The sequence below is a fragment of the Schistocerca americana genome, chromosome 7 (assembly GCF_021461395.2).
Source record: "Schistocerca americana isolate TAMUIC-IGC-003095 chromosome 7, iqSchAmer2.1, whole genome shotgun sequence".
Lineage (NCBI taxonomy): Eukaryota > Metazoa > Arthropoda > Insecta > Orthoptera > Acrididae > Schistocerca > Schistocerca americana.
The window spans coordinates 64,125,525-64,247,420 of NC_060125.1; the positions used below are offsets into that span (position 1 = coordinate 64,125,525).

Here is a 121,896-nt window from a genome sequence, read left to right on the forward strand (position 1 = left end):
GCTTCTTCAATGGAACTGATGAAATCCGTTAAAGGCAGTGAGGCAGGTGTAGGAGCGAAGTTTAAACCTTTCGCAAGTACTGACATCGTCGCATCGTCAAAAGATTTCTCCGTGAGGTTCACCACGGATCGTCCAGAGATAGCTTCTTGCGGTTTTCGTGTTGCGAGTTGGCTAAACTTCGCACTTTGTCTGTTCGTACTGTCCCTGTGAGCCCAGTCTGCCTTGGCCCAGGATACGCCGTCAATCCAGTCCCAACTAAGGGAAGAACATCTTGCTGAAATCTTCAGATGTAAATAATATAAATTCCTGGCGACAGCGTCTAACTCACGACGCGTAAAACGGATTCGTTCTCTTACTAAAGCCAGACTCGCCTTGCGTTTTGTATTGTTGGCGGCCACACTATTAATAAAATGAACAACTCTGGCGAAAGTTGGAATCAAGTTATTGTCTCTACATTTCAGTAAAAAATTTAGTGAACACAGCAACCTGGCTCTTTTCTCACTTAATTTATCCAATACGTGGATATCCTGAACCATCTCCTCCCCGTAAAGGTATTTGATGTGACTTCTGAAATTTTCCCGGCGTATTTCTTCTTCTAATAATTTCCGGGTATGCAGCCGGATCCAGTCGACATTCTGCCACGATATTTCGGCCCAGAGACATCCGGCCATCATCAGGTGAGTACACAACTACTGAAGAGCCCAGGTGCAGTCGCGGTATTTATGCCGAATCTCGCGCATGTGAAATGTACTGGCATCCTACAGCGCATGCGTCAGGTGTTGACATGCGCAGCATAGCCGAGTTGTACGTGCTGCCCTCGGTGGTGGAAATAAAGGTTCATCTAGTCATTGAGTATCGAATGACACTGTCGATTCTGCTGTGATTGTATAATTTTAATAACAGGATTCCAATTTTTATCCAGCTGAAAGCCGTTGTCTCGATTTATAAGATTATTGGCAAGACGTATTTCCACTGATTCCTTGATTACGGAATCCCAAAAACCGGAAACTGGGGATAAAATCCACTGAAACTGATCCACTTGTTGGACAGACCTCGAATACCATATCTTTCTAGCTTTGATAGCAGAATTTTATGGTCCACCATGTCAAAAGCTTTTGACAAGTCAATAAAGGCTCCTATTGTTTCCTGTTTTTTGTCCATCAGGTGTAGGATGGAATTGATGCACTCATAGACAGCTTAGATCATTTATGTACAGTAGAAACAGTAGAAACAGTCCCAATACTGATCCTTGGGGTACACCACATTTAATTTGTTTATAGTCAGATAAGTGGTTAGATACAGTTTTTAGTTCAATATTTGTGTACTTGATACACACTGCCTGCATACGATTAGTCAGGAAGGAACTGATCCACTTGTTGGACAGACCTCGAATACCATATCTTTCTAGCTTTGATAGCAGAATTTTATGGTCCACCATGTCAAAAGCTTTTGACAAGTCAATAAAGGCTCCTATTGTTTCCTGTTTTTTGTCCATCAGGTGTAGGATGGAATTGATGCACTCATAGACAGCAGTTTCTGAATCCATGTTGTTCATTACATAGGATGCTGTTTTTAATTATAAATTTCGTAAGTTTCTCATACATAATTTTTTCCAGTACTTTAGAGATGCAGGAGGAAATTGTGATGGGTCTGTAGTTATTTACATTGCCTTTATCCCCTTTTTTATATACAGGAATAACTTTTGATGTTTTCAACACATCGGGGAAAGTGCTCGCCTGAAGTGAGCAGTCGCATAAGTGTGTGAGTACTTCAATTAGGTTTGATGCACTCTTCTTTAACATTGTTGCAGGTATACCATCAATACCTGCCGATTTGGAATTTTTTTAGTCCTTTCATTGCTTTAGCTACTTCATATTGTGAAACAGAACTGATATACATTGATCCTCTACATGCACTTATTTTATACTCATTTGCCTGGGTGCTCTTAAAGTTTGGTTGTAACATATTATCCGCAACACCTGTGAAAAAGTTGTTAAATGTGTTGGCTACTTCTAAGGGGTTTGTTACTTTTTTTATTTTTATGTGATAGTGTTATATTTTTGCAAGGTTGTCTTTATTCTCCACATTCTTTTTTTATAACACTCCACATAGCCTTTGATTTATTAGCTGAATTATAAATGATTTTATCATTATGCATTATTTTTGCTGCTTTTATTACTGTTCTTAAAATTTTGGTGTATTTTTTATAGTATGCACATACTGCAGGTGAGGAATTTTTCGAGTTACATATTTCATGAAGTAGTCTTTTCTTCTGGCATGAAACCCTTATTCCCTTTGTGATCCAGCTGTTTGTTCTGGAGTTCCCCCGTATGGTTAATGTTTTCAGTGGGAATGCAAGTTCAAAGAAATGGGTTAATGTATCAATGAAACTGTTGAATTTTTCATTTATGTCGTTCATTTTGTACACGCCTAGCCATTTTTCTTTCTGTAATAAGTTGTTGAAGTAGTTTACGTTATGCTGATTATAACTTCGATATGCTGTTCTGAAAGACATGTTGTTAATAATACTGCCTTGTAATTTTATGCTTAATATTTGAGCAAGATGATCACTAAAACCTGCATTGAAAATTTTTTGTGAGGTGTTGTGTAAACTCTTCTTGACTAGAAACTGGTCAAGAGCTGTTTGGCAAGTTTCTGATACTCGGGTAGCAGCTTTTACTTCAGCTTTTAAGTTGTAGGACATTGCAAGGTTCAAAATGGTCTCCCTATTTCCACTATTCGTGAGGAAGTCAATATTGAAGTCACCACAGATTATCAATTCACAATCCATTTTATTTACTTTATTTAGCAATGACTCCATTTTGTTTAAGAAAAGTTCAAAATTCCCGGATGGTGATTGGTAAACTGTAGCAATAACCAGGTTGAACTGAGTAATTTTTATAGCTGCAGTTTCATAATCCTTTTCGACATTTGCCCTAGTTAAGTCAGGTAGTGTAATAAAATCTACATTATCCATTGTGTAGATTGCTACCCCACCCTGCTTGCTGTTTTTCCTGCAGTAGTAAACAGCCAAGACAAATTTGTTTATTTTCGTATTCTGGATTAATTCTGGGTTAAGCCAGTGCTCAGAAATGCATAACACTGAAATATCACTAAGTTCATGTGTTAATAGTACACTAATTTCATCGATCTTATTACGCAGGGATTGCACATTATGGTGATAAATTTTTAGTTCGAGCATATTCACGATTTGGTAATTGGGAATCATATTTACAGCATCACATACCTCTAGTTTAAATTAGGAACGTCAGCAGTGTTGTATTTTCATTCTTCTTTCTTGTTTATTTTGTTTTCCTCACTGTTGTTGGAAGGATGTTCAGGTAGCTGATAGATTGTTCTATCCCTTACAAGTCTGTCTTTAATTATTTCACTAACACGATCACAAACAAACCTTTTCCCTTCATAGTTCAAATGCATTCCATGCTTTGTGTGCAGATTTCGATGCAGCTTGCTTATGTCCAGTACATCGCACTTAGCGTATTGAGAACACCTTTTCCTTATTTTAATGTTTGTTTTCCGAATTTCTTTGTTTACACATGAACTATAAATCAGATCATGCCTATGAGGAGGTGTGGCAACTACTGTGTTTCTGCATTTATTAGCTTGTAAAAAATTCTGCAGCGTTTTCATGCAAACCTCTGCTTCATTTTGTGCCACATCGTTTGAACCCGTTATACAGATGATAAAGTCATTATCTTGCATTAATTTCGTCTGAGAGTTTATGTCTACAACATTTTTACATCCCGCTCCCGGTTTCACTACACTAGTCACTGCTATGTCGCGATTTTTCTCACGGAGCATGCTGGAAAGATTTCTGCCATGACCGTCTGTTAGTAATAGTACATTACTCTTTTTCCGTGATGATCTGTATTTGTTGTTGACATTATTTGAAAGAACGCTATTCATTTTCAGTTCACTGACTTTTTCAAGTTCACGATCATTTGGAAAGTCATTATCACTGTCACTTGTTTGCAAAACATGATATTTGTTTTGTTCCGAAAATGTGACAGTTCTAGCAGACTTTGTTGTTCTTTTTGTAGTTGGAACACTATTTCTGTGTGACACTTTTACCCAATCGGACGATATATTACTTTTGTCTTGCATCACTTCACTTAGTGTTGGCTTCGATCGTAGATCCCGGTTTTCTTACTTGAGTGAGTCAATATCGCTTCTTAAGGAACTGACTATGAATTGTAAGCTCACAATTCGCTCTTTTAGCGTTGTAATTTCAGTGTTACAATTCTTACAAACTCCCTTTTTAACAGTATAACTATAACTATTTCTCAAGTTAGAATCACACACTTCCACACTCACGGCCATCTTTGCTTGAGTCAAGAAGGCAGCATAATGAGGAAGTCAAATGTTTCATACTCTTGAATTTTCTTCTCCCTCTTGAAAACTGAGCACTGTGGTGAATGAGGAGGGCGTGGTTCTGGACAATTGACACATTGGGGTGTTGGTCACAAGGGCTGCATTCGTGTGTTACCCATTCACATGCCCAGCAGATAGCCTCATTAGAACAGTGGGAGGATATACCTGAACCTCTGGCACTTAAAACATCTCATGAAAGGAGGAAAGCAAGGCCTGACAGCCCACGTATAAACCATGACCTTAATCTTATCAGGTAAAATGTTGCTGTCAAAGGCTAGGATAAAAGCTCCAGCTCTTCGTCAGTTTGTAGCATTAGGTCCCAATGGAAGAATTCTGTTAAGTTTGTTATGAGGAGAAATGGTGACTAGTGTATCCCCTAACTTGACACAGGTCTGAAGCACCCATGATTGGTTGGTTTGTGATGTTTTGATCAGCAAAGATCCATTTCCGGTCTCTACTGGCACAACCTCCCCAAACCTATCTTCAATATTATCAAGGAAAAGTAATGGCTTTGTTGTAGCAAAAGAGCCACTGTCAGTGCGGGAACAAACCAAAAACTCAACAAACTGTCCACTTCGATTTCTCCTTCCCTGGCTCTCGTCTTGAGGCATGGTCAATAAGAGAAATGCCGTATGATTGTAAACTTCTCCATTAAAATCACTGTTCCTGACTGATGAGATGGCTGTGCTAGCATGGCTACCATTATGTTTGGTCCATTTTACTGCAGATCATCTGCCCCAATGCCACTCACCCTGATCAGAGGCTCCCCTTGTGGATGTCACCACACCAAAGTAAAGCCACCTGGAACAGAAGCTGTTGTCCAGAGTCCCAGTACCTCAAATTGGAGAGGCACCTATTCCTTGGCTGACATGGGGAGGTTATAGCTCAGGCATCAGCTATGCAGTCTCTGCATTGTCAGGGGGCTACCAACGAGAGGGTACATAACAACCGCACCACGACGGACTGGCTACCGCACTGGGTTTTGGGTGCAGAGGTAGATCCACTTGATTGATAGGTGCACACTGGAGAGTTAATGCACGACAGTGAGGCGTCCTTCCCAAAATGGCCAGCACTTTGGTAAAATTTGAAAAGTGGAGATCAAACCCAAAAAGGGGAACAGAGTTTAAAAAGAGAAAAAAGATGAGGGAAAAAACATTAAAAAATTGAAAAGAACAAAAACCTTCAAAAATCTGAAGAACAGTCACAAGACCAAGGCAAAAAAACTGGACCCAATAATAAAGACTCCTATTAGTTGCCTCTTATGACAGGCAAGGAAGGGCCACAGATCTATTCTAGGCCCTGATCCCGCAAGGAGAATTTCTGCACATAGAATCTCAACCTGGCTGAAGCAAAATGTGCCAGCAGCCAAACGTATTTCACGATGGTGGTTTGTGTTAAGACGGTGTAAGACAGACTGACTTGAAGATGAATAAACAAAACACCCATTGTCTAGTTTTGAACAGACAAGAGATTGGTACAAACCAAAGGAGGGTGATCCGATCCACTCCCCAAAATGTACCGCTTAGGACACATAGGACAGCGTGCGGCCAGGTAAGATTCATGGTAGGACCTAGTATGTTTCCTATCGAACACAAGCCCCAGGAATTGTGTAGTTTCACTGAATGGAAGAACAACAACCCCAAGAAGTAAAGATGACAGAAGAAACCCATTGCACAGCCAGAAATTCATACCAACAGTTTTGCCAGTGGAAAAGCGAAAAGCATTGTTGACATTCCATGAGTAAAGATGGTCGAGACATCATCGAAGAAGCCAATCAAGGAGACAAGTCCATGGAGAACTGCAATAGGTTGCAAAGTCACTGAGGAAAAGAGAGCCAGAGATGTCTAGTGGGAGACAGGCCATAATAGATTTATGGCTATAGCAAAGAGGATGATGCTCAGAATGGAGCCTTGGAGCACACCATTCTGGATAAAAGCTGTCCAAACAAAGCCAAGCCCACACGTACCTTGAAAACTCTGTCTTTTAAAAATTCATGAAGGAAATGGGGCAGGTGTCCTCAGAGTCCCACATGTAGAGAGTATAGAGCTTTCTCCAAATCAAAAAAACCCTGCCAGTTTCTGGTATTTCTGCAGAAAACTGTTCATGACATGGGTTGACAAAGTTACAAGATGATCAACTGCAGAATGACTTGCCAAAAATGCACATTGTGCTGTGGACAGTAGATCGCAAGATTCGAGCCACCAAACAAGCTGGCCATGAGTCATATGTTTCATCACCTTGCAGACACAATTGGTGAGAGAAGTGAGGCACAGCTAGAAGGAAGGTGTTCATACTTACTGGGGTATGGGTATGACAGTGTCTTCACACCAGCATCTGGGAAACGTGCCATCAACTGAAATGCAATTGTTCATATGGAAGAGAAAGGCGCTGCAATATCTGAAGGTGAACATCATACAGGTCTGAGTGGGAAGATCGGGATGCAGTGAGAGCACAATCTAGCTCCCTCATAGTAAAGGCAGCGTTGTAGCATTCACAGTTCTGAGAGGAGAAGGTTATTGCCTGAGCCTCCTCCACTTGTTTAACGGGGAGGAAGGCTGGTGAAGCTCAAAATCTCTGCAAAATAGCGGCCTAAGGTGTTGGAGATAGCAATAGGGTCCACAATGGCGACATCATCTACGATCAGCCCAGAAAGTGGGGAATGGACCTCAGACCCAGAGAGCCGATGGAGATTGCCCCACAAGATGGAAAAGGGAGTGAAATTGTTGAAAGAAACTGTAAATGAAATCCAGCTAGCTCTTTTGTTATCCTGAAAATGCTTTTTTTTTTTTTTTTTTTTTTTTTTTTTTTTTTGTGGTTTTAGGGCGCACAACTACAATGGTCATTAGCGCCCAGACTAAGTTAGGAATGCACCACAAGGCACAAGGTTAAAACATCAACTAAAATGGACAATACTATAAAAGACATAGACAGGCACAGGATTTAAAAAAAAAAACAGCATAATCAAATGTCCTTAGGCAGGTTTGTCAAGTTGATAAAATGAAGAACGCGAGCAGCTGCTCCTGGGTCATCTGCTAAAACGGCATCCAGAGTACATGGCAGGCCAAGATCAAGACGCAGTGTATTAAAATCCGGACAGAACGTTAAAATGTGGCGGACCGTCAGCAATTGCCCACATGGGCAGAATGGCGCCGGCGCAGCCGTCAGCAGATGGCGATGGCTGAACCGGCAGTGTCCAATTCGTAACTGGGCCAAAACGACCTCCTCCTGCCGAGAAGGGCGTGAGGAGGACGTCCAAGCCGCGGGAAGCAGTTTCAAGGCCCAAAGCTTGTTGTCCGTACGTGCAGCCCAATCGGCATGCCACAGCGGTAAAATGCACCAACAAATGACCCTGCTACAATCTAATGAAGGGACACAACAAGAAGCTGTCCGAGGCTGGAGGACCACAGCCTTGGCCGCGGCATCTACAGCTTCGTTACCAGGGATACCGACATGGCCAGGAACCCACATAAAGCTAACCGGAGAACCGTCGTCCACCAGCTGCTGAAGAGAGCGTTGGATCCGGTGCACGAAAGGGTGAACCGGATATGGATCACTGAGGCTCTGGATGGCGCTCAGGGAATCGGAGCAGACGACATAAGCAGAATGTTGGTGGCGACTGATGTAAAGAACAGCCTGGTAGAGGGCAAAGAGCTCAGCTGTGAAGATCGAACAATGGCCATGGAGCCGGTATTTGAAACTTTGTGCCCCGACAATAAAAGAACACCCGACCCCGTCATTGGTCTTCGAGCCATCTGTATAAATGAAGGTCATATTAATGAACTTCGAACGAAGTTCGACAAAATAGGAGTGGTATACCAAACCGGGTGTAACCTCCTTTGGGAGTGAGCTGAGGTCAAGGTGAACGCGAACCTGAGCCTGGAGCCAAGGTGGCGTGTGGCTCTCACCCACTCTAAAGGTTGCAGGGACTGAAAAATCAAAGTGTTGAAGGAGGCGACGAAAGTGATCTCCAGGGGGTAGCAGGGCAGAGACATACAACCCATATTGACAGTCAAGAGAGTCGTCAAAAAAGGGACGATAAGACGGGTGGTTGGGTATTGACAGTAGCCGACAGGCAAACCGACAAAGCAGTATATCGCACCGATAGGTGAGTGGCAATTCACTGGCTTCAGCATGAAGACTCTCGATGTGACTAGTATAAAATGCTCCAATCGCAAGACATAAACCCCGATGTTGTATGGAGTTGTGGCGGCGTAAGATAGACGGCCGTGCAGAGGAGTATACGAAGCTCCCATAATCCAGCTTGGAGCGGACGATCAACCGATATAGGGGAAGTAGGATGGTTCGATCCGCTCCCCATGACGTACCACTGAGAACACAGAGGACATTTAGAGAACGGGTACAACGGGTAGCCAAATATGACACATGTGGAGACCAGCTAAGTTTCCTGTCAAATGTAAGACCTAAAAATTTTGTTGTCTCCACGAATGGCAGAGCAACGGGACCGAGTCGTAAGGACGGTGGGAGAAACTCTTTGTAGCACCAGAAGTTAATACAGACCGTCTTCTCGGCAGAAAAATGGAAGCCATTGGTGGCACTCCAGGAGTAAAGACGGTCAAGAGAACGCTGAAGACAGCGCTCCAGGAAACATGTACACTGCGCGCTGCAATAGATGGTAAATCGTCCACGAAAAGGGAGCCTGATACATCAGCTGGGAGGCAATCCATTATTGGATTGATCGCTATGGCGAAGAGAGCGATGCTCAAAACTGAGCCCTGTGGCACCCATTCTCCTGGCGAAAGGTGTCTGACAGGACAGAACCCACACGTACCCTGAACTGTCGACCCATTAAAAAGGAACGAATAAAATGAGGGAGGCGACCGCGAAGGCCCCATGTATGCATGGTGCGGAGAATGCCCGCCCTCCAACAGGTGTCGTAAGCCTTTTCCAAATCAAAGAACACAGCCACGGTCGGGCGCTTCCACAAGAAGTTATTCATAATGAAGGTCGACAAGGTAACCAGATGGTCAACAGCAGAGCGGCGCCTACGAAATCCACATTGTACATTGGTAAGTAGGCGTTGAGATTCGAGCAGCCAAACCAAAGGAGAGTTAACCATTCGCTCCATCACCTTACAGACACAGCTGGTAAGGGAGATGGGTCGATAACTGGAAGGCAAGTGCTTGTCCTTCCCCGGCTTAGGAATCGGGACAACAATAGACTCACGCCAGCATGTGGGAACATGACCCTCAATCCAGATGCGATTATAAGTACGAAGAAGAAAACCTTTACCCGCAGGAGAAAGGTTCTTCAGCATCTGAATATGAATAGAATCAGGCCCTGGAGCGGAGGACCGTGACCGGGCAAGTGCAGTTTCGAGTTCCCGCATGGTGAATGGGGCATTATAACTTTCACGATTTGTGGAGCGGAAGTTAGGTGGCCTAGCCTCCTCTGCCTGTGGTAATGAGTGGAGCTCGAAACATCTGCAAAAAAGCGGCGCAAGGCCTTGGAGACATCCTCAGGGGCCACAACGATGTCATTCGTGACTGTCAAGCCAGAAACTGGTGAGTGGACCTTAGTGCCAGATAGCCGGCACAGGCTACCCCAGACAACAGGAGGAGGATTAAAACTGTTGAAGGTGCTTGTTAAAGCAGCCCAGCTGGCTTTCTTGCTTTCTTTAATAATACAACAACACTGCGCACGTAATCGTTTATAATTGATACAATTCGCCACTGTAGGGTGGCATTTAAAGGTGCGTAAAGCACGTCGACAAGCACGTAAAGCGTCTCTACATGCTGCGGTCCACCAGGGGACTGGTACGCGACGTGGAGAAGAAGTAGTGTGAGGGACGGAATAATCAGCAGCAGTGAGAATGACTTCCGTGAGGTGTGCGACCTGACTATCACAGCTTGTGAAGGTTTGATCCTGAAAGGTCGCCCTGGAAGAGAAGAGCCTCCAGTCTGCTTTGGAGATGTTCCAACTAGTTGAGCACGGAGAGGGGGTATGATGCAGGAGATGGATAACACACAGGAAGTAGTTGCTCGAATATGTATCAGAAAGTGCATACCACTCAAACCGGCATGCAAGTTGGGTAGTACATATAGAGAGGTCTAAATGGGAATAGGTGTGAGTTGTGTCCGAAAGAAAAGTGGGGGCACCAGTATTGAGGCAGACAAGATTGAGCTGGTTGAAAAGGTCTGCTAACAGGGAGCCCCTCGGGCAGGATGCTGGAGAGCCCCAAAGGGGATGGTGGGCATTGAAGTCTCCAGTTAACAAAAATGGTGCAGGTAGCTGAGCAATAATTTGCATCATGTCTGCCCTGGTAACGGCAGACGACGATGGAGTGTAAACGGTACAAATGGTAAATGTAAAAGTGGGGAGAGTAATTTGGACAGCAACTGCCTGCAGGCCGGTGTGTAATGTGATGGGATCGTAGTAAATATCATCCCGGACCAGCAACATAACCCCTCCATGAGCCGGAATACCTGCCACAGGGGGTAGGTCAAAAAGCACGGAGGTGTAGTGTGCCAAGGAAATTTGATCACATGGGCGTAGCTTCGTTTCCTGGAGGGCTACGACGAGCGGATGGTGCAATCGGAGCAGCAACTTTAAGTCCTCTCGGTTGGAGCGAATGCTGCAAATATTCCAATGAATAAGTGCCATCATGAGAAGAAAAAGAAGATGCAGGAAGGGGTCACCTCGAAGGCCACTGAGGGTCTGGCTTCGAGCAAGCACTGCCGCCGCTATCAGTAGGCGGACACTCATCATCCATTGGTTCTATACGTTCATCAGCCATCTTGTTAAGATGGCCGGGAGGGGGAGCTTCCTCCGCCGGTGAGCGGCCAGATGTTCGGCTACCAGCGGTGCAGCTAGGTGAAACGGATGACGGCCTGGGGCGGCAACCGCTGGGTGGCGCAGGAGAAGAAATGCACCGTGGGGGAGAAGGAGAACTGTGCTTCCTATGAGCCTTCTTGGAAGGTCGTTTAGTGGAAGTACTGGTCGATGGCTGGGAGTTCGAGGTACGGAGGAAGTCTGCATGGGACGGTTCCTTCTTGAAGGCCCGTGCATCTGACTTCTGGGACTTCGTATTGGCAGAAGCTGATGAAGGTGCTCGTGTCTGAGAGGTGACGGGAGGAAGAGGAGACGTCGACCGGGCGATCTAAGCACTGGCCGGATGGACGACCGTAGTGCTGAAGGTCAGATCGCATGTCTGCGTCGCCACCTCCCTGGTAGTCTGAGGAGAGGCGCGGACAGTACTGTATTTCCCCGCTGGGAGCAGCATGGGCTTCCTACTAGCAAATAGCTTGCGAGCAGCCAAGGTGGACACTTTCTCTTTGACCCGAATTTACTGTATACAGCGTTCTTCCTTGTAGATGGGACAGTCGCGGGAGGACGCTGCATGGTCACCCTGACAGTTCACACAACGAGGAGACGGAGGTGGACAGTCACCCTCATGGGCATCCCTGCCACAAATGACACATTTAGCCGCATTGGAACAAGACTGGTGAGTGTGATTAAAATGCTGACACTGGTAGCAGCGCGTAGGTGTCGGGACATAGGGACGAACAGAAATAATCTCGTAGCCCGCTTTGATGCGCGACGGCAGCTGAACACTATCAAAGGTCAAGGAAAGTGTCCGGGTCGGTACAAGGTCATTGTTGACCTTTTTCATGACCCTATGGGCAGCCGTCACGTCCTGTTCAGCGAGGAAATACTGAATCTCCTCGTCAGTCAATCCGTCAAGTGATCTAGTATATACCACACCACGAGAAGAATTCAAAGTGCGGTGAGCCTTCACCCGGACAGGGAACATGTGCAGGAGTGTGGCCTGAAGCAGTTTTTGTGCCTGAAAGGTGCTCTCAGTTTCTAGTAACAAGGTACCGTTATGCAACCTGGTACAAGACTTGACAGAACCGTATATGGCATCTACGCCCTTCTGGATAACGAAAGGGTTGACAGAGGAAAAATCCTTTCCGTCCTCAAATCGAGAAACTACGAGGAACTGTAGGGCAGGCGGTAGTACTTTTGTCACTGGTGGCTGTCAAGTTTCTGTTTTTGGGCAGAAGTCGAGAGAGAAGAAGAAGACAAATCCATTGTGGAGGAATCCCCCATGATTGCCAGTGTCTTAGATGGCGCACTCGTTCCTTGTGGGGACCCTCTCAGAGGGTACTCCCGCCTTAGGTGAATGTTTACACCTCAGGTCACACCTCCCGAGAAACGGACGGAGGGACCAATCGGCATGGTTGGAAGGTGTCAGCTCAGGCAATCACCCCTCCCTGGGCCTGGCCTTTACCAGGGGGTATGTGCGTGCCTTACTTGTCTACTCAGGGTGGGGAATTACGCGTTACCCTGTCACCGGCTACACGTGTGAACGCGTGGGTCGGCCTTCAGGCACGCACAGGGAGGAAGGAAGAAGAGGAAAAAGAAGGGAGAGAGGGAGAGGAAGGACAGACTGTCTCAAACGCTGAGGCCGAGACCAGAGAAGGCAAGGAGAAGAAGGCAAGGAGAAGAAGGCAAGGAGAAGAAGGCAAGGAGAAGGAGGCAAGGGAAAGAGTAAGTAAGACAGTGAGATGGAGAAGAGCAAAGAAAGGAACCAACAAAAAGAAGGAAGAAATCAGAAGAAGTGAAAAACCAAAATGACCGCAAATATAGTTCGTGGAACCGTCCGTCTCCAGACGCAGGCGCTAACTACCCACTTGAGGGGGAGGGACTCCTTTTAGTTCTCTCTTATGACAGGCAGGAATACCTCGGGCCTATTCTAACTGCCGGACCCGCAGGGGGGCCCTGAAAATGTGATGGCACCATGCATGCAGCTGTTTATAACAAATACAGTTTGCCATTGTAGGATGACAGAAACACAGATCATGTCTCCGTACACGAATTGCATTGTGGCATGCCTCAGTCCGCCAGGAGACGAGGATGCAAGTAAAGATGCAGTATGAGGTACAGAAAGTTCTATGGCGGTGGGGATAACATTTGTGAGGTACTCTACCTGGTTCATCACAACTGGGGAAATGGTGTTTGTTGAAGGTCACCAGGGAGGAGTGAAGCCTCCAGTCAGCCTTAGAAAGTTGCGAATTGGATTTACGCGTAGGTGGGATAGAAGTGAGGAAATGGGTATTGCAGAGGAAATGGTCACTCAAAAATGTGTTGGGGAGAATGGACCACTTGAGATGATGGGCACGCTGGGCAGTGCAGAACAAGAGGTCCAAATGGGAACATGTGTGTGTGGAGTCTGAAAGGAACGTGGGTGCTCCTGTGTTAAGACAGATGAGGTTGAGTTGATTGAAAAGGTCAGCCAAGAGGGGAACCCCTTGGACATGTTCTGGAAGAACTCCAAAGGAGATAGTGCACATTAAAGTCACCGAACAGCAAAAAGCGTGAGAGAAGTTGATAGATAAGCTTGGGGAAGTCTGACCTGGTGACATTGAATGACAGAGGGATGTGGGCATTGCAATGAGAAAAAGTGAAGCAAGGAAGGATAATGCAGACTGCAACAGCTTTCAGCTGAGTGTTGAGTGATATAGTTTGGCTATGACTGTCATCCTGGATGATTATCCCACAAAATGGAATGCTGTCCTCAGGGGTGGGCCAAAGTGGACTGGAATGAAATGCGAGGTCAAAGCAGTCACGAGGACACAATTTTGTTTACTGGAAGAAAAAAAATAGAAAGACACTGAAATCTCAAGACTAACCATAATTCCTCCTTGTTGGATCTAATGCCATGAATGTTCCATTGGAGAAGAGTCATAACGGGGAATGGGAAGGAGAGAACAAATGAAGAGTCATCACCTTGATTGCTGCCAAGTGCCAGCCTTCAAAGACTCGCTGGTACAGGGCATAGAGGATGGAGGATCCTGTTCCATGTGATAGATAGATGCATCAGCATTCTCCCTGTGTTGGACTGCAAATTCCAGGGCAGAAAAACAGTAGGCATTGTGCACCTGCAAAATGGAGGTCAGCCAGGTGAGAGTACCATGCTGCGACACCGTAGATAAGGATCTCCAAGATGGGGAAGGAGAAGACACTTTGCCTCTGTTTGATTTCTTAGAGTGTTTGCAATAGACAGAGGAAGACTCAGATGTTTGTTGGCTGGAGGGTCACAGAACATCTTAATGAGAGTATTCCTTATGTCTTTACAGGCCTGTCAGTAAAGTAGCAGGTGCTTTCGCTGCCGGTGGCGAAGATTTGGCGGCTTGTTGCGTAGCTGTAGGTGGAGGAGATGTGGAAGCTGCCATGATATTGGGCAATTTTACAACTGCAGTGCTGAATTGGAGGTAGAAAGTCTGCCTGGCCACGTCCTTTGTGGAGCAAGACGTAGCAAGAACGGTACTGTAAGTGCCGGATGGTAAGTGCAGGACTTTTGACTAGCCAACAACTTGCAACTTGCAAGCTACAGGGTGGTGTTCTTTCTCCTTCACCTGTATTTCCTGAACAGCCCACTCATCAAGATACATGCCTGGTATGAGGCAACATGGTCACCATTAAAATTCATACAGTGGGGAGGAGGCGGGCAATCTCCCTCATGAGCATTGCTACCACAAGTAATACATTTGGCCATATTTTAACAGAACATGCAAGTGTGGTTGTAGCATGGGCACTGGTAGGAATGCATTGGGTTTGGAATGTACAGCCGGATCATGGTGACTTTATAGCCTGCTTTGATCTGTGATGGAAGCACTACTCTATCAAATGTGAGAAAAAGAGTGCATGTGGGCACTGCAGCAACCTTTTTCATTAACCAATGGACTGCAGTGATGCCTTGATCTGAGGGGTAAGTTTGGGTTTCTTCCTCAGTCAAACCATCAAGCAGCCGACTATAAATAACACCATGTGAAGAATTCAGCATTCAGTGGGCCTCGACATGAACAGGAGAGGCATGGAGGGTCAAAGCTGTAAGCAGTTGTTGAACTTCAAAATCACAGTTGGTCTCCAGAAGTGAAGTCCCAATATGTAAATGAGAGTAGGATTTCACAGGGTCAGCACCTGCACCAACACCTTTCTGAATAATAAACTCATTAACCATAGCAAATGACTGACCTCCTTCAGTATGTGATTCCATGACGAACCAAGGTGCAGCAGGGAGAGTCTTTGAATGTTTAACCTCATTCTGTTTACATTTAGCAGAGGTACACAGAGATGATGATAAGTGGCTGATGCGAAAATAATCCCCCATGATTGCCTGTATCTCTGATGGCACGCTCCTTCAGAATGTCCACAAAGACAAGAAGAACAAATTCCCAATTTTTTTCTTGATTTCCCTGTAAAAAATATACTTTTTCCCATGTGAAAATACACTTTTTTCCACGTTAAAGCACATTTTTCCATTTAAGTGACAATATACTTTCCCTTCGAGCTGTAAAATGTATCCGTCCTTTGAATTGTGAAGGTTTCTTACGACGGATAGAACTTTCCAGCACTTTAGAAAATGAAAACAACAACAATAATAATAATAATAAGCAGACACAGCAAACCCAGCAAAATATCACCCCATAACATGCCTACCAACAATATACAAAATATTAACTTCAGTCATTACACAGAAATTAATGACACATACAACACAGAACAAAATTATAAATGAAGAACAAAAAGGCTGTTGCAAAGGAGCATGAGGATGTAAAGAGCAACTGATAATAGATGCAGAGGTGACATATAAAGCTAAAACTAAACAAAGGTCGCTACACTACACATACATTGATTACCAAAAAGCTTTTGATAGTATACCCCACTCATGGTTACTACAGATATTGGAAATACAAAGTAAATCCTAAATTGATACAGTTCCTAAACATAGTAATGAAAAATTGGAAAACCACACTTAATATCCAAACAAATTCAAATATCACATCACAGCCAATACAGATTAAGTGTGGAATATACCAAGGAGACTCATTGAGTCCTTTCTGGCTCTGCCTTGTTCTGAACCCACTATCCAACATGCTAAATAATACAAATTATGGATATAATATTACTGGAACATATCAACACAAAATCACACATCTGCTATACATGGATGATCTAAAACTACTGGCAGCAACATAAACTAATAAAACAACACGTTCCCACATACAAGTATGCACCACAAAATGTACTGGAGAATGATGAATACAAATTATACTGGAACAGAACCATTATAACAGATAAAACAACACCACGTAACAAACCTGACATCATACTCGCCAATAAAAAAGAAGAAATTAACACAACTAATCAAAATATCCATACCCAATACAACAAATATACAAAAGAAAACAGGAGAAAAAATTGAAAAATACATCCAACTGGCTGAGGAAGTCAAAGACATGTGGCATCAGGATAAAGTTGACATCATACCAATTGTACTATCAACTACAGGAGTCATACCACACAATATCCACCAGTACATCCAGCTGCATCCAAACGTATATATACAACTACAGAAATCTGTAATTATTGATACATGTTCAATTACCCGAAAGTTCCTAAATGCTATGTAACATATACCGTACAGTTAAAAGGAAGTCACACTTGATCAAGGTCTGCATCACTTTCCATTTTTAACCAGACATAACGTCTGAGAAAGGAAAGAATAATAATAATAGGAGGAAGAAGAAGAAGTAGTTTTGTGATGACCTTTCAAACACGGCAACATTTACACTGCATATTTTCGTATTAAGTATAAAGAAAAATTCCACCAAATACAGCACATCAGCTTCTGAAGCATTAAAATTAAGATTGCGATGCCCTTTTCTCAGCCAATTACGGCTCATGTCAGGCCATCTTGCCAGTCAGTGACAGCAAATATTCAGAGCACAGGATATGTGATGTAGTCAGCCAATAGCAACATCATTGCTAAGTAGCATGAACACACAAATAAGAAAAATCATGGCTTACGTTAGTCCGCATACAATATAGCTACAAGAAAAAGGTAAGCTTTCACATATAATATATGTCATCATAAAGTTTTTGCTGTTTTTCTGCGGTTGTGGTTAGGCAGGATCCTAAGAGACAGCTTAAATTGCAGCATCTGAATATTTCTAATGAGCATGGTTATAAATTTCACTGCTGTGCTGTATTGAATCATATTATGTTTTCATTCTTTTCTCTTCATATACATAAGCAATAGACTGTTAAATATCTGTATGAAACAAAGTAAGAAATACTCTCTTCAATTTATTAATTCATCTATCTTCACCCTTTTGTTTCGGGAAGTGGTAGCGTACAGACGTATGCTTGGATCTGTCGTACTAGCATTGTTACAAATGTGTATTGTAACTGTTCATTAAAAGTATTATAAAAAGTTATTAGAAAAGTAATATTTGTCCAGACATTTATAAGGTCAACTCTTGTCTGTTCACCATTCAACTTACTGCCGAGATCAGTCACCAAGAGGTTTGGGGAAGACAAGAATAATTTACATGGTATCAGGAGGAGTGTTCCTGAATCAGCATTGTCACAATCAAGACTAAACACAATGGAATTAATGTGAAGGTAATGGCTCATATTTGACAGGCACCAATTGAACTTGGTTTCATTACACTAAAAATATTGTGCTTCATGTGACAGATTGACAATTCAATGGTTGCAGCGATTATTTGGTACCACACACTACTGGAAGCAGCAGTATGTAAAGCAAATTCTGCTTATTGACCTTGAATGTGATGATATTAAAGTTCACCCAAGATTGTGCAGAGATTCATCAATTACATTCAAAATTGTTTTCAACTATTCTATCCAATCAATTTTTCCAGTAATTTAAGAAATTATTAATCCATTTTCATTTCCACATCCCTATTCAGTGCACCAAACATTTTGTGGGTCACTGGCTGAATACATAATCCGTCAAGTACTTACTTTTGTGCAGAAATGCCAGTTACGTGTGATATTGCTCAAGAACTCCCTTTGCACTTTTTTTAAAGGATAATTATATTTTATGCCATCATTACTTCATAATTTGCAATCTATGAAAGAATTAAAATAAATATGAAGAACTGACCTTGAAACTTGGTCTTTTTAGCATGTGTTACCCTTTAATGTATATCAAACACAACTGTGCCAGTAAAATTTTAAGTAATGGCATAAATGGCTGGTCTTTTGGGCCCAAACTTTTTCTAAGTTGCTGGTCCTAAGTATTAAATTTTGAATGAGAGTCTAATGGTCTGTAATTCAAGAAATTCATCACACATTCTCACACGTAATATAAATCATACTGTGGAAAATGAAATTTACTTTTAAAGTAATGCTTCCCAAACCACCATGCACAACATCTCCCCAAGAGCTGTTAAAAATAAAGTTGTGATGTCACGCTCATCAAAAGCAGTTTGCTGTTACAAAGTATAGCATATTTTCATCATAAAGCCTTTGCACTGTCTTTTATTGTTGTAAATAGCACATTTTCTTTGCAACTAAAGTTTTATTTTGGTTTTATCCTCTCATTTATATTTTAATGGCACAGTATTACTCTGCAGTAGTCGGCTAAAGTATAATTCTTTGTTAGAGTATCAGTTCTTACCAGTCAAAATCACAAAAATTTAACTGGAAACCAAAACAATGAAAAATTCCAGTATTTTTCCCGGATTTCTCCAGGTCAAGAATGAAGAACAAACTCACCAAAGAGTATTGAGCCACCTCGAGGGAACCTCATCTCTCATGAGCACTCACTGTGGAGAACAACATGCTGGGTTCTTTAACTTAAAAAGTCTATGAGCCACTCACATATTTGTGAACCTATTTCTCATGCTCATACCTTCTTTGACAGACTGCAAGGGGGCACTGTGCCAAGTGCATATCAGAAATCTGGACATATGGAATCTGCCTGTTGCATTTCACCCACAGTTCACGGTATATCATGTGTGAAAAGGGCAAGTTGAATTTCACATTAGCAATGCTTTCTGAAACCATGCTGATTTTTGGACATAAGGCTCCTGTCTCAAGAAAATTTATTATATTTGAATGGAGAATAAGAGAGATTCGCGATAAATGCAAGCTAAGTAAGGGGCCAATGCCCTAGAGTACTCCTTGAAAAACCAAATTGGGATTACATTACCTCTGTTCTATGGACAAAGGACGGTATGTTTGCATCATTCTCTAGTGTGAATGATTTCTTGAATGTTAAATTTAGTTCTTCAGCTTCTGTTTTGCTATCTACAGCTGCAACATCAGATTGATCAACATATGACTGAATGGAAGCCTTAGACCCACGTAGCTATTTTACTTATGACCAAAATGTTCCTGGGTTCTCTGCCACATCTTCTGTTAAGATATGATGGTGATAGTAGTAGAATGCTTCTTGCACAGGTCTTTTCACAGACACTCAAGTCTAATATTCTTTGCTTGTCTGTCATTTGTGTGTTATTGTTTGAACCAAGAGTTCAACGGCCACTGCTTTCTCAGCATTTTCAGAATCCCATTATTAAACCACAGTGGGTCTTTTCCATCCTTAATCCACTTACTATGCACGTAATTCTCCAAAACATGTTTTACAATCTATGTCATTTCACAGTAATGACAACAATTGCATATCTGCTCTGTCTATCAGCACTCCCCTAGCCTTCTGACTGATTTATTGAGTTATGTAATCATAGTTTCTATAATGACAGCATCATCACAAGGCCCTGTTTCTATAATGATGTCGATAACGGCCTATTCATAGCTGCAAGGACTAAAATATTTCACTCCATATGGGATGCAGACCTACCTATTCAAAGACAATTTTGCACATAATGTGTCCAAAAGTACTTTGCATGACTGTCTGCCTGTACCCCCTGCAATGAATCCATAAGTATATAGACATCCAAGTCTATACCCAATAGGTTGAAGACACCTCCAACTAGTAGTGTATGATCTGGGTATTGCTACTGACCATAGACATTCTTTGAATGACTCTAGAACTGTCACGGCAGAATTAGGTGGCCAGTAAAAACATCCACCAATTCACTTTGTTTCACCTAGACCTGTTATACATGACAAGATATCCTCACTGTCATATTCAACTTCGACCTCAATAGAGAGAATATTTTTGTCGACTGCCATGAGCACTCCCACTTCCTATGGCCTCTAATCTGTCTTTCCAACATATGTTTCATGACTAACATCTCAGAGCTTTCCACTTCAGATTTGAGTTGGCTCTCAGTTCCAAGAATAATTTGAGCATGAGAACTTTTCTGGAGGGCAGTAAATTCGGGAACTTTGTTACAAATTCTTGAACAATTTCCTGATAAAATTTTGACAGTCGAAGTGTCTTTACTCTGAATGTGATCTGATTTCCCTTTCTGCGTACTGTCTGGTGAGTGTTTATCAGGTTACCTCACACTACTGTCTATCCTAAAGAAAACCTCATATACACTCCACAAGTACTCAGCTACCGGAGTAACTGCTTCCTTTGTGTAGTGTACTCCTGACCTGTCATGGGGAATTGATAGCACACTAATGGGCCATGAAAAGCTATATTAAGAATTCACCCCAATGGGGCAAAAGCTAGGTATCAGTAATAGAGTGTGAACTTAGAGACACTGTAAAATCACCACAGAGGCAAAGGCTGCCATTAGATTTTTTGCCAATTACTATTGGCATAGACCATTCACTAAAGGAGACAGGTGTGATAACAGCCAAGGATTTAAGTCAATATAGTTCCAATTTAACTTTCTCCAATAAAGCTACTGGAACTGTGTGAGCATGGAAAAAAAACATGGGGTGCCCCATCAGTTTCACGGTGATGTGAGACTTGAAAGTGGTAACACACCCTAAACCTTCTAAAACAGGGAGGAATATCCAGCTGTTGGTACAGAACTTAATCCAATATCAGATGCACTTCATCAGAAATAGAGAACCCAAACATTTTGTACACATCTAACCCAAGCAAATTTACAGTGTTATTATCATCTGCTACTAGAAAGGCCAAAGGCTGAACAGTTGCTTTTACACTGTAGATGTAGAAAACTGTCCCAATATGTGTATTTGTTGTAACTCACCAACTGATGAGATAAAGGGGACAATGCCAGTGGTCCATGATCCACACAGGTTAGAAAATTTAACAGTCACTGATGCATCCATGTCTACTTGCATTTTTAACATCTTGTCTATCACACATACTTTAATGTAAAATTTGTTTGGGGGTACCATCACTTGGTAAATACTGTTCATATCGATGTTCAGGTCTCGTGAAGGAGGTTAAGAGTTGCACACAGATAACAATATGTCCCTTTTTTTTTTTTTTTTTTTTTTTTTTTTACAAATGCCGTTTTTTTACATGGCCTGTTCATAATGAACAAAACAATAGGCGCATGACAGAAGAGGAGCACACTGCCATTGTTGTGATGCTGATTTCAGCTGCTGCTTAACACGGCACTGCTCCATGCGGTGTGAAAGCTGTGGTTGCATGGCCATGATGCTTTCTTCCAACATGAGCTAAAAGAGGGCAGCTGAGGAGGAGAGGAAGCAATGATGGCTACTTTTCATCCTGCTTCTATTTCATTTCCTGCTATCCTAAATGCTTCACAAGACTGAGCATTGTTCAGAACAGCTGTGAGAGATTTTAAAATTGTAAAGCATGTCTGGTGAGTGTTTATCAGGTTATCTCACACTACCACCTAGCTTAAAAAAAAAAACCTCATATGCACTCCACAAGTACTCACCTACCCGAGTAACTGTTTCCTTCGTGTAGCGCACCACTGACCTGTCATGGGCATTTCCCCACTGGAGGTCAGGCATATCATAGGATTACAAACCACCGAATCGGCATAAGAGTCACAGTTGGTCTCAGTAATTTTCACTGCCCAAGCTCTATAACACTTAAGCTCTATAATACAGGCACTTTTGACAAAGGTAGAACTTAATACGAGCAGCAAAACATGACTACATTTGCAATGATAATTACAGAGCAACACATTTCATCAAGAGAGACTGGCAGGTTCCCAAAGAAGAGCTATCTGACACAAAAGGTGATAAAAATGAAGAGAAATCCATGACAAAAATAAAGCCTTACACAGATTGGGGTCAACAACTCCAAAAGTTGGAAAATGTTGCTGAAGGCATTTTTTACATGTGTCCCAATCTTCTGCAGAATCATATGGAGAAAACGGTGAGTTTGTGTCAACAGTGGTGGAAGCTATCACTTCAATGAGGCTGCCAAATTGTTTACTGCCAGGGAGAGAACCTGCTGCTGTTCAGTAAGAGCTCACTGTTGTCCGACAAGAGATTAAAGAATCTCTCCCACTGATAGGTTGAATATATATTGACCATAGAATATTGAACCATAGACACGAAACACGCAGATTAGAATACCACACTCATCACCATGTATGCTGTAACATTGTACAACACAAAATCAGAAGTAACACAAACCAAGTTTTATTCCAATTCCACGAGAAGATATCCACAATAACACTGAATTAAATATAGAACTGTACAAGTCTCATAAGTATAGAATGTATCAATGAATGGTCTCATACGTGAGCATACAATAACCAAGTAAACAAAAGTGAATCAGAGGGCCTGGCGTGCCGGACTTATATTGGGCTGTTGTGCACACCACATAGCACTTGCTGCACTGTCTGTCCAGGTTGTGAGGCGACCTATGTAGGCTGGTCGTGGAGACACTTGTATCGTGTTGTTAGATAATATATGCTAAAAAATTAGGTTTACAACAGTCTTCACTGTGCAGACATGTTTTTCTCTCATTTATGACTTTGGGACTATACATACAGAACATGGCGCCGGATAGGTGAGTATCGGAAGAGAGGCGGCAAAATGAAAGTGTTAATTAATGGAAACTCATTGTACACTCTGAAATTAAGGAATACAGAAGGGCTCACCTTGGTGATGGATGTCACCGAGTGACTGCCAATTTAGTAGTTGGGTTTAACTACTAGGGGAATAGTGAGTGAGAGAGATGGCTAGCAAAGTGTACAGGACCAGCAGCAGATGGGAAGAGCCATATGCATTGTACAAAGACTAGAAGAATAAAATAATGTCTACTCTGTTTGGCAGTGGGAACTAAAGAAACAGACTTCACTGTCCTCTGCTCTCTAGAACACCAGTAGCGACCATGTGACTCCTGGATCATGTTTCCCTATTAGCTAATCCATTGTGTGGACACTTTAAGCACAGGGCTGAAAGTGTACTCCATCAGCGGCATTTACCAGAAAGAACTGCTTCTGTATTGAAGGGACAGGTCAGTTTGTCATGTAGTCAGAGCAAGAACTCGTGCAAGGTTCCAAGCTTTTAGCTCGGTTGCACCTACATACATGAAAGAATTCTCAATAAATTATTGATGAATTACTCCCAATAACTCAAACTGGCAAGGTTACCTTCACATCCTTCTCCCTTCTGCAGGAAGTGGTGACACACAATGTTTACAGAAGGATGCAACACTTACATGGAAAGCAGATTGCTCAGTAGGGGGCTTAAAACTAAGGAAGCAATCTGCAATAAAATTTTGTTTATGTAACTGAGAAGGGACACACATAAAGTTGTACTGAAAATGTGTCAGTGAAGTAGATAACAGCAAATACCAAACATACAAGTTTTGCATGAAAATACAATGTCCTCAGTAATAATTTAAATTGTCATCAAAATTGTTAAAAAGATTCCAATAAAATAAAATGCAAAATATCACATCAGTTTATAGGACTAACTGTTTTGAATGCAGCATTCAATATCAGTATAAATTAATTTAATCTTCAAGTTACAGCTGTACCAGAACTCAAGATCTTAAACTGAATGAAGCTAAAGGCGCGATAGAGAGGTTTACAAAATGAAATGAATTTCAACAGATTCTCTTAGGTTGAAAAAATTTCTATTAATTTACTGTTACAATATTAAACTCTGTGTAATAGAAAAGCGGGTACTGGCCAAACTGAATCAGCATTGACGTTTTAATTCTTTTTAAAGGTGCCCCCAGTAATGTGTAGTTGTTTGTTTTGTCACAAACATTAGCAAAATACTTCAACATGCTACAGAATATGAACACACATTAAAATGTCTCTCGGGTACAACAAACAACAATCAAACGCAAAAGTTAGGGGTAGGACCAATACAAACCAGATACACAACATGAAATCATTGCCAAGTAGAGAAACCTTACATGCTATGTGCAAAATATTAAGTTTCTGGGTAAGTGAGAGAAGTGCGGACTGACAAGACTGACTAGGCACTGGAGGGAAAGGCTCGAACCCAACGGCTAAACCACAGGAAAGGAGTGTGAACTGGGCACAGCGACAAGATAGGTTTGATGCCATAGTATTCTCGGATGGAAAGGTTAGATAAAAAAATTGGTACTGTTGGGAGCATTAAATCTAAACTACTCTGCTCCAACAGAAAAGAATAAGAGATGCACAAGGGTGGGCAAAAAATTAAGTTATGATAGACTAGAGTCCACCACACAATTACTGGAGGTCTGAAGGGAGGAGAGGAGCTAGAGCACAAAAAGGGAGAGGGAAACATGTGATGCATCCACTGCCAATGGTACATGTGCACTTGCTAACATGACTTGGAAAAAAGCATATGTCGACAGCACAGCTAATAGCAAGTACTAGGTCCATGCTACGGCGAAGAATTGACTCCTTCGAATTGTGGTGTTGGAGGAAACTTCTTAGAGTTCCACGGACTGCAAAGAGAACCAACAGATCAATATTGGAACAAATGAAACCAGATTTCTCCCTGGAAAGTCTAATGTTAAAACAAAAGCTGACCTACTTTGGACACACAATGCGAATGCATGCCTCGCTGGAAAAACATTAATGCTGGGGAAGATTGAAGGAACTAGAAGAAGAGGACGTCAGAGGATGAGATGGATCGATGGCATCACAGAAGCAATGTTTTCCAACCTGGAAGGTCTACGGGAGAAAGTGCAAGACAGGAAAAAGTGGCATGATTTGGTTCATGGGGTCACGAAGAGTCGGAACCGACTAAACGAATAGAGAGAGAGAGAGAGAGAGAGAGAGAGAGAGAGAGAGAGGGAGGGAGGGAGGGAGGGAGGGAGGGAGGGAGGGAGAGAGAGAGAGAGAGAGAGAGAGAGAGAGAGAGAGAGAGAGAGAGGTCCATGCTAAATATCTATAAAATGGAGTAAGACAATGCTATTTAACAGAAGGTCAAACCCCAATAATAATCAGTATGGAATGCCACCAATATGAATTTATGTGAACTATTCTTGTAACAGAAAATGGAACACTAGCATCAGTCTGTATAATGTACTGGGGAACTAGAATGACATAGCAAAGTAGAATTTCATCTTCACAATAAGCAAAAGAGTTGCAACTCAAACAGACAGATAAAGAATCAGGAAGCTTCAATTTGAAACAGCAGATGATGAAAATAAGCTGACACATTGCATTTCAGATTTCAGATTTTTATGTTGCTCGGTGCAGCTCTATGTTGAATTTTGGCAAACACAAGGTTCCAAAAATGTTGGCCATCTGTTTTAGGAATCCATTGTCTGCATAGAAATCTCAGTGGAAACATGCTTAGACGCAAAAATACAGCATGAGAAGAATTAGGATGTGTAAAAGAATATAGTGACTTAACTTCAGATGAAGTTACAATAGTTAAAGCAAGCAATCAGGTACAGAGTGCTATCACAGTGCAAGTAAATTTTAGAAAGAGAGACTGAAGGATAAGTCAGTATGTGGAAATAAGAATTAAAAACATTCAATTATTTTTAACCCTCATGAGTGATGCCTTGAAAGAAGACCACAGAAATAAATGTTTCCAAAGAGAGACAAACTTAGTTCATTTGCAGAACAGTGCAACATTACTTACAAAAATTAAATGAAATTTCTAAGTATAATAATGGTACCTTGAAAAATAAAAAGTGAACAGAATAGACAAGTAGAATTTTAAAATGTAGTTCTGTAGAAGAACGTTAGCAATGCAAGATTAATAATACATTCATTCTGTTCCAAGTAGTACACAACAAATGTAAAGGTCTATATAGTACTCTTCTGCACTTCACTATAGTATGCTAAAACTTGTTTATGTAATAAAATGCATTCTGCTGGGTCTGTTTGTTATTATATCCTATACAGAGAAATGAGGAAGATGCCTTTCAACACCCAAAAATATCAAGGAAGACAAACTATCCATTAGATATAAATATAAGGGGCAGTAAAATGAAAAAGAGAAAGGTGGAAAAAAGTAAGTAAAGTGATCATTATTTCAAATGTAATTTCCATAACTGTTAATACATTTATCCCACTGTGAGACAGACAGTCAGTGTCTTCATGGAGAAATGTGGTTGGCTATTGAAACATAATTGTATCCAGGCATGCGCCTCTCCATCCAAACCATGTATGGTGTTTGTGTTGTTTAATCTGGCCTTTGCAGTCCTTCCTGTTTTGCCTAAATACACTGTTACAACTACACAACACTTTACAAATACCCACAGTGTGTAGGTAATAAAGTGCATTCGTTTTACAGAGGAAACATACTTTTATTTTGTACTGACACAAATATATACTGTATATACCATTTCCCTGTAGAATTCTGCTGATGTGGTAAGTAAAGCCGTTGGCACACAGACTGTACATTTGAACATTGAGTGTGCAGAGTCCATCATGCTGCTGAATGCTCAAAAATGATGCGGCTTGTGCATACAGTATGTGCATCTCAGCATGCTCACATGCAACTGCTGGGTGCTCCAGCGGCAATTCTTGGCTACAGGTGGCACACGTGAGCTAAATAATTTACAGGCAAGTGTTTTCGAAATGAAGAAACATAACTGGCTGCTTTGGCATTACCGGCAATTATTGATGACAAAAGGAGAGTAAAGCGAAGGAGACAGTGGACGAGACAGTGGATACAATGATGCAATGCCAGGACAGGAATGTTGCATGTGATCCACAATGAGCTGAGGTAGAGTTTTGTTGCTCTGAAGTAATCTACTTCATCTTGTTGTAGGTTTGAAGAATTTCACATGAACAGATGCAGAAGTTTTCATGAAATTGCTGATCATCTTTCAAAACGATATCCATAGGCAAGATACAAACATGCGGGAGTCGATAAAACCAAGAGAGAGAGATGTGTCTTACGCACTGACTATTATATTAGCAAAAAGTTTACATGTGTAGCTTCTGCTTGCTTCTTTTACAGACCCGCTGTCACTTTAAGATTTATTGCCACTGGTGAAACTCCCCAGTCACTGGCATATGCTGCCAGAATATCTCCAAATACTCTATCACAGATAATACCCGATTCCCTTCAAGCAATATTAAATAATTTGGAGGATACTTGTATAAGGGTATGTGTACCTATCAGGTATTCATACAGCCACAGATGTAGGTTAGCTGTGTAATCTTATTATGCAGTTTTGACAAACAGCTGAAGAAGTCATGAAATAGAATATAGGACTAGTGCTATAATTTTTGTCACTACCTGGTGATGCAGTCGTCAATAGTAGCCTAATTTGGAACTACTCATATCATTGTTGCTGATTGCTTTCTTTCTGTTATCAAAGAGGTACTACAGTTACAGCTGCTGTAAAAATCACCAACAAACTGTGCTGTCACAGATAAAAGATACATAAAGTACCCCCTCTCTTTCATAGCTTACATACAATCTATATGTATAATATGCAATTACATACTCATCGGGGGCTGGTTTTCTGAATATACTGTGTTGTTTTAATTCTGTAATAAAAATGTTAAATAAAGATCAATCTTATACCACAACCAATATTTCAGAAGGGAGAAGGGATATCCACTATCACTATCTAGCCCCATCATGATTTAAGTGAAGCAGCATTCATAACATTAAGTCTATGCAAGAATCACTCTAAAAACCTCAATAATATGATACATTGCATTTCAATTGTGTAACTGATTTTGCACTCCTTGCAATAAGATGCTGAACAATAAGACAATCTTATTTCTTTTACACAGTGTAGTACTCCAAAATATTTCCTTCAAAGCTAAGAATTATATCATTAAATGAGAGTACCTCTCATGTGATCCATACCGTTTTTAGTTTCGTTAGATAACAATGGTTATAGACCATTCTAAGGATAACATATTGTTTCACAGAAAATGTTCAGTTACATCTCATTGTATTGAAATATGGAACTTAACAACTGCATTTGTACTGACATTTTAGTAAAAAATATATTTCATTTCAGGTTCCAGCCTCTGATAGTGAGTGGAAAACCTTTGCCTTTAATGTGTCATGGTGATTCCCTGATTGCATTGGTGCTATTGACAGGAAATAAGTTACTTTCAGGGCACCGAGGTCTGAAGGTGCATACTTCACAGATTATAAAGGGAAGAACAGCACTGTTCTTGCATTGTTGATTCACGCTATACAACAACCCAGGCAGCACGGGCCATGCCCAGTCAGTTCACATCGGGCATGCCTATCAGACGGTTCCTGGTCTACACTATGTGAAGTGCGACGGAAATGTGAATCGAGTTACTACACAACTGGCGACGAGTAGGGTCGTTCTTTCCCATGTTGCTTCATTGTTCCAGTTTCACAGCTTATCCACGGCATGGAGGATTTAGTGCGGGTTTTGGTTGAGCAGCAGACGGAGCTCATGGCCACCATGAAACAAGCGCTGCCGGCATTGCTCTCCACGCAGTCTGCTCCAGCGCCATTCCCTCCTCCCTTTCCCCGTATGACGAGACGGCGGAGGATTGGGACGCATATAAACATCACCTTCAGCAACATTTCCAGGTGTTTCATGTTGCCGATGCGGAGGTATGTCATGCTCTTTTCTTGTCTTGGATATCTCCCTCGCTGTATCAAGTTTTGCGGCAGCTGGCGCCATTGCAGGAACCCTCGTCCTTGTCTTTTGATGCATTGTGTTCATTGCTGTCTTCATATTAGCACCGCCGCATCGCCGGCTTGGGTCGAGTTCTATCAATGCAAGAAACAGCCCCATCAGTCTTGCCGGGTGTGGGCTGCTACCCTGCACGCTCTTAGTCGCAAGTGTCATTTTGTCACGGAGCAGTCGCAAGAGTCGTATGCCCACATTATTTTGTGCGACGTCATTGTTCATTCGGCCCCGGATATTGAGGTCCGGCAATGGGCCCTGCAGTTGGAAGACCCTTCCCTTGAGGAAGTCCTGTCCATTGCTCAATCGTATGAAGTCTCTCACACCGCAGGTCAACAGTTGGAAGCGTGGTGCAACGCGCGGCGGTTCAGGGTGGCGCAGCCGCGTCCACTGCGTCCAGGTTCGATGACGTGCAAGTGGTACAATCCAGCCGGTACGGCCGCTCCTGCACGGCACGTAAACAGAGTTCCAGCCGCCGGCCCGTTACCGTCCTGTGTGTCATGCTATATACATCATGATCGGTCAGAGTGCCCCCAGCGTTGGGCCATTTGTCGCAAATGTAATAAAAAAGGACAGATTGCTAAAGTTTGCTGCTCAGCCTCAAAAGAATTGAAGGAAGCAGATACAGAGGACATGGATGTTGACATTCAGGAAGTTTCATCGGGTCAGGTTCCCGACGCATCGGCCCACAAACTCTTTATCGAGGTGTCGGTTCAGTCGCACCGATTACAACTGCAAGTAGATACAGTCGCGGCAGTTTCCTTGTTGAATGCACAAACTTACTCCGACCTTGGGCCCCCCTCTGTTGACACCAATTTACCGGCATCTCCGTGGTTATGGTGAACAGTTCATTCCCCTACTGGATCAATTCACTACCGACGTTACTTACAAATCAGTCACTCGGCCTATTACTTTTATTGTTGTCAGTGATGCGAGCTCTGCTAACCTTTTTGGATTGGACGCCTTTCAAGCTTTCGGTTTTTCTATCACAGACACCGTACAGTTGGTCTCCGAAGACGTTCCCTATCAATCATTGGAATCTTTGATCTCTGACTTTAAGGATATCTTTGAGGAGGGCCTGGGGCGTGTTCCAGACCTTGAGGCTCACTTAACGTTGAAGGTGTCGGCTCACCCGCATTTTCTATGCGTGAGGCAGATGCCCTTGGCTCTCCGCCCTCAGGTAAAAGAAGAGCTAGACCGGCTGACAGCCCTCGGGGTCGTTCTTCCCATTTCTTCTAGTGAGTGGGCTTCGACCCTCGTTATTGTCAGGAAACACTACGGGAAAATTACGTCTTAGTGGCGATTTCAAGACCACCATTACTTCCCAATTGGTGGTGGACACCTATCCCTTGCCTCGTTCTGATGAAATGTTCTCCGCCGTGGCGGGAGGCCAATATTTTTCGAAAATCGATCTTTTAGGAGCTTATCATCAGATACCACTTGATGAGGACTCCAAGCGGCTGGCGGTCGTCAACACCCCGTTTGGCCTTTACCAATACCAGCGGTTGGCCTTTGGAATATCCAGTGACCCGGCGATATTTCAGCGTTATCTTGGGCACGTCATGTCGACAATCCTTCATTGTATTAATTACCTGGATGACATAATTGTCACGGGCCGCAGCATGAAGGAACACTTGCACAACCTTCGAGCCCTCTTTCTCAAATTCAGGTCCATGGACCTGCGTTGCAACCTGCATAAGTCGAACTTCTTCCAACCGTCCATTGAGTATGTGGGCTACACCATCTCTCGGCACAGCGTCCAGCCACTAGGAAGTTTGGTCCAAGGTATCGTAGACCTTCCGCGGCCCGCTTCGCTGAAGGAGTTACAAGCACTTTTAGGCAAGATTGCCTATTACCATCGGTTCATTCCCAGGGCTTCCACCATAGCCCGCCCTCTGTACTGCCTTCTGCGCAAGGGTGTTCCTTTTGATTGGTCGCCTGCATGCGAGCGAGCGTTCACCTCGCTGAAGGGCCTACTCACGTCAGCGCCTTGTTTGGTAACTTTTGACCCCAATAAGCCGTTGGTCCTGGCTGAAGATGCTTCGGAGTATGGGGTGGGGGTGGTCCTGGCCCATCGCAACGTGGATGGCTCCGAGCAGCCACTGGCGATTGCGTCTAAAACTCTTAGTCCCGCGCAGGCCCCATTACTCCCAGGTGGAAAAAGAGGCTTTGGCCATTGTCTACGCTGTTACCAAGTTTCACCCTTTCTTGTATGGCATGAAGTTTCAGTTAATCACTGACCATAAGCCATTAATATCGTTATTTGGACCCACCTCTCAGATACCGGATAGGGCGGCCCACCGACTGCAGCGCTGGGTGTTGTTCCTCTCTAAGTACCAGTATGACATTCATTTTCGCCCTACCGGACAGCGTGCCAACGCCGACGCTCTTTCCCATCTTCCGGTGGGCCCGGATCCTAAGTTCGATCGGGAGGAGATTATGTGTTTTCATTTGGATGTGGCGTCCCGCCATGCGGTTGATGGCTTACTGATCACTAGTTCTAGACTCGCCAGGGAAAAGGCAGCTGACCCGGTTCCCCGGAAAGTAATTCGCCTCGTTGAGCAGGGGTGGTCGTCCCGACCCCCAGGCCGGTCCTCGGACCCTCTTCGTAATTATTTTGTTCTACGAGACCGCCTCTCAGTCTTGGAAGGAGTTCTCCTTCTGGATACCAATGATACAGCTCGTCGCGTGGTTGTTCCTGCAAGTTTGCGGATGGAGGTCCTCATGTTATTACATGAGGGGCACTGGGGTGTTTCCCATACTAAAACCTTGACTCGCAGACATTTGTACTGGCCCGGTATTGACAGAGAAATTGAGCACTTGGTAGCCGCCTATTCCCAGTGTGCGAGCCCACAGGCGTCTCGCAGGTCAGTGTTCTCTTCGTGGCCATCTGCAACCCAGGCATGGGAACGTGTTCACATAGATTTTGTGGGCCCCTTTCTCAATGGCTGTTGGCTCATTGTCTTTGATGCTTATTCCCGATTCCCATATGTGGCTCACTGCTCCTCAACCACTTCAAAAGTTGCAATCCAGGCACTAGCAAAAATCTTTTCTGTGGAAGGTCTGCCAGTCACCCTGGTATCGGACAATGGACCTCAGTTTATTTCGCAGACCTTCCAGGATTTTTGTAAGCGCTTCGGTATTAGGCATGTTTCCTCTCCCCCCTTTCATCCACAGTTGAATGGGGAAGCCGAGCACATGGAGCGCACATTTAAGATGCAGATGAAAAAGTATGTCACGAATTTTCTGCAGAGGAGGCGTTGACGTTTTTCCTGACGGCATACCAGACCACACCAATGGGGGAACGCAGCCCCGCAGAGCTCCTCCACGGGCGCCAACCTAGGACTCTGCTGCATCTCCTCCAGCCTGGTCCTCACCAGTCTTCGCAAAATGGGGTACCCGGCATTCCACCGGGTATGTTGGTCTGGGCACGTGGGTTTGGTCGCAATCCACGTTGGATTCCGGTGGTGGTCCTGCGCCGCAATGGCCGCTGACTCTATACCTTGCAGGCCGGGGACCGGGAGGTACGTCATCACCAAAATCAGCTACGTTCACGTTTGGACATCCACCCTCCGACCCCTCGGGCGCCGGCTTCCCCATTGCCGGCACCCTTGTTGTTTTCTCAGGGGACACTACCACCCCTCCTACCTGTGACTCCGCCCTGCTGCGATGGTTCTCAGCCTTGGCGGCCTCCTGTAGCTCCAGCACCGGCATCGTCACCATTGAGATGCCCCGGCGAGAGCCGGCCCCCCTCGCAGGCCCGGTTTCTCAGGAGGCTGGTTCACCTGTGGTCGTCTCTTCTCCATTGTCCCCCCCACTGGGTCTTGCCCCTCCCGAGGTGGACCAGGATATGGAGTTCGACGGCTTGTCGCCCGTTCTGTCCCGGGCTCCGGGGTTGGGACGACGGGGGCCTCTTCGTGTGGGTCACTTCCAGCCATGATCGAAGGTTCCGGCTCGAGGGTTGGCAGATCCCCTCGACTCCAGCCTTCCAATGGCCTTGGAGGTCATTGATACTGCACGATGATCCACCTTCTGATGCAGTGGATCACAGTGGCTTCATCCCCCAAAGGAGGAGGAGTGCAATAGCCACCAGAAAGATTGCAGGAGGCGCACATTAGCACGGCGCGTCACAGACAGTAGTTGCTGCAAGTGAAGTCTTGTCCACCAGAGGGCACGCGAGAATTCGGCCGTGACCTCTGCCGGCGGAACAACCCAGGCAGCACAGGCTGTGCCCAGTAAGTTCACACCGGGCATGCCTATCAGACAGTTCCCAGTCTACACTATGTGAAGTGCGACGGAAACGTGAATCGTGTTACTACAGTGCAAATGAGAAGATGAACGATGGCGAAATTTTCAACTATAGAAAATTGGCCGAAGCCTTCAATAATAAAAACCTGAATTTGCCAGTGCCAGAAAAGATAGTGTGTTTCAGTGATATGGAACTCCTTATGTATTTGTTCCTGATGATGCATTTGCATTGAAAGAGTATATGATGGAGTATCCCGAAACAGACCCCCAAAAGAAAAAAAAGAGTTTTCAGCTATAGACTCAGAAGGGCTCGCAGAGTGGTTGAAAATGCATTTGGCATGATGTCAGATAAGAGTGGGGTTCTGCTCAGCCCAATTTGACTTTCAGCAGAGAAGGTGGACATTGTTATAAGAATTTATTATGTGCTGCACAATTTTATTTTAGAACAGCTTTTATTGTGCAGCTGAGTAGAAAATGTAGTATTTGTCTGTCAAGCATCCAAACTTCCTAACATTTACATAATAAATAATTTACACTGACTCACAAGAATGGCTGCTACCAAGATTACATTTACTAACATAGACAAAACTAATTAGTTATGTGTCCTATGAATAACATTTACAATAAACATTATGATGTGGGACTCGTGTATTGAACAAACATAAGACACATTTAAAAAATAAAGTAAACATATTTATGGCTGCACACTGGTTGTTTACAGGTTTCTTTTTCAGTATGTATGACTGTTTCTGTTCAAGAATTACTCTAAGTTTAGCTGGAGGTATTATGAAGAAACATTCTGAACTCACATTTGAAAACACTTGTGCCATCTGCCAGACATTATATTCGCAAGGGTAGACTCAGAGTTTTATAGCTGCACATTACATTCATTTTTGTGTGACAGATTCATTGAAGAGTAAGTGTGATCCTTTTGAACATCTCTGTTAGTCTCAGACTGGAATTGTTGACAGCAAATTATGTAAGTGAATAAAATAATGCATTCTGAGGCTGTGGTTAATAACCCCAGCTGCATACAGATATGTCCACAAGATGTATTTACATAAACCCCACACATAGCTCTAATTATTTTCTTTCATCAAATAAATATTTTTTTCTCTAAGTGAGGAGATATCCCAAAATATTCTCCTATAATACATCATGAATTAAAATATATTAACTTACTGAATTTTATATCCCCAGTTTTGACAGTTATTCCTAGGGCAAAAGCAGCTGGAGCTGAATGTTTCTACAGTAGAGTTAGCCAACTGATAACAGCTTACATGTGATTTTCAATCCTTGAGATTGTGTCATTTGGACAGACAACTGGCATCAGATCCTTTCCAACTACTAGGATCTTCCAGATCAAATTAGCTGCCCACTTGCTTTGACATTTATCTCCTAATATTCTGGTAAAGAAAGTTCATTCCTCTTTCCCTCTATTCTTGTTATATGAACCGGGAGTCCTTGTTAACTTAATTTCCTTTAACAATATTGGGCTAAATTTGACCTAAAGCAAGTGCGACACCTAGGCACAATAACCACATAATGTGCTAGTGGACCATCTTATGTTTGCTGTTACATTTGGTAACTACATTGGTGCAATTTACCAAAAGATCTCTGGTTAAATGAGTACAATATACATTCACACTGTGCTTCGACTCACAGCAATAACATTCTGGAGCCCCCCAAAATTGTTGTTATATATGTTACTGCCTATGTGTAATCAGTTTATTTAAATGTGTGTGTGTGTGTGTGTGTGTGTGTGTGTGTGTGTGTGTGTGTACACTTGTTAAAGTGCAATGAAAGGTCATGGGTATATATATAATTATTTATAAATATTGCTGTGACTTACCAAACGGGAAAGCGCTGGTAGATAGACACAATAAATAAACACACAAACACACACATAAATATCAAGCTTTCGCAACCCACGGTTGCTTCATCAGGAAAGAGGGAAGGAGAGGGAAAGACGAAAGGATGTGGGTTTTAAGGGAGAGTGTAAGGAGTCATTCCAATCCCGGGAGCGGAAAGACTTACCTTAGGGGGGAAAAAGGGACAGGTATACACTCGCACGTGCACACACACACACACACACACACATCCATCTGCACATATACAGAGACAAGCCAAATAAATAAAATAAAATAAATATATTTTTTCCCATGTGGAATGTTTCTTTCTATTATATTCATATATAATTATTTAAATGTAAATAAATTTAATGGGAATTAGTGAAGTTTGGTCGCAAGAGGAACAAGACTTCTGATCAGGAGAATACAGGTTTATAAAGAAAAAATCAAATAGGGGTAATGCAGGAATAGGTTTAATAATGAATTAAAAAATAGGAGCGTGGATAAGCTACTATGAACAGCATAGTGAATGCATTATTCCAGCCGAGATAGACACGAAGCCCACACCTACCACAGCACTACAAATTTACATGCCAACTAGCTCCACACTTGACGAAGAGATTGAAGAAATGTATGATGTGATAAAAGAAATTATTCAGACAGCTAAGGGAGATGAAAATTTAATAGTCATGGGGGACTGAAATTCGATAGTAGGGAGAGGAAGAGAAAGAAACGTAGTAAGTGAATACAGATTGGGGGTAAGAAATGAAAGAGGAAGCCACCTGGTAGAATTTTGCACAAAGTGTAACTTAATCATAGCTAACACTTGGTTCAAGAATCAAGAAAGAATGTTGTATACGTGGAAGAGACCTGGAGACCCTGGAAGATTTCAGATAGATTATATAATGTTAAGACAGAGATTTGGGAACCAGATTTTAAATTGTAAGAATTTCCAGGTGTAGATGCATATCTGACCACAATTTATTAGTTATGAACTGTAGATTAAAACTGAAAAAACTACAAAAAATAGCAATTTAAGGTGGTGGGACCTGGACAAACTGAAAGATTGGGTGGTACGGACACTTACAGAGAAAAGGGGGAGAGTATATCAGAAACAGAGTTGAAGATATAAAGATTGAAGGAGCGAGGAAGAGAGGAAGACCGAAGATGAGGTGGAAGGATAAGATATCCGGGGACCTAAGGGAGAAAGGATGGAAGAAGGAAGAGGCAATGGATAGAGGACTATGGAGGAGAAGGATCCAGAAGAGCAACGCCGACCCTACGTGACTTAGGACAAGGCAACGATAAGGAGGAAAGAAGGAGGAGGGGGAGGAGGAGGGGGAGGAGGAGGTGGGGGAGGAGGACCTGGACAAACTGAAACAAGCAAAGGCTGTAGAGTGTTTCAGAGAGAGCATTAGGGAACGACTGACAAATACAGGGGAAAGAAATACAGTAGAAGAAGAATGTGTAGCTTTCAGAGATGGAATACTGAAGGCAGAAGAGGATCAAGAAGGTAAAAAGGCGAGGGCTAGTAGAAATCCTTGGGTAACAGAAGAGATATTGAATTTAACTGATGAAAGGGGAAAAAATAAAAATGCAACTAATGAAGCAGAGGTAGCAAAAGACCTGGAATGGACAGTGAAAGGAGGATATAAGATGAACATCAACAAAAGCAAAATGAGGATAATGGAATGTAGCTGAATTAAATGAGGTGATGCTGAGGGAATCAGACTAGGAAATGAGACACTTAAAGTAGTAAATGAGTTTTGCTATTTGAAAAGCAAAATAACTGATTTTAACAGGATAATATTAAGTTTTCTCTTCCTCTATGAATAGATGATGAATGCAGCTAGCCGCTAACTTTGTGTAATGTCTTGTCTGTATAGACGTGTATCTGTTGTCTTTAAGACCCTTTCACCTTCACACATAAATCTATACAGTAATGTAAGGGCCTCCTGTGTCTTGGCTGATCCGTGATATGACAGACGAAAAGTTATACTAATGGAGGATTATTAATATTATCTCTATTTTCATTCGCTCTCTCTCTTTCTCTCCTTTATCTATGTACAGTTTTTATTATAATATTTCATTACGTGAAATCAGCCAAATAGGATCTTTGGTGGAGTCCTTCGTCTTGGTAATCAGCGGCTGGCTTGCTGTAAAATATCTTTACATTTATTATTACTGCTAAACACTGTATTCAGTCGGGAGAATCAATCGTGTGGACAATTTGTTCCTTTTACGAAAGATTGCGAATTCCAGATGTGTACGAAGCCTTTTTGGACGATTTAACACAGACTCAGTGATTGCAGGCTCTCTTCGACACAGCTGAAACTTCCCCACTAATTACAGGGCCAACGTGATCATCAAATGGTTCAGAAAAAAACTCATTCGTTCATTCACTCCGGAACAAAAAGTCACAAACCTTATTTATGAAGGAAATTGTGTATTAAATCCGTCCCCATTACATGTCCAGATCTCCGATGATTCCGCGTCTTAATTATTTTCCGTTTACACTCTCTTTCTATTCAAACAAACCGCTAGTGGCACAAAAGTTAATTCGCTCGATTTAGCGAGAAGAAAATCAGAATATGTATCTCTCAGAAATACGTTAATCCCTCAATCCCTACTCCAGAAGCTGTCCTAGTTACCACTCTAACAACCATGGAGAATGCATATATGCATTCTGTTATTTCAAAGAATAATCGCGCTAGAAAATACTTTGGCGTCGTCTAGCTGTCGCCGCATATGTTACGAGAAAATCAGATCAGATACTTTTCCAAAGAGAATGAATGTGGATGGTTTGATTGACCATGATTAATTGGTGCGTGGTAGAGGGTATTTTCTGTGAGGACGTTACATGATGATGGTCGAAGTAGAGAGGATATAAAATGTAGACTGGCTATGGCAAGGAAAGCTTTTCTAAAGAAGAGAAATTTGTTAACATTGTGTATAGATAAGTGTCAGAACATCCTTTCTGAAAGTATTTGTATGGAATGTAGCCACATATGGAAGTGAAACATGGACGATAGATAATTTAGACAAGAAGAGAATAGAAGCTTTCAAAATGTGGTGCTACGAAGAATGCTGAAGATTAGATGGGTAGATCATGTAACTAATGAGGTGGTTCTGAATAGAATTGGGGAGAAGAGAAATTTGTGGCACAACACAACTAAAAGAAGGAATCAAGTGGTAGGACACGTTTGAGGCATCAAGGGATCACCAATTTAGTATTGGAGGGAAGCATGGCAGGTAAAAATCTTAAAGGGAGACCAACAGATAAATACACCAAGTAGATTAAGAAGGATGTAGGTTGCAGTAGTTACTTGGAGACGAAGAAGCTACTAGCACAGGATGGAGTAGCATGGAGAGCTGCATCAAACCAGTTTCTGTACTGAAGACTATAACAACAAAAAATAAATCTTGGCTTCTACAGCAGCTACCGATGAATGCTAGCTTTTTATATGAATTGGATTCAATGTGCAACCATATTGAGAATTTAGCTTTTGTGTGTGTACCAAGCATCCAAATCACAAATTACGTCATGAGGCCTTCCTTGAACATTCATCTCCTCCCAACTTAAAATCCCTGAGCTGTATGTTAGACTTTTATTTATACTGTCAAAAAAATTTACCAGCAAGTGAATGATTTGTGGAGTGTAATGAAAAAAACAAAGCCTGCTGTATTCATCTGTGTCTGGATTCAGCTTCTACAAGAATAGCTGGCCCGATATTATCATCTATTGTACTAGTTTCTCTATTTTCCTCTCTACAATTCTACAGTTTTACCAGAAGACACAGCACATCAATACCTTCCCTAAGTACCAGTGAGTAATCACTTCCATAGAAGCAAATTACGTTACTTTGTTCACTATACAGTTGTCAGATCTATAATGTACTTGTATCTCTCTTCATCCAAAATTTATTCTTTATTCTGTATATCTCTGACTGAATGCTTCTACTACTTTGTGAAACTCACAGACTGACAAAACTTTCCATGCCAACTTATGTACTGGAAGATATAACCAATCTTCACAAACACAACATATAGGCTTACTAGAATAAATTGCCGCCTTTAACATTGTAATTATCATTTCCAACCTCTGATATGACGTGATCATATCACTGAATGAAGAAAAATGTTCAACAGGAATACTGAAAAACAGAGTGCACAATTTGGAAGGGGGGGGGGGGGGAGGGAGGGAGGGAGGGATATTAAGAAAAGGTATGGTACACTGACTTGAAATTACAGAGAAACTCATAACAGATAAAGTGAAATTAAACATACTAAAAAAGTGATTCGAAAATTGGTTACTTGGGATGGATTATGGTACTATAGCTCTGAAATGGTGAAATAAACATGCATCAATAGGTGAACTTACTCATTGGTTAACAGTAACAAGAAGATAGGGAATGTGACAGTGCGAGTTTAAAAAAAAAAAACTGCAAATGTCTGGCATATTATACGTATGTAGTAGTCACTGCTACATTTCTTTTTATTTATAGCCCATGTCACATAGGACGGTGCTTCCGCACATAGAGGCTGAGTAATAGGGTAGTGTGGAAGGGAAGAGGTTTGTGTAAACATGGTGACAGAGAGTGGGCAAACAAAGTCCGCGTTGCCAATCTCTGTTGGTGCTCAGAAGAATCTGATTCATTTGCATACTGTACATCCTATTGCACATTCAGATCTCTGGTGAACATAATAAATGTTATAACTCATTCGATCAGTCATCTGTGTGAGAGAAATCTTAACACAAATGTTGATGTGCTGTTACAGGTGCTCAACAGCTTTATTCCGCGTAATATCGGAAGGCAAGAACAACCGACGCAATTTTGTGAATGTGTCAGGTACAGTTTTTCTCAAAAAGAGGGTTGTGTAGCAACAAGGCCATCGAGACTGCTTACAATATTTGTCATTTTAGTTGAATATAAGTAAAACTGTAATACACAGTCGCCTGTAGATAAAAATCGAAAATGAAATTCGCAGGTTACAAATCTTTAGCATAAAACCTCTGCAACTTATACCATTATGGGTAATAGCAGACATGCAAATGCAAATTTCTACTTTCATTCTCTAATTTATTATGGCATCATGGCTTTTGAATAACTTTTTCTGAAGGAATAAAGTGTTTGTAACACAGAAACTTGTAAAAAGGGTATTACATAATGTCCACTCTAGAACTTGTTGAAGGCAGATCATTAAACAGTTGTTTTCAACGATCAATTGAAGTTTGAAAACAACAGTAGGCTGGCATTCATCATTACAATAAGAGGAAGAGAAATGATCCATAATACTGGGCACAAAAATGAGTAAGGTATTTTGTCACAAAACTCATTCTCAACTTAATCACTGAAGTGAAGTTCTAATGGGTAACAAAACTAACTTCAAACACAAACTGAAATCATGATATTTGCTTGACAAAATCATTATATTTGCTTGACAACTCCATCTCCATAGAATTTTGAAAAAAATGTGAAATTTTATATGTTTATGTGGGTGTGTTTGAATATAGTTAAATCCAAACCACTGGGTGCAAAAATGAATGACTGGTAGCAAAGATTAAGGCAAAAGACTGCAGTGTGAATGTTAGTACGTTGTCATGTTTTTCACTGACAAACACCATTGTGAATGTAAACTAACACTTTCCACAGTACGAGGTGTGGCTAGAAAAAAACCGGACTAGTACTGGTGAAACAATAAAACGAATGCAATAAGGCTGAAAGTCGCGTGGCCTGTCACGTGACTCTCGCTCCGCCTACTGCTCGAGTTTCATCTGCCTCCTGCACTCAGTCTGCCCGTGGCGTCTGTTTTAAGTAGTTGACGTTTTGTCTGTGCGTCGGAAAATGTTGAGTGTACAGAAAGAACAGCGTGTTAACATCAAATTTTGTTTCAAACTAGTAAAATCTGCAAGTGAAATGTTTGTAATGTTACAACAAGTGTACGGCAATGATTGTTTATCGCGAACACAAGTGTTTGAGTGGTTTAAACGATTTAAAGATGGCCGCGAAGACACCAGTGATGACACTCGCACTGGCAGACCATTGTCAGCAAAAACTCATGCAAACATTGAAAAAAATCGGTAAATGTTCGACAAGATCGCCGTTTAACAATCAGAGCAGTGTCTGAGTTAACAGGAGTTGACAAGGAAAGTGTTAGGCAGATCCTTCATGAAAGTTTCAACATTAACAAAGTGTGTTCAAAAATGGTTCCAAAGTGTCTCACAATTGAACAGAAGGAACGCCGAAGAATGATTTGTTCTGACATCCTGGACAACATTGAAAGTGATCCCACCTTCTTACAAAATGTTATTACTTGCGATGAATCGTGGTTTTTTACTTACGATCCCGAAACTAAACGCCAATCGATGCATTGGAAAACTCCTGGTTCTCCACGACAAAAAAAAGCACGAATGTCAAAATCGAAATTCAAGGCAATGATGATTGTTTTTTTTTGACATCAAAGGGATTGTGCACATTGATTGGGTACCAGAGGGACAAACAGTGAATCAGCATTACTACATTAGCGTCCTGGCTACCCTACGTGAGCGAGTACGGAGAAAACGGAACGATTTGTGGAGAAAAAAGTCATGGATCCTTCACCAAGACAATGCCCCCGCTCACAGTGCGTTGTCAGTGAAGACGTTTTTGGCAAAACACAACATTCCCATCTTAGATCATCCACCCTACTCACCTGATTTGGCCCCCTGTGACTTTTTTCTTTTCCCTAAAGTCAAGTCAGCTTTGAAAGGAACTAGATTTGAGACTGTTGAAACAGTAAAAGAAAAAGCGACAGAAGTAATGTATGGACTTACCGAAAATGATCTGCAGCATTGCTATGAACAGTGGAAAATTCGTATGGAGCGGTGTAGAGACCGAGGAGGAGAGTACATTGAAGGAGATAACATGAAATTGTAAATAATTGTAAATAAATGTTTTTTCCCGCATCAGTCCGGTTTTTTTCTAGCCACACCTCGTAGAGTTAGATACCACACCTGTTATCCACGAAGCAACCAAACAATGTACATCGTCTGCAAATAACTCAAGGGAATGTTGCCCTATAAGTCCACCAAAATCGACCGATATCTCGACAGGTAATCCTTCCTGTTATTTTAAGACATTTTCCAATTTGTGCCTTAAAAATGACAGGTTGTTACCTGTCAAAATATCAGAGTTTTTGACAAATTTATCTGGCTGTATTCTCGCAAGTGCATAGTAAATGCTGAGAAAAGCTTACAGTTCACAGCTAACAAAGAAACTAGCTTATTCGTCTTGGTCAATAAACTGAAAATTATAGGGTCAGCACTCATAAAAAGTTAATGTCTGCATACTTCTTAGGATACAAATTCCAAATCCGTAAACGCCAGGACTTTTCATATATTACATATGCAATTGATATTTTCAAACACAAAAATACTTTTTTTTAAATTATGAGTCTGTAAAAACAAGAACTATTATTACCTTACTTTGTTCCTGAGTCTGTGTTGTACTAATACCATCGTCACTGCCATCTGACTGTTTGTGTACCATCTGACTACAAATTTACGATTATGGATTCAAGGCTTCTATCCATCTTCGCCTCCCTATCAAGACATCTTCCTGAAGCTTTTCAGTGTGCTGCACACAATCTGTTGTCTGTTGCTTCATGCACAGGCGATTCAGTGTCTGCTATCTTGAATGTTTTGTTTCTTTCTGCCACATAGCCTTTAGATTGTGCCCAAATCAATTCGATAGGATTATACGGCAGTGGTAAGATGGTAAATGCAAAACTGTGTGACCGCATTCACGTGCAAGGAAATTAAGTTCGTATGCTTTCTCATGTGACTAGTTTAAATTAACGAGCTGCAGGAGTTACTCATGTGTCTAGCTAATACTGTGTGCAATACTTTTATTTTTAAGCTAGAGCACAATATCCACTTTCCTGGTGTTTTATCTGTCACAGCTGAGTTGTCCATTACAATGACTGATTGCGGAGCCAGGTATGGCAAGAACTGCTCAGTGAACCACTTCTTGAAAGTGACTACATTCATTTCCAAATGGTAGTCACTGCTGTTTTTCTTACATCTAAAAACAAGTTTACTCTCAGAGTTAAAACCGGAAGAAGAGCCAGCATGCAGAATAATTATTCGAGAACTCTTCCCTATGGGAACATTAAAACCGCCACTACCATCACTCACTCATTTTCTAGCAGCTGTTTCTGGAATGATTTTGATTCACCCACATTTCATCCAGGTAATACACTGTTTAACTACCTTTTCTTACTTTGTGGATCTTTCCAAGGAATGTGGCTCATGTTGCAGCTATGTCGCTTCATTCCATTAAAAACTTTCACCCATCATTACTTTTAATATATTTGAAACCAATGGCTTTTAAAATTGTTTGCATTGATGAAGCACCTCCTTTGAAGCCAGTTTTGTCATTCATAATTTTAACAAGTTTTTGTGAAGTCGGATATTCACCATTTGTATACATTTCAAAGATGGAGCGCCTTAAATTATCCTTGTCAAAATCGTCCATTTGTGTTACAGGTTCCTTGCGATTTCGACACTTTCCAGGGCGACGCGAAAGCAACTTCTCCTGATGTTTCTATAGCTCTGACACTTATTAATCATTCACTGTACAGTTCTCTTGCCTATACCACACACTTCTGCAGTTCTTTCTTGTGTCTTCAAAATGTCAACAATGGGAGCCTCACTTTCAGATTAACATTTGAAGAAGCTGTAAGCACGGTAAATTATCCCCGTCGCCTGTTTGTTAAGCACTTCACATCTATTGCCATCACTTGACACATTTATTTGGAAATCGCGCTATCACATTTAAAGATAGATGTTCACAGTTATAAGGCAGCAAGAAAATAACCCGATAATTGAATGAATAATATGCTCGCTTTGTGAATTAAATTGCATTGCTGTGAAGTATGACAATAGTGCACCTAGCAGGAAAGAGATTCTTGTAACCAATGGCTAGCTGCTGAATATTGGGCCACATTCCTATGTGAGGTGCACTTTATCTGAACAGGGAGCTGTGCCCAAATTTCTGCAAAAATAAGTTACACAGCACGCTGCATTCACATAAACAATGTCATTTTAAACAGAGATGCATGAAATGTAACCCTTTAATTATGTAGATGATTGAGCTGATCATTTCATTTCAAACTAACTATTAAATAGGACTAAAAAAGCAGGCAGATTTCACCTCACTGAAAGTGTGTTATCATACAAAATGAAAGTACATAAAGATGGGAAATACCAGTATTATATAATGTTGCTTTAACCTTGAATTTAATTCTACACGAAATAGGTTGTTATAATGCAATATTTCACATGCTCCTATAACACGGCTCATATTGGATGGCTGAATTACCTAAATAAACTGATCATAGTGTGCAAAAATACTGACAACAGTCTGTTCTCTATTTGATCAGATTTAGAGAGATTTGCTGCACACAGTTAATTACTTACAACTGCCTGTGAATAAATGCAGTCAGTTTGATCATATGAAGAAACACTGCCTGGAGACATGAATGATCCCATATTATTCTCTCTCTGAAGGTAATATTAGGATACATCGTGAGACAGGTACAGAATATAGTTCCATAGTCTAGAAGCAAATTACATTTCAAAATTAAATTTATTCATCAATCTCGATACAATACTTTCATTAGTTATAATCTCAGATGACTTCTTTTTTTTTAATTTCCGCTCTGAAAAATTTAACAAACAGGACTGTTTCATCACCATCACCATCAACATCTTCCTGGAGTGCCTTTGCTATCAGCTGAACTGCAGATCCATATTCTTCACTTTGCTTTCTTTTCTTAGTTGTTGAGGACCTAGGTGTGGATGTCTGAATATCTAGTGACTCATGAACTGTCCGTGAGGATGCTGGATTATTCACTATAAATATACGGTTACTGTAGACATCCGCAACATTGTTTGTTGCAAGATCCACCTTCAGTTTGCAAGATGCTGGAGCTGAATCGCCATCCTTCGATGTGCCAACATCGTCTACCTGAGGAAGAAAAGGATGTTTTACACAAAACACCCAGGTGGACTTTAGTGAAACTATTCACTTAAAATTGCAATGAACAGAAATAAAATGTTATGACAGTTAACTTCTGTTAGTTCGAGCTGGCTGTCTGACTAACCTCAACTGTAGTTTCTTCTGCATTTAGTCATTACATTACAACAGCACAAGCAATAATTCGAAAATAGGCATTAGCATATATTTATGCTCTCTGAATTGTCCAAAAAAAATTGAAGTGAAATGTGGTTGGAAACAAGGACTTTACATAAACATTAGTTCACTGTAATAGTAGTAGTTGTAGTAGTAGTAGTAGTAGCAGCAGCAGCAACAGCAGCAGCAGCAGCAGCAGCAGCAGTAGTAGTAGTGCTTATAATCTGGCTGCAATCACAAATATTGCTCTTCTAGTTGCAAAAATTGTGATACAGATGTATCAAGTTTTCCTTGAGAAGACAAAGACTGTTTCAACATCGTGAACAAGCACAATCTATGCAGATACACATCACAGTTGGTTGGGTAAAACTACGAAGCATGTTTTTCAAGTAAGGTCTGTTTTGTTGTAGACACTAGTAGTTCGCATGCATATGGCAACAAGCACCTGCATCGTGTACCGGCATGCCATGGGAACAACTGTGCTCAGTTTCAGCTCTGTAGCTAACCTGTACAGTTCTGTTCTGTGCTTTCAAGATGTTCAAGATTATCAACTCACCTGCTGCGTGTGAGGTTCACTCAACGGTACAGTTTTTGTCAGCAAGGAACCTGTCTGCTGGAGAAATTCATCGACAGATTTGCGAAGTGTATGGGACACTGTTATGAGTGAAAGCAAAGTGCATAAGTTGGTACAAGAATTCAAAGATGGCCGTGACAATGTCCGTGATGAGGACAGCTCCGATTGCCCTTTGGCTTTAGTTGAAGCGAGGATTCGTGAGAAAAGGCATCGCACAATAACAGGTCTCTCAAACGAATTTCCTGACGTGTCGAGATCAGTGCTTTACAACATTGTTTATGAATACCTAAAGCTTAGGAAACTGTGCTCCTGTTGGATCCCGAAACTCCTAACAGAGGACCACAAAAACCAAAGATTTGAGTGTGTGATGAAATTCTTGACTTATTATCATGAATAAGGTGACAGCTTCTTAAGTCAGATCTAACTGGAGACGAAACATGGGTTTCGCATATCATGCCTGAATCAAAGCAACAGAGCATGGAATGGAGACACATACACTCGCCTGTAAAGGTGAAGGCCAAATAGACTCCATCTGAGTGCAAAATCATGGTGTCAGTGTTTTGGGGCAGGCATGGTGTTTTGTTGGTTGACTTCATGCAACGAGGAACCGCTATAAATGCAGAAGCACACTGCCAAACCCTGAGAAAGCTACGCAGTGCAATTCAAAACAAAAGACACGACATGCTGACAAAGGAAATTGTTCTTCTCCATGACAATGCAAGACCTCACACTGCAGGTCAGACCCACGATTTATTGGACAGTTCTGGCTGGGAAGTTTTGGCTGGGAAGTTTTAGACTACCCATCCTACAGTCCTGATCTTGCGCCGAGCGATTACCGTATCTTCCTCCACCTCAAACAACACCTCAATGGCAACCGTTACAATGACGACGACGACGACATGAAAACAACAGTGAACTCTTGGTTATCGGGGCAGGCAGCAAGTTTTTATGAAGAAGGGATTTTAAAATTGGTTGAGAGGTATGATACGTTTCAACAAACTTTGCTACTATGTCGAAAAATAGAGTGAATTATGTATTTTCTGAAAATAAATTTACTTTTTTGAAATAACCTTTTGTTGTGCACTTATCTTCAAACGGACCTTACTTAAAAAACACGTCTTTTATTTCAATAGTTTATATTTTCATCCATACCTTAGGACTTACAGGTGTAAGACACACAGCTTGAGCTGTATCCATACAACATTTTAATGATATATTTAATGCAAAGCAATGGGTGTGTGTAGATGTAATAACTGAATACATCTTTATAATTTCGCACACCTTACACTGTTTGTTGACACTCTTTGAAATAAAATTTAAAAATTCGGTCGATTTTTGGGGAGGCAGGTAGGGGGGTGGGGGATGGGGGGGGGGGGGGGGGTTGGGGGGGTACACAAGCGGGATTTGAACACAGTACCTCCAGTGCGGTAGATGTGAACCTTTACCGATGTGCTACACTGACTTGCTCGAAATATATGTAACGTTACGGATGTACAAATCATGCAATGAACTTCAAAATAGATTTTCTGAAAAACCAAGGCCCGTTGCTAATCAACCAGATAGCCAGGCACTCAGCATAAGTGCCTCTGCAACATATTTGAAGCGAATCAAAATCCATGATTTTCAGTATGGAGGGTCCCCTTGTCAGCCACATAAGGGAGGTACCGGAAAGCAAGACTGTGCTTTTAACCTAATCTGGAATCTCGAGTTAGTAGTGACAAACTTATGGTAGTATCACAAAACAGAGTAATTTCATGTACTACCAAGTGATCTTCTATCACACACCTGGTGTGCTGCGATACAGTTGTGGCTCCCACTGCATGGGATTGCACTTCTTCACAGGACTACTCTTGATTACTGTTGAGCCCAGAAAATACATTTTAATCTGTAATGCAGATACAGTATGATGGAACAAAGAAGTAACATATTATATACTAAGAACTGGCCACCCAGCCAGAAAAAGGAAGTGAATCAGTGACCGAATGCCACTGCTTCCGTCATTTGCTGTCGCGACACCATCCTCGCAGCGTAGCTGGCAACTGGCGCAGCTCGTGCCGATAGCCTGGAACAATTGCCAAGAACCATGAATTTGATGCCAACTCTGCACCTGCTGGATGTAGCCACTAAAGGTGATTTTAAGGGATTCAAGAGATATATATCAAATGGTTCCAACCTGACCATGACTAGATTTGCTCCTGCGTCCGAACAGTGAACCCACACATCTGGGATAAAACTGTCAGAAGGGTTTCCCTGACATGTTTATTTCTGATCCCATACCATCACGTGGAGTTGATACTACCCAGCACTGCTGAGGCTGTTACACTCATGTGCTGTATCGCTATGCTAAATGCCATGGCATAGCATAACTATGCTCCACAGCAACACCTTGCTTAGTGCTGACACCTGCAAATAGATTTTAAATCAGTTCGGAGACATAGTACATTGGAACAGAAAATAAAATTGTGCATGCATGGATTTAGAGATGAATCAAATTCACTGCCATGTGGTGCACTACCTGGAATTTACCACCTCATACCTGGTGTGAAGTGCTGCTGGTCCTGTTGCCATGGCATGGCACTATTATGCTCCACAGTCACAATGACAGGTCCTGAAAATAAATTTTAAATCAGGATGCAGACGATGTACACTGGAATAAAAAAGCAGCAGTGTATGCACATGAAGTGAAAGTTAAATCACACGAAATGGAGTGTACTAAAAGGAATTTAGCCATCACATACCAGGTAATCTGTGTTGTTCCAGGTCTTCCTGCCATAATTCAGTGCCATCTTCCACCACAGTAATTCCATCAGTGTCGTTGGGCCCTGAAAATAATTTCGAGTTGGTGTTCAGATAATACAGATAGGTACTGAACTGACATTGTACATATATACTGGCATAGACCTACTTGATATAGAGCTGAAAGCATGAACATTTTATGTATTTTAATATTACTACCCACTGATTGTAAATTAGTGGTACAAACCCACATCCTGAAGTGTTCTGAACACTCTGCTGTCCAGGGATACCACAATGGTGTCGAGCGTGAAATAGCAGTCAACGGTCGGCGACACCAAAGTGGTGCCGTGTGTATAGTATCATCCAGTGGCAGACGACAGCAGTTTAGTATCTTTTGCATTCTGTTGATGTTTTGTTTAAATAACAATAAGTTACACACATCAACAAGTTTTCTGTTTTTATAAGTACTTGTGCCCTTTCATCATGGCAGATAAAAGAGACGATACCATTATTTACGATGAATGTGCGGACGTTCTGTCTGATGTTCCAGACGACTCGGTTGGTTAAGAAGAAGACACTGGACATTAAAAAAATGAAAGTGAAGCAGAATTGTTGGAAGATAGTGAAATATGTCCAAGAAGAATTCAGTGAACACTACGGTTGCCAACTGATTTGGATCAATCAGACAAAGAAGACAGTGCACAGTGGTCAGACTTTGATTAACCGAGGACCAATAATAAATTTGAAAGCTTTCTGGGTCCAGACATATTTTTTAAAGATACACGGAACATTGAGGATATCGTAGAATTATAAATTGGGAATGATCTATTTGAATATATTAACAATGAAAGCAACAAGTACTAAAGTCAAAATTGCAATAGAAGGAAACTGGATAAAAAAAAAAAAAAAAAAAAAAAAAAAAAAAAGGCCAAATTTGTCAATGTTGCGGGACCCAAACTTAGAAAATTGTTTGGGCTTGCTATCCTTATGAGAAGTGTAAAAAAAAAAAAAAAAAAATAAAATAAAATAAAAAAAAAAAAAAAAATAATAATAATAATAATAATAATAATAATTATTATTATTATTATTATGTCCCGCAACCAATTCAGACAAATATTATAATTTTTACATTTTTCTGACAACAACAATAAACCGGATAATGCCGACCAGCTATTCAAAGTGCAATTCATAATTGATTATTCTTCCAAAAACTTTAAAGAAACATTTAATCTAAGTAAAAACATCTCAGTTGATGAAGGAATGATACTGTGGCATTGACAGTTAAAGTTTACAATCTGTCGAAAATTACAAAATATGACATACTCATTCGGATGCTGTGTGATTTGAGTACGGGATACATTTCCTCATTCAAGATATATTCCGGTGCTGGACCGCCTTTAGCAGAAACAGTGATGGAACTAAAATGGCTCTGAGCACTATGGGACTTAACACCTAAGGTCATCAGTCCCCTAGAACTTAGAACTACTTAAACTTAACTAACGTAAGCAGATCTCACACATCCATGCCCGAGGCAGGATTCGAACCTGCGACCATAGTGGTCGCACGGTTCCAGACTGAAGCACCTAGAACAACTCGGCCACACCGGCCGGCAGTGATGGAACTACTGACACCTTCTTAAGGAAAGCATCACCAACTGTCCATGGATAATTATTGTAACAGTGTAGAACTTGCAGAGAAGTTACTTGAAAAGAAAATTCGAGTTTGTGGAACAATACAGCAAAATAGAGAATTTCTGGAAAAATTAAAGTGCGCAATAGTCAATGCGTTTGAAGCTTGTCATCAATGGAAAGGTGACAAGCAGCTGGCGACAAGCCAAATAATCCTAATTAAAACTGCCGGAGCCAAGTGAATAAATTTGTACGAGACAAGCGGATGGCGAAGTGATGACACCAAATGGTTTTCTTCTGCCATAGGTACGTCATGTGACAATTTTGTTTTCTTTGTAGAAAATAGCCTTATCTGTGGAACAAGTTCTCTCTTGTGGCTCCTTTCTGGGCCAGTGAAAGAACTACTATTCTGAGCTCAAAAGACATCTACATATCCTTTCAGTAATGTTGCCATTATTTTCACCAGCTGAACTGCACTACCATTCAAGCAACAGCTTCCGAGATAATTAAATATTCTTTTTATTATCTGGCAAACCTTCACTTGTGCTGAAACTATCATTTCCAGTTACTTGATCCAAGCTCACATCTCTCTCAATAATAATGTGATCTTTTTGCAACTTCGTGACAATACATTTTCTCGAAAGATAAAAAACCAAGCAATCTTGTACACCTTTTTGTGCTCTCTTAAGTGAGATAATAATAAAAGATTTCCTGGACCATTTTCGTATGGATAATTTGAAACAAAGACTGCTGAAAAAAATAGACACACAAAGAAAATGTGTAGTTCAGCTTTTTATGTCTATGGAAGTAATTGTGGGATGAACTTGAGACACAGCATCTAATAATTTACCAACACAAGGTGTTAGAATTTAAAATGTTACTCTCCTACCACTTTCCAATACTTTACAAGCTGAGGGCAAAGATGATGATTTTGCCAAAAATGGCTATTTTTAACCCACTTTTACAAAAAAAAAAGTCTTCTGCAAACTCTTTTAAACCATTTTCATTAGAAAGCCCATGTTCTAAGCCACCTAAAAACTATATTTGGTTTTGCAATGTGAGCATACACGGTCCTAAAAACTGATAAGGTGGAGGTGCATTGAAAATGGGCCCATATTGCGCAGGTACCCAAATCTGACATCTTTTATTATGTTCAACATTTCTTTAATACTCTCTGTTGAAGATAATATCAAAACTCCTTGTGACTAGGAAATGAATGTGAGTCAGAAAAACTGCAAATAAGTAGTCTTTCATTTTTTAGACATCTCTACAGCACTCAGCTCTACAAAATTCTTTTTATAAAAATTGAAGTGGAATAAGGAATACAACGATAAGAACAGTTATTTCTTTTTTGTGGCTCAAATAATTTGAGGCAATCACATTTGAAAAGTTTAATTTTTTGGGTTCTGTCTTATCAACATTTCTTCCCAAACACTCCCATTTCCTCATGACATTCTGCAGCAAATTAATGAAATCTGTCAAAAATTCATGTAGCTTGAAGTAAACATAGGCTTAGGATCCTAAAAGGGACCTCTTCAAGCTTTGGGGTTTGACAGACACTTATTAAGTATCATTAGTCTGGGCTCCCATGTAAAGAAACCCTTATCACAGTTGGGAACTTGTGGTAAAGAAATCCACCCATGGCTACTGCTGCATTGGTATTGCGCATGGCCCCTATGGCAATAGCGAATCAGGTTTCATCACTTTAAAAGCAGCAGTGGTTAAGCCACCATGGACCACAGCAACATTCATACAATTTTTCACAAATGTTCCACAAACTGCAAACTACGCTAACATAAAATATGCTATACCTCAAACCGGAATTAAATTAGCACATCAAGAGCATTACATAATAAAAAGCAGCACTTCACCAAAATTCACACAATGTTACAATGGTGTAAAACCTGAAGGCTATTTATATGATGTGTGCTACAGCTGTTATGCAACAATTTTACTACTGTGATTTCCACTCCCTTGGAAATGCACAGTTAAATTGGGAAGTTTATAGCCAGTTTGATATTGTAGTTACAGCAGAAAAATCACAACCATGTCATGAGCTGTGACAAGAGACACCCCTTTTTTGAAGTTTTTCAAGATATTCAGACTTTATTTCAGTTTCTAGTCATCAGGACTTCTGATATTACATTCCCCAGAGAGTACTAAACTATTGTACAAAATAATTAAAGATGTCAGATTTGAGTACCACTGGAATATAGATCTGTTTTCAAAGCACTTCCACACTGTTTCATTTTTTAGGATCTTGCATGATCACATTGTTGTTTAAATCATCACCCTTCTAATGAAAATGGTTTAAAGGAGTTTGCAAAAGACTTTTTTATGAAAGTGAGCCAAAAATAACCATTTTTGCTAACATCTTAATTTGGTAAGTTTTTGTTTCAGGTTCATCCCATAATTATTTCCAGAGGTATAAGAAGCTCAACTTTACATTTTCTTTATCAATTTTTTCAGTCAACTTTAATTCAAATTATCCATATAAGAATTGATCAGGAAATCTTTTTTATTACGTAACTTAAGAAAGTGTAGGGAGTTGTCCACAATGGCCTAGTTTACTTTCTTTCAAGAAAATATCACCAGAGATGAAGTGCCTCAAAGTTGCCGAAAACTCACGTGTGCACTGTTGATAGCTGCACTATGGGGTCAGACAAATCCCTGGAAGCATTGAACTAGTGATCATGAACCTTTACCAATGTTTATTGGAATCATGTTTGAATGCTCACAAAAAATATCAGCAGAATCCATGATGGTCATGTGGGAACTCCTCCCAAAATTAGACCACTTGGCATGGAATGGCCCGGAAGTATAAGTCTAACGTTCAAAAGAATGGCCCTTACACGAGACACTGTTAAAATCCTAGTAGTTAACTGCCAAAACACAGTCAAGTGCCAGGGTTTGAAGCGCTCCTGAAAAGCAGTGAATACTAGATACAGAAAGCTAGCTGAAACCTGAAGTTGATAGCAGTAAGATTTTTGTCAAAAATTTTTCAGTGTATATCTAAAAGACGGGCCAACAGGAAATAGAGGCGGTGTATTTGTCGCAGTAGACAAGACACTCAAATTCACCAAGGTAGAAATTGATGCTACACGTGAGATTGTTTGGGGAAGACTTAGTATCAGGAGTGAACATAAAACAGTATTGGATCCAATCACTCACAAGATTCACCTCCTGATGTAACTGAAAAATTTAGAGAAAACCTCAGTTCACTTGTACCTAAGTTCCCCAATTATACAGTAATCATCAGTGAAGACTTTAATCATCCAATAATAAATTGGGAAAATTAAAGTCTTGTTAGTAGTGAGCATGACATGACTTTCTGTGAGAAACTACTATGTCTTCTCAGAAAACTAACTAGAACATATAGTTCAGAACCCCACTCATGATGGACATCAGTATATATTGGTTCTAATGGCATTAAATAGGACTGACCCCTTTGAGGATGTCAACGTCAGACATGGTTGGTGCAGAAATGATCACCAATATACAAAGATGTACAACATTCAGTACACTAGAGAAGACGGCAGTACTGTCACAGCGAAGAACTTTCAACACAGGACAGGATCATGTAAAGGAATTATGGCTCACATTTAAAAAAATCATTGACTATACACTGGATATGTACATTGTAGAACAATTCATAACGTGAGGGTCCATCCACAGTCTACAGTCATGGCAAAGAAACTTCTAAAGAAACAGAATACTGCATAACAGGTGGGGGTGGGGGAACATAGGGCTACAGATACAGACATGCTGAATGAAACACATTTGGCTTCCAAGGGAGCAGTGTGTGAAGCCTTCAATGATAGCTACAGCAGAATGTTGTCAAATGATCTTTTACGAAGCCCAAAGAACTTCTGGTTGTCTGTGAAGTCTGTTAGTGGCATCAAATTTAGTTTCTGCACAGTCACAAATGTGACAGGAACTGAAATTGAGAGTAGCAAAGCAAAAACTGATATGCTTAACCTCATTATCAAATATTCCTTTACACAGGAAATCCCAGGAGAACTGGCCTAAATTAATTCCCGCACTACTGAAACGATGAGTGAACTTTATGTTAGTGTTAGCAGCTGAAATCATTAAAACTGAATGAAACTCTAGGACACAATGGAATCCCTGTCAGATTCCATACTGAACTTGTAGCTGAGTTAGCCCCTTTTCCAACTACAATCTATTGTGGAGCCCTCAAACAAAAAATTGTGCCCAATAGTTAGTAGAAATCACAGATCACACCTGTTTACAAGAAGGGTAGCAGAAGTGATCCACAAAACTATTGTCCAGTATCCCTAATACTGACGGGCTGTAGAATCTTAGAACATAATCTGAGCTCAAACAAGATGTGGTATTTTCAACAGAATGACCTCCTCCATGTCAAACAGCATGGATTCCAAAACCATGGATCGTGTGAAACCCAACTCACATTTTTCTCACACGACATACTGAAACCATTGGATCAAGTGTGGGTGGATCATTTCCAATACATAAGGACCTGAAAAATTCACATTTTGTGATAAATCTGAATATATATGTGAATTCTGCCTCAAGATGCAAAAATGTGAATTTATCCAATAGATGCTATTTTATAGCAAAATGTATCCAGATGAACTACTTTATCAGAGATAACTTGAAATAGCTTTATTTTCTGCATTTAAATATTAAAATGTAACAAGTTTTTGGTTACTGGTATTGTGCACTGCCTGGTGAAGTCCGGTTTGAAAAGGTAATGTGTATAAGAATGTGTTTGCAAAACAAAAAGAGTGCATAAATGCAATGACACATCTGTGCACTCAATGCTCTGGTGCCATGCCAACTGTGAGCAGTGGAATGGTCTGTGTAAAACACTTGCCACATAATGCAGTGTAGTACTAAGCTGTGAGATCTAGCACCTTAGAACAAAGAAACGCGTATGTTTGTTTGCCGACTACAGTTAAAAAATTGACATAATGTGAATAGATTTAATGTTGCAGGTTTAGGGAGCAGATGTTTTGAACTGTGATTGCATTGAATAGCTGTAGAGGTTGCGTCTGAACTACCTCATTTACGACACTGCAGACCTCAGCAAGTAATCGCACGATAACTGTTATCAGATGTCGTTTGTTGTGTGTTGCTTGTTGTTCATTTTGTATTTTGAACTGAGTAGAGAGACTAATCCTGGTCCATTATGGAGTTTGAGTAGGAACCTCACAATACCAGAAGGAATCAGTGGTCCTGGTGACCACGTGTCAGTTATGCTCCTGCAGAAATACAGAAGACAAGTGTAGGCTGTTGTCCTGCCACTGCTTATTTCCCCTATACCACTCCTTTTCCCTCTGGGGGTCATAACTGCAATTTGTTTAGCCTAACAGGTGGCTGCCAGTTTATAGTGCCCGCACTTGGCAATGTAACAATTGAAAAACAAATCCTTTCAAAGTACAAGGGCGTTCAAAAAGTTTTGCACAGCTGTCTCTAATTTTTTTATTTTGTGCAGGAGGAGAATGAAATTTTTTGTGAACATACTTGGAACATTTAGCTATAAGTTGGTATATAATAGTATTTTCTTTTATTTAGAGGTGAGCCATAATGGACCTTGAAGTAGATGTCAGGTTGCAGCAATGGTCAGTGATGGAGTTCCTCTTCAAGACCGGCAATGACTCTGCCACATCGATTCACAGAAAGTTGCTCCCTGTTTATGTGGAGGACACAGTGGATCACAGCAGCATCCAGCGGTGGTTGCAGAGGTTTAAAGAAGGTGATTTCTCTCTACTGGACAATCCATGATGCAGTAGACCATCGGCGTCAGTGAGTGATGTGAATAAGAAGGCCATTGATCAAATCATCCAAAACGACAAATGTGTGACAAAAGCCTGCTAAAACGACTCATTTGTCATTGGGTAGTGTGGTATCACTGCACAGTCACTAGGGTACAGAAAAATCTGTGCAGTTCATAAGACTACACTATGAAACTGCCAAACCCATTCACCCCTTATGACAGGAGAAAATTGTTCTTCATCCTCCCTACAGTCCGGACTTGGCTCCGTCTGATTTTTACCTCTCTGGTCGTCTGAAGGCCCACCTGCGCAGTAAAACATTTGCTGGTGAGAAAGACCTTATTTCCTTTGTAAAGTGATGATGTAAAAATCAATCCCCAGAATTTTACCAAAGTGCATTTACATCATGGAAAGAACGTTGGGCCAGATGCATCATAGCTGGTGGAGGCTACACTAAATAAGCTTAATGTACAGCTCAATGTTCCAAGTATGTTCACAAAAAATTTCGTTCTCCTCCTGCAAAAAATGAAAAAATTAGAGACAACTGTGAAAACTTTTTGAACGCCTTTTGTATTTCAACTGCACCAAAATTCTTCCCGATATGCAAATAGTTGTTTTTCATTCTACTTCTAAGCTAAATACCTTGTCGGTTCTATCCGTAACATTGTCAAGTGTGGGTTGTATGGTGATGAATGCCCACAAAAAGACGAAATTAATATTCTGCAGATTTTTTTTAGATTAGTACTTGTTCCATAGATCATGAATAGGACACTTCATAATGATGTCGAACGAGTCAGGTTAATAAAAGGTGTCTGTACAAGATATTACATTACACAAAATATTACATGACTTTTATTTTTTTTTATTTTTTGGTTGAGGGATGGGGAAATTACTCACTTACTATATCCAAAAATCCACCTAGTGAGCAGGAGGAGTTGCCATTCAGAAATTCTTTTAATTTCCTTTTAAATGCTATATGGCTATCTGTCAGACTTTCGATGCTATTAGGTAAGTGACCAAAGACTTTTGTGGCAGCATAATTTACCCCCTTCTGAGCCAAAGTTAGATTTAACCTTGAGTAGTGTAGATATGGCTACAGTGAAACACCTTAAATCAGAAAAGCATTCAATTCACCAGTCGCAAAATGCTGCTGCTTCTCAATAGATACAGTCATTAGTTCAAAGCTTAAAGAGAGACAAAAAAGGAAAACAAGCAACAACCATTTCACAAAATAACATACTGAATTTTTTGCAAAAGCAAACATTCCAGTCAAAAAGCTCCCTAATGAACGGAAATTTATTTCAAACCATTACAACTTTGTCTTCAGGCATGTAGTGTGACAACCTTTTAAATTTCTATGTCTAATCATTTACAAAGAAAGAAATGTGACTTTTGCTAAAAATAAATGCTACATTTTCAGCCCTATACAAATATGTTGGAAACCTAAAGAGCTGGAATCGTCTGGAGAAGATAAATTTTGAAGGTGGAAATGGAAGGTGCTACACAATCCAAATTCATCAAACCCTTTGGCACTAAGTTTGTTGTTGATAGCTCAACATGATGTTATGTTTTCTATTCGTCAGGTCAATTTATGTCCAAGGATTAAGTAAGCAGAAAACTGAAATTGACAGGAAGTAGCGAAATCAATGATAAATGTCTTGCAGCGATGAAAGTCCTTTATTCGAAAGTAATAGGGAGTCAATTTTGTATCCACTCATGTCGGCCATGATCAGAGTTTAGTAATCTGCAGCTGATGGAACAAAAGCGGGAGAGTACAGTGGTTGACTTGCTGTAGGAATCCTGTTTTGTGCTGTTCTTGACAAAATTCATGGAATAGGATGGGTTACAAATTTGGAGAAAGGAGATCCCACAAAGTCCTAGGACTGGCACAGATTTGCAGGCTTCAATCAGACAGATATCCAAGAGATAGAATGAGTGACAAAGCTCGGTTAGAAGAAATTAAGTAAAGTGACAATCTGTGTGTATTGTGTAGATAAAAAATCTAACTTATTGAGTGGTGGCAGAAGGAAAAAAAATCTATTTATGCAAGCTTTCAGAGCCAATGGCTCCTCCTTCCAGCAGAAGGGTTAAAGGAAAGGAAGAGGGGTGAAGGGAAGTGAACTGTAGAGGTGTGAGAAAATGGGTAGAATTCAGAAAAGTCACCCAGAACTTTGGGTCAGGGGACACAAACCGGACAGGATGAGAAAGAAAGACTTTCTTTTTCTGTTTGCCCAGTTTTTACAATTCTCTCTCTTTCACAACTTTCCCTACAGATTTTTTCTTTTCAAATAATTTTTTGTATCATATAGACAACTTTTGTGGTGAGAAACTCTCACCCACTCATTTCCTCTTGTTAACCACTGCCTGTTTTTGCTTGCTTTTCTTCCATTTTTCTATCTTTTTGCACTCTCCGCTTCTCCTTTTTGCCACTCCCACCATTTGTATCACTCCAAACTGTCCTTACTACAGCTCTTCTTTTTGAAAGAGTCTTTCCTTCTCATTCAAGGTTCTGGATGACTTTCCCTAAAACTATTTAGTTCCTTTCCCTCCACCACTCTTCCTTCCCTTTCCATTGTTCTGCTGGGAGGAAGATATATATATGAAGGAAACATTCCACGTGGGAAAAATTATATATAAAAACAGAGATGAGGTGACTTACCGAACGAAAGCGCTGGCAGGTCGATAGACACACAAACAAACACAAACATACACACAAAATTCAAGCTTTCGCAACAAACTGTTGCCTCATCAGGAAAGAGGGAAGGAGAGGGGAAGACGAAAGGAAGTGGGTTTTAAGGGAGAGGGTAAGGAGTCATTCCAATCCCGGGAGCGGAAAGACTTACCTTAGGGGGAAAAAAGGACAGGTATACACTCGCACACACGCACATATCCATCCACACATACAGACACAAGCAGACATATTTAAAGACAAAGAGTTTGGGCAGAGATGTCAGTCGAGGCAGAAGTGTAGAGGCAAAGAAGTTGTTGAAAGACAGGTGAGGTATGAGTGGCGGCAACTTGAAATTAGCGGAGATTGAGGCCTGGCGGATGACGAGAAGAGAGGATATATTGAAGGGCAAGTTCCCATCTCCGGAGTTCGGATAGGTTGGTGTTGGTGGGAAGAATCCAGATAACCCGGACGTTGTAACACTGTGCCAAGATGTGCTGGCTGTGCACAAAGCCATGTTTAGCCACAGGGTGATCCTCATTACCAACAAACACTGTCTGCCTGTGTCCATTCATGCGAATGGACAGTTTGTTGCTGGTCATTCCCACATAGAATGCATCACAGTGTAGGCGGGTCAGTTGGTAAATCACGTGGGTGCTTTCACACGTAGCTCTGCCTTTGATCGTGTACACCTTCCGGGTTACAGGACTGGAGTAGGTGGTGGTGGGAGGGTGCATGGGACAGGTTTTGCATCGGGGGCGGTTACAAGGATAGGAGCCAGAGGTGGTTTGGGGATTTCATAGGGATGAAGGTTAGGGAAAGACAAAAGGATGTGGGTTTTAAGGGAGAGGGTAAGGAGTCATTCCAATCCCAGGAGCGGAAAGACTTACCTTAGGGGGAAAAAAGGACGGGTATACACTCGCACATACACACATATCCATCCACACATATACAGACACAAGCAGACATATTTAAAGACAAAGAGTTTGGGCAGAGATGACCAGGGAAACATTCCACGTGGGAAAAATATATCTAAAAACAAAGATGATGTGACTTACCAAACGAAAGCGCTGGCACGTCGATAGACGCACAAACAAACACAAACATACACACAAAATTCAAGCTTTCGCAACAAACTGTTGCCTTGGTTAGAAGAAATTAAGTAAAGTGACAATCTGTGTGTATCGCGTAGATAAAAAATTTACTTATTGAGTGGTGCCAGAAGGAAAAAAACTATTTATGCAAGCTTTCAGAGCCAGTGGCTCCTCCTTCCAGCAGAAGGGTTAAAGGAAAGGAAGATACCAACTTTAAATATGTCTGCTTGTGTCTGTATATGTGTGGATGGATATGTGTGTGTGTGTGCGCGCGAGTGTATACCCATCCTTTTTTCCCCCTAAGGTAAGTCTTTCCGCTCCCGGGATTGGAATGACTCCTTACCCTCTCCCTTAAAACCCACTTCCTTTCGTCTTCCCCTCTCCTTCCCTCTTTCCTGATGAGGCAACAGTTTGTTGCGAAAGCTTGAATTTTGGGTGTATGTTTGTGTTTGTGTGTCTATCGACGTGCCAGCGCTTTCGTTTGGTAAGTCACATCATCTTTGTGTGTGTGTGTGTGTGTGTGTGTGTGTGTGTGTGTGTGTGTGTATATATAATAGAGGGAAACATTCCACGTAGGAACTATATATCTAAAAACAAAGATTATGGGACTTACCAAATGAAAGTGCTGATAGGTCGACAGACACACAAACAAACACAAACATACACACAAAATTCAAGCTTTTGCAACAAACTGTTCCCTCATCAGGAAAGAGGGAAGGAGAGGGAAAGACGAAAGGATGTGGGTTTTAAGGGAGAGGGTAAGGAGTCATTCCAATCCCGGGAGTGGAAAGACTTACCTTAGGGGGGAAAAAAGGACGGGTGTACTCGCACACAAGTTTATATATATATAAAATAGAGGCAAACTCCGCTACGCTACACCGGTCCCAAGCCCGGGGCCTCACCATACAAGAGGTGAGGAAGGAGGAGGGGGAGGAGTAACAACCTCGCTAAAAAACCAAGGTTCACCTGGCCTGGGTGATAACACCTTGTAAGGGCTCCTTGCTAGGACTACAGTGAAGACCTCAACGGTAGTGAAGGCAGAGGGAATAGCTCTCGGTACGGCGGAACTAGCGGAAGAGGCAACCAAAGAAGAAAAAAAAAAAAAAAAAAATCCACTTGGCGTCTGTCTTGAAACAAGCGGCTGAGTGGTCAGTGTCTGTCCACCAGTGGTGCGGCTGAAAACCATTCCTCGGAGCTAATAACCTCGAGTAGAATCCTTAGAGGACTTGTTCCCCTAACCCAACAAACAATCAACAATGGATACGCACCTTGTAAGAGATTTTACCCCAGGGAGTAACCAATCTCCAATTTCTAAGGAAATTAAAAGTAAGCATTCGGATTCTGGGGGCCTACAGCAATGTGCGAAGGATGAGTCGGAGCATCCTGAAACCTGCCTTAAGCAAGCAACAAATAAAATTAAACACAAAAATATTAACTACTTGGCAACGTTCAACGTAAACTCACTTCTAAAAACAGGAAAACTTAAAACGTTAATAAATTTTATAAAACAGAAAAATATAATGATAACTGCACTCCAAGAAACAAGGTATACTGATGAACATTCATTTGATTCAGAGGGGTTCAGAATATTCAAAGGGAAGCCAGGAAAAAGAGTTATGAAGAATGTACCCCAATTTGGAACAGGATTCATTGTAAACCAAAATATATTAAACTTGATAGTAGAATTTAAATCTGTCAATGAAAGGCTTTCAACATTAACCTTCAAATCAGTAAACAAACTGTATACCATTGTAAACTCACATGCACCAACAAATGAGAAAAACAGAACACAAAAAGAACAAACAGAAATTTTTTGGCAGGAACTGTCAAACACCTTAGACCAGATTTCATCCAAAAACACAATAATATTGTTGGGAGACTTTAATGCTCAAATCGGCAAAGAACATCATCACCAATCCATAGTAGGCAAATTCCCTGCACATAAAAGAACCAATACAAATGGAGAAAGACTTGTTAGTTTATGCAGAGAACATGACATAGTTCTAAAGTCTACATATTTCAAAAAACTCCCTAGAAAACAAACTACATGGGTATCCCCGAATCCAGTCTGTGGGGAGAAACAACTTGACCATGTTGCTATAAGCAGACTGTCTGCATCAGAGATACTCAATGTAAAAGTTGCTAAGAGTGCAAGTTTAGATTCAGATCACTATCTATCTGTCGTTAAATTCAAAATTAGACCAATATATAAAAGAAAGAGCAAATATCAACTTAAAAAGTTTGACACTCAGAAATTAACCAAGGAACACAATTTCACGACACTTTTGGAAAAGAAAACACCTCTAACATGGGAACAACTTCAAAAAGATATAGTACAGGCAGCAGAAGAAACCATTCTCCTTACCAAAAAATGGAAACATGCCTGGTGGAATGATGAGTGCGACAAACTAATCCTAACAAGACAACGAGCTTGGAACATTTGGAATGCCAACAAAAATGATAAAAATAGGAACTCCCTAAAAGAAGCCCGGAAGCAAGCTTCAAAAGGCCTTAAAAAGATCCAAGTTCAATACATAAAAGACCAACTAGCATCAATAGACTCCAACTTCAAACAGAACAATGCTAGGGACTTTTACAAAACTTTCAAAAGTAACTTAAGGAAATACTCTCCTCCTAGTCTATTTTTCACGGACCCAAAAACGCAGAAAACTGCATACAATAGCATAGAGAACTGTAGAATACTTGCTGAATATTTTGAAGAACTACATAACTGTTATCCACTGAAAGAAAAATTTAATTTCAATATTGTAAACCCAACACCACCAGACTCCAAGCCGCCAACCACAGAAGAAATAAAAGAAATCATAAAAGAGCTTAAAAATAATAAAGCCCCTGGAGAGGATAATATAGTTGCTGAACTATGGAAGTACTCTAGTGACAACATGATGCAGTGTCTATCAGAAATACTAAAAGAAATCTGGACAACACACAGATTACCACCAGACTGGACATCTGCATTAATACATCCACTACATAAAAAAGGGAAGAAAACAGATCCTAGCAATTGTAGGGGAATATCCCTCTTACCAGTGACATATAAGATCTTGTCTAAGGCGTTTTTAAAAAGAGCAGAAGAGATACTTGACAAACAGCTAGGAGAGTATCAGGCTGGATTTAGGAAGGGATGGTCATGTGCAGAACAAATACTAAATTTAAAGAACATAATAGAAATGAGGAAAATCAGGAACTTAAAATATGTAATTACCTTTGTGGATTTTAAAAAAAGCCTATGATTCAGTTGACAGAAATACACTGCTTGATATCTTAAAAGAATTGGGACTCAATGCTAAAACAACTGCAATAATTAAAGGTACTTTGACAAATACAAAATCGAAAGTAAAATTTAGGGGAGAGTTCTCAAAATCGTTTGAAATAAAGTCAGGTGTTCGACAGGGAGATGGTCTGTCACCTCTGCTTTTCAATTGTGTCTTGGAGAAGGTAGTTCGAGAATGGAGGAAGGCCATAAATACTAAAGGGATTCAACTAGGGATAAATCCAAACAAGATCACTGTCGACTGTTTAGCCTTCGCAGATGACATGGCATTGATTACAGATTCACTAGACAATGCCCAAGAACAAATAAGAGAACTACAAAAACAAGCAGCCAAAGTAGGACTACAAATATCCTATGAAAAAACAAAGTTTATGACAAACATCTGTGATGCTCCTCAAAATATTGCAGTTGACAACAACACAATACACAAAACAGATTCCTTTAAATACCTAGGAGAGTGGATTACATACAATGCCAAAGAAAAGATAGCTATAGAAACTAGAGCGCACAGAATGGAAAGAGTGTTTCATATTACCAAAAACGTTTATAATAAAAAATCCTTGTCCTGGAACACGAAATTAAGACACTACCAAACAGTGGCCAGACCTGAAGCTCTCTATGTGGCAGAAACACTTAAACTAACAAGAAATGGAGATCTTGAGAAACTAGAGAAGGTCGAAAGAAGAATTTTAAGGAAAATACTGGGAGCTAAAAGAAACGATAATGCTGAATACAGGTTAAGACCAAACAGAGAGCTATATCTGAAAACGGAGAAACTAACTGATGTAATGAGGAAGAGGAGACTACAGTTTTTTGGACATATATTCAGAATGGATAACAACAGACTAACCAAGCGGATATTCACATTACTCAATAGCTACAAATCCAAGCCAGCATGGTTCATAGAGACTGAAAAGCGCATTGAAAATGCTGGAGTTACAATAGACACAATAGAAAACAGAACACATTTCAGAAAGGCAGTTCAAAAGGCAGAATTTCAGGAGAGAAAGAAAATAACTAGACGAAAGTGGACTCAAGAAGAAAGGGAACAACACTCTAAAAGGATGAAGGAAATTTGGAAACTGAAGAAATCTAATACAATGAAGAGTAGCCAAAGTTGATTCATCGTACCCTCCAAATGGGTTATTCAAAAGAAGAAGAAGAAGAATAGAGGCAAACATTCCACATGGGAAAAATAGATATAAAACACAAAGATGCTTTAACTTACCAAACGGGAAAGTGCTGGTATGCTGATAGACACAATAAAATAAAAAAACATATAAACACACACACACACACACACACACACACACACACACACACACACAAATATTCTATCTTTCGCAACCCATGGTTGCTTCATCAGGAAAGAGTGAAGGAGAGGGAAAGACGAAAGGATGTGGGTTTTAAGGGAGAGGGTAAGGAGTCATTCCAATCCTTAGGGGAAAAAAGGACAGGTATACGCATGCACACGCCCACGCACACGCCCCCGCACACGCACACACATCCATCTGCACATATACACACACAGGCAGACATATCTGCCTGTGTCTATATGTGCGGATGGACGTGTGTATGCGCGCGCGCGAGAGTGTATACCTGTCCTTTTTCCCCCTAAGGTAAGTCTTTCTGCTCCTGGGATTGGAATGACTCCTTACCCTCTCCCTTAAAAACCACAACCTTTCATCTTTCCATCTCCTTCCCTCTTTCCTGATGAAGCAACCATGGGTTGCGAAAGCTTGAATATTTGTGTGTGCGTGTGTTTTTTATTTTATTGTGGCTATCAACATGCCAGCGCTTTCTCGTTTGGTAAGAGATGTGTGTGTGTGTGTGTGTGTGTGTGTGTGTGTGTGTGTGTGTGTGTGTGTGTGTTCTCAGTGTATCTGGGAATTGTTAGTAAAATATGGAAGTGATTGTATTTGTGTTGATGGGACGCATGGTCAAAACAGGTATGATTCTGAAGTTACCACGTTGCTACGATTGGATGATGTGTGGTAAGTATTTCTATATGTACTTGCCTCATTTCTAACCAGATGGTTAAATACATTTTTCAGCTATGTAAAATCAGAGAGTGGAAAAATTTGCCCCAATGTGCTCTACATCTACACCCATACTCAAGCAAAACCACTCTGAAGTGCATGCCACATGGTATGTCCCATTGCATCAGTTATTGGGGTTTCTTCCCACTTGTTTCACATATTGAGTGCAGGAAGACTGATTAAATGCCTCCTGTATGCTGTAATTAATCTAATCTTATTCCCACAATCCTTATCTGATCAATAAGTAGGAGAATGTAGTGTATTCTGAGAGTTATCATTTAAATCTCATTCTTGAAACATTTTAAGTAGGCTTTCTGGGGATAATTTACCTCTATCTTCAAGAGTCTGCAGTTCAGTTTCTTCACCATCTCTGTGTGACACAGGTCAAACAAACCTGTGACCATTTCTGCTGCCCTTCTGTGTACATGTTTAATATCCCCTGTTAGTCTTATCTACTAGGGGTCCCACACACTTTATCAGTATTCCAGGCTGGGTTGCATGAGTGATTTGTAAGCAATCTCCTTTGCAGACTGATGGCAGTTTTCCAATAAATTGAAGTCTATCACCTTGCTTACCCAGGAATGAGCCTATGTTGTCATTTCATTTCACATCCCTGTTAGTATGAGTTAGCTGATTCCAACTGTGACTTATTGATATTGTGCTCATAGGATACAAACTTTTTTTTTTATTTTGTGAGGTGCATAGTTTTACATTTATGAACATTTAAAGGAAGTTGCCAATCTTAGCACCACTTTGAATCTTATCAAGATCTGACTGAATATTTATGCAGCTTCTTTCAAACAATACTTATATAGGTAATTGCACCATCTAATAAAAGTCTGAGGTTACTATTAATATAGTCTGCAAGGTCATTAATATACAACATGAACATCAAGGGTCCCAACACTCTTCCCTGAGGTACACCCAAAATTAGTTCTACAACTGATGATGACTCATTCAAAAATAACAAGCTGCGGCCTCCCTACAAAAAAATCCTCAACCCACTCACTCATAAATATTGCTTGATACTCCATATGATGCTACTTTTGACTATAACCATAGATGTGGTAGTCAAATGCTTTTCAGAAATCAAGAAATACTTATTACAATCGGTTTCAAATGTAGGCAAGATACATGGGTCTGTTTCATTTTGTAATATTTTATTGGTACTATTTTTGCCCTGTGACAATGGCAAATTATATACTACTGAAAACAACTACAATCACAATGTGTAAACTTTTTCTGCTAATTCATTGATAAGAATATTTACCACCCTGTTCCTCACGATTGATTAAAAAATATATAATAAATGGAGTATGTTTGTTTATACTCTCCAGTGGTCACTGCCTTGTAGAAGCACTGTCCATGTGCACGGACGGGCTTGCGTGTCCACAAGATGCTGAGGGCTACGCTGGCAGTAGAACAGCTACTGACAGGGTCTTCCATGCTAGACAATCTTCAGCAGAACCTGATGGAGAGTGTACCACTACATCTAATCCCTCCCAAATTCAATCCCATAGTCCTTTCCAAATTCCCCAGAGACCCCAACCTGAGGTATGACGCATGCCATGGCGAGAGATGTGTGGCACATGGGAAGATGAATTATTAATAAAGCCTCGGGGATACCGGGCAACTTCCCCGAGTGATAGCCTCACACTATGTGGGGTTCTATGGTGTTGACCAAATATACCCCCAATTGCCATGGGACCAAAATGGAGAACGTGAAACAATAAGAAACAAAATATGAGGGACATAATGAGACCTCAAACACTTAAACACCTGGGTTGAAACTGATGGAAGCTGTTTCCACAACTGGATCGGTTAATAGACTTGTCTGAGAAGAGGAAACTGTCTCGTAGCAGTTTCATCATGTCAGTTATTAAATATTCATCTGGAGCTCAGAGGGGTAAACTTCTCAATGAACAAAAACAGAAGGAAGGCAGACAATATCCTCCTTAAAAAGAAAAAAATTGAGTGGATCTCCAAAAAAGACTGCCTCAAAGTGAAAGGGACAAACGGACATCTTCCACCTCTAAAGCAGAAAACAAGAAAAGAAGGGAGGGGGCCCAACACTCCCACTTATCAGGATAATTGTATCCAGAAAAAGCCAAGGCATGAATTGAGGAAACAGCTCAACAGTCTCACGTTTCAGGATAACAGTTATCTAACAGGGATATCCACTGCTCAACATGACCTCACAGCAAGTGGAGATTGTTCTGACGGCTTCCTTTGAAAAGATCGAGAAAAGTAATGGTCCAGGGCCAAAATTCAGGAGCATCTGTCTGTATGAAGGTGCTCTTGTGAGGGGATGGGAAGCGTGCACTAGCATAAGGAGAAAGTGCCGAATATATCTCCGTGGGAGGAGGCGAAGTTGCTGGTCAAGACAGCGGCTGAGCTCTTCGAGACCACAAAGTTACCAATTTTGGTGGCAGAACTTCTTAAGGATACTCCTCCAAAGACTGTTCAGGAAAGTAAGGGTGCAGAACCAAAGATCTTGTCACAGTATTGGACAGTAATCAAACAGTAGGTTGTACTGGATGGCTAAACTATCGGGGTTGGAGTCAGTAAAATAGCCACGAGGGCAGTGCAAGAACAGGACCTGAGAGTGTACTTAGTTCTCGCAGGTTACCATTAGGGTATCAAACATATCTGAAGTAACTATCGTGACAATATGGAAAATGTAAGTGTTGGAGATCAACCTGCAACACCATAAAGGAGCAACTACCAGTCTCAGTCATCTTCTGAGAAGATGGGAGGTAGACATGACCCTGATCCAGGAAGCCCCCACCTATTTATATAAAGGGAGTGTTTCAGGCCTCTGAGGGAACAGAGGTAAGCTGATTTATGCTAGAAATCTAAGGAACTCCAGAAGATGTTTTTATGCAAAAACAGAATTCCATTCAGGTGATGCCAGGCTTTTGTTCCAGGGACGTAGTGAGGATCAGAATGAAACAGCATGAGGAAAGTAGCAAGAGAGAAATTGTATTGGTCTCGGCATACCTTCCTTATGAGGTCAGTACTCCTACTTTCCAGAAAGTGAGAAGACTGGTTAACAGCTGCTGACAGCATGAACAACTGCTGGCTGGTGGTGATGGCAGTGCCCGCAACCTGGTGTGGGGAAGCAGTGATGCGAACAGCAGAGCTGGTTACCTCCTTTAATGTTTATCCTAAGTATGGGCAGGGATCCTGTGTTCAAGAACATAAGAAGGGAAGAAGTAACTGACACAACTTTTAAGCCCATTCTGATGGATAGCTATGTAGAACTACAGCATGTGACACTGGAGAAACCCTTGTCTGCCATTCTGACCTCATTTAGAAAACTGCACAAACAAAAATGTACCTTGATGGAACAGGAATCTGGAACTCCAAAAGGAGGAGGTAAGAAGACTGTTCAACCTTGCAAGACTGAAAGGACAATGAGCAAAATATCGGAAGGCCTTTGGCAACTATCATCCTGGAAGGTATTCTGTGAGGAATTGGAAGGTACAGCTACTTGTGCCAGACTTCACAAAATCCTTACCAGACTACCAATTAATTTATGAAGTACTCTAGGAAAGAGCATACTCACTCAAGTGAGTATACAGGGACAATAGGATAGAGGCAGCAGTTTACAGATAATCAGTAGGAAAACTGAGAATCTCCATGAGAATATGTTGATTAACAAATAATAATAAAATACAATTCAGTGTTGGTGGGAATGTTTCAGACATTCAAGTCACCACTTCCAGTCCAGATGGAATCTTTCCAGCTCTACTGCAACAAGCAAGACAGCATTTAATTAGATTTCTATGCAGGCTGTTTACAGTTACCCTAGTGGCAGGAACCATTTCTCATTCTTGGAGGGCAGTGAAGATTGTTTTCATTCTGAAACCAGGGAGAACAGATCATACCAAGGCTAAGGATATGATACAGATCTGTCTGTCCTTTCTTTTAAAGACATCAGAAAAACTGGTTAATATGCACACTAGAGAAACAAAGCTAACTGTGGCTCCTCTAGATGTAAGTCACCAGGCATATCAACCAGGCTAATCATGTGAAACCGTACTTCACCAACTTGGGAAGGTGGAAAAGAACTACACTTTCAGGAAATTGCTCTCTGCAATCTTTCTGGATATCGAAGGGGCCTTTAGCAATGCAACCTTTGGATCCATGGTTAGAAATGCAGAAGACACAGCACAAAGACAATCACATGTAGGTGGATTAAGATAATGAAGATCATGTTGAGCAGAAAAAGGTAGGAACCATCATGATGAATGAGAAAACCAGAGGGCTCCAAAGGGAAGGGTTTTGTCTCCACTACTGTGGAACCTAGTGGCGAATGAACTCACTGAAGAGCTAAATACTAGAGACTGCTTTTCCCAAGGATATGCCAATGATTTAGTCATAGCAATACTTGTCAAGTTTGCTAGTACTGATATAACACTGAACATTGTGAAAAACTGGTGCAGGAAAAAGGATCTAAGAGTCAGCCCCAAGAAAACTGTTGTACCATGCACAAGAAAGAATATCCAGCACACGTACTAGAATCTTAAGCTTCTCAACAAAGCTCTACCAGAAACATGACAGTTGTGTGGCATAAACGGATGTTGTTAGGCAGGTTTCTAATGTTTCTACATCTGAAAGCTAATGTCTTTTCAAATTTCTCACCAGTCACATAAGAGTGATGCCAGTAGCACCACAATGAGGATGCAGATCAGGTTTGCTTTAAATAAATGCTGTAACTGTCATGAGTATTAATTACCTTTGAGATTGAAAGTGGTGAGTTGATGTTAGTCAAGAATGCCTTTAAGGTGACAAAGGCATCATTGTCAACACCTCACCGAGTTTGAACAAGGTCATGCGATAGGGCTACAAGATGCTCACTGTTCCTTCTATGATACTGCAGAAAGACTTTGCAGGAATGCAGCCACTGTACATGACAGCTGGCAGAAGTGGTCACAAGAATGCACAATCGCGAGAAGATTGGACTCCAGACAACCATGTGGTGTACCTGAGAGGGAAGACCATGGTGTTCAGTATATGGCTCTGCCACATCGTACTGCATCTTACAACCTTTACAAGACCTGGACTGCTGTAATGGGCCAATATAATCCTTGATTAATGTGTGCTTGAGATGGTGGTCAAGTATAGAAATGAAACTGAAGGAATAAAATGAAAGATATAATTGTAAAGTGTACCAAAGCTACAAAAGCACTGCACTTTGTGACAGGAAGAGAAAATTTTTTTGACATTAGAGGAGTTCTTAAGATGGTACAGAGGGCTAACAGACTAAGGAGTTTGAAAGTTATTTCAAAAATGGCTATGTGGGGAGGCCATAAAAGTGTGCTTTGTGTTACATATCGGTTCCAAGTCTGAATACTATGAAGTATTTGTAGCCACTCTAGTAAAACTCTTACACTTTGCTGTTTCTCTTCAAAAAGATTACCCTTGAGTTGATAGGTGCATTCAGGCCCTGCATCGAACAAGGGACATGCTCTCTATAAGGGTCATAAGGTTGAGCAAGGAAGCATTAGCATCCAGATGCATTGCCATAATAATTTGCAGCCTCAAAGCAGGTCTCAGTATTAAGAAGGTAAGTGGCAAGCAATACTATTTTTAAATCATATCCCATTTACAATGGCCATTAGAGACAGCACATGTGCTGGATGTCCCATGTCCTGTCCAGCTGCAAGGTATGTGTACTTGTTTCCAACATTATAGTTATGTTTTGTCACTGTCTTAGTAAACATCTGTGAGTGGCTGTTTTAATAAATTACCAATTATTTCTACATGTATGCATGGACAGGTATATCTCTTCCTGCATAGATTTTATGGTGAAGTGCAACTAATGTTAACACAATTGCAAAGCACCTTGAAAACATTGTGGACCCTTTACAAGACAAAGCAAATCAAGAAGAAGCACTACAGCAATCATCAGTTGCCAGCACTTCAAATTGGGAGGCTGCATTATTCAGCAAAGGAGCAATGTTTCTAGTTATGATTGCAAATGTCAGCAAAGAAGTAAGGGTGCCTTTTATTATGGCATCATTAGACGAAATGGTACAGTAAACAACACGTTGGCCATTTACAGATTGCAAAGTAGTACAACTGCTTAACGATTTCAGTTAAAATTTGCTTTGTGACCCATCAGCCAGCTTAATGTTCATAAGACCACTGTGACGTTAATCCAATATGTAACAATATAAGCCTGCTTCAGAAAATGGTTTGACATCTTACGCAGTTCTTACAATTAACCGGCAACTTACCATGTACTACTTGGCCAGTAACCACTGTTTTGTCAGCTTGAGTAAAATGGAGAGGCCCCACAGACAAGTTGTGACCTGTATGGGTCATGTAGAACTTGACACTGATTTTGCCTGACGGCATCTTTGTCAGTATCAAAGATGCTGGACAGGTTTGTTCAATTTTGTTTGATGCTTTCAATCTTTTGCCAAAACTTCTTGTCATGGCAGATCTTGAATGGTGGCAAATGTAGCACAAACAAGATCTCTTGCTGTCAACCATCCCTTCACCAGTTCTCTTTGTGAAGAAAACTTTCTCATCACCCTCCATCTTTAATTTCCACTGAAGAAACTCTGAAAATAAATCTAAGCTCAGTAACAAGTTCAAAACATAGCATGTATGTATTCATTTCGAAAATGATAGTGAATAGACATATTGTGTTTCCTTACGTTCCATTGTATCGAACTCCAGTTCTTTAGTTTCCATACTTATTCCATGCTCACATTCCAGGTGACCTCTTAGCTCTTCCCTGGTATGGCATATAAAAACACCACACTCCGTACATGACAGCTTCAAAATAATGAAAGAGATTACCTAATTAAATGGGGCCACCATTTCTGAACACACATGCACGGCAATGGCATTTCAGAAAGAAATGATTATGAAATAAAAATAAAAATATTACGTCTAATCAAGAAAATCCACTGACTAACAACACACAATATATATAAAATCTGAAACAATGTATTTATTGAGGGGTTAACTTGTGCTGAGAAATCATCATTTATAAAAAAATTTGAAATATTAAGTTTACTCTTAATTCACTTTGACACAGCTACATAGTTGTGGTGCTCACTTAAAATGTCAGAAAACATATGAAAAACAGAAGCATGGGTGCAATCTCTCCTGTACAGCACGAAATATAAAATTATTCTGGGCCTCAGCAGTAAACAGGTAAGCAGTCAGTTAATACCCCAGATTTTAGCTTGCACGTGCCACTTACTACGGGACTCTAAAACACACTTTGTGCACATCTCAAAAAGCCTCATTGCCTGTGGGTAATTGGAAACAGTTCGCAGTACTGTCTGCTGGTAAATTGGGAGTAGTGAGAACTGTACTAATCTGATGCACCACAAAGAGCTGACATCAGATGATAAGTGGCAGTTCAACAGTCTAGGACCAGAGACTGGGTATGGGACTGGTCCTGAAAGTGCATGCAGTTTTACTGTATGGTTAAATGATGATGGCGTCCTCCTGGGTAAAATATTCCGGAGGTAAAATAGTCCCCCATTCAGATCTCCGGGCGGGGGCTACTCAAGAGGACATCGTTATCAGGAGGAAGAAAACTGGCGTTCTACGGATCGGAGGGTGGAACGTCAGATCCCTTAATCGGGCAGGTATGTTAGAAAATTTAAAAAAGGAAATGGATAGGTTAAAGTTAGATATAGTGGGAATTAGTGAAGTTCGGTGGCAGGAAGAACAAGACTTTTGGTCAGGTGAATACAGGGCTATAAATACAAAATCAAATAGGGGTAATGCAGGAGTAGGTTTAATAATGAATTAAAAAATAGGGGTGCGGGTAAGCTACTACAAACAGCATAGTGAACGCATTATTGTGGCCAAGATAGACACGAAGCCCACGCCTACTACAGTAATACAAGTTTATATGCCAACTAGCTCTGCAGATGATGAAGAAATGGATGAAATGTATGATGAAATAAAAGAAATTATTCAGGTAGTGAAGGGTGATGAAAATTTAATAGTCATGGGTGACTGGAATTCGAGAGTAGGAAAAGGGAGAGAAGGAAACATAGTGGGTGAATATGGATTGAGGGAGAGAAATGAAAGAGGAAGCTGCCTGGTAGAATTTTGCACAGAGCATAACTTAATCATAGCTAACACTTGGTCCAAGAATCATAAAAGAAGGTTGTATACATGGAAGAATCCTGGAGATACTAGAAGGTATCAGATAGATTATATAATGGTAAGACAGACATTTCGGAACCAGGTTTTAAATTGTAAGACATTTCCAGGGGCAGATGTGGACTCTGACCACAATCTATTGGTTATGAACTGTAGATTAAAACTGAAGAAACTGCAAAAAGGTGGGAATTTAAAAGATGGAACCAGGATAAACTGAAAGAACCAGAAGTTGTACAAAGTTTCAGGGAGAGCATAAGGGGACATTTGACAGGAATGGGGGAAAGAAATACAGTAGAAGAAGAATGGGTATCTTTGAGGGATGAAGTAGTGAAGGCAGCAGAAGATCAAGTAGGTAAAAAGATGAGGGCTAGTAGGAATCCTTGGGTAACAGAAGAAATATTTAATTTAATTGATGAAAGGAGAAAATATAAAAACGCAGTAAATGAAGCAGGCAAAAAGGAATACAAACGTCTCAAAATGAGATTGACAGGAAGTGCAAAATGGCTAAACAGGGATGGCTAGAGGACAAATGTAAAGATGTAGAGGATTATCTTACTAGAGGTAAGATAGATACTGCCTACAGGAAAATTAGAGAGACCTTTGGAGAAAAGAGAGCCACTTGTATGAATATCAAGAGCTCAGATGGAAACCCAGTTCTAAGCAAAGAAGGGAAAGCAGAAAGGTGGAAGGAGTATATAGAGGGTCTATAGAAGGGCGATGTACTTGAGGACAATATTATGGAAATGGAAGAGGATGTAGATGAAGATGATATGGGAGATACGAAACTGCGTGAAGAGTTTGACAGAGCACTAAAAGACCTGAGTCGAAACAAGGCCCCGGGAGTAGACGACATTCCATTGGAACTACTGATGGCATTGGGAGAGCCAGTCCTGACAAAACTCTACCATCTGGTGAGCAAGATGTATGAGACAGCCGAAATACCCTCAGACTTCAAGAAGAATATAATAATTCCAATCCCAAAGAAAGCAGGTATTGACAGATGTGAAAATTAACGAACTATCAGTTTAATAAGTCACAGCTGCAAAATACTAACGCGAATTGTTTACAGATGAATGGAAAAACTGGTAGAAGCCAACCTCGGCGAAGATCAGTTTGGATTCCGCAGAAATGTTGGAACACGTGAGGCAATACTGACCTTACGACTTATCTTAGAAAATAGATTAAGGAAAGGCAAACCTACATTTCTAGCATTTGTAGACTTAGAGAAAGCTTTTGACAATGTTGACTGGAATACTCTCTCTCAAATTCTAAAGGTGGCAGGGGTAAAATACAGGGAGCGAAAGGCTATTTACAATTTGTACAGAAACCAGATAGCAGTTATAAGAGTCGAGGGACTTCAAAGGGAAGCAAGGGAGTGAGACAGGGTTGTAGCCTATCCCTGATGCTATTCAATCTGTATATTGAACAAGCAGTAAAGGAAACAAAACAAAAGTTCGGAGTAGGTATTAAAATCCATGGAGAAGAAATAAAAACTTAAAGGCTCGCCGATGACATTGTAATTCTGTCAGAGGCAGCAAAGGACTTGGAAGAGCAGTTGAACGGAATGGACAGTGTCTTGAAAGGAGGATATAAGATGAACATCAACAAAAGCAAAACGAGGATAATGGAATGTAGTCGAATTAAGTCGGGTGATGCTGAGGGAATTAGATTAGGAAATGACACACTTAAAGTAGTAAAGGAGTTTTGCTATTTGGGGAGCAAAATAACTGATGATGGTCGAAGTAGAGAGGATATAAAATATAGACTGGCAATGGCAAGGAAATCGTTTCTGAAGAAGAGAAATTTGTTAACATTGAGTATAGATTTAAGTGTCAGGAAGTCGTTTCTGAAAGTATTTGTATGGAATGTAGCCATGTATGGAAGTGAAACATGGACGATAAATAGTTTGGACAAGAAGAGAATAGAAGCTTTCGAAATGTGGTGCTACAGAAGAATGCTGAGGATTAGATGGGTAGATCACATAACTAATGAGGAGGTATTGAATAGAATTGGGGAGAAGAGGAGTTTGTGGCACAACTTGACAAGAAGAAGGGACCGGTTGGTAGGACATGTACTGAGGCATCAAGGGATCACAAATTTACATTGGAGGGCAGGGTGAAGGATAAAAATCGTAGAGGGAAACCAAGAGATGAATACACTAAGCAGATTCAGAAGCATGTAGGTTGCAGTAAGTACTGGGAGATAAAGAAGCTTGCACAGGATAGAGTAGCATGGAGAGCTGCATCAAACCAGTCTCAGGACTGAAGCAACGACAACAACAACAACAACAATTTTTTCCATTAGCTTCAATGGTGTCCACTAAATACTGTAATTCTTCTTCCCGGGTGGCGAGAAGGACCATGTCATCAGCAAACCTCGAACACCCTACTCTTCTTCCTCCAATTTCTACTCCTTTGTCATCTAATGAGCATTGGTCAATCATATTTTCCAAGTAGAGGTTGAAAACGGTAGGTGATGGACAGTATCCCTGTCTTACTCCTTTTCCTAATCCGATCCAGTCTGTTCTTTCTCCTCTCACTTTAATTGAGGCTTTTTGATTAAGATATAATGAGTTTACAAGTCTTCTGGTTTTCCAGTCCTCTCTCTTTTCCCTCATTATAGTCACCAGCTTGTCCCAAGCCACAGTGTCAAATGCCTTTTCTAGATCGATGAAGCACATATATAGGTCTCTTCCTTTTTCAATAAACCTTTCTCTTAAGATTCGTAGGAGCCCTATTGCAGCTCTGGTGCCCGTATTCCATCTAAAGCCAAACTACTACTCGCCAAGGTTCTCCTCCATTACTTTTTCAAGTCTCTTATTAATTATTCTTAACATCACTTTGGCTGCATGTGAAATGAGGCTGATTGTCCTGTGCTCACTGCATTTCTTGGTTCCTTGTTTTTTCAGTAATGGAACCATTACTGTTGTCAGAAAGTCCTCCAGCCATTCACCACCGTCATATATTTTATTACATAACCTCAATTTTTCTCTTATTCTATCTGGGTTGAAGTATTTTAATATTTGTACCGGTACCGTATCTGTACCTACTGCTTTGCCGTTTTTCATTACAGCTATGGCAGACTTCACTTCTTCCATTATGATGGTTGGTCTTTTCTCTTCTTCACTTACACTGTTGAGTGATTCAAGTTCTAGAGTTTCTGGTCTGCGATCATTCTTCCCATCCGTGAAGGACATCATCACAATCTTTGTACACTACCTCTTCATCTTTACTCAAAACGTCCATAGCAGCACTTTCTGCTCTGTTTTGATCCCATGACATAGTCTTTACTCTGTTGTATAGTAAGTCATATCTTCCCTTCCTGTCCAGATCCTCTTTTAGCCTTTTTTCCTAGCCTGTTCTGTTTCTCTTCAGAGTTCATTATTTAGCCTTTGGTACATCTTTCTTGCATCTTCAATGTTCTTGTTTTTAAATTTTCTTCTCTCCTGCATCTTGGAAATCATTTCTTGTGTTACCCACGGTTTTTTTTGCCCTTTTCCCTTTTACATACCCTATATTTTGCTGTCCTGCTTTAATGATTCCTTCTTTCAGCATATTCCAGTACTCATTGGCATTATCAGGTGGTTCTTTGTCACGTAATGTGTTTAGAAACTTATACAACAGCATTTCTGTAATTTGTTCTTTGTGGGATCTTATCTTCTCTAGATCCCACTTCTTCACCATGGTCGCCTTCTTCAGTTTTTTCATTCTTATTTCTATTTCTGCCATAAGTAAGTTGTGGTCACTATTAATACCTTCTTGATTCCATTCCTGTATCTTTCTTCTACCAGCATAAAATTGATTTGGTTTCTGTATTTATTCCCTGGTGATTTCCAAGTGCAGAGCCTCTTCATGTGTTCTTGAACTATGTATTTGGCACTATTAGCTCCCTTTCCCTGCAGGAGTCAATTAGCCATTCACCTCTATCATTTCTCTTTCCAAGACCATGGCTGCCTACTATGTTTCCCTCTACCCCTTTTCCCCACAATGGCATCCCAGTCTACCATTACTATTTTGCAGCATTTTTTATCTTCATCCATTATTCTCTCTATTACATTGTACATTTCCTCTACAATTTGGTCATAATGTTCTGGAGTTGGTATATACACCTGGAAAATCAGTAAATCTTTTTGTGCTCTTTTCAGCCTTACACCACACATTTAGCCAATTCCTTTATCATAATCATTCCTACTCCATTCATTCCTTTTACTTCTCCTCCTGAGTAGTACAATACACATTCATCTGACTGTAACTCTCCACATCCATACCATCTTACCTCATCAACTCCTACGAGGTCCACATGATTCTTTTCCAACCCTCTTTTAAGGTTTTCTAGTTTTCCTGCTTGTTGCAGAGTTCTAACATTCCAGGTATCAATTCTCATTTTGATTTTTTGCCTCATTTCAAGTCGTCCCTCCAGGAGATCCCTATGGGTAAGGTACTTCAAAATGTTCAGTGCTTTTTGGGCCATTGCCTTTAGGTCTTTCAGCTGTGGAATTCACAACAATGTGGAGTCAACACTGAGGCCCAAGAAGTGCAGAGTGTTTAAAAGAGAGGCTGGTGTTCCACGTACACAATTCAGGTACATTAAAAATATGACGAGAATGATTAACACACACACACACACACACACACACACACACACACACACACACACACACTCTCTCCTCTCGGCAGAAAATGTAAAACAAGTTGTTGTGACTCGCCGATCATTCAAAGTGCCACCGCGCAATTAGGCGCGTCCTCTACGTGCGGCGCTGTCTGCCAGCCATGCAGCAGTTGCGCCACCTAAGCGGCCAGCCGAGCAGCGGCCGCTAGACTGGGACTCACTGCTCACTCGAATGCTAACGTGTACACGTCTTGCTTGTCAACTTACTCTGTGACTTATATGTGTTGTGTCGTTCTGAAATATATGTGTTAAACTTGACCTTAAAACACAAGTGTTTGTAGTCCACTCCTCCAACCTCTTCACTGTTAAGTTGCAGCTGATGAGTTGCTGTCGCAGTACTTGAGGAGGAACAGAAAACTGTTAAATCGTCCACAAATAAGGATCATAGCACTGGGCTCCTTACCATAGACATGACATGGTTTATAGCTGTGGCAAGCGGGGGACGTTTACAACACTGCCCTCAGAAACATCATTCTCCTGTACAAACCAATTTGACAGCATGTCACGAGCTTGGTACCAAAAACAGTGCTTTGATAGGAAAGACCAAATGGAGATGGGGAGACGGTCACGACGTCCCGTTGGTGGAGCTGCCCTAGAACAGTGGTTGCCCAACATTTCCTCTGAAGGAACACTGTGAGGATCTTGGTACGTTGATGGAACATCTTATTTATTTTGAAGGTTAATAAAAATTTTAAAAAATGAGAAAAATTTATTTTATTGAGCAATTACTTCAATTTTAAATCATAGCTAGTCACATAGAAATCACAATAAAATTTTGAAAAAAAAAATATCTCCAAAAAATTAATAGTAATAATAATAATGAAACGCATGTTATTAATAATTTTTGTGGAGCAATGATTCACTTCCCATGGAACACAAGTGTTCCGTGGAACAGTTTGAGAAAGCCTGCCCTGGAATACTACGTCTCCGAGTAGAGTTATATACCTTGCTGATGTCAAAGAGTATACCTATACAATGCTGTTTACAAAGGAAAGCCTGCTGGATAGCTGCCTCCAGCTGGGTCAGGTTGTCAACAGTGGATCAAATCTCCTGAATCCACCTGTGAGTGACTTAGGAGCTGCCTGGTCTCTAACATACAGATCTGACAATGGTTAACCATTTGCACCAAGGTATTTCCCAAACAGGTTATTAAGACGATGCTCTTTTAACTACTGCGGCACGTTTTGCCCTTTCCTGCTTTGGGAACAGGTATCAAAATTGCCTCCCTGAATGAGTTGGGAAAGTGGCCTGTCCGTCATAATGAATAACAACATTGTGTGAGGACTTCCTTTGACACTGGTTTCAAGTTCCACAGCATGTCCAGTTATGGCTAGGTGCAGTAAAACAAATCACAGACAGTGGTGAATCCAGCTCCCATACACAGAATGGGCAGTTGTAGGACTCTGAATTGATGGATCTGAATTCCAACTCACCCCTTTCCATTTGGCACAGTAAAGATAGAACAGTAGGTCCTTGCTGGCAGTGGAAGTAGCCATTGCAAAATGCTCTACCATTGTTCGCATAATGTCTCCAGATGTTGTTTGGATACACCCATTTTTCAACCATGCCACTATAGGCTACCAACTGTCTTTACTGGACATCCTCCTGATGGCTTCCCATGCTGTAGCGAAATAAACGGAACAGTTGATAGAGTCCAAAAACACTTGCCATGACCTCTTGTTTGCTCTTCTTGATGAAGTGTCAAACCTTGGCCCTTGTTAAGTGAAAGGCTGCGAGATTTTCCTCCGTTGGGCGGCGGTTAAACCATCGCAGAGCCACACGCCTTACCCAGATTACTGAACAGCACTCACTCATAAGCCCACTATTCGACAGGTAGCCTCCTAGAATGACAAGAGAGGACATTAGGATGGAAAAGTCAGCGGTTTGGCAGATTACTTGTGTGATACAGTCCATCCATTCCTCAATGCTTTCATGAAGTGTTTGGATGCACAGCACCCAACTGGCCCTACTGATCATCATCATGGTGACATTTTTTCTGTGAGAGCTCCATCCAGTAGGTGAAAACAGAGTGGAAAGTTGTCACTGGAATAAAGGTCACCAGTGACTTCCCACTGTACAGAGAGAGTCTGCAGGGGCTAGAGAGCATACAGAGAGGTTGATGGCTGAGAACAACCCAGTAGCAGCAAAGAAATGAGAGAGTGCTTGTGTTGAGGATGCACAACTTATGTGACACAATGAGGCTCACCAAAACCTGACTCCTAGGGCAAGTAGAGGTCAAGCCGCACAACAGGTGATGGACATTGAAGCCTTCCTGTAGGAGAAATCGTCGGAGCTGTTCTACAAAATCCATGAGAAACTCAGTCTTATCACATCTTGTGAAGCAGTGATCCTCTGACACACAAACTTGAACTGCAACTGCTTGCAGATCAGTGGCCACGGGGAGAGCAGACAGTGGTGTGCATTATTGACAAATACAGTAATCCCTCTCTTGGCCCTATCCCTAGTGGGGTCATCTTCGCAATGGAGGACATAGTCCCTTAGAACAGCGGTATCAGATGCTTTAAACAAAAGTGCAGGGGCATTCCTGTGCAAGGAGTTTCCACGTGTACTGAACCCATGAATGTTCCACTGCACTATGGAAGCCATTTATCATGGGGGTTGCACTTTCGCCTGGTTTTTTCCGCCATGGAGGAGACCCATAGTGGATGGAGACTCAGTCTTAGGGTGCAATGAGTGCCCCAGGCTGACATCAACATCCATCAGCTCTGACGATGGTGATAATGATGTCATTAGTGTCAATGTCACTCTCTCTGAGGTCTCTCACGATTCATCATCATCAAACTGCTTCCTTCCTGACTCCATCAGTGGCTGATTCTTTGCTTTTGGCTGATTGTTTTTTTTTTTTTTTTGCTTGGGGAAGCTTCAGAGCCACATCACACAAGTGGTGGTGGTGGTGGTGGTGGTGGTGGTGGTGGTACCACTACATGGTGGACTGGACTGAACCTTAAGAGGGGCAAGAAGCTCCACAGACTTTTCTGACATTCTGTCAGGAAGCATGGGTTTTGAAGTAACTGCAGCAGCACAAGTCCATTGACAAATGCAAGTACTAGGGCTAGTACTAACATTAGTAACTTCAGTTTAGGTTGCAGCATTAGTCTCCTGAACTGGCTGTTTAAGAAAAGGAGCAAAGGAGGTAGTGAAAATGGGTTTTCTGGCCTCATCATACAGGATGCGCTTCACAGTTATAAGCTGTTCTATTTTCCTTTCTACAACACATACACTGCAGTCCCTACCCCAGACAGGATGATCCGCAGAGCATTCACACACATCAGAAGGAGGTGAACAAGCAAATCCGTTAGCAATCTTACCACATTTGCCACAAGTGACTTCTCCTTTACGTCCAACAGTAGTATGCCCAAAGCTCTGGTATTTGAAAGAGTGCATTTGGTTGGGGACATCAGACCAGATGCTTATGCAAAGGAAACCTGCCTTGATGCATTCTGGGTATTTTGTGCTGTTAAAAGCAAATATAAGTGAGTCTCAATTAACCAGTTTGCCATCCATCCTTTTCATTACATTTTAGACACCCACAGTGGCTTCTTTGGTCCATTCAGCTTATGTTTGGGAATGTCGACCAGATCCCTGCACGCTACAATACTTTTGCTGTAGTTCAGAGTAGTATGGAGCTCAGTCTCACTGGCATATTTCTTGGCTTTTTGCAGGTTTGCCACTTGTTGGGACCTTGGGATTTCAACCAACAATATCCCATTTCACACCGGTTTCACAAATTTTAAATAATGTGCCTGCAATCCACCCTAAAGCTTTTTTAAAATAAAATGGTGATACTTTTACAAAGCTGCTCTCTTTCCTTATTCTGACTAGCAACATGCATTCTGTTACAATATACACAAAAAATATGAAATGTTCCTGAGTCTAGAGGATTGGTTACATGAACCCCTCTTGTCAGATTGAGTGTTAGTATCTACCTGCAGCCCACCCATTCCCCTGGAAGGAGGAGGAGAAAATTTAGAGGTTTCCATCTTGGACCCATGAGCAGCTCAGGATATAAAGGTCCACTCAGACAGAACCCTGCTTACCAGAATAAGCCTCGTACAAACTGAAGTTCAACAGTTTCCACAGAGGTTGCCTGCTAATGACTGCTCTACCTTAACAGCCCTGCATCTCATCGGCATGCAGCACACCTTGAGATTGAGGTTTTTTTTTTTATCAGGGTGTACACATGGACAAGAAAAAAAAATTCCCAGATTTTTTTCTGGGTTTCACAGTTAAAAATACACTTTCTCCTGGGTGAAAATACACTTTTTCCATGTTAAGTAACACTACACTTTTCCTCCAACATGTATACTGCATATTGTTGTATTATGAAAGCATAAATATGAATTCCATCAAACACCGCATGTTATTTCCAAAGCATTGAAATCAAGATTGTAAGCCAGTCGTAGCTCATGTCACATGATCTCGCCAGCGGATATTCAGAGCGAAGGACATATGATGTAGTTAGGCAATAGCAATATCATTGTTAAGCAGTGCGTGCACACAAATAGGAAAAGTTAATGGTTTAAATTAATATACATAGTGTTGCTATGAGAAAATCAAAGCTTTCATGTATAATATTGGTCTCTAAGATTAATAAGCTGTAACAGAAGCTAAGCTTTCACATATAATGTTGATCTTTTTGCATATGTAACACTTTAAGATACATCACACAAATGTTAGAGTAAAATTTTTAATAACGACATAAATGTCTGATCTTCTGGGCTCGAAATTTTTCCAAATGGTCATCCTCAAATAGTTGATTTTTAAATGAGAGTCAAACGCTCTGTGATTTAAGAAATTCATGGTACATTCTCGCACACAGTTCATCTTGCGTAAATGGACATTTACTTTGAAAGTAACGCTTTTCAAACAACTGCAATATTTTCCCACAACCTGTTAGAGAAATGGATCTGTTTCAGCAGTTGCCAAAGAGCGCCAGATAACAGGCGTCACCATGCTTGTGCAACTACGATGATGTAGGAAGCTTGTATGTTCATATGTGTAAAACAGTAAAAGATCTTACATTCTGTCATAAACGAAATACTCCAGAGTATTGGAATTTTGTGAACCATACTAAAATGATAATTCGGTTTCAAATGCACATACGTATGTCCAGATTCGGATGTAAATTTTCTTGGAGTACCAGTAATGTATTACCTCATGTTTGGTTCTTTATTATGGCATAACCCCATACGTGGTAGAAGATGAAAACATGCACCTTTGAAATGTAGCAAACAGGTGAAACTAGTCAATAGTGTGGAATTAAACACTTCGTTTCAAATAAATTGACTACCTTAACAGAAAAGATTAATAAATGCCACATTTCTTTAGGAAACTGACAAAGGTAACTTCAATGTTCTGTAAGGCATTTAATGCTTGACTGTCAGAAAGGTGGAAATAAAATCAAATCTGAAACCGCTAATATATTTTATCCTTCCGTAATTATGTGAATGTATTTTAATTGACTTGATAGCTCCCGGCCACAGAAATCCGTTTTGTTTTCATTTGACGTGAGAGCAATAAATGGAAAGGAATCACTAAACATTAACATGGGTCATGTGGAGACTATCCAACTCCCCACTACAGCTCAGACTGCTCTTGCATCAGCCCCGGATCAACAATATTTCTGAACTGCAGCAATACTGGATAGTGTACGCCAGTAAAATTTTTATGGGTTGCATCTTGCTGCTTGCCGCTACTGCTTATACAGCTAACAGTCAAATTCTGTAGCCAGAAGTGGGAGAAGGTACTACACAAGGACGACTCAACTGAGGATGCACATGAGCCCACTCGCAACTACTCAAACGAATCTAATATAAACAGTTGTGACGTCGCGCTCATTGGAGGTTCAAATGGCTCTAAGCACTATGGGACTTAACATCTGAGGTCATCAGTCCCCTGGACTTAGAACTACATAAACCTAACTAACCTAAGAACCTAAGGACATCACACACATCCAAGCCCGAGGCAGGATTCGAATCTGCGACCAAAGCAGCAGTGCGGTTCCAGACTGAAGCGCCTAGAACTGCTTGGCCACAGCGGCTGGCCTCATTGGAGGCAATTCGTTGATATGAAGCACTGCACAGTCTTCCTAAAGCCTTTGACACGTTTTGCTGTTGGCAGGTGCTTGTATGAGCACTGTATTTTGTTGTGTATGGTGCATTTTCTTTGTTTTTTTTCTTACTTTTTCCCCTCTCATTCATGTTTTATTGCTGCAGTATTATTTTGCAGTAGCCGGACACAGTAATATGCTTTGTCAGAGTATTGTTTCTTAACAGTCAAAATTACAAAAAATTGAATGAAAACTAAAACCAAACAAAAAATTTTCCTGGAATTCTAAAAAAATTCCAGGTTTTTCACAGATCTACCGGTTGTCTCAGGTCAAATGCACCCTGTGTATAGAGGTTTTTACCATCCTCACGATCTGGGCGGTAAAACCAAGATCCCCATTTCCTGTGACACATAGTGTTCTGCTGTTGCACCACGCAGTACTTGCTGAAGCATGCCCAGAGCTTATAGTGATGGAGGACTGGCAGCTCTAACAAGTCCCCAGGTCATGAACATCTGGTCACCAGGCACATACCCAGCAAATGAATGCTGAGCCAGAGCAAATTTGTCACAAACATATGGAATTGAAGCATTATTTTAGAAGGAAATTGTTAATACTTTACACCGAAACTGAAAAATTTCTATGTATAGTGATATATTTTACTTACTTTTTGAGGAGCAGGTATGTGCATGTTCTTGTGATGATCGAGGGTAGCAACAGTCAAAAATTTATTATCATGCAAGTCACATGTTTCTTTACCCTTATTTAAATTTATGTCCATGTTGTGGAATGCTCTCAAATGTGTGTATAAGTCCGTCCTTAATGTAAAACTGGTACCACATTTTTCGCACATATTTCCACAAAAATCTGAAATAAAATACGCAAGTACAAAATTGTTAATGGTCTTGTACAGGTGGCAACTAGTTATTGTTACAAAAGCTATATGTTGAAAACATGAACTTGCTGACGACCTCAAATTCTTTCTAGAAAATGTACACTTTCAGATAATTGTGATCGAATCCTTAACCATGTCTTGTAAATTCGGCTGTCAGGACCGAGAGTGCACCCCACAGCTGAATGCTTGTTGTACTGTATTCATTTTAGTTGCTTGTTGCATCTGTCTGACAAACCAGTGGAAAGCAAAGGAGGAATCTGACAACCAATTTTGATCATTTATCTTACAGGTGACAGAGAGGGGGATGAATTCCCGATGACAGATGCACACATTCAAAGCAAATCTGAACAGCATGCTTCCTCAGCAATAACACCATATCATGTGGCATTACTGTCATGTATTGCAGCAATATTGATGGCAACATTTTTGCAGCCAGAAATAGACATAATATACGGCTCCTGTAAACACACCTAAATACTCGTCTGTATGGAATTTGGAATAAACTATTTACCTGGTAGCTATTTACTTAAAGAAGAGAAAAGATTTGCTTATTACACCACATCAAATTTAAACATAATTACAGAATAAGTGCAAATTTTGCTAAAGCTGGTGTGGTTAGTGGTTTCTATATTGGGGAAGGTTGCGAAATTTACCTATCCGAAAAACGTTATGTGGAAAGGCTGTGTGAAAGTTTACAATTACTTTTTAACAACTGTGGAACTGACAAGTGGTCATTAAAACTGAGATAATCACTGGCACTGTCACAATGTCTACAGTGTGTGAAACGTGCCCACTTTGCAGGTGGTTCTTCTGGCTCCAAGTTGTGGTCAATGTCAAGTGAGGCCGTAAGTGCAAGGAAATGAGATACATATTCAATACTTAACACTTCATCAAAATACCTCTGCTAGAGTTCATTGAATAGAATGTAACAATGAGGTAAGACTTAGATAAAAAAAAACCTAACTATGAGAGGAAATCGTCACGTTGCCGGAAATCGTTCAGTCACACAGTCATGTTGTTCTGTAATCACTATTGTTGATATCCACACTTTTTTCCATGCAAACAACTTTCTTTCTTTCTTTCTTTTTTTTTTTTTTGTGCACAGGGATTACATTTCACGATTAGAAATTCCATCTAATGGACTCAGGATAGAAGGAATACTTCTCTATACTATCTTGCCACTAATGGCTGAGCCCCAAGTCCAGGGAATGGCTGAAACTGAGACAAATACATCAATAAGAAAACTGCTAAAGGAAATATTACAACTAGGACCAAATGATTACGTAAATTTTCCCCAAATGTGTATTCAAACTATGGATAGAGTGTGACAGAATGATCTGTACCATAGTCTGAGGTCTATATTAGGTTGGTTCGTGATAATGTGGTTGACAGTTGGGAAGCCAAAAACTGTGAGTGCCAAATAAAGTTTGTGGTAAGAGACTTATCTACACCGTAGTCTCACATTTATGTTCGGGACATATTTAATGCACTGTGTCACTTTTTACAATCTTTTGTCATAAGAAGTAAAACTAACTTAAATTACAAAAATCTATATTAGATAACAGACAAATTTCCTAAAAGTATATTGATGAAAATCAAAGTAAAGCTATCACTAACCCCTAAATTGTTTTGAACATCACACTGCTTTACTGGGTATGATCCTGTAGGAGGTGGCTGTTGTTGTTGTTGTTGTTGTTGTTGTTGCTACTGTTGGTGTCTTCAGTCCAAATACTAGTTTGAAGCTGTTCTCCATGCTACTCTATCCTGTTGTTGTTGTTGCTACTGTTGCTGTCTTCAGTCCAAATACTAGTTTGAAGCAGTTCTCCATGCTACTCTATCCTTCGCAAGCCTCTTCATCTCCGAATAACTACAGCAACCTACATCCTTCTTATTGATTGATTGATTGAGGGGGGTTATAGGACTAAATGGCAAGGTCATTAGTCCTGCGATTCAAAAGTTACTTGTGTAAGATAGTCATTCAGCTAAAAGTGGGTGGAACCAGACAGAGGTGTCAAACCATAAAGTGAGGAAGTTAAAACACACACAGTAGAAGGCATAAAAGAGTAGGCCAAATCTAAAAACTGGAAAAGCAGAGAGATAAAAGAGCTGTCTTTGCACAGGGGAGTGGTCATTGGTTCCAGACCTAGAAAACATGAAGAGATGCCCGAACCACAATCACCCTGACCCTGCTCCAGGAGTAAAGGAAAAATAAAAATCACTTTCACATATGAAACTGAGGACCAGTTCAACCATCCATGGATTGTCTGGTAATATTAAAGACAAGGAATCTGGAAGGCTACACTTAGTAACAAGAGCCAAAAGAAGGGGACAATCCCACCAATGTATGGAATACCATCAGTCTGTCCCAAAGCCATATTGTGGAGGTGCCTCATTAACGCAAGAGAAAACAATGGGTGACCTAGTATAATGAAGGTGTAGTTAGCATAATACAGTGGACTCCTGAGAGGAGCGGAAGGATGAGGTCAAACTTGGATTGGGCAGAGTTTATTATTGATATCAGTAACCCACCAGATGTTATTTCACTTTTGGGCAGAGAGATTTGATATGTATCCAAATACCTGCACATGGGATCATGAAAGGGAATGGGGGCAAGTATCTGCCCCTCTAGCCATCAGTGTATAGCCTGCAAGCTGCAAACGGAGTTGGTAAGTATTAAAACACTGTGGCGGGAGGCCTCAGAACAAAATGGAGGGCACTATTAATGGCTAGCGGCTCCGCCATGAACTCACTATACGATCTTGGCAGTCAGTAGTGTTCCATGCCAGTAAAGACGTGAAATATATCCTGCCTAATCTATTATTTTAGAACCATCTGTGTGGAAGATGGAAGCACCCTGGAACTTTTCAAGGATAGAACTACAAGATGCTGGAATATCTGAGGGGCAACAGAGACCTTAGGATCCTGGAATAGGTCAGTCCCAATCCACAGTCGAGGCAGCGTCCAAGAGGGGTGTCAGAGGAAGTACATGAGTGGAGATGGAGATCCCAACAGATGGAAGTGAGACGTATCCCAACCACCAATCCCACCCAAGTGTGGGTATCAGCAGGGAGATATGCCTTATTTGAGAAGGGGTTTGGGATACACAGGATGGTCAGAAAAATCGTCAAATGGTGATTATATAAGAAACTACGAGTTGGCTCTGTCGTATTTGTAGATGAAGAATCCCCACTTCAGTGCGGAGACTGTCAACAGGACTAGTGTGAAAGGCGCCAATAGGCAGATGCAACTATAATGATGGACAGGGTCACTTAGTTTCAGTGTGGAATGAGCTGCGAAACCATAAACCTGACAACCATAATCTAATCTGAACAAAACCAGAGCACAGTAAAGATGGAGAAGAGTAGCACGGTCTGCACCCAAAGATGTGTGGGCCATGAGCAGGAGAGCATTAAGCTTCCACTTGCACTTAAGTCTTCAGTTATTGAATATGGGGCAGCCATGACACCTGGTTATGAAAACTAAGGCCAAGAAATGGGACTGTGCTACAACATCGAAGAGTTGGTCCTGTAAACAAAGTTCTGGATCAGGGTGTACTGTAGGTTGATGGCAAAAACGCAGAACCTGCATTTTGAAAGAAGAAACTGGAAGCCGTGGGAGAAGGCCCATGCAGAGCGCATCGAATGGTGCCTTTGGGCTGGCATTCAGCAGGTGCTATCGAGTGGGAACTGCACGAGACGCAAAAATCCACGTACAACGCTGGGGTAACCAGAGGCCCATCAGAGGTTACAAGCCCATTGATGGCTATGAGGAAGAGTGTGACACTTAAAACAGAACCTCGTGGGATACTGTTCTCCTGCATGCGAGGGGTGTTGAGTGAAGTGCCAACTTGAACCTGGAAAAGCGAGTTAGATAAAAAATAGCAGATAAAAATCTGAAGGGGGCCACAAAAGCCCCAGTCATGGAGAGTAACTAAAATGCAACAGTGCCAAGCTGTGTTGTTTGCCTTATGTCGGTCAAAGAAGACTGCGACAAGGTGCCGGTAGTTAATAAAAGCCTCTCAGGTTGATGTTTCCAATATGAGTAAATGGTCAGTTGCAGATCATCCTTCCCGGAAGCCACATTAATATGGGGGCAAAAGGCTCAGAGATTTGAGTATCCAACAAAGTCAGAAGTAAACAATTCTCCCGAGCAGTTTTCAAAGTATGTTGGTCAGGCTAATCGGGCGGTAGCAGAAATGTTGGATTCTTCCAAGGCATAAGGACAGGAATAACTATGCTCTCTTGCCATTGCAAGGGGAAGGCACCAATGAGCCAAATGCAGTTGAACACCCAGAGGTGATGTTGCCTCTGGGTACTGTTCAAGTGTTGGATCATCTGGTTATAGCTGGAATCCAGACCTGAGGCAGTGTCATGAGGATAGGAAGAGAATGCCAATGTGTTGCAAAGTGTGTCATAATGTGTTCCGCAAGAGAGCACCCGCAGGATAGGACCCTGATCATTATCACAAAGATCATCATGGGATGAACAATGTAGGGAAGCCACGAGAGCAGCAGAGGAGATCATGAGATCGATAGCAGAAAATGTGCTATGAGCAGTACTGAAGTGGGTAGGGGAACCGTCACTGACAAGAGACAAATCAAAGTCTGTTATACGTTGGTCAATTAGAAGACCCCTACTAATTGAAGTGGCTCTCCCTCGACATGGGGTGGTGCGCATTGAAGTCCCCGAGGAGGTGGTAGGGGGATGGGAGTTGCTGTATTAAAATAGGCAGATCAATGTAAGGAAGTGATCTAATTGGAGGGAGGTAGATAATGCAAATGGTTATTGCTGGGGTCATTTGCACTCATACCGCTATTGCTTGTAGGTTGGTATAAGGGGGGGGATCCATTCACTGATGACATTGGTCCGAACCAAAGTACTGATTCCTCCAGGTGCTATGACGAGACACACACAATACTGACAGAATGCCCAATAACCCTGAAATGTTGGAGAGTGGTCATCATGGAAGTGCATTTCTTGAAGACAGACAGAACACAGGATAAAAGGAAACAAGTTTTCGTATTTCCAGTAGGTGACGATAATATCTGTCACAGTTCTACCGGATTACTGTGTGGCAAGAGTCCAGATGATGATGATGATGATGATGATGATGATGATGATGATGATTGGTTTGTGGGGCGCTCAACTGTGTGGTTATCAGCACCCATATAAATTCCAAACCTTTGCTCAGCCCAATCTCGCCACTTTCATGAATGATAATGAAATAATGAGGACAACACAAACACCCAGTCATCTTGGGGCAGGTGAAAATCCCTGACCCTGCCGGGAATCGAACCCGGGACCCTGTGCTCACACCCAGTCATCTTGAGGCAGGTGAAAATCCCTGACCCCGCCGGGAATCAAACCCGGGACCTGTTCTCGGGAAGTGAGAACGCGACCACGAGATCACGAGCTGCAGACGCGACAGTCCAGGTTATATGTAAAGAACCTGAGGAGATGTCATGTAACTAGGTGAGTGGTTGTCACCAACGAGAATAGTGTGACAGCCACAAATAACATGTCAGACTCAAATTGCGAGGGGGAGACGGCACCTCCAGAGACCCTGGGAGAAGGCTTGTCCTGGGACTTATCCTGCCTGAGAGATGCCGAGGAGAGGAGGTCCAGGGGGCTAGCCCCACCACCAGCACACACTGAAGAAGGAGGGCACTTCTTTGGCCAGGGAGGGGGAGCAGCACACAGATGCGAGAGCGAGAGGACTGCAGAGGAGGGGGAGATGAGAGGGGACAGGGCTGAGGTAGGAGGGGGAAAGGATTTAACAGGGGCAAAAGTGGAAGAAACCAATATTGGGTGGAGGCAGTCATATTTTTGGAGAGATCAGCATAAGATAGACGATCCTGGGACTTGTACTCTTGGATCTTCTTTTCTTTCTTGTAAACTGGGCAATCTCGCAAGCATGGAGAATGGCAGTCACGACAGTTGACATGCGGGTGGCAGAATGCAAAGGCATCCCTTATGGAATGGGTGGCCACAGTCCCCAGACAGAGGGTCCAGCATACAGCAGGAAGACATATGCCCAATAGCACCGAAAGCACCTCATGGATGGTGGGACGTGCAGCTTCACATCACATCTGCAGCACAAAACCTTGACCTCCTCTTGAAGGGTACGTCCTCAAAAGCCAGAACGAATGTTATGGTTGGTTGGTTTGGGGGATCAAAGGGACCAGACTGCGACGGTCATCGGTCCCTTTTTCCAAAAATAACTAAAATCACCCAAAGAGGTGAAAAAAAAAAAAAAACGGACAACAGGAAAGACGGCAGACGACACAGGACGAGAAATACTCCGACAAAGAACAGGCAAAACAAATTAAAATCAAACCGAGTGTGACAGTGGTTGGCCAACCATAGAGAAAAAAGGGAAAAGCCAACCACCGAGAAACGCATTAAAAAAGCAGACTAAAATCGTAGGCCATAGGCCAGAATCAACACAAAAAACACACACATTTACATTAAGCGATAAAATCCCCCTGCCCGAATAAAACGCAAAACTAAGTCCGCTATGGCAGAGTCGTCAGTTAAAAGCGCAGGGAGCGTATCAGGCAGCGCAAAAGTCTGCCTGAGCACAGTTAAAAGGGCGCACTCCAACAGAATATGGACCACTGTCAAGGACGCCCCACAACGACAAAGAGGTGGATCCTCACGACACAGTAAATAACTGTGCGTCAGTCGGGTGTGGCCAATGCGGAGCCGACAAAGGATGACTGAGTCCCTGCGGGTGGCTCACATGGATGACCGCCAAACAGTCGTCGTCTCCTTGATACGACGGAGTTTGTTTGGCACGGGCAGGATGCGCCATTCAGTGTCCCAGAAATCGAAAACTTTGCGCGTAATAGTGCCCGCAAATCAGTCGCCGGGAGGCCAATCTCCAGGGGTGGTTTACTGGTGGCCTCTTTCGCCAGGCAGTCAACATTCTCATTGCCGGGGATCCCAACATGGCCTGGGGTCCACACAAAGACCACAGAGCGGCCGCTACATGCAAGAGTATACAGGGACTCATGGATAGCCATCACCAGACGAGAACGAGGGAAACACTGGTCGAGAGCTCGTAAACTGCTCAGGGAATCGCTACAGATAACGAAGGACTCACCTGAGCAGGAGCGGATATACTCTAGGGCACAAAAGATGGCGACCAGCTCAGCAGTGTAAACGCTGCAGCCAGCCGGCAATGAACATTGTTCGGAATGGTCCCCTAGAGTAAGCGCATAACTGACACGAGCAGCAACCATCGGGCCATCAGTGTACGCAATGCCAGAGCCCTGATACACTGCAAGGAGGGAAAGAAAGCGGCGGCGGAACGCCTCCGGAGGGACTGAGTCCTTCGGGCCCTGTGCCACATCGAGCCGAAGGCAAGGGCGAGGAACACACCATGGGGGTGTCCACAAAGTGGCCCGGAAAGGAGGTGGAATTGTGAAAACCCTAAGCCCGGAGAGAAGCTCTTTGACGCGGAACGCGATCGTACAACCTGACCGGGGCCGACGTTCTGGCAGATGGACGACCGATTGCGGGAACAGGAGACGATAGTTTGGATACCCGGGCAAGCTAAAAACATGGGCAGCATAAGCCGCCAGTAAATGTTGGCGCCTCAATCGCAGTGGAGGGACACCTGCCTCCACAAGTATGCTGCCCACGGGGCTGGTGCGGAAGGCACCAGTGGCAAGTCGGATCCCACTGTGTAGTATTGGGTCCAGCACCCGCAACGCAGATGGGGATGCTGAGCCATAAGGCAAGCTCCCATAATCCAGACGAGACTGGATTAATGCCTGGTAGAGCCGTAGGAGAGTACATCGGTCGGCTCCCCACCTGGTGTGGCTCAGGCATCGCAGAGCATTCAAATGCCGGCAACACATCTGTTTAAGCTGCCGAATATGAGGCAGCCAAGTCAGCCGGGCATCAAAAACTACACCCAAAAACCTGTGGGTCTCCACCACAGCAAGGAGTTCGTCGGCAAGATAAAGCCGCGGCTCAGGATGGACTGTTCGGCGCCGGCAGAAATGCATAACACGGGTCTTGGCAGCCGAAAACTGAAAACCGTGCGCTACAGCCCAAGACTGTGCCTTGCGGATAGTGCCCTGGAGCTGACGTTCAACAGCTGCAATGCCAGTAGAGCTGTAGTAAAGGCAGAAGTCGTCAGCATACAGGGAAGTGGAGACAGAATTTGCCACAGCCGCATCGAGCCCGTTAACGGCTATTAAAAACAGGCAGACACTTAAAACAGAACCCTGTGGCACACCGTTCTCCTGGACGTGGGAGGAACTATATGAGGCTGCGACTTGCACGCGGAAGGTACGATACGACAGAAAATTGCGGATAAAGATCAGCAGAGGGCCGCGAAGACCCCATCCATGAAGCGTAGAAAGGATGTGATGACGCCATGTCGTATCGTACGCCTTCCGCATGTCGAAAAAGACAGCGACCAGGTGCCGACGGCGGGCAAAGGCAGTACGGACGGCCGACTCCAGGCTCACCAGATTGTCGGTGGCAGAGTGGCCTTTACGGAACCCACCCTGAGATGGAGCCAGAAGGCCCCATGACTCCAGTACCCAATTCAAGCGTTGGCTCACGGAAACTCACCCTCGACCCAAATACGGTTGTAAAGGTCGAGGAGCCGTCGCTGGCAGTCCACTGAAAGGTGTTTCAGCATCTGACAGTGGATGCCATCTGGCCCACGAGCGGTATCAGGGCAAGCAGCTACGGCACTGTGAAATTCCCACTCACTGAATGGAACATTGTAAGATTCTGGATGGTGGGTGCGAAATGAAAGGCTCCGATGCTCCATCCGCTCTTTAACGGAGCGGAAGGCCTGGGGGTAATTCGCAGAAGCGGAAGTCATAGCAAAATGTTCTGCCAAGCAGTTTGCAATGACGCCAGAGTCAGTACAAACTGCTCCATTCAGTGAGAGCGCAGGGATGCTGACAGGGGTCCAATAGCCGTAGACGCGTCGAATCTTGGCCCAGACCTGCGATGGAGTGACATGGAGGCCAATGGTGGACACATACCGCTCCCAGCACTCCTGCTTGCCTTGGCGGATAAGGAGGCGGGCTCGCGCACGCAGCCGTTTGACGGCGATAAGGTGGTCTATGGATGGATGACGCTTGTGACGCTGTAGCGCCCGCCGGTGATCTTTAATCGCTTCAGCGATCTCAGGCGACCACCAAGGCACAGTCCGCCGCCTAGGGGACCCAGAAGAACGGGGAATGGCAGATTCGGCGGCAGTAATGATGCCGGTGGTGACCGATTGAACCACCGCATCAATGTCATCATTAGAGAGAGGTCCAATAGCGGCAATGGAGGAGAACAAGTCCCAGTCAGCCTTATTCATTGCCCACCTGCAAGGGCACCCAGAAGACTGACGCTGTGGCAGTGACAGAAAGATCGGAAAGTGGTCACTACCACACAGGTCGTCATGCACTCTCCACTGGACAGACGGTAAGAGGCTAGGGCTGCAGATCGAAAGGTCAATGGCAGAGTACGTGCCATGCGCCACACTGAAGTGTGTGAAGGAACCATCATTTAACAGTGAAAGATCGAGCTGTGCCAATAAATGCTCAATGGTGGCACCTCGACCTGTCGCCACTGACCCACCCCACAGAGGGTTTGGGCGTTGAAGTCGCCCAGTAATAAGAAAGGTGGCGGCAATTGGGCGGTCAGCGCAGCCAGGACATGCTGCGCGACATCACCATCCAGTGGAAGGTAAAGACTGCAGACGGTAACAGCCTGTGGCGCCCACACCCGAACAGCGACAGCCTCTAAAGCTGTTTGTAGAGGGATAGACTCGCTGTGAAGAGAGTTAAGGACATATATGCAGACGCCACCAGACACCCTTTCATAAGCTGCCCGGTTCTTATAATAACCCCGAAAGCCACGGAGGGCGGGGGTGCGCTTTGCTGGAAACCAAGTTTCCTGAAGTGCAATGCAGAAGAAAGGGTGAAGGCTGATAAGTTGTCGGAGCTCGGCTAGATTGTGGAAAAAACTGCTGCAGTTCCACTGGAGTATGAAATTGTCCATGGCTGAGAAGGCGTGAAGGGACTAGGAAGACAATTTACGCCGCTTGTTCACTCGCTGCCTCCGATTCAGAACCCGCACGAGTGACATCCATGGCGTCTGAGGGACCGGTGAGATCCAGGTCTTCAGCAGACGCCAGAATCTCGACCTCGTCCTCAGACGCTGAGCTTGTTGGTAGTGGTGGGACAGGTGCCACCGCAATGTCAGGATTCTTGGGAACCTTTTTCTTTTTCAGCTTACTTCGCTCTGCCTTCGGTCGTTCAGGCTGGGAGAGCTTCACTGGGTCAGTCTCAGGGACGGACGACGACCATGAGGCCCTACGACCAGGGACCGGTTGTTGTTTGAGCCACTTGCGGCTGTCTGCTTTCGTACCGGTCGGAACTTGTGAAGGTAGGTCCCCAAGGGACTCCTTCCTGGCAACAGGAGCCGAAGAAGTCTTACGCTTCTCCGGCTGGGAAGGGCGAACTGGTGTCCCCGATGGTTGGGTGGGCGTTGCTCCTGAAGTAGATGGAGCAGGAGCAACAGGGAGTGCAGTGGCCCCCCACCATCAAGGGGGCAGGTGTGGTTCTCTGGCTCTGAGAGCTAACGTTGTGTGGTGCAGCTAGAGGAACTGTAACAGGAGCGACAGTGGCAGCATAAGTGGACATCATACATACTGGATGCAGTCGTTCAAACTTACGCTTAGCCTCAGTGTAGGTCAGCCTATCCAGGGTCTTGTATTCCATTATTTTCCACTCCTTCTGGAGAATCTTACAGTCCGGCGAGCAAGGGGGATGGTGCTCCCCGCAGTTGACACAGATGGGAGGCGGGGCACACGGAGTATCAGGATGGGATGGTCGACCACAATCGCGACATATGAGGCTGGAAGCACAGCGAGAAGACATATGGCTGAACTTCCAACACTTGAAGCACAGCATCGGGGGAGGGATATAGGGCTTGACATCACAACGGTATACCATCACCTTGACCTTCTCAGGTAACGTGTCACCCTCGAAGGCCAAGATGAAGGCACCGGTGGCAACTTGGTGATCCCTCGGACCCCGGTGGACGCGGCGGACGAAATGGACCCCTCGTCGCTCTAAGTTGGCGCAGCTCGTCATCAGACTGTAAAAGGAGATCTCTGTGAAAAATAAGTCCCTGGACCATATTTAAGCTTTTATGTCGGGTGATAGTAACAGAAACATCCCCCAGCTTCGTACAAGCGAGCAAGGCTCGTGACTGGGCAGAGGATGCTGTTTTGATTAAGACTGACCCTGACCGCATTTTGGACAAGCTCTCCACCTCCCCGAACTTGTCCTCTAAATGTTCGACAAAGAACTGAGGCTTCACAGACACAAACGATTCCCCATCAGCTCTGGTACATACGAGATACCGGGGCGAATATCTTTCGCTCTCATTCATAGCCTTTCGTTCCTCCCATGGTGTGGCCAGGGAGGGGAACGATTTGGAGTCATACACATTAGCCTTAAAGTGAGCTTTGAAACGCTTAGAGACTGCTGATGGCTGGCCGCCAGCGAGAGATGATGTACCACGCTTCATTGCGGGTCACCCGCCCTGATGCCACCTACTCCGACCAAGGGCTCTCCCCATGGGCGCCACCCAGCCACAGCAAAGGCCACCTGGCAGGATGGCCATTGCCGGGAGTCCCGATGCCCCAGGGAGATGGGCATCTACTCCTTGGCATACATGGGGAGTTAACGGCGCAGGCATCAGTAGAGCGATTCCTGTGTTGTCAGGGGGCTACAACCAAGAGGGTACATGGCAGCCCCACCACAACGGCCTGGCTACCGTGCTGGATTTTAGGTGAGACGTCGTCCATGGTTTTCATCTGTGCAGAAACTGGCATTGCTCATCGCATGGCGGAAAGTGCACGCAGGAACGGATCCATGCCCAAGAGATGGAGAGCGGGCAGGACTGCAATGCAACGACGAATAAGCTGGCGAAAGTTCTCAACGCAAGATGGACACAATGCACCAAGTAAGGCGCCCTTCCCCAATTGGCTCGCTCTTCGGAACAGTTTAGAAAGATGGAGGTCAAACACGAGAGGGGACCATCACATATGGCCGAAACATTTGAGACTCCTTTTAGTCGCCTCTTACGGCAGGCAGGAATACCGCGGGCCTATCCTTACCCCCGAACCCGCAGGGGGGAACGAAGGTTATGGTATTGGTACAGTTGTCTTTGCAACCCCTCTACATCGAACAAAATGAATGCCACATCACTCCAGATTAGTCTGGGGTTCCTCATCAGTTTGGAGGATGAGATCCCTATGAAAAATCACTCCCTGGACCATATTCAGAGACTGGTGAGGTGTAGCAGACGCAGGGGCATCGTCAAGGGGAACACAGCAATAAAGGCTGCAGACTGGGTGGCAGATGATGCTGTGTCTTCCGAACAAGGCACAGCCAGGGCAAAAGCATCACAGGCGCAAAGATGCGAGTTGGTGCCAGTGCCATAGAGACTTGCCACTTGCACAAGTTCCACCACCGCTGAGAATAAAGATATCGACTTCATCTTGGCCAATTGTAGACTGAGAACAATGCGCCAATGACTGGACAACGGACAGAAGCCTACTCGGAAGACAGAAGAGCAGCTCTTGCCTACTTGCTTATTCATCATCATCATCATCCAGGGCTGCCTTAGACAGCGGACATCATTTAGTGGACACTTTAGAAGTGAACACACAGTTGTAAATTGCATTTGCTATGTACTGTGAAAGTTACCTATGATTATTTGCACTTAGCTATTGAGGGCCTTTTTTTGTGTTCTATTCCAAGCAGTGTTGCAGACTCAATATTTAAACTAATCTCAAAGATAAGTAAACCTTTGTAACTCATTTGTGTGTCTCTGTAACTAACTTGTTGGAGTGTTGTAGAACCTTTGTCCTCCTATCCTGTTACTTGACCCTGGGGCATAGCTGTGCAATAGTGGGAAGGAGAAATTGTCTTAGCGGTGTACTGCACAAGAAGCCATTTCACAAACTCAAACTCTATCTACCGCAACTACAGTGGCAACTCAGCCTCCACAGCAGTAGCGAAAAGGCCTTTACAAAACTGGCGACGGGGGTTCACAAAAGAAGCAGCTTTCATTAACAGGGAACCCGACTGCATCTACCTGAGAAACTACACTTTACCAAACTTGCACTTGATATTCAACACAGAAAACAATGGCCTCGTGACAGTGAATGTCTCCCCATCCATCCTAGTACAGACCAGGTAGTGGACAAAGTTTTTCTTCCATGAGGCGAGCCTGGCCTAGTCCCATGATGTAGTCCAGGAAGAGAAAGCTGCCGGGTCATACGAAGCAGCATTCGCAGATCCTTAATCATTCGAAGAGACAGCCATTTGAGACTGGCCAGATTTTTGCAGCTTGGTATGCTTCATGTGTCAAGCTTCTGCCCTGATACCACCCATTCTGATTGGGGGCTCTCCCCATGGGCGTCACCCAGCCACAGCAAGGGCCACCTGGCATGACGGCTGTTGCTAGGATTTCCAATGCTCCAGGAAGACAAGCAACCACTCCTTTGCATACATAGGGAGGGGACAGCTCAGGTATCAGTAGTGTGATCCCTGTGTTGTCAGTGGGCTTAGCCAGATGGGTACACTACAGACCTATCACACGGACTGGCTACACTTGTTGGTTACCTAGCCATACACGCTACGGAGGGAGTTGTTCCCAGATGGCTCACACTAAGAACAGAAAATTTAGAAGTGGAGGTCAAACCTCAAGTGGGGACCTAAATGCCAAAAAGGATGAAAAAAAACTGGCAGGATGAACAAAACTGCAAGCAATACAGGGAACCAGGTGGATAGTCAGGTCAACATAAATCAGAACACCGAAAAGAGAGAAGGAGGGGATAGTGTGGAAGGAATGAGGATAGGGAGGGAGGGGCAGGGTGGAGGAAATGCAGCCAGGGCAGGAAGAATGGGCTGAAATAGCTTGGGGCACCATGTGCGCCATGCACGAACTCATGAAAGAATCACAAGCCCCCTGGGGGGTACTACCTTCTAAATGCACTTACTGTATTCATCTCTTGATCTCCTTCTATGATTTTTACCCCAACACTTCCCTCCAGCACTAAATTGGTGATCGCTTGATGTCTCAGAATGTGTCTTACTGACTCCTCCTCCTAAGCAGGTTGTGGCACTAATTTCTTTTATCCTTAATTCTGTTCAGTACCTCCTCATTAGTTATGTGATCTACCTATCTAATTTTCAGCATTCTTCTGTAACACCACATTTCAAAAGCCTCTATTCTCTTCTTGTCTAAACTGTTCATTGTCGATGTTTTACTACCATACACTGTTAAACTTCATACAAATATTTTCAGAAAAGACTTCCAAACACTTAAATCGGTATTCGACATTAAATTTCTCTTATTCAGAAATATTTTCTTGCCATTGCCAGTCTATATTTTACATCCTCTCTACTTCAGGCATAATTAGGTATTTTGCTGCCCAAATAGCAAAACTCATCTACTACTTTAAGTGCGCCTCGTTTCCTAATCTAATTCCTTTAGCATCATCTGATTTAATTCAACTACATTCTATCATCCTTGTTTTGCTTTTGTTGATGTTCATTTTATATCCATCTTTCAAGACACTGTCCAGTCCATTCAATTGTTCTTCCAAGTTGTTTGCTGCCTGACAGAATTGCAGTGGCATTGACAAACCTCGCAGTGTTTATTTCTTTTTCCTGAACTGTAATTCCTCCAAATTTTTCTTTGGTTTCCTTTACTGCTTGCTCAACATACAGTTTAATAACGTTGGGGATAGGCTACCCCCCTGTCCCACTCCCTTCTCAACCACTGCTGCCCCTTGGCAATTACATCTACCATCTGGTTTCTGTACAAGTTATAAATAGTTTGTTGCTCCCTGTATTTAACTCCTGCTACCTTCCGAGTTTCAAAGAGAGTATTCCAGTATACTAGTTCATACACTTTTTCTAAGTCTACAAATGCTATAAATGTAAGCTTGCCTTTCCTTAACACCAGCTTAGAAGATAAGTTGGATGTGACCACATTTCTCTGGAATCCAAACTGATATTCCCTGAAGTCGGCTTCTACCAGTTTCTCCATTCTTCTGTAAAAAGTTCATGTATTATGCAACCATGATTTATTACACTGATAGTTCAATAATATTCAGCCTGTCAGCAAATGCTTTCTATGGAATTGAAATTACTACATTTTTCTTTCAGTCTGATGGTATTTTGCCTGTCTCATACACCTTGCACACCAGACAGAAGAGTTTTGTCATGGCTGGCTCTCCCAAGGCTATCAATAGTTCTGACTACTCCTGGGTCCTTTTTTTGACTTAGGTCTTACAGTGCTCTGTCAAATTCTTCTCACAGTATCATATCTCCCATCTCCTCTTCATTTATGTCCTCTTCCATTCCTAAAATATTGCCTGCAAGTTCATCTTCCTTGTTCACATCCTCCATATACTCCTTCACCTTTCAGTTTTCCCTTCTTTATTTAGGACTGGTTTTACACCTGTGCTCTCTTTTTCCAAAGGCCTCTTTAATTTTCCTGTAGGCTGTATCTACCTTTTCCTGTCCTGATATATGCTTCTACATCCTTATATTTGTCCTCTAGCCATCACTGTCTAGCCATTTTGCACTTCCAGTCAATCTCATTTTCTAATGTTTGTTCTCTCTTTCATCTGCTTTACTTGGTACATTTTTATATTTTCTTCTTTCATCAGTTAAATTCAATATCTCCTGCTTTATCCAAGGATTTCTACTATGCCTTGTTTTTTTAACTACTTGATCTTCTGCTGCCTTCACTACTCCCTCTCTTAAAGCCACCCATTCATCATCTACCATACTCCTCTCCCCTGTTCTAATCAGTCATTGCCCCATGATACCTCTGGTCCTCTGAACAACCACTGGCTATTTCAACTTATCCAGGTCCCATCTCCCTAATTTCCTACCTTTTTGCAATTTCTTTAGATTTAATCTACAGTTCATAGCCAATAAACTGTGGCCAGAGTCCCCATCTGGTCCTGGAAATATCTTAAAATTTAAAATCTTGTTCTGGAATCTCTGTCTTACTGTTATAGAAGGTGTTAAAAAATGTCTATAATACTTTGAGAGGTGGAGGAGAAAAATAAGCCCAATGAAAACTGGTCGTGAAATGCATACTTTCTGCAATAAACACGTATTTACAGGAGGTGTACAATGTGACATCCATTCATGACAATGCACCCTTTTGCCATCCAGCATAAAAAATGACTTCTTTGTTGTACTTGCCGGCATGCATTGGAGACATGACCCTCTAGTGTCTGCAGATTGGTGATTGGTGTATCGCAGACCAATTCTGTCAAGTGTCCCCATAACCAAAAGTCTACCTGACTGAAGTCTGGAGAAGAGGCTGGCCAAGGTGTGGGGCCCTCTGTCTAATCCAGCAGACCTGAAATGTCTGCATCAGATGCTTGTGCACATTGTAATGTGTGCTAGTGTGCCATCACACATGAACCACATTTGTATTCGTTGCTGCAATGGCACAGCAATTCTCTCCTGTTAACCTTTGTGGTAGCACGTATGGCCCTATTAATCTATCGCCAAATATGTCTGCCCATATGTTAATTGAGAATTGGTGCTGATGCGGTCTTTTCTGAATTTCTTGCCCACTTACACCTGACCATATATGCTGGTTATGGAAATTCACAACATCTCTTGTGGACCCTGCCTCTTTGGTAAAAAAAAAAAATCTTGGATGTGAACAGTGGATCTGTGGCACACTCCTGCAACAGCCACTGACATAGCCGCCATCTGACACGATGATCCTGTGGCCTTAGAGTGTGAGCATGCTGTAAATGATAAGGGTGCAGCAATTGTTCATGAAGTACCCCATGTAAAAAAGTGAGAAAAGCCTTCTGTTGCTGCTAATCATCGCACACTGGTCCCAGGGGTTTCTTCCACCAAAGGTAGCACACGATTCTTCATGTCAGGCACACAGACTGTGTGAGGCCTTCCACTGTTGGTCTTCCGATGTGCAAGCGTACCTGTGTCCCGCAGATGCTGGAAAAGTCTGCTGAACAGCTTATCAGAGAGTACTCTACATGGTGGATATTTTTCAGGATAGAGGGCATGGGCTCAAAGACTACATCCATTTGATAAACCGTAGCAGAATATTGCTATCCAGCATTTCATTTGTTGACTAATAAGCTTCCATTGCTAACATGCTAACAAGAGGTAGAAGAGAAAAATGTAAATGCACTACACCATTTGTAAACACAAACACCACAATAACAGTAAACACAGAGATAAAACCATGTTTGGAATAAGGTAAAACACTATGACACATACCTAAGGTTGATAGTACTGTACAATAAGGCACCCAAATATGATGAAAACTAATGTAGCCAACAACACAACTCCAACCACACAGCTGACTGCAGGCCACCTATTAGTAGGTAGAGTACTGTGAGTAAGACGACATAATACCTCGTTGACACATTTGACAGAGTGCCAATGCAATGACTACGCTAATATCTACAACATGGCATTGTGCAACCCTTCCCATAAAACACGTTTGTCTCAGAAAGTATTCGTCTCCAGACCCTTTTTTTGTTGGACTTATTTTTCTTGTTCTGGTGACTAATATGACCTCTCAAAGAATTCAACACCTTTTTTGAACACCTTGTATAATCAATCTCAAACCTTCTAATGTCTTCATGTCTCTTCTATGCATACAACTTTCTTTCATGATTCTTAAACCACATGTTAGTGATGATCACAAAATATTGCTCCAGAAGTTGGACCATTATGGAATACAGGGAGCAGCTCAGAATTGGTTCACCTATTACTTTAAGGACAGCAAAAGGTCATTCTCCATAGTATTGAGAATGGCAATAATGTGGGGTCTGAGTGGGGCATGGTTAAAGGAGGGTGCCCCAGGGATAACTGCTAGGGCCACTCCCGTTCCTTATTTACATTAATTATAAGTGTTTTAGTATCACATGTTATTCTAAAATATTTCTGTTTGCTGATGAGACTAGCTTGGAAGTAAAGGACATTGTGTGTAATGTTCACACAGTTTCAAGTAGTTCAGTTCAAGATATAAGTTCATGGCTTGTAGTCATTAAACTGATGCTAAATCACAACAAGATTCAGTTTTTACAGTTTCCAACACACAATTCAACAAAACCTGACATTTTCATTAGACAGAATGGGAATATGATTAGTGAGATTGAACAGTTCAAATATGTAGGTGTTCAGATAGCAAACCATCATGGAAAAATCATGTTCAGGAACTAGTTCAAAGACTTAATGCTGCTGTTATTATCATTAGAACAGTATCTGAAGTAAATGATAGTCCACACAAAAACTAGTCTACTTTGCTGATTGACATTTGCTTGTGATGTATTGTAGTGCCTCGAGAATTTTGGTGTAAATTCTAGACACTCGGCCTTCCACCATCTCGAACACCCAACATTTTAAGTATGAGTGTGGACAAGGGTAAGCATATATACTGTGCCACCCGTTTCTGTGTGCAAGTTAGAAGTTTGTTATGAGAAGACTGTAAGCACAGTGGTTCAATGATGCCGAAAAATGTTTGCCGCCAGCACCACAGAAGCTGTGATGAAAAGTACAAGGAATAATTAAGTAGTATTTTTTAATGTGTTAGTGAAAGTGATTATTGTAGAAAAACAGAAGTGAGCAATTGACTATAGACTTCTAACCTACTTCATGTCTTAGCTCTGATCGAAGCAAGGCGCATGTGACATCTACAAATTATTTAGTTGTTACAACCATGCGATTGTGATTATATTTAATAGTATCTAATGGTTACAGACATAGTTGACTTGCTAGAGTTTGTATGCTTGTGTGAAACTTGTGGATACAAATATACACCTGAGCCTAACTGAAAGTATGAGGTACCGAATTATTTCTAGTGAGAGAGAGAGTATTTTTTTAGTTCCTCTAACAAGCATTATTTCTTCAGAGAAGAAGTTGTGGAGGTTGACACAACCACATATCCAGAGAAGAGGATCGGCTGAACGTTTCAAGTAAGTCAACTGAAGTGAGAGAGGTGCGAAGTTTGCAATCCAGTTTTGCACCGCTTCTCAAGTCACCGAAACTGTTAGAGTATGGTATTATTTACTGTGTTTTCTTATTAACAGTACCAGCTTATTCCCAAGAATTAGCTGCTATCACTCAGTTAATACTAGGCGAAAATCCAATCTGCATTTCTATCACACTTCTTCGAATCTTGTGCAGAAAAGCATGCAGTATTCTGCTGCATCCGTTTTCAATAAGCTACCAAAAGCATTCAAAAATCTTACCAGTAATCCATGCTCTTTCAAATCTACAGTGGAGAGTTTCCTAATAGGTCACTCCGATTCTGTCAAGGAGGTCCTTGAAAAATTAAGCTGATTTCTGTGCTGTAGTGGCCCCCTTTCGTCAAAACCATAGAACATGAAGACGAAGAGAGGAGTTAAAAATGACTAGACGTCAATCCCAACTGATGGAAGAGAAGGGGTGTGGAGGAAGGTTTATAAAATACGCCGTAGAGAAATGGAGGTCCATAACTAAAAATTAAATGGCCTTTGCCATATTGTTACGATGGATAAAAAGTAAAATGTGGCAGACAGCCTGCGTGTTGTTGGCTAAAATGGCTGATAACTCAGACAGGGAACATAAGCAGTTAAAAAAAGGGCATTCCATCAGGAAATGGTGGACAGTCGAAAGATGGGCGCAATGTGCGTGAAGTGATGGGAGAGCACCACTTAACAAATGGCAAAGGCTATAAAGGCAGTGCCCTATATGCAACCTAGTTAAAATAGTCTCATGGCGAGAGGGCCAAGCCATTGTGAGAGGCTTAATAACTTGGAGCTTGTTCCCATTAAGGGAGGACCGTGACGATGCCAAAATGACACCACCTGCTGACAGACGGCAACACAGGGATCATCAGAGGAATGTAAGTACTAGTGGGCTGAGGTTCAAGAACTGCAACCTTGGCAGCAGCATCGGCAGCCTCGTTTCCTGTCAGACTGGCATGACCAGGAACCCACAAAAACATTACAGTGACTCCATCAAGACTGAGCTAATGAAAGCTTTCCTGGACCCAATGCATTAAGAGATGGATGCTGTGCAGAACACAGAGTCTTTGAAGGGCACTGACAGAGTCTGGGCAGATGACACAACTGAAAAGCCTAAGTCACTCGATGTATTGTGTGGCCTGTTACAGGGTAAAGAGCTTTCCTATACTGAATAGTGTTCTGGAAGCTGATACTGAAAAATGTTGGTGCCAATGACGAAGGCACACCCGACATCACACTCAGTCCAAGAGTCATCAGTGTACACGAAGGTATTATCACGAAATTCCATGCGAAGGCCGTGAGACGGAAGGCGATAAAGCGAGGCAGTAGTAGTGCCCTTAGGAAGCGAATGGAGGCCAAGGCAAATATGGGTCACTGCACGAAGCCAACGTGGTAAAGGGATTACACGCACCGGGAAAGTTGCAGGTAGCATGAAGCTAAGCTGCCAGAGCAAGAGCCAAAAGCAAACTCTAGGAGGTAACAGAAGAGGGATGCAGCCCATACTGGTGATCAAAGGAGTCATCGAAGAAGAAGGCGTAGGATGGGTGGCCACGCATGGCAGACAAATGCCATGCATATCTGCTGGGTGAAAGTCACGGAGGTAGGATGGCAGTAGTTCGACAACTTCTGCATACCAACTCTCAACCGGGTTAGTGTAAAAGACACCAGTGGCCAAACAGATGACACGATGGTGCATAGTATTGAGACAGTGTAAGAGGAACAGACATGCATATGCACAAACAAAACACCCATAGTCTGGTTTCGAACAGACAAGGGACCAGTAGAAGAGGAAGACGGTGGTTCAATCTGCAACCCAGTAAGTACCATTGAGGACATGTACGACATTGTGAGACCACATACAGCGGGCTGCCATGTAAGACATATGGGAGGACCAAGAAAGTTTCCTATTGAGCATGAGCCCCAGGAATTTCGTTGTTTCATTAAACTGAAGAGCAACAGGTCCCAGATGTAAAGACAGTGGAATAAACCAATTGCGCCGCCAGAAATTCATACAAACAGTTTACCAGTGGGGAAATGAAAGCCATTGTCAATGCTCCACGAGTAAAGAAGATCGAGATGCTGCTCAATGAGATAGGTTCATGTAGAACTGCAATAGATCGCAAAATCGTCGACGGAAAGGGAGTTGGAGATGCCCGGCAGAAGACAAGCCATTACATGGTCTATGGTGATAGCAAAGAGGATGAAGGTCGAGGAACACATTTTCCTGGATAAAGGTGTCTGACAAGAAAGAACCCAAATGTACCTTGAAAACTTGGTGTTTTAAAAATTCCTGAAGGAAATGGGGCAGGCGACAATGGAAGCCCCACATGTAGAAAATACAGATGTAGGCTTCCTCCAAATCGAAAAACATAACCACAGTCTCGGATTTCTTCAGAAAATCATTCATGACATGGGTGGACAAAGCGATGAAGTGCTCAACTGCAGATGGCTTGCTTGATATCCACACTGTGCAGTAGTTAGTAAATTCTGAGAGACTAGCCACTATACCAGCCGGGCATGAACCATACATTCCATCACCTTGCAAACACAGATGGTGAGAGAAATAGAGTGGTAGCTAGAAGGAAGGCATTTGTCCTTACGGTGATTAGGTACAGGTATGAGAGTGGCTTCACCCCAGTATCTGCCCTGATGCAGTTGTACGTATGAAGCAGAAAGTGCCTGCCGACAAGAGAAAGGAGCTGCAACATCTGAATGTGAAAAGTGACTGGCCCTGGGGTGGAGGATCGGGATGAATTGAGTGCACAAGCTAACTCCCTCATAGTAAAGGTGGCATTGGAGCACTCATGATTCTGAAAAGAGAAGGGTATCGCACAAGCCTCCTCCGCTTGTTTCTGATGGAGGAAGGCAGAGTGATAGTGGGAGGAGCTCGAGATCTCTGCAAATTGTGGCCCTAGATGTTGGAGATAACAATAGGGTCCGTGATGACATTGTCTGCTATTGTCAGGCCAGAAATTGGGGAATGGATCTTGGTCCCAGAGAGCCGTTAGAGGTTGGCCCACATGACAGAAGAGGGGGTGGAATTGTAAAAGAACTAGCGAATGAACTACAGCCGGCTTTTTTGCTATCCCGAAGAACGCAATGACACTGTGCACACATCTGTTTATAATGAATACAGTTTTCCATCGTAGGATGATGGTTAAAAACAAAGAGAGCACGTCACTGTGTGTGTGAATTGCATCATAGCATGCCTCAGTCCACCAAGGGACCAGGACACCGTGTGGTACAGAGGAAGTGCGAGGAACGGAATGTTCTGTAGCAGTAAGGATAACATTTGTAAGATATTCCACCTGGTCATCGCAACTGAGGAAATGTTGTTCATCGAAGGTTGCCAGAGAGGAGTAAAATCTTCTGTTATTTGGGAGTGCCCGGAGGTGGGGTAGGAGATGGTAGTGCACACTGCTGACACGGAGGTCAGCCTGGCAAGGGTATCATGTGATGACACCCTCAAAGAGGATGTTTGGGTCGGCGAAGGAGATGACTGTTTGCCTTTGTTTGACTTCATCAAGCCTTTCTGGTTAGCAGAGGAAGACTTAGGTGTTGGCTGGCTAGACAACATGGGAAGTCTTCACAGGAGTATTCATTCTGTCCTTTCCGGGCTGCCAGTTGTGTAGCTGGTGACTTTGCCACATGAGGTGAGAGTTTGGTGGTGTGTTGCCCAGTTGGAGGGGAGACGGGGACGCTATCAAGACGCTTGGCGATTTCACAGTTGCGTGCTAAATTTGAAGTCGCATGTCTGCGTGGCCATGTCCTTTGTGGAGCGAGATGTAGCAAGAACAGTACTTTATATGCCAGATGGTAGGATGCAGGGTTTCCGACTACCCAACAACTTGCGAGCGACCATGTAAAGTACTTTTTCCTTCACACGCATCTCCTGGAGAGGCTGTTCATCAAGATACACGGGACAATCGTGGGAGATGGCATCACTGCCATTGCAGTTGATGCAGTGGGGAGGAGGAGATGGACGATTGCCCTCGTGAGGATCCCTACCACAGGTTACACATTGGCTGGGTGTCGACAGGACTCTCGAATGGGTTGTAATGATGAAAATGGTAGCAAAGTGCCATTGCATAAATGAGAGCACAATTTCATAGGGCCAGCAACTACATCAACATCTTTCTGAATAATAAACAGATTTATAGTAGCGAAGGACTAACCGTCTTCAGTACATGAAACCATGAAGAAGCCTGGTGCAGCTGGGAGGGTCTTTGAATCATTAGCCTCATTCTATTTACGTTTCGTAGCCAGTGACTGTGAAGGAAGATGATTGGCTCATTGGGAGAAAATCCTCCATGATTGTCAGCATCTCTGATGGCTCACTCCTTCCAACTGGAGGCCCCCTTCAGCAGGGGTCACATCTGCCTTAGGTGATTGTTCGCACCTCAGGTCACACCTCCTGAGATAATCGGTAATTTGGGAAGGTAGCAGCTCAAGCAATCATCCTTCCCTGGACCTGGCCTGTGCCAGGGGGGTATGTGCGAACCCTACCTGTTGACCCGGGGCTGGAAATTACGCATTACCCAGTCACCTATTACACATCAGACGCACGAGCCGGCCTTCAGGAGAGGACAGGAAGGAAGAAGAAAAAGAGAAACTCCAGATGCTGAAGCAGAGGAAGGTTAGTAGAAGGTGAATGAAGAAATAAAAAAGGAACAGCGGAGAATATGCTGATATTGACTACCGAAAATGCAGAATACATTTCCAAAAACAGCTCAGACATGTTCTCCAAGGGAGGGGAAAAAGAACAGCAAGAGCATGCAGCATAGAAGAGAAAAGATATTGCAAAGACTGGGGCCCTGTGGTAGCGCAGCACGAACGAGCCAAAGAGCGGCGAGCCCCCTGAGGGAGGTGTTTTAGTGCTAGTTGCATTTACACAATAGCTTGACGTCTTTTTAGGATTCATAAACATTTTATTTTATCTGTTTTTACTTTTCTGTTGTTATATCACGTACTGACATATTCTAGTCCTTCATCACAAATTTTCATCTCCCATAACAATCTGAATAATTTCTTTTATCTCAAATATACATTTCTTCAATCTCTTCATCATTGAGGAGCTAGTTGGCACATAAACTTGTACTATTAAGGTGGGTGTGGGTTTCATGTTTATCTTGGTTACAATAATACATTCACTATGTTGTTCATATTAAACAACTTCTGCATTATCCCTATTTGCTTTTAAATTTATAACCCTGAATTCACCTGACCACAAGTACAGCTCCCGCTGCCACAGAACTTCACTAATTCCCACTATATCTAATGTCAACCTATTCATTTCCCTTTTTCAGTTTTCTACTTTACCTGCCCAATTAAGGGAACTAACATTCCACACTCTGACACGTAGAAGGCCAATTTTGTTTCTCCTGATGAGTACATTCTCCTGAATAGTCCCCTCCTGGAGATCCAAATAGGGGACTGTTTCAGCTCCAGAATATTTTATCTGAACGGGTGCCATCATCATACAGTAGAGCTGCATGCCCTAAGGAAAAGTAATGCTGCAGTTTCCCCTTGCTTTCAGCCATTTGCAGTAAAAGCACAGCAAGGCCGTTTTGGTCAATGTTAGAAGGCCGGATCAGTCAATCATCCTGACAGTTACCCCTGCAACTACTGAAAAGGCTGGTGACCCCATTTAGGAACCACACAGTTGTCTAGTCTCTCAACATATGCCCCTCTGATGTGGTTGCACCTATGGTACAGTTATCTGTATCACTGAGGGACACAAACCATCCTACCAACTGTAAGTTCTGGAGGTGGTATGCCATTGCCTTACTCCGATCTTTGAACTGACTTACCCAGCCAGATTAGGGGAACCTACAGTTTAATGTATACTCTGAATCATGGTGCAACTTGGCCTTTTTTACAACAAAACATTGCCAGAGGTGAAAGAAGTGACAGATAAAAATCATAGGACTGACAGGAGGATCTAAGCCAAGACCTTTCAATTTGCAGTCTGGCATTTTACCACTGAGCTGTTATTTTCATATAAGCTACGAAAAATGCATGGGGGTTCCACTATTAACCTAAACTTATAATAACTTATTAGAATTGCTTTGTCTTTGTAATGAAAAGGAAAAAGTTGTTTGAAAATAAATTACGGCTGCTGAAGGGTGAATCACAACACTCTGTCATGCGGAGCACTGCATGTATCCTCCATCTCATACCTGGTGTGCTGTGTAGCAACTCTTGCTGCCATGACATGGCATCTACTTCCTCCACCGTCACAATGACAGGCCCTGCAAATAAATTTGAAATCAGGATGTAGACATAGTACACTGGAACACAAAAGTGTCATTGTGCACATATGAATGTAGAGAATAGTCACACTGCATTGCCATGCAGTGCACTACATGGAATTCACCATCTCATCTCATACCTGGTGTGATGTGCTGTACTTCTTGCTTCCATGTTGTGCCACTGTCTTCCATCACAGTAACATCGTACATACTCTTGGGCTCTGCAAATAAATTTCAAATCAGAGTTCAGATAATACTGACAGGTACTGAACTGACATTGTACATATATACTCATGTTGATCTAATCTCCACAGAGCTGAGCACATGAACAATTGGTTTAATATTACCACCAACTGACTGCAAATTTGTCATGCCAACTCTTTACACAGAAGCATTCCTAAGATATTGCAGCTTTCTCCTGCATCAGGGAGAGCATAACAATTTTGGTTTCTTTGTAGAAAATAGCCTCTTTTGCAGCACAAGTTTTTTGTGGTTCCTCTTTGGGCTAGTGAGGGTACTACCACCATGGATTCGAAAGGCAGCTATGTTTGCCTTCAATAACGTCACCATTGTTTTGGCTAACTGAATTTCACTACCTGACATTCCAGTGACATTTTCAGAAAACACTGAAATACTCTTTTCTCCTCATCTGACAGTCTAGCTGGCATGCTGGAGTTAGCATTTCCACTTCACCCAAAATTTCTCCCCTCTCTTCAACTACTGATCTGTCTACAGCATCAATAACAACCATATCTGAAAGATTTAGGTATTTGCAAGGGAATTTCAACCATGCCTTCCATTCAGGAAACAATGTGTATGTACTGACACATACAGGTAAATATCTTTTATAAGTGATAGTAACATTCCACAGAATCCTCACACAAACTGAATTTAAGTAAATCTAGGGTCATTTTTATATGTAAAGTATGGGGCTAGGTTCTCATTACTCACATATCAAGCTTAAAACAGCAAAGTTTCTAAATAGGCTCTGGATCATCTACATCTCATGGTGCTATAGTCAGTTCAGTTTCAGTGACTGATTACCTTGTATGCAAATCCTTTGTAGCTGAAGCATTCTCGATAGGTGCATAACATTCATTTGAAGTGCCACACTGGCTTGCAAAGAAATGTTTAATTGTTGGCTGTCTAGTCCTCTTTGCCCAGTTGATTATACAACTCTTTGTAACATTAAGAGAATGTTCAACTTCCCTCTTCAGTATTGTACATTTGACTTCTTCAGGATCATATTCTTTAAAAATTGTCATTGCCATGTCAATCAATCTGGAGGTCTCAGGCATTTTCTTCATTGTCCGGTCTCTAATAAGCTGAATTTCCTCAACTTCTGTTCCTTCTTTAGTACTGAAAATGGTCAAATCTTTGTTGCTCAGGTCCTCAGAAGGACATGGGTTAATTCAATCAGCAATGCCATGTCACACTTTCTCTTGTTACAATGCTGATATCACTGATCACTTCATCTTCTTGCACTGACACAGCTTTGGGCCACAGTTTCATCCACACATCATCCATATATTTTGCAGGGTTGTCAATCTATACATCTCTAATAACACCACTCACCTTAAAATTAGACTGTCACCCGAAAAACTTGATAGTTTGTCATTGGAATCACATTTTCTATGAGATTGGAGAACATTTTATACATTCACCTTTCTCATACTGATCCAACCCTTTTAACTTTATTTCTAATGAATATGACCTTTGTACATGCTTCCTTCCCTCAATAGGCACACTGTTTCCTTTTACCCAACATTTTAAATATAGCCCCTTTAAGTGCAACTCCACACTCTGCTGACCTGAACTGACGATTCACATCAAGGCAAACATGACAGACGATGCGTGTTGATGTGCACTAATGCATTACTGTTTCTGCATAACGTTGACAGGTGCAGCACTGGACTGAGAAACTAAAAATCGCACTAATGCAAACACATTGATAACTAATCTGCATAAATAGGGTCTGCCTCCATTCAATTTATTGCTGCAATCAATACGTAACAAAGAATACCAATGAATGCATGTCTTACCGTCACTGCACACTAATAAGTACTGAACTGTCAGTTATTTTCCTTTACAACATAAACTTCAGGTGCTTTTGAGGATGGTACAGTTTGTAGCTTCCAAGGAGTTCACCCTCAATCCTGATGGTGTGAACCTTTCTAATCACTGTGGTGCGCCATTTTTCCATCAGTGTTCATGGAGCATGGTAATGGTTTGTTTTGAACATTTCTTGAATGTCGATGACATCCATTTCATGAAGTGCAATACATACATCCTGCAGAAGGCTGATCTCTGCACCTCCCAGATACTCATTTTCTATTGCCCTCCTGATGCATATGGTGAGTCATTAGCAGTGAACATTTTTCCTGTCATAATCGAACACTTTTAAATGAGTGTTACTAAAGATTGAGCTTGCGACTTTGCACTCAAGGGATTCCTTGTGAGCCTATCAGTGGTGGAGGATGGCATCATGGAGTTGGTATGAGCAAATGTCGGGATAGCCATTCCCACAAATTTTCGTAGGTGCAGGGCCTCATATGTCTTGCAGATACACTATTGCTTTTGAAAGCATATTAAAGTCTCAGGAAAATTTAAAATGTGTGCTGTAAATGTTGTTTATTTTGCTGGCAATTTTGTCTGTTATGCAGTTTATTCATTACTATAGTATTTGTATGAACTCGTGTAACTTTTGAATAACCAAAAAGGATTCTCCTGATTTGGCTATGCTTCTTTCATTTATACCATTACCTTACCGTGTTAATAGCAAGAGCATCAGCATTTACATATTCGAAGAATCCTTTTTGTAGGTACCTCCTTAACACCACCACTAAATTCATGAACAGACGTTACCCTTATCAGATGAGCTAGAGTTAATACCATATTCTATAGAACATTTGTGCAATTATTTTGAAAATTATGTATGATGTCACTTTATGGGCTATAGTTGTGGGCAATACCAACATCTATGACTCTACCTGTCTGCTTTGACCCCATGATGTTATCAAGATGGCAGACACACTTATTTCCAGCAAATAAAATATTGCGACCATAACATTATTAAATACATTGTGCACATAATTTAAATTTCAGTTTCAAAACATCGAAGAAACAGAATATATTGTATGGCCTCTCAAACTCAACAATAGAAAACAATTTCGTCATATGTAAATGTTCCAGGCTGGTCAGCTGTTCACAAAACGACATTTCTTGGGTTGATTTGGTGGAAGAGACCAAACAGTGAGGTCATCGGATTAGGGAAGGTTGGGGAAGAAAGTTAGCCATGCCCTTTCAAAGGGACCATCTCAGCATTTGCCAGAAGCGATTTAGTGAAATCACAGAAAACCTAAATCAGAATGGCTAGATGCGGGATCGAACCATCGTCTTCCCGAATGCAACTCCAGTGTGCTAACCACTGCACCACCTCGCTCGGTAACACTGTTTCTTTTTTCGGGCGGCATGGCACACAACATGTTACACACTACACATGTAAACATGTTCAACTATGTACAAGCAAATAGTTCGCTAAACTGAAAGAATGGATGTACAACTAAAAGCTTGTGTAGTTTAATTTAATTATTTCCGGTGTGTACAATATGACAGCAGAGGGGATTAACTGGGGCACAGATGCGGAACATTGACTGTGTGCCTATTCCTGTTTCTCTTCTGTAGTGATTTCGCTGGTCAGTGGCCTCTTGATCAGTGACTGGACGTAGTTCTAGGTAGCAGTCAGTTTGTGAGACATCAAAACTAGATCGAGCTATGAATAGCCCGTATAAATTTTTAAAATATAGTAAACATAAGAGTGAAAATATGCAATAACCGGTGAAAAGGTGCCAAAGAGCAAATGCATATGCAACATGCAAATGCATATAATCCGATCTCTGCCACTCTACTGGCTGTGCAAGTGTGGAGCAGCACGCTCTTGCATGGCAATTATCCTATCCACACTGGTGAAGGGTTGGAATGACGCTGGTGCACAAAAGACTCTCATAACCAGTAAGAGTAAAGGTAACAGGGCCCTCACCACTCATCTTCTCAAAAAAAGGTGGCCCTATGATAAATGATGCCACTAACCCACACCACTGGAGATGAAGTGGTACTGGTTGATATATGTGCAGATTTTCTGTTGCCCTTATTCTGCAATCTTGCATATTGACATGTCCCTAGACATTGAAATGGGCTTTGTCTGTGCACAGAATGTATCATTGCCATTCACTGTCTACTTACATGAAAGCGCAATATTCCGGAACTGTTTTACTTGTCTGCAAGTCAGCAGGAAGCAAATCCTGAAGGGATATTCCATATAAAGTAGGACACACATACAATTTTTAAATGTTAAAAATTGGGTACTTTTTATACACTGAAAAGGCTGGACTTTTTACTGTATGGAGCCATTTATAAAAGGCCATATATCTTTCATGTGATGGAAGTGTGAATTATTGGTGACTTTTGACCTTCACTTCAACTAACTGGCAGGTAAGAATTAGTATATCATTATTTATATTACAGTTACATATCCTAATGTATTGCATAGATAGTATAAAATCGAAGTACGTAAATTACAGTTTGGGATATATAATATAATAAAACAACATGGACTTCCATGTAACATGAGCCACTTCCATGTAATTAAGTTTTCATATTAAGAGGAATGTTAAGAGCTAAATTCATCATGTTCAATAATTTACTTCTTTGTTTCAATGCATAACTAATACCATTATTAAAAATTTCCCAATTTCAATCAATATTGTAAAAATGCAAAATTAAATGTGTAACGTGAGCCACATAATCTAAGTCACAATTACATTTTTTTAAGGTTAAAAGAATAGGATACTCTATCAGAAGTAGAAAGACAGAAAAGAAGGTAGGAAAATATGAAGAATTTAAGACGAAGCACCTGGAAGAAGTTATAAAAAGTCACCAGAAGCAGAAACAAAAGTTCCAGCAGTTGAGTCCACAAAAGCAATGATTGTTATTAGAAGAAAGAAGAGCTAAAACTAGGGAGAGATTTAGGAAACAAAGCACAATGTAAGATCAGCAACCTAGTAAAGCAGCTTTGTCATTGTGCAAGTCACATAGCGCTCTACGTAAAGCCACGGCTCAAGCTGACCTTTTTTTCCATCTTCACGATGACGTAAAGTCTTAGTTGTTCGTGAGTTGTTCAGTGTGGAAATTAATCAGATGGGAAGTCTGAAAGACCCAGTCTTAGCAGTAAGTCACAAAATAGAGGCCTTAGTTCTCAAACTAGTGACTTGGTAACTGATTCCTACTATCATGACGAAGTCAGTCAGTCACAGTCACCAGGTACCCAGGATACAATAGTGATCAGAGAAAATAATGAGAAAAGGATAGCTCATATTTATCACTTAGTCATGTCAATCATGGAAACATACGGGGTATTGAAATAGGAACATCCTGAAGTTCAAATTGGGAAATCTAAGTTTGCAGAAGTACAGCCTCTACATGTTCAATTAAGCAGCGAATTACCTCATAATGTATGTTTGTGCAAATATCATGAAAATTTCATAAATGCTATCAGAAACCCTCATAAGAAACATGATAATATCCCAGCTTACAGTAACACATTTTTATCAACCATCATATGCCAGACACCCAGTGAGCTTTGTTGGCGGAATGAAAGTGAGACAAATCAAAATAGTAGAGGTTTCAATGAAACCTATAAAACTCACAAGCTGGAAATTGTAAATTTATCATGGTTTGTTTGGAAGATGGAAGAAAACGACACTAAAATAATTATAGTCAAAGAAGAAGGCTCTGCAGCTGATATAGCAAAATACATTATCTCCAAAAATCCTTAACTTCTTCTTCATCTCTACACAAGTAACTCAGTCTGCATCTTATTATCAGCAAAAAGAAATGGTTCTGAGCAAAGATTCTAAGGAGTTAGCATTGCTGCATATTGATTTTGCTGAAAACTACACTTCTGTTCATCAAGATGAGTTGCGAAGTGCACAAGCACAAGTTAGTATTTTTACTGTGTGACTGTGGCATTCAGGTTCTCAAGCTGCTGCTGTTTCAGACAGTTTAACCCATTCCAAGGATGCTGTGATTACATCACTGGTCAACTATAACTGAAAATTTGAAGGTAATTTCAATTTGGTCAGATGGACCTGCCTCACAATTTCAAAACAAGTATATTACTGCTGCTGTACCTCAACTTCATATGTTGCACAATTTGGAAATCAAACTGAACTTTTTTGCTACATCCCACAGTAAAGGAGCTGTACATGGAATTGGTGCAGTTGCGAAATGGCAAGTGTGGAATGTAGAAAAAAAGTGAAAATTCATAGCAGGTGATGCATTAGCTTTTGCACAGTCAGCTGCAAGCACCACAACTATGAGGGTTTTTCATACGCCCACTGATGAAATTCAAGGTCTCAAAGTGAAACTTTGTGTGGCTAAAATATTTTCTTCTGCATCGTCAATACCAAACATAAAAAACATTCACTGCTTTCACTGCAAGAAAGGAGTACTACAAACATATCTGTTGTCTCCAAAGAATTTCCTTGCTGCAAAAATGGTTCAAATGGCTCTGAGCACTACGGGACTTAACATCTATGGTCATCAGTCCCCTAGAACTTAGAACTACTTAAACCTAACTAACCTAAGGACAGCACACAACACCCAGTCATCACGAAGCAGAGAAAATCCCTGACCCCGCCGGGAATCGAACCCGGGCGTGGGAAGCGAGAACGCTACCGCACGACCACAAGCTGCGGACTCCTTGCTGCAGATCACCATACTGAAGAAACTATAGAAAGTGTGAAAGTTGGAGACTGGTACAAAGTAGAATATGATGGTAAATCCTATGCTGAAGAAGCACATGCAATTTTTGGAAATTCTTACCTAATCAGTGAAATAGAGCATGCTGGTCAATATTGGAAATGGCCTGCAAAATGTGATGAAATTCTGTTCACACAGAACAAAATTATAAGGAAAATTAATCCACCTGATGATGTCAATGCAAGACGATGTTTTCAGTTCTCTGACGTTTCACTGAGTTGGAATACAACATGGTATGTCTGAAACTAAATAATGCATCAACCCAACCGACCTAATCCCAAAAAACCTGCCCCATTCTCCAGAACTCCTCCTCCCCCCCCCCCCCCCCCCTTTACAACCCTATCCTACTCAACTCACAATCATTGGCCTGTATATTTTCCCCTACTGCCCTCAGGAAACAACAAACCACACAATATTTATTCAGCTTATTTTCCCAGATGCTATGCTCTTATAATTTATCATACTGTTTAAAAACTGAAATGTTAATGTTTAGCTTATCATATTTGGTAAACAACATTTTCATTTGCTCTGCCTGCGAGAAAATGTTTTTCCAACAATAGGTAGCAAGTAACAAGAGTCACGCACTTTTTTCAATATATTGCGATATTTTACACGGTATAAATATTTATAGAAATCTGTACCTGTGTCATTTGAATGACAACCTAATATGCATTTTCTGTGATAAAAACCAGATCCACACACCTAATAGTTTGAGGACACTTTTGACGTAAAACATACTTAGCAATAGGATGTCCCAAATCTGTAACACGAGTCACAATATAAATAACCTTGTTCTTTAATTTTAATTTTCTTCCCTGCTTAAATATTAATTTCAGATCTTTGTCCAAGTAACACAATATACAATGATTATTTACATTAAAAAATAAAGGTTTATAGATCAATAAAAGGTCAACATAATAAAACACTGAGTTCAAAATGTAACAGGAGTCACCATGGAATCTATCTGAACTTCATTGATTTTGTATTGATAGCAAAACAGGCTGTTTCGTAGGGTTTTGTGCACCATACTTACAGGCATATCCAGCTTTTGTGCAATTCCTCAGGCACTTAATGAAACATATCGTACATAATACACAAAAAAAGGAGAAACCAAGAAAAGAAAATACTTATCAATCAAAGCCACATACAAATAAACATAGGTTGCCTCCTCCCCCGCCCCCCCCCCCCCACAAAAAGGAACAAAATCTTCTAACTCCCTAACCCCCGCTTTCCCCAGGAAACCAAAACCAACTGATCCAATATCACTGCCAAACACAACACCCATACCAAAATTTAAAAAACAAAAATTAACGGCCTTAATTTTCTTATCTTTTTTTATTAAGAAAGAAAGCCCAAACCAGTCACTTGGAGATGAAACTACCCACCGCACCTAACCCAAAAACCTGCCCAACCCTCCACAACCCCCCCCCCCCCCCCTTTTCCAACCCCAACCTACTCACCACACAACCATTGGCCTATATATTTTCCCCTACTGCCTTCAGTAAACAACAAAACACATTTTTATTCAGCGCCCTCTTTTGACAGCAGTACTCATGTGTGACTGCAAGGTCGAAGAGTGCGTCTTCCCCTTCATGTAAAGGATTTAATCTCCCCACCCCCAAACACCTTTATTGTACTGGTACATACCACAGTACAATAATTTTTAAAATCAAAACACTGATCAAAAACTAAATGATCATACATCCTTTTCCCTACAGTGTTATATGATGAAAATGTATCAAACTACAGTAGTCCCCTCCTCACTGTATTCCTCAGCCACACAAACTAAAAACCTTTTAGTTCTGTTCTGAAGCGCCAAATGGCAACTTCTGAACCCCTCCCATGCTTTCTTTCCCCAAACTTTGATCATGGATTTCCACAATCACCCCCAGCTCTGCCAACTTATCCCTGTATTCAGAACACACTTCCCTACAAAACCAATACCAATCTAAAACACTAAAAGCACTCATTCCAGTCTCATGTGTACAGAGATAAATAGAAGAATGATGAAAGAATAATAAACTAAATATCTTGGATGGTGAACCTAGATTTCTCAATCCAGGTTTCTCTAGATATGGATCACAACACAATATCACTGACACCGCCACATATAACATTTCCTGGCCCATGAAACAGGGACTTAGGTCAACTATATATGTTCACGACAAACCTTACACCAAGCACATTCCACAATCAAGTCAATACCCTATGAAACTTCCTGGTAGATTAAAACTGTGTGCCCAACCGAGACTCGAACTCGGGACCGTTGCCTTTCGCTACCGACTGAGCTACCGAAGCACAACTCACGCCCAGTGACTAGATACTGGCAGAAGTAAAGCTGTGAGGACCGGGCGTGAGTCGTGCTTCAGTAGCTCAGATGGTAGAGCACTTGCCCGCAAAAGGCAAAGGTCCCGAGTTCGAGTCTCAGTCGGGCACACAGTTTTAATCTGCCAGGAAGTTTCATATCAGCGCACACTCCGCTGCAGAGTGAAAATCTCATTCTGGAAGTCAATACCCTGCTCACATCAAGTCATCTCCTAATGCAACCAGCAACGAATGACAATCTCCTCCGTCATATCCATTGCTAACTGAAAAACATAATTATATTTTGGAGTGTTAGAAACATAAGGCACCAACAACATATTACTCAAACATGAAACATGAATGCATAACCCCAAAACATAAAATCAAAGTAACTCGCTGCTGCTGTAGCACACACTATTGCAATCTCAAGTTAACACAATGAGTGAACACTAGCTCACTAACATACCTAACACAAACAACTTTGAAATAGTCACGAGATACTACAACACACAATCTACAAACACGAGCTGACAAACACCACCACCTTGATATCACACACACAACACAAGGCACTTACTCCAGAGATCAAAGCAGGTGTGTGTGTGTGTGTGTGTGTGTGTGTGTGTGTGTGTGTGTGTGTGTGAGTAATGCCAACGCCAGGGGGGGGGGGGGGGGGGGGTGTTCCAAATGTTGACCATTACGGGTAATTGCAAACAAGCACACTGTCTTCATGTTTTTAGTTAAAATTTCATTTATGACCTGTCAGCCAGGCTAATATTTTTAAGATCACTGTGATGTTAGTCCAATTATTACTTACCAAGTACTATTTGGCCAGTAACCATTGCTTTGTCAGCATGAGCAAAATGGAGAGGCCCCACAGAAAAGTTATGACCTGTGTGGGTCATGTAAAATTTGACACTTATTTTGCCTGATGGCATCTTTGTCACTATCAAAGATGCTGGACATGTTTGGTCAATTTTGTTTGATGCTCTCAATCTTTTGCCAAAACTACTTTTCACGGCAGATCGCGAACGGTGGCAAATGTAGTATAAACGGGATTTCTCACTGTCAACCATCCTTTCACCAGTTCTCTTTGTAAAGAAAACTTTCTCATCACCCTCCATCTTCAATTTCCACTGCAGAAACTCTGAAAATGAAACTAATATCAGTAACAAGTTCAAAACACAGCAAGCATGTATTCATTTCGAAAGTGATAGTGCATAGATGTATTGTGCTTCCTTACGTTCCATTGAATCAAACTCCAGTTCTTTAGTTTCCATACTTATTCCATGCTCACATTCCAGGTGACCTCTTAGTTCCTCCCTCGTACGACATATGAAATCATCACACTCCGTGCACGACAGCTTAAAAACAACAAGGCAGATTATATAGTTTAAAGGGGCCACCAATTCTGAGCACAAATGTGGACAGCATAACACAAAGTAACATTTACGAAATTAAAACACACATATTACCTCCAACCAAGTAAATTCATTGGCCAACAATACAAAGAAAAATACAGAATTAAAAACAACATGTACAGGGGGTTTATTAGTTCGAGTGCGCTATTTAGGCAAGAAATTAAAAAAAAACTAGAATGGTAACACAGTAGGCCTAGCTCACTTCCACCACAACTCAACATGCCCTTTCAACTGACACAAATCTCGCAAAACACATGGAATGGAAGTATTGCTTTCCAAGAAAATTAACATTTTACACCAAAACTTAAACATTTTTTCTGTAAAATGATATATTTTACGTACTTTTTGTGGAGCGGGTCTGTGAGTTTTCTTGTGACGCTCGAGGGCAGCGATAGTCGAAAACTTTCTATCACACAAGTCGCATGTTTCTTTATCCTTATCTAAATTTACGTCCATGTCGTGAAATACTCTCAAATGTCTGTATAAATCCTTCCTGAACGTAAAACTGATACCACATATTTCGCATAATGCCTTATACGAATCCATATTTCCATAAAAATATGCAATGAAACACGGAAGTACAATATTGCCTATGCGGAAGCTATTTCTGGGTAGAAAAACTACTTGTTGAAGTACAAACTTGTTACAGATCTCGGGAATTCTTCCTTAAAAAGATACACTTAGCAGGCTACTGCGATGATCGAAACGACAACAAATTTGCCGCTCAAAGGCAGAGATTGTAAACAGAACAACAATAAATGTGTCAATACACCGACTTCAGACGAACGCCAATTGCATCGTACTCAAAGTATCCATTGCAAGCAAAGACAAACTCTGTTCGGTTGCCAGCAATATCGCTGCAATCGGTTGCTCGCCTAGACCATAGACATGTCGACCATACACGATCCAGTCACCAAGCAAAATCTACCAACAGGACATTTCAGCAGATACATAGCTTCACAGAAATTACCACATCTTTCTTTTTATTTTGTCTTCTAGCATATACTATTTAGCCACCATGATTTAAAAAGTGACAATTATAGCAAGATAACATTTAACATCAGCCAGACAGACTTTGTTGAAGATACATTTGTAAATGCGTCTTC

The 121,896-nt window shown here is 41.8% G+C and overlaps 1 protein-coding gene across 3 annotated transcripts; it reads right to left on the reverse strand.

Annotated features, from left to right (window-relative positions):
- Window positions 1-44,800: 44,800 nt before the first annotated feature.
- On the reverse strand, window positions 44,801-121,580 carry LOC124622101 (zinc finger protein Xfin-like). Of its 3 annotated transcripts, none has more exons than XM_047147703.1 (13): window positions 121,133-121,580; window positions 120,613-120,733; window positions 120,187-120,516; window positions 110,387-110,467; window positions 110,175-110,246; window positions 84,706-84,905; window positions 71,830-71,950; window positions 71,404-71,733; window positions 48,678-48,761; window positions 48,476-48,547; window positions 48,113-48,342; window positions 47,725-48,001; window positions 44,801-45,200 (listed from the first exon to the last, which is right to left on the reverse strand). In XM_047147703.1, exons 1-11 carry the CDS (start codon window positions 121,334-121,336, stop codon window positions 48,278-48,280), a joined length of 1,680 nt encoding a protein of 559 aa, XP_047003659.1. In that variant the 5' UTR covers window positions 121,337-121,580; the 3' UTR covers window positions 44,801-45,200; window positions 47,725-48,001; window positions 48,113-48,277. The 3 variants fall into 3 exon arrangements, with proteins under 3 accessions (XP_047003659.1, XP_047003660.1, XP_047003661.1); XM_047147704.1 differs by having other exon boundaries at window positions 48,455-48,547; XM_047147705.1 differs by lacking the exons at window positions 44,801-45,200; window positions 47,725-48,001 and having other exon boundaries at window positions 48,327-48,342; window positions 48,476-48,586.
- Between the last annotated feature and the right edge of the window lie 316 nt (window positions 121,581-121,896).

Coding starts and splice junctions, on each gene's coding strand:
- LOC124622101 (XM_047147703.1), bottom strand. CDS start 121,336: ATGGATTCGTATAAGGCATTATGCGAAATATGTGGTATCAGTTTTACG. Junction 110,468..120,186: donor TACTGGCCAAATAGTACTTG/GTAAGTAATAAT, acceptor ATTTATTTGCAG/AGCCCAAGAGTATGTACGAT. Junction 48,762..71,403: donor TACTGGCCAAGTAGTACATG/GTAAGTTGCCGG, acceptor AATTATTTTCAG/GGCCCAACGACACTGATGGA.